The sequence below is a fragment of the Capra hircus genome, chromosome 5, assembly GCF_001704415.2.
Source record: "Capra hircus breed San Clemente chromosome 5, ASM170441v1, whole genome shotgun sequence".
Taxonomy (NCBI): Eukaryota; Metazoa; Chordata; class Mammalia; order Artiodactyla; family Bovidae; genus Capra; species Capra hircus.
The window spans coordinates 65,275,585-65,419,763 of NC_030812.1; the positions used below are offsets into that span (position 1 = coordinate 65,275,585).

General features: G+C 43.9%; 2 protein-coding genes across 2 annotated transcripts; one reads left to right on the forward strand and one right to left on the reverse strand.

Annotated features, from left to right (window-relative positions):
- Window positions 10,999-96,223, reverse strand: PAH (phenylalanine hydroxylase). The gene is made up of 13 exons (XM_005680540.2): window positions 96,049-96,223; window positions 88,676-88,780; window positions 73,798-73,981; window positions 54,273-54,361; window positions 41,712-41,779; window positions 30,459-30,655; window positions 26,923-27,058; window positions 25,744-25,813; window positions 21,644-21,700; window positions 17,762-17,857; window positions 17,109-17,242; window positions 13,701-13,816; window positions 10,999-11,610 (listed from the first exon to the last, which is right to left on the reverse strand). Exons 1-13 carry the CDS (start codon window positions 96,106-96,108, stop codon window positions 11,567-11,569), a joined length of 1,356 nt encoding a protein of 451 aa, XP_005680597.1. The 5' UTR covers window positions 96,109-96,223; the 3' UTR covers window positions 10,999-11,566.
- On the forward strand, window positions 123,829-126,611 carry ASCL1 (achaete-scute family bHLH transcription factor 1). Its single transcript, XM_005680639.3, has 2 exons — window positions 123,829-125,117; window positions 125,464-126,611. The coding sequence occupies exon 1, from the start codon at window positions 124,411-124,413 to the stop codon at window positions 125,068-125,070; it is 660 nt and encodes a 219-aa protein (XP_005680696.3). The 5' UTR covers window positions 123,829-124,410; the 3' UTR covers window positions 125,071-125,117; window positions 125,464-126,611.

The window sequence follows — 144,179 nt, forward strand, 5'->3', positions numbered from 1 at the left end:
AGCTTCATCTCACTGAGCAAACTCTGGGAGCCAGTGTCTATATACATTTTAAAAAATTCACTACCAACTCTTATTGGCCATTGGTAGAAAGCTGATGGTAAGCTATTAATTTCCAGGCACTCTTTTTTACCATAGGGTAGGCAAAGTGCCTTAGAATCCAGATAAAACTTTCAGGAAGAGAAATGCAGGAGCTGGTAGCTGGGAGTCAAGCTTGTCTGCACTGAAGTGGGGAGGATAGAGGGATACGAGTGGGTAACTGACAGTGTCTAAGCAATTTTGCCTTTAGAGGACAAGAGACACGTAGAAGCTACCACGTACTGAATGCTTAGATTCACTTAATGATCACAGCCACTATATAAAGCGGGCACTATTATTGTCATTTTGTAATTAACCAAAAGTACTGAGAGGTAACATAATTGCTCACATGCAAATAGCTGATAAATGCTAAAGCCAGGAATTGAATCCAGGGCGTCTGACTCTAAAAATCATTATCTTTTCCCATCTATGTAGGTTCCTTAATCAATTCCCATTTCTCTAGCTCCATTCTTCATGGTTATGCTGAATATTTTTATCCAGAAAAAAAAATCCAAGTTGCTTCTAACTGATTTCCATTGCCCTTTGATTAGCATTTTGTAGGTAGGGTTGTTGATAATTAATGCTGACACTTAGCACTCTCCTAAACTCTTTAAAGGGTTTATCTGAATAAATCTATGAGGCATTTACTATTATATTCCCAACTTACTGATGAGGGAACAGAAACACAAGTGGTAATAATTTGTTAGAGGCCATATATTCTGTGAATGGGAAAACCCAAGGTTCCATCTGACTTCAGTGCCCTTGCTTAATCACTATGTTCTGCTGTCTTCCTAGTCAGCAAATTTACAAGAATGAAGTTTTGAGTAGACGTAGCACTCGACAGTTCTAGGAACTACCTTTAAAAGGAGACGAAGTTAGCGAGCATAGCCAATCCAGGGAAATGGCATCTCCACTCAGTTTTGATTCAGAAAGTATGAACAGAAAAATTTAATGATGAGCCTCTGGGTGAACATGCATATTTTTGAGCTCTTGTTTTAGGTCATCAATAGACAGGCTGACACTGGACTTAGCAATGTCGTATTCCTGTAAATTTCCAGCTGGGACAAAGCTCCCTTAGCCTTGGGAGTAAATTTGGATTCTAGACAGAGAATTTTTGTTTCCAAGGACTAAAAGGGAGAGATGTATCAGTAATGGACATCTTTGTGTGCTTGTTTCTTTCTCATTTCAGTGGTATTTGTTTATTACAGAAAATACTGAAATAATGAGAATAAAAACAGAAAAAATTGAAATTGTCTTTAATCACATCATTTTTTTTTCTTTTCTTAAAACCATTATATAAGGTAAAGAATGAGAGCAGTCTCTGACCTCTGTCCCAGTCTCTGTAATAACTCTAGCCACTGGCAACATTCTGGTGCTCGAAAGTCTTTCTTTTCCCTCTGTGAGTATAAAAAATATACCTGTAGACTAAATACATGCATACACACCACTGACAGCTTTTTATTTTAATTAAAACATGATCATGCTTTTGTTTTTTTCACTTAACCACACCTCCTAGGATTCCCTGATAGGTTTTACAGATGCACCTCATTTTCTTTTGAGGTGCCCCCCTCAACAATCTTCCTTAAGGAGAATATTCTTCTCCTTTTTATGATTACAAGAAAAAAAAAAGGCTTGTGAGCATCAGAATGTCACCAGTGGTTAGGGTTACTACTGAGGCTGGGAGAGAGGTCAGAGATTGCTTTCGTTCTTTAGCTTATATACTGGTTTTGAGAAAAGAAACAAACAAACAAAAAGAATGTGATTAACTTTATTAACCCACTCCAGTATTCTTGCCTGGGAAATTCCATGGACAGAGGAACCTGGCGGGGTACAGTCCATAGGGTCGCAAGAGTCTGACATGACGGAGTGATGAAACCAGCACCCCCACCAATACAATATTCCAGTATATAGGTTATAATTTGTCTAAACAATCTCTTACTGTTGGACATTTGGCTTACTTCAAAATATTTGTTAATACAAAAAGTGCTATAGAAATTATCTTGGTATACTTTTCTACACTGTCCAGTTCATCTTTTTAGTGCATTTAGCACTTGCCTGAAAGTGCCAGGTGGTTGGAATTCCCTCCAACCCCCATCCACCCAGATAAAACACAACTGAATATTTACTTTTCAGAGTCCCAGACCCCCTTCCACAAATAATTCCTGCTGCTGATTCTAGTTGAGATACCCACAACTAATAGTAGCAATAATTTAAATTATAAATCCCCAAAGGCAATATTGTGTGTCAGCATTCCCATTCTGATACCAGGGGGCATCTTCCCTGCCCCCTCCTCCAATGTTTCTCCCCGCCCCCTCAACCTTGTCATAGGTCCAGCCTTCAACCTGGACTTGTCTCCTGGGTCAGCCCTGGGCCCTTTGGGGATTCACAGAGACCAAAACCTTAGAAGATGCTGCTCAGTCGGATTGAAATATGCCTCTTGTGCTTTCTGCCACACACTCACCAACCACACACACACAAAGCAAGCTCTGGCTCCTTAACAAAGAAAGCATCTGTGGAAAGCCTCCTCAGTCCTGGATGGAGAAGACTTTTCTCCTTGAGCTCTGCCTCTACACTTGGAATGGAAGCCTGCAGAGAAGACCAGTCTGAAGCAGAAGGATCTCAAATCCCCTCTCTACCTTCCTACAAAAGGCAAGGACCTCCAGACATCAACCCCCAGCCGGGCCCTGGTAACCCAACCTTCCTTTCAGCTCTTTCTGCAGGACCTGGGGATGGTGAGATCTGGAGAGAGAGGAGGGAGGGAATGTGGAGACCACCCACTGATTGGTGAAATGGGGACAATGAGATGCAAGACTAATACGGAGAGAATTCCACATCTAGCCACCCCTCCCCCGAAAGAGCCACGTTTCCAGGGGCTAGAGACTGGAAGTGGAGGGGGAAATGGGGAGATTGAACTTACCGTCCTGGGAATTCTCAGCTCCACTGTGCAGAGACGCTTCTAACACATCTCTCTCCCTTCCCTCCCTCGGAAGCCCCTAGAGGGCTTGGGCTGTCTTTGACAAGCCAGCCACCCTCCTTTGCGTCCGCCCTGACGTCTCCTGGGTCCCGTGGCTGCCTTCTCCTCCTCTGTCATCTCCCTGGGTGCTGCCTCTCGGGTGCGGAAGGGGAACTCCCAGCGCTGCAGACTTGGGTACTCAGGGGGGGGGCCCCTCTCTTGGCCCTCTGGCTCGGACCTGTCATAGGGCTCTTAGCTCAAGACCTGACTCCAGGCTCCCAGAAGTCGCGGGGGTGGGTGGGGAGGGAGCAGCGCAAGAGGAAGTCGATTCCGACAGCCACAGTCCTAGCCCTCCCGGCTGGAACTGGAGACTGCCCAGGGCTGGGAAGACAGAAGGACCTAGGGATGGCAGCTATCCATGGTCCTGGCCGACGTCTGCTTGGATGTTTAAGGCCAACAGCAGCACCCTCCCCCCCCCCCCCCCCCCCGCCCCATATTACAGTCAAACGGGTAAACCAGCAAAACGGAGCTATGGTACTGGAATTGGTTTTAATCAACCCACTTGCAGGCCGGCTAATTAAAGTCTGAGTGCCGCATTTCCGCACCTTCCCAACCATGTGTCAATTGTCAGGGTGAATCTGAAAGTCTTTCCACTTCCTGCTAGTACTATCTCCCCTTGTGAATTAAAAAGATGTTGATGCCTCCCACCCTCTTAGCCTGCCTCCCCCATTCCTCCTCCAGCACCATTCCCAGTTCAGGCAGAAAAGCCGCATGGCCCTTTCCTGCTTTACTCACAATCCCCAAGCCCCTGAAACTGGTCCTGAAAGTTTCAGGGTGGAAGGAATTTGGGATTGGCTTAAAATTCACTGTCCTGGCCTGTAAATCAAGGGGATGAAGCTTTAATTTTGTAAAATAAAAACTGGATCTTTAGGTCAGTGAGGTTTGAACCCCTTAAAATGACATATATACACTACTAAGTATAAAATAAGTAGCTAGTGGGAAGCTGCTATGTAGCAATGAGAGCTCAGTTAGATGCTCTGTGATGACCTAGAGGGGTGGGAGGGGAAGCTCAAGAGGGAAGGGATATATGTATACATACAGCTGATTCCTGTTGTTATACAGCAGAAACTAATGCAACATTGTAAAGCAATTATACTCCAATTAAAAAATCAAAAGTGGAGCCTGTGTTTTTGTTCCATCTGAACAGAGTCTGAGCTAGGACTGAAGCATGGAAAGTGATATCTTTCAGTTCAGTGAGCTCCTGAGAGGGAAGAGAAAAGGAGGTCAGGAAATGGGGTGGTACAGCGGTGGAAACACACCAGCTAAACCAACAATCCAGTGGAGGGCCCACAGAGGCAGGCACTCCCGAACTGCCCTCCCAGTAATCATTTTAATGAGCTTGGTCCAGGGCTGAGCAGGAAGTAGACAGCCAAATAAATATTTGTTGAAGTAAACCAAGGAAGTGCAATAAATTTTCTGTTTTTAAGCTTTGTATACTGGTATACTGGTTGGATCTCTCTCCCCTCTATCAAAGTATATAGCTGATGACAAATTTTGGAGGCATTTATTCTATAATTCTTTTATAAGGATACCTTCTTATAACATCCACATTTTTGAGGGACTCATTCTATTCTGCAAGAATTGTTATTTCCATCTGGTCTTCTACATTGGCTGTTCCTTGGGTTGACTTTGGAGCAAAATGTTCAGAGGGGGAAATGTCTTGTTCATAGTACCAGCTACTTTTATTTTTTGTAAAATGATCTCTAATTCCTGCCCCTGGAAAGATAAAAAGCCTGCCCAAGGTGACCCTAAAACTGGGCAGCAGAGGAAGCTAAGTTCTCTTGTGTTGGTTCCTCAGTAAAACAACATATCTAGGGAATGATGATTTCAATTCAATTTTGTTTATGTTAACGATCTTGTAGAATGAGCACAACATGATATTCCTAGCAGAAGGAAGCGTCATTAGTAGAAGAGTGAACGCTGGCTTTTGGAGGCTATGGTTTTAAACAGTGCTGGTAATGCCACAGCTCCAGAAGGAAAAAGGAAACAGGCAATGATGTGGGAATTGCAGAAATGGGACTGAAGGAGTGAAAGTCTATTGCTTTGAACTTCAAATGCGAAACTTCCATTTTGATCTCCAAAGTTATCTTTTACAAGATAGCGCTTTAGCTTCGAGTTGATGTACATTTCATTATTTTATAGCTCACAACCTTTATGTATATGTGTACATAGATTTGGACTGTGTTGAAAGGTTTATATTCTGACTTAGTCAAACTCCTTTCTCAAGTGTAAACCAAATAGTCTTTATGTAGGGCACTTCCACAATTATCCATCTCTTTGGAAAAAATGGGTCAATTGGGATCTTGTTATTTGACCAAACAACCACAATAATAATAATAACTAAATTTCATGGGAGTTCATTTGTGCTTTATGTCAGCATAATAATCTGGGGGAAATTGAGGGCAAACAGAGAAAGGGGTGGCAGAGGATGAGATGATTAGCTAGCATCATTGACTGAATGGATGTGAATCTGAGCAAACTCCAGGAGACAGTGAAGGAGAGGGGAGCCTGGAGTGCTGCAGTCCATGGGGTCACAAAAAGTCGACTTAGAGACTGAACAATAGCAATAAATAAATATTTGAAATTGTTAGAATGTTACTAAAAATGATTGAGAGGGGCTTATACACACATAATATGTTATGTGATTTATGTGGCAATCTTATAAGGTGAGCATACCTCTTCCCCATTTTACAGAGGAGGAAACTGTAACTCAGGGAGATTAAGAGTCTGTCAAAGTAGGTTCAACCTGATGGGAAAACTGGCATTTGAATCGGGGTCACCAGAGCAGTGCTACTGAAAGATGCTGTCTTCCAATCTCAAATGTGGGTGTGTACCGTTAACAAAAATACCTAACTTTCACCTGTATAAAGCATTGTCATCAAGGGGACCATGACCCACTGGTCCATCCTGCCTTGCTTTTACCCAGTCAAAATTTATTCAGCCTATAGTGAGCAAGACAGTTTGCCGCTTCATCTGTGTACTTACTCCTCTACTTTTTTCCCCCTTCTGCTTACTTTTGCTCAGTGAAGTGATAGCCATCAGGTTTTCCATCCTCTTCCAGGCCAGTGATTCCCCGTGCTGGGAGTGGGTGCTGTCCGCGGTGCTGAGACACTCAGCTTCAGGAGGCTTAGATAAGTAGGGCCCTTTCCCTTCACTTACACCTTTACCCAGGTGGCGCTAGTGGTAAAGAACCTGCCTGCCAATGCAGAAGACCTAAGAGACTCGAGTTCAATCCCTGGGTCAGGAAGATCCCCTGGAGGAGGAAATGGCAACCCGTTCCAGTATTCTTGCCTGGAAAATTCCGGGGACAGAGGAGCCTGATGGGCTACAGCCCATAGGATTGCAAAGTCCGAGATAACTGTGTGACTTAGCATGCATTCCTCCATTCCAACCTCAGGCACATTTTCTCTTATCTGGCACTTCATGTTCATAAAATCACTGTTCTGTAATCTGCTGTTTTGTAATCCCAGACTTCCCTGTGCACTGCGAAATTATTTTCTCCCCCAAATGACACTCTTACAGGAGCCTCTTGTCTCCCTCCCTTTCCCAAGGATATTCTGAGGATGGGAAGTTTGGGAAAGGTTCAGCTTCCTCATTTCTCATTTGGAAATTTGATTTTTTGTTAGGCCAAAGAAGTGGAACTTAGCAGGCTCCACGGCTTTAGTGCTGGTGGACGGGAGGAGTATTTGGATGCTAGAGACAATTGAAAGCCTTACTAGGCCAACAATTACCCTTTGCAAGTACTACTGTTGTTCCAAGCTGATTCGCTCCTTCTGGGTGGTGTCAATAGCTGAAGGCTCTCAAAGAAATGCTTTAAAACATGTTCCCCTCACCCCCAAATATGTCTTATGTGCCTTTATCTCTAGAGACCTTAACTCAGCCCCCAACTCATCTTTTGTCAAGTCTCTAGAGGTCAAAGGAAGGGGTGTGTGTGTGTGTGTGTGTGTGTGTGTATGATAGGATGAGATTCTTTTCAAAGAAACCCAAGGGCCACATTTTGGAAAAGAGAGCCATAAGGGGAAAACTGAAAACAAAGGAATGTCATTCCTTATCGTTTCTTTCTAAGTCTAAACTCCACTCTCCCCTGACAACTCACAAGGAACAACGACAGTAAGCCTTTTGCCAACACTCTCTCCATTTGAAAGGTGATTGCAGAAAAAGACAGGATGCAGCTGACATTTTTAAAAAACCTGTAGGAATAAAGAAGCCTCAGAGAAGACTTGTTTATTTCTTCTTTAACAGATAGCCTTTAATTTGCTTCTGGGAAGAATAAACTATAGACATCCAAAGCATGTACTAATTTTAATAACCTCAATGAAAGAAACTGACTTGGGGGCATCACCTCCCTCCTAAGAATGATCTGAGAAAAAATACACACTGCAGTTCACGTGACTCATCATTCATGTTTTACCCATTTAGACAGACATGTAAACAAGCAGGTATTATTCTTCTTGCAGTATCATCTCCTTTTGGGTCCATCTCTCAGTGAGGTACATTTTGTCTCTTTATTTTTCATAAGTGTTCTATTATTCAGAGATTGTTGTCACAAAAGAAACAGTGTGCAAGAGACATACAAAACAAATACTGTTAAAGAGCAACCCTGAACAATGATAAATAATGTTATAGATGAGTTGTATAGACCCTGGAGAGCTAGAATCAATTTTCTCTGCAATTGCTTCTCATTCTGAACTTATTCTTTTAAAATAATTGTGCTTACTACAGGTGAAAAGGTAAACTGTGCCTTGAAGCTAGCAAAGTTAAGAGTATAAATGAGATAAAAATTCAAGGCACAGAAAAGACTAGTTTCATTTTTAACATGTATCAAATCTACTATGGCTTATAGTTTTTGAAACTGAATGGGAAAGCTATTAAAAGGCAGTGATCATGTGTGTGTGTGTGTGTGTGTGTGTGTGTGTGTGTGTGTGTGTGCCAACTTCATTGAGAAGCGAAAGCTTTGATCACATTTTTTCCTTCTTATTTTGAAAAGTCCGTATTTTACTAAGCTTTCTTATGCTGTCTCCTGTGATTTTCTGCAATCTTTAGACAAGTCACTTTTTGCTTTCTGAGCATTTCAGCCCCACTGTGGATAACTCTGAAGTTTCACCAATGCATTTTTGTCCCCTTTATTAACTGACATTTATTAAGCACTTCCAAGGTCTTCCCTGGTGGTGCAGACAGTAAGGAATCCATCTGCTAAGCAGGAGACACAGGTTTAGTCGCTGGGTGGGGAAGATCCCCTGGAGAAGGAAATGGCAAAACACTCTGGTATTCTTGCCTGGGAAATCTCATGGACAAAGGAGCCTGGCAGGCTACAGTCCAGGGGGTTGCAAAAGAGTTGGGACGTGATTTAGCAACTAAGCAACAACAAGCAATTCTAAATGTCAGTTGTTGAAGCAGTGTAAGATACAAACTACCTAGCCATAACCTACCTTAAACAGGAGATAATATTTTTCTTTTAAAAAGTCATAGCTTAGAATAATATTTTTCAATAGATTTTAAAAGGGGAAATCACAAGTTTAGTTGTTCTCAAATTTTTCTTGCAAAATAGTTTATTATGAGAGACAATCTCACTACACTCCTTGTGATTAAACTCAGAAAAAGTTTTAAAGATTAAAGAATATTGAGCATCTACCATGTGTATCATGCCAAGGCTTTCCAGTGGTGAAAAAGATAGTAAAGGTTCTTGACTTCATGAAGATGATATTTTAGTGGTAGATTCTCTGAAGCACAACTAAATGATATAACTTAGAAATTTAGAGTTAAAATTTAGTTTCCTCCTTTCAGAAACTTACTGAACACTAATACTACACAGTTTTAATATTCTTCCATATATTTCTTTTGTTTGGACATACCAAGATTAGCTGTCAGTAAAACATTACTATTGTTTCCTTAAAAACTGTTTACTGTGTACTGAACAAATAATAATACTAACACATGGAAATATACTGAATCCAATTGCTGTACCTTTTATAGCCAGATGAAATAAGCTAAGTACTGAGTAACACATGAAAATTTCAGAGACTAGCTTCTATCTAGTACATAATTTCTTCCTGCCTAAGCTTTCACTTAGAAAACACTAAATTATCTTCAGTAGAACTAAAAATCACTATAAAATAAAATACCCAGTATAAAATACTTTATGATATTTCAGTACCAAAATCAAGAAATGTTCTAACTTACATTTAATGTGAAGTAAAGAAACAGTTTGGAGAACCCACTCCAGTATTCTTGCCTGGAAAATCCCATGAACAGAGTAACCTGGTGGGCTGCAGTCCTTGGGGTTGCAAAGAGTTGGACACAACTTAGCAACTCAGCAGAACAAAAATATAGTTTTCGAAATAGTTCCTTTGCAGGGTATTTAAACCCTAGATGAACACCAGAGAAAAAGTCCACTTCCAGTTTTAGAATCAGACCTTGTCAATGAGTTCTTCAAAGGCATGAAGAAATAGAGAAAAGAAAATTCCCCTTTCAAAGCAATGAAACCTCAGACACAGTCAGACCAAATTGTTCTTTCCACCCATCTGGCATACTTGGGCAGGTATTATTACACCCATTAGTAAATTAGTGACAGCTGTTTAAAGATACATGTTAGCATTTGAATTATATTTCAAGGCTGGAAGGGATCTTGATTCATCCAGTTTAACTCCTCATTGTCAGAGTAAAACCAAGGTCCAAAGAGGAGAAGTGACTTATGCAAGGTGACATCATTAGCAAGTGGCAGAACTGACCACCAGAAATCAGGGCTTCTCAAACTTGAGGTATCCAGTAGATTTGCTGGGCATAAGAGAATAAACTGGAGTGCTTAAAAACACAGGTTTCTGTGTCCCATGCCCAGATATTTTATTTGGGTAAAGATCCTAACACTGGGAAAAAGTGAGGGAAGGAGAAGGCGGCGGGGCAGAGGATGAGATGGTTGAATGGTATCACTGACTCTCAATGGACATGAGTTTGAGCAAACTCAGGGAGACTGTGAAGGAGGCTTCAGTCCATGGGGTTGCAGAGTCGGATGTGACTGAACAACAACAAGGCTCAGATTGTGCCTTGGATTTACTATTGATAATGATACAACTGGTCTGAGAATCACACTTGCAGAAGTATTACAAAAAGCATTGACAATTTAACTATTTCCACGATAAAATGATAAAGTGGTATGAGAATTTTGAAGCAAAGCTTTCAAGACACTGCTTTTTCCCCCACTGTTTCTTATATTTGTATAGTCACATAAAATGCACAACCAACAAAAGTCAAAATCTGTCAACTGCTCAGACTTAGATTATCACAATGATCCCCTGCAATGGGTGGGAAATCTGAAACTCTGATCATTCTTTCATGTTACAAGTTTATCCAGCTAATATATTTCTAAGGCAATGAGAGGATTATTTCATTCCAAGAAACTACAAAATTGAGAAACCACTAAAGTTTTTCTTAATATATTTAAAATTCTCACATTTGTTGATGATTTGCTGTTTAATAATGTATTCATTCAATGAATATTTACTGAAAATCTACCAGCTGGGATTTTAATTAACATCTATTGCATCTTAAAGGGGCTTCTCAGGTGGTGCTAGTGGTAAAGAACCCACCTGCCAATGGAGGAAACTTAAGAGACTTGGATTCTATCCTTGGGTTAGGAAGATCCCCTGGAGGAAGAAATGGCAACCCACTCCAGTATTCCTGCCTGAAGAAACCTATGAACAGAGGAACCTGGTGGGCTACAGTCCATGGGGTTGCAAAAAGTCAGACATGACTGAAGTGACTTAGCATGTATGCATTGCATCTTAAATGTCTTCAAAATGTCTCCAAAAACAGACTCAACAATTGATTGGAAAATGATACTGCAAGTTGAATCAGATGGAAAGTTCTACCACCTTCCATACCAGTGTTTATGATGATAATAAAACATACAGAAATATTTTGATATTACATTATGAACTTTAATATTTGTATTGATTTTAATAGGCTTCTGAATTAAAGAAAATCTACATAGGCAAAATAACAAAGCAGTAAGTAAAATCATAGTTCCCTGAAACAGAAAATGACTTTTGTAGGTTAAAATTTATATTAAATCCAGAAATTCAATTCTGATAGGCTTGTGTTTCACAGTGAGGGATATATATCCCTTTAGGAATTCTCTACAGCAAATAATGAAATTATTTAGGAAGTTTGAATAAAACAGGTCCCAAATTTTCATTAACTTTGATGAAATGTGACAGGTTACTGAATTTTAATTCAATTCAGAGTATGAGATTATCATCTCTAAATCATAGATGACCCCAAACGATCTACCATTATGCTTTGGGGTATTATTAATATGCTATCATTTCATATGATTTATTTGTTGACCCGCCATCTTGCTCTTGAAAGGATTTAAGGTTGTCATTTTGAATTAAGGCTTGTTTTTTACACTTTTTAAGATGAAATAAAAGAAGTAGGTGGGTTTCCATTGAGAGATTCTCAGTTTAGGTTCTGTCCGTGACTTCACTTTAATTTCTGGAGGGCACTGCAAAGGATTTCAACTTCACCTACAAAGAAAAACAAAGGAGCCACTCATCCTGTGAACAAACACCCTTCAAGTGTCTGCAGTGTGTAAAAGGCTAGGGAATCAGTGGGGTGTGTGGATACACTAGGTACTACCCCAACCTTCAGGGAGCTGACAGCTTAGTTAGGGTGATAAAATCTGAGCCATTACAGATGATTCCAAGTTGCAGGAAGTGCTAAAGAGCTATTAATGTAATTAAGCTTCCTCTTTCCATAGTCTATTTCTCAGGGAAGGAGTTAATGGTTTTCTCCCCAGGGAAATCACTAGCTTTTCTGTTTCCTTTTCACATGACCATCCACAGATGCTCGCAAGGGGCTAAGCCATAGAAGCTGAAAGTAGGGTTCACATAGCCCCCCATCCTCACTCCATGTCAGAATTCACTGGGGCTTCATTACAAATACAAATCCCTGACTCATATCACACATTCAGGGAATTTAGTCTGGGAGTAACACTCAGGACGATCCATTTCTAACTAGCTCTCCAAGTGATTTTGAGACACATGAGGTTTGAGAAGGCATGATCTAAGCAGATGACTCAGCCTAGATTTCCAGACCACCAGACTAAGTAAGGTATGATGGAGTCACTTTCATTCATGCAGGTTCTCACAGGCCATGGGGCCACAACGACACAGATTCTTCATAGAAGTGGAAGGGGACTTGGAGACAGACCAGCCTTATTCCTGCCTAGGTCCTGAGGACAGTATAGAGATGATGGGGCCTTATATAAGGTCACAAAACTCTAAGGACCCTCCAGTTCCTAAATCTGTCATTCAGTGATTTTTAGAAACCTCTTATAAATAATAGTCTTTGAAATTACTTTCGCTTTCTCAGGGGAAATGAAAAAGAGAGAGAGAAAACAGCTATGGCCTAACCCTTCTCTCTCACACCCCAGCCTCCAGAGCCCTTGGCTGGCCTCTTCGGTGAACAAATTATTCCAGCTGAGTGTTCAAGGTGGCATCTATGGGAGGGAATCAGCCTTGGACTTTATCAAAATGGCTCATTATGGGAGGGAGGCCATACCTGATAGGAATGAGTATAATGGGCTAGTTCTACATATTAGCAATGGTCTCAGGCAATATCACAGGGGTAGAGAGGGATACGCCAAGTCCACCAGCCCTTCCGGCCTTTGTTAGCACATTTTTACAGATAGAAACTCCCCACCCCTTGGACTAGAACTTCTCCCTTTAAGCTTGATCCTTTGGTGGTTTTGTTCATTCATTCAATAGCTCTTGAGTACCTAATATGATTTTAGGAATATGGAAAACTGCTGGGGATTTGACAGCAAACCTGACATGGCCCTCTGCTCAAGTCTAGTTGGGAAGACAGACAAGCAAACAATTATAAAATAAAAACAAAATAAAAAACCTATGATAAGTGCTCTGAGAGAAGGATCAATGGGAAGGCCAAAACCTAGGAGGGACACCCAAATCAGGCTTACCCTAAGAAGAGACATGTATGAACGATTAAAAGATGAACTGGGATGGGTCCCTAAATGGGAGTGGTGAAGAGAGTATTTTAAACAAAAACTGTATGGGCAAAGGCCAGGGGAAAGCATGGGAACTAAGAGCTGGTCAATGTTGCTCGAGGGGAATTTGAAGGTTAGAAAGAATCGGGAGATGAACACAATAGCACAAAGACTTTTTAAGAACAACTATTATAATATTCTTGTTGTCCAGAAAAAATAAAAGGCCAATGGATGAACTACTCTGTGGTTGATAAAGTAGATAAAATCTATCCTTAGGAGCTGGTATTCTAGGCAGAGTAAGGTCCAGTGGACACTTAGAGGGAAAGGGGTGAAAATGCAAAGGAGAAAGAGGAACGTGGCAGCAACAAGCCAGCGTGGAAAGGTGGTGGGTCATAGGAGGTGGCATGGCGTCCAGGAAGGTCGAAGTAGAAAGGACACTCAAGGCAATTCTGGCTTTTTATTGCTAAGTTTTTCTCTCTCATTAAGTCAGTGGCTTCCCTGGAAATGCTTTTCTTAAATATTTAATACATTTCTTACTGTTCCTCTGACGAAGGTAAGAAAACACAATCCCCTATGAGAGAATGGCCTCAAAGGGTATATGTTACTTACTACTGATGGAGTCAGCCAAAATCTTAAGTTGCTGGGTGTTGTCCAAGACCTCAATCCGTTGAGTGTATGGGTCATAATGAACTGAGAAGGGCCGTGGGATTGTGGCAGCAAAGTTCCTGAAACCAAAATCATAGGTCTGAGTGAAGGCTACCATTTGGGGAAAAATAATTTTAAAAGATTTTTCAGTGGCATTCACTTGGTTATTAGTAGCACTGAAACCTCACCAGGGGCTTTAGTACTGGGCTGAGAAGTGAAATGGAGTTTTAGGTCCTCTTTGGGAAGCCTCTGTATGTGGTAGGTGTGTTTGTGTATATACAAACACACTTATGCACATGCCTCCAAAATGTCAGAAGTAGCTTACAATAAAAGCACATAAGGCCAAGTTCTTATCATTAAATAAAATAAAAGGAGAAAGTAAAATCTAGCCAAAGAATGTTATAGAAGAAAAAAAAGCTCTGAGATGCTTGACCATCAATGCAAAGAAAGAAAAATGGTTTCCAAAGTTGAAGACAACATTATGAATGAAACTCAACATGGATTGAGGGCCTCCTATGTTTGAGAACCATAGCAAGTTTCAACTGTTTTATACTCTTAACAACTATTATCACTAAATTAGTCTTCATAAAAACCTTAAGAGGAAGATACCACTTTACTATTCCCATTTTACGATAAGGAAACTGAGGCTTGAGGAAGCTAAATAACTACTAAGGCCACGCTGGCAATACATTATAAAGAAGGGAAAGGATACAGGTAGTCTGAATCTGGCCTGGCCCCCTCACTTCCCTGCCTCCCTGGTGCATCACTCCTGGGTCTGGGAGGAATCTTTTATTAGTGACCGCAGATGCATGAAGAGTAAGTGGTTAAGTATCCTTCCTCATCTCTTCTTTGGAAAAAGCTTTCTCAGTCCAGCTGGTGACGTGAACCAAGTAGTAGACGCCTGTGGCTCTGCCTGCTCTTCCCCTCTTCCCTCTTATTCCCGGGCACACCTTGTTTTTAATTTGGGGAATCGACCTCCCCCACTGGAGATATATGAGTTGGGCCGTCAGTCTGAGGCCCACTCAGCCCTCCTCAGCAGGTGTGTGAACAAACTCAGCCCCGTCTCTGCTAGAACTTGAATACCAAAATTGAAAATGGTTGGCATCGGTTTCTTTTAGTCGGGACGCTCTGAGGGTATCCCAGAGATGCTCAGATCCCTTCCTTTTTTGAACTGTGTTCTTTAGAATTCTCTTTCATTCTGTGAGCCAGCTCTAAGCAGATGAGAGCTTTTGTGTCTTCTCTGGGCTCTAGACACTAGCAGTAAGTGAGTGCGTGCTCCATCATGTCTGACTCTCTGCCACCCCATGGACTGTATAGCCCACCAGGCTCCTCTGTCCATGGGATTTTCCAGGCAAGAATACTGAAGTGGGTTGCCATTTCCTCCTCCAGGGGATCTTCCTGACCCAGGGAATGGACCCGCGTCTCCTGCATTGCAGGCAGGTTTTTACCACCGAGTCCACCAGGGGAAGTAGACACTAGCAGAGCTGGTGAGATTTCAAAGAGAGGCCCATATCCTGGTAAGGTCTTCCTGTTGGCCTGGGGCTGATCACTTCCTGAACGGCCTGTCCATATGGGAATCTCAGTGCGACTCAGCAGATAAGAGTACCAGCTCTGAGTCCCACTGCCTGAGTCCAAACCCTGGGCCAGCCACTTACTACCTGTATGACTCTGAGTGAGTTACTTACCCCTTCAATGTTTCTGTACCCCTATCTGCAATTTGTGGTCTTATTTAATGACTAAACGAATTAATATCTGAAAAGCACTGAGAACAGTGTTTGGTACAAAATAGCTACCAGGCATCTCGAAAAGTGAAAGTGTTAGTCGCTCTCATGTGTCAAACTCTTTGTGACACCATGGCATGTAGTCCACCGGGCTCCTTGGTCCATGGGACTCTCCTGGCAAGAATACTGGAGTGGGTAGCCATTCCCTTCTCCAGGGGATCTTCCCAACCCCAGGGCTCGAACCCATGTCTTGTTCATTGCAGGTGGATTCTATACTGTCTGAGCCACCTTACCTGTAACTATAATTACCTTGGTGGAATAATGCATGAACTCATGAAAATCCGTAACCCTAAAGGAGTCCCAGGAATGGCAGAATGGAACTTTTATGGCTACAGGAATACTAGGTTCCCAGTAAGGGTGAAAATTTAGGAGAAAAATGGGAAAGAATGGCAGGAAGGACCTAAGGGCCCTGGAGAAGAGAGTAAAGGGAGTCATTTGGGGTCAAAGAAAGTATATTTGTGAGCTACCATTTTACTGTTGGTTACCTAAGCCTGGTGTATTCAAAGCTGACATGCCCAGCTTCATGGGATTCCAGAAGCCTGTAAGACTTACATTTATTATGCATCACTGCTAAGATATAACAAAAGAAGTGGTAAAAATGGTATCATGGTTGCCCTGTCTAAGTAGACCCTCTGCCTAGCCTATCTCCCGCTGGGAGCAGTGTGGCTCTAGCAGGCTGATGGCAGGGCAATCTTCTTGGAGGGCTGAGAATCTCGGAGTCCTGGTACCACTCCACCAGCCTGGTGCTGAATTGCCTCTGAGATTGGCACATTTGCCAATTACTCACTGATTCAGAGGATGAGATGGTTGGATGGCATCACAACCCAATAGACACGAGTTTGAGCAAACTCCAGGAGACAGTGAAGGACAAGCAAGTCTGGTATGCTGCAGTCTGTGGGGTCACAAAGAGCCTGACATGGCAACTGAACAATAGCAATACTGAGTGCTTGCTATGTGTCTGGCACTGTTCTTGAAGTGGAGGGAAAGAGCAAAAAGGACAAAACTCCCTATCTTCATGGACCTCAAATCATACAAGATTTTAGACATTAATAAGTGCTAAGGAGAAAAGTAAATCACAGAGCAGGTAAGGAGTACTGGGGGGACAGGGCTGGGTAGTGATTTTAAGTAAGTTGCTTAGAGAAAGACACACAAAAAAGGTTAAATGTGGGTAAAGGCTGAAGAGAGGGGAGGGGTGAGTTATGCAAGTATGTGGGAGATTAAAGTGACAAGGGACTTCTTTGGGTGAGAAGACACCTAGGGCTGTTTGATGGGGGTACCTCTGTGGCCGCTCGGAACATAGGAGAGTTCAGGGGTGGACCTGGTGTTTGCACTGAGCAAGGATAAAGGTGGTAGCCTGTCTGCAGGGGTCATCATGTTCGGCTAGCAAGCTATGAAATGGGGTCCTGCAAAGGAAGGCAGTTCTCTCAACAGGGAGTGGAAAGAGATAGGGTGGTGAGAGAATACTGTCTGATGCACGCCGCTGCTGTAGGCACTTGAATCCATTCTCCTGCCCAACCTCCCACAGACCGGTGGCACCAGGTTGAGTCAGGAGGTCCCAAGGGCTGCTGGCCCAGCATGGTTACCATCTCACCTCACTTTCTCCTTGGCATCATTAAAACTCTCAGCCACATAATACAGAGGCTGGAACTCTGTGATCGTATACTCCTGGACAGCGGTCTTCTCTAGTTCCAGAGGAAGGAGCTTCGGCTTGCCTGATAGGCAATACTGCGGGTCCCAAATGGAAAGTTGTCATGGTTAAGTCAAGGCTGCTGGTCCCTGCCGCAATCCCTAAGCTATTTGTGCATCCCCTCAACCTTGTCCTGATTCCTTCCATACCGTAGTCCCAATGCAGGTAAACTAAATTATTTTGCACATAGACAGCAATCAGGATCAAAAGGAATATTTTACCCCAACCATTTTCAGGTAAGGTGATCAACAGATGGTGTGGGAGCAGCCACATTTTCTGGCATGTGTTTGCCTATGTCCCAATGCACAGTTCAACCCTAGATTCAGGAGGCCCCTCTGGTCTGGAGACCTGTGTATCTGCAGTTCAATTTCAATCTCTAAAACCCACAGTCATGACCAAATCATAGCTGCTAAGAGGTCAATCAATCACATGAGGAGAAACTCCGAGGTTCAGTTTCAAAGTGGATATAAGAGGGTTTCGAGAGCACAAAGGGAAAACGAATGGTCTGCTGTACCTAGCACTCTCAAATCCATCCATGGTTTCTGTTCGGTTCATACCTGTAATTCACCAAAGGATGACAGGAGCCCAGCACCATATGCCTTTATGGAGTCTCCTTGCTTGCAGAGCCCAAACTCCACAGTAAACCAGTAAATCTGAAATGGAAAGTCAAGTTGAAAGTGTACGCAAGGAAACAGCAGGTGACCCAGGGCCAGAGACAAGGTGCCCAGATGGGAGTTTGTGCAGGTCTGTTCTCTGAATCAGCCTGACCTGGGGTCATGGTTTTTGTATGCTGTCTTATCCTACCCAGTTACCTGTCAAATTAAGACGGCTGAGTGCAAGACGCTGAAGCTGAAGCTCCAATACTTTGGCCACCTGATATGAAGAACTGACTCCTTGGAAAAGACCCTGATGCTGGAAAAGATTGAAGGCAGGAGAAGGGGATAACAGAGGATGAGATGGCTGGATGGCACCACTGACTCGATGGACATGAGTTTGAGCAGCCTCCAGGAGTTGGTGATGACAGGGAACCTGGTGTGCTGCCGTCCATGGGGTCACAAAGAGTCAGACACGACTGAGTGATTGAAGTGAACTGAACTGAATGCAAGATATGATGGGAAGTTGTGGGAGAGTATTAAGGAAGCCCCCAAAGGATACCCTCAACAAGCCACTCTCTATGACAGGAACTCCTCCACCCCTTCCGCTTTCTTCTCTATGGCATCAGCTAGAGGGAGTTGCTCCCCCAGGTTGGCTGGAGTTACCAGACAATCCCATCAGGCTCAGTGGGAGGTAGGGAATTGGGTCATGATAGAATCAGAGAGGGAGTATCCTGTCATCTGTGTGGCTGAACCACACCAACTCCATTTTGTCAGCTCCATCTAAGCCTGAAGTCCTAACCCCATCCTTTTCTGCATGGTTGAACTTAAGTCTACTCACAAGGAATGCACAGATAAGTTCCTCATCAACTTTTACCCTTCTTATCTGATATAAAAACTTTGTCTGACATATAAAAACTTTTGCTGAGGCAGATGGGTAATGCCTCACAAGAAATAATGGTCATGAGACCTTCCAGGGGGAGGAAAAATCCCCTAACTCCTGACAGTGTGAACCTGCTTCTCTCTTAGTAATCAGATTCTATCCTTAGCTTTGGCCCCTTTAATTAATTAACTAATAAATTTTAATTTGGCTGCATTGGATCTTAGTAGTGTTGGCCCCTTTAACCCCCCATACCCTTTTCGTGGCATAGAGTGTGGTTGCCAAAGCCTCTGGCTGCTATCTACCTGCCCTTTCCTGTGTATAAGCTACCCACAATAAACTTCATCACTGTATTTTATTGAGTTATCTGCTTCCTTATTTGGCCTCAAAGTTCTAAGGTTATTATTCAATATCCCCACCATCCAACAATCTGTGTTAAAACCCTGTCAGTCACTGCATTCAGCCTCCCAAATAACCAAGCCTTTTTCTTTCAGTAGCTCCCAGCGCAACATGTCCCAGATAGATGGCTTGGGAAATAAGGTCCTAGAATTGATTCCTGGGTCAGGAACATCCGCTGGAGAAGGGATAGGCTACCCACTCCAGGATTCTCAGGTTTCCCTTGTGGCTCAGCTGGTAATGAATCCAGCTGCAGTGTGGGAGACCTAGGTTTGATCCCTGTTGGGAAGATTCCCTTGAGAAGAGAAAGGCTACCCACTCCTGTATTCTGGCCTGGAGAATTCCATGGACTGTATAGTCCATGGGATCGCAAAGAGTCAGACACGACTGAGTGACTTTCACTTTCTTTCCTACTGAATAGGGCCAAGAGAAAGCCAAGGCCCAGGGTTTCTCAGTTCAGTTCAGTCACTCAGTTGTGTCCGACTCTTTGCAACCCCATGAACTGCATCACGCCAGGCATTCCTGTCCATCACCAACTCCTGGAGTTCACCCAAACTCATGTCCATCGAGTCGGTGATGCCATCCAACCATCTCATCCTGTCGTCCCCTTCTTCTCCTGCCCCCAATCCCTCCCAGCATCAGGGTCTTTTCCAATAAGTCAACTGTTTGCATGAGGTGGCCAACGTATTGGAGTTTCAGCCTCAGCATCAGTCCTTCCAATGAACACCCAGGACTGATCTCCTTTAGGATGGACTGGTTGGATCTCCTTGCAGTCCAAGGGACTCTCAAGAGTCTTCTCCAACACCACACTTCAAAAGCATCAATTCTTCAGTGCTCAGCTTTCTTCACAGACCAACTCTCACATCCATACATGACCACTGGAAAAACCATAGCCTTTACTAGACAGACCTTTGTTGGCAAAGTAATGTCTCTGCTTTTCAATATGCTATCTAAGTTGGTCATAACTTTCCTTCCAAGGAGTCTTAAACTGTCTTTTAATTTCATGGCTGCAGTCACCATCCGCAGTGATTTGGAGCCCCCCAAAATAAAGTCTGACACTATTTCCACTGCTTCCCCATCTATTTCCCATGAAGTGGTGGGGCCAGATGCCATGATCTTCGTTTTCTGAATGTTGAACTTTAAGCCAACTTTTTCACTCCCCTTTCACTTTCATCAAGAGGCTTTTTAGTTCCTCTTCACTTTCTGCCATAAGGGTGGTGTCGTTTCCATATCTGAGGTTATTGATATTTCTCCCAGCAATCTTGATTCCAGCTTGTGCTTCTTCCAGCCCAGGGTTTCTAGGTAAGTCTATTTATTGCACTAGAGAATGTGAAACCTGGGAAGGCTGTCAGAGCTGAGTCAGTCTGAGCTCCTCACAAACAGATGAGACGTCTTTAGCCCAGAGAGGTCAAGTTACACACATACAGTGACACAGCGTCTCAAGGGCAGAGCAAGGGGCCCAAGACTATTCCCAGATCAGTATATCAATAATAAGATTATTTTTGAGAAGCTAGGTTGGTAATGAATACTTGTATCACAATTACAGCAGGTAACTTATGTGATTATTTTTTTCTTACAAATGAGAGATTCTATCAAGTTCTGCAGTTTCCTTGAAAGTTGCTTTTTGTATCACCACAGCATCTGGCATTTAAAAACTCACAACCACACAAATTTAACCCTTTTGATCCTCAAGATCCTCATGATGTACTGTTGAGATGGAAATGATATAAACAACTGTATCCATTTTTAGAGGTGAGGGTGCAAAAGCTACTTGCCCAGGGTCTCAAAGCAGCTAGGCAGTGAGAAAGGATCTGGGAAGTTTCAACCTTCTCTTAAATTAAATTCACAAACTTCTAAACTGATATATCATGATGACAGGGAAGCCTGGAGTGCTGCAGTCCATGGAGTCCCAAAGAGTCAGATACAACTGAGCAACTGAACTGAACTGAACTGAATGATATGTGTGCATTAATCTGAAGTCCCTAGTTCCATTATACAGTTTCATTTCTTATCTTCCAAGCTGAGCACATTATTTAAAAATGTGGCTTAGAGGTTAGGGAGGAATCACTCAAGTTGGAAAGGGGTCTACAGGAAGGAAAGCCCCTTCTGTGCAGAGTCGTTCATCCATGGTGTCTATGGATGACAGTCATCACACTCCTGGGGAAGAGAGTGTTTGGTTAGAAGGGAAAAGCCAGTTCCCACTTCCACCTTGGATCTGAGAAAGGAAAGATCCAATGCTGGCTCCAGTGTCAGGTAGAAAGTAAATATTTTCCTTTTCAAAGATGTGAATCTAGACTACTTCCCATCCACTCAAGGGGGTTCTCAATGACCATCATTATAGCCTGTTGGTGCTTTCAAGACATACTATTTAAAGTTACATGTAAACATACGCATGTAGTTGATTTCAAAATCAAACCACTAAGAAGTCAAAATGTGAAATGTCACTCGTGCAAATGTAAGCAAGGCATTCAGATTTTTTCTTTTTTCAAATGATCTGGCTTTCAGGAAAACAGCAAACTTTCAAAGACCCGAGACATTCCCACCATCCACCAGGGAGAGAGGGTACTTACTGTTGCAAGTTTCTCAACGTACTCGTCAGGTGCACCCAGGGAGGCAAGGCCGATCTCCTGTAACGGCAGAGAAACCAGCACTGACATGGCTGGGGTCTGCTGACCTTCAACCTTGACCCTCAGATCCAACCTTGCATTTGACCACAGGAAGGGGATGGGAGGCTAAATACCTTCAGAAGGGCCCAGGTAGATTCTTAACTGTTCTGTCAAGGCTTCACTGACCACACTTAATAGAACCACAGATCTTGAGGATGGAGGAAGCCTTTCTCCATCACTTGGTCCTCTATTCATTCACTTTGCAAAAGAGAAAACCGAGGCACAGAGAAAAGAGATGACCTGCTCAAGGTCACACGGTAGGTTGTGTCTAACGTTTCAAGCCCTGATTATCCTTCCACGTTCAAGTGGAATATTCCTGGTGCACCAGATGGGACTTCATCAAGTCCCCTGAAGATACCATAGGAGACTTGCTGTGAAGTGCTTGACATCTGTCCAGGTATGTGCATAGCTGGAGAGTCTGAGATGTCACTGGCCACCTCTCATCACAGCTCCCAACTCAGAAGCCCCTAGTGGTCTCTGTCTCTTTTTACAGCATTTGCTCCAGACTGATTTGCAGCAGAGAGAGCACATATATGTATACAAATATAATATGTGTGTGTGTGTATATATATATTATATTTCTTTCCTACTAATAGGCATTCAATCATTCCAAAAATATTTATTGAATGCCTTCTATGTGACAGGTAATGTACGAAATTGATAAAGATTCCTGACCTTTACATTTAAATGGATAGACAGTAAATAATAAACATGTTAAAGGTGATAAGTTCTTCGGAAAGAAGAAACAAAAGGAGAAAGGGACAAGGGGGATCCAGAGTGCCAGAGAAGCAGGGGTGGGGTCGGGGGCTTTGATTGCCCTATCCTTCATCTTTTTTTTTTTTTTTTTGGCTGTATTGGGTCTTCATTGCCGCTTGCAGGCTCAGTAGGTGCGGCATGCAGGCTGTCTAGTTCAGGCATGCGGGATTAGTTGCTCTGCAGCATACGGCATCTTAGTTCCCCAACCAGGGATAGAATTGAACCTTCAAATGCCTGCATTGAAAGGCAGATTCTTAACCTCTGGACCGTCAGAGAAGTCCAGAGGCTGTGATTTTAAATAAGGCCTCAGAATGATTTTTAAAAATCACTCTGTTGCTGTTGTTCAATCTCAAAGTCATGTCTGACTCTTTGCAACCCCATGGACTGAGGCATTCCAGGCTTCCTTGTGCTTCACTCAATTTGCTCAAACTCACGTCCATTGAATCAGTGATGCCATCCAACCATCTCATTCTCTGTCACCTCCTTTTCTTCCTGCCCTCGATCTTTCCCAGCATCAGGGTCTCTTCTAATGAGTCAGCTCATCAAATCAGGTGGCCAAAGTACTGGAGCTTCAGCTTTAGCATCACTCCTTCCAATGAACATTCAGGGTTTATTTCTTTTAGGATCAGCTGGTTTAATCTCCCGATAGTCCAAGGGACTCTCAAGAGTCCTCTCCAGCACCACAATTTAAAAGCATCATTGGAAAGGTGATATTTGAGCAAAGACTTGATGGAAGTGAGGCTGTTATTGGCTCTGCTGATAGCTGAGGAAAGACAATTGTACAGGCCAAACGCACAACCTGTGAAAAATCTCTCTAAGGAGAGGCAATGTCCTCCTCCAGGGGATCTTCCTGACTTAGAGGCTGAACCCACGTCTCTTACGTCTCTTGAACTGGCAGGCAGGTTCTTTACCACCAGCACCACCTGGGAAGCCCAAGTCTAACAGAAGTCATCATCAATAAATGCAAGGTGGAAAGGGTTCCCTGTTCTCATAGCCACTATTCTTTGTGAGCCCAGATCTTGCCTAAAACAAGGAACCCAAAGTGCTTCATCCCCACTCCATCCTGCGCTCCAGTGGGAAACTAGTCCTGCTTTTAGATCGAAAAAGAATATGCTCAGGGAACTCAAAATAACTCCCTGCTTTGGAACTGTCCAGGTCAAAACTGGAACCAGGAACACGGATGAGCCAGAAGCTCCTGTCTGCTGATTCAGGTAACTTCCAACCCCTCTGTGGGGATCCTCAAATTGAAAATGGCTTAAGGAGGATGGCCATTTAGCCTCTGACTGGGAAGTAAAACTTTTAGTAATGAGGATGAAAACTTCCAGTCCTAGTCTGAAAGCAATCTATGACATCTTGGCAGCAGGAACCACGCTTCTGAAAGTCAGTTACTCCTGCGGTGACACTTCCACAGCAAAGGTTCACCTAATTTCTAAACACTCCCACTTCTAAAAGCCCAACAATGTCTGAACTTCGCAGTTCCCCCAAGCCCACATAAGGTGGCTCAGTGCTGAACTTCGCAGTTCCCCCAAGCCCACATAAGGTGGCTCAGTGCTGAACTTCGCAGTTCCCCCAAGCCCACATAAGGTGGCTCAGTGCTGAACTTCGCAGTTCCCCCAAGCCCACATAAGGCGGCTCAGTGCTGAACTTCGCAGTTCCCCCAAGCCCACATAAGGCGGCTCAGTGCTGAACTTCGCAGTTCCCCCAAGCCCACATAAGGCGGCTCAGTGCTGAACTTCGCAGTTCCCCCAAGCCCACATAAGGCGGCTCAGTGCTGAACTTCGCAGTTCCCCCAAGCCCACATAAGGCGGCTCAGTGCTGAACTTCGCAGTTCCCCCAAGCCCACATAAGGCGGCTCAGTGCTGAACTTCGCAGTTCCCCCAAGCCCACATAAGGCGGCTCAGTGCTGAACTTCACAGTTCCCCCAAGCCCACATAAGGTGGCTCAGTGCTGAACTTCGCAGTTCCCCCAAGCCCACATAAGGTGGCTCAGTGCTGAACTTCGCAGTTCCCCCAAGCCCACATAAGGTGGCTCAGTGGCAAAGGACCTGCCTGCCAGTGCAGGAGGCATAGGAGACGGGGGTTCAGGCCCTCGGTCTGTTAGACCCCCTGGAGGAGGGCATGGCAGCCCACTCCAGTATTCCTGCCTGGAGAATCCCACGGACAGAGGAGCCTGGCGGGCTACAGTCCATGGGGTCGCAAAGAGTCAGACATGACTGAGCATCTACCACATAAAAGCAGCTGTTTTCTTTGTTTAGAGAGGCTATGTCTAACAATTACCATTTTTCCTTGTCTAGGAAGCAGTTAATTTTGCTCTCTGTTTGTTTCAGCTATCATGTAGCAGACTCCTCATTCAAGAGTAGAAATAGTTCTTTCTTTCTGGCTAAAGGAAGATGCTTAAGTGATTTACATACAATCCCATTACTGTGAAATTCATCCTTGGCCCAGCATTTGCTCATAGGTCATTCTATTTGATCACTATTCCTCCTTGTGAGGAAGGAGACCATCAGGAAGGGCTCTTTATGGATCCACTTCTGTGCTGACTGAGACGCAGGGTGGTGTGGCGACTTGCTCCAGGCTACACAGCACTACCATTCCACTCTCCCACTATCCCAGTTGCCCACCATGGTTTGGGGCTGCCTCTCAGTGCCAGAAGAGAATTTGTGAAATTCTTTCAGTCATCCAAAAAGCATTTTTGAGCCTGCTCACCACTGTAATAGATGAATCAAAGCCTAGCCTGCTGCCTTGATGATGGTGAGAAGGCAACTGGCTCTTTATTTTTTTGCCATGAGTCAGGCTATTGGCACTAGAGTCTTGGCAAATGCCATCTTACTTACTTAAAGCATATACAAAAATGATTGCCTGATAAGGTAGAAAGTGGCAAAGACCCAAAATATGAGGGGGAAGATGCCACGAGAACTTGGAAGAAAGCAAAGTTACTTCTGCAAGGGGATCTGGGAGGTTTTCACAGATGAAAAGGTTCTTAAACTACATCCAGTAGGACAGGTGAAATTAGCTAAGTCAATAACACACAATTCCTAGGATGACCAAATCACCAGCTCCATGCTGTGGTCACTGGAATTGGTAATTAGCCAGCCCCATGGGACCACATTCCCACCTGTGATGGGGTCACAGAACTATACCTGGATTCCACCCTGGCAGAGGACATGAGGATCCCTCCATGGGTTCAATTTATCTGAGCAATCCAAGCCTCACCCTGTAACTAGAAGGCTAGAGAAATTAATTGCTCACCTGGGAAAACTGGGCAAAGCTGCGATCCGAAAACAAAGGTACATGTCCCAAGAGCTCATGGCATATGTCCCTGAAAAACAAAAAGCACAGAGCTTGGAGAGGAGGAGGGTTATAAGCTTTGCAGGACTCAGTCTTTCTACACGAGGAATGGGCAGAAAGCAACAAGCAACTCATTCAGTCTTATAACCTCATTCCTAAGAATAAGGGGTATGTAAGGCTTGGTATCAGCTGAAACAAGATACAAGAGAAAAACAAGAAGGGAAAAGAAATGTAAGGGATAGGACAGAACACAGTGGCCAGGGGATTTTGAGTGTATGCCCAGTGGGATGTAGAACAAAAGAGCCAGTATTCCTATGGGCAGCCATACACATGAATGAACTGCACATCACAAACACTTCCCATCCCAAGTCTTCTCCTTGGTATTGACATCCCTCGGCAGATACAATATGCTCAGCTATTCTCCATGAGAACTAAATAATAATAATAGTAGAAGTAATAATAACAGTAACAACAACAACAATAATAATATTAGTGATGCTCCTGTTTCATCCTGGAGGGGGCTGACACTGGTTACAGAAGAAAACTTACATTTACTTAACACTCTAGGTGCCAGATTTACTAGGAATAGGTCTTTTCTGATTTCTAGTAATGAATTTTGCAGGCTGGGAAAGATCATTTGGGGTATCCTGTTGACTGTTCACATAAACTATTTCAGTTCTAGCTGTCTAAGGAGATGGCTACATGCAAAAATAAGAAGCATAGTGGCCAGACATTCTGTATCTTCAGCTGAGACCCAACCTAGGCAAAGAGAGATGAGAATCATCTAGAGGTGATCCAGGAATCAGGAAGTGTTGAGACAGCCTGGCTGTCACTTGTTCCTATTCCCATTTGGCATTTCATAGCTCTGACTTTTCTACAATCTCTTTGGAATTTGAATGTGAACTCTCATTCTCTCATCTGAACCTTTGATTCAGAAGATACCTAAATCTCCAATCAGTACAGTCTATTTGGATGGGGAAAATCCCCAGAAGAGATGAAATTCCCTTGTTGCACTATATCAAACAATGCAGGCAATGAGTCCTGTGGACCAGCCCACAGTGAGTCCCAGCCTTGTTCTTGGAGCCAGGTGAGATGGAACTCATTGTGGCTAGAAACTGATAGCAAAAGGACAGTACTCACGGTTCTGGTGTATACATGGGCTTAGACCCATGTCTGATGTACTGAGTGCAGTGGAAGACTCGGAAAGCCAGGCCACCCAAGAAATCCCGAGAAGAAAGCAGGCCAGCCACCGGTCGGAGGCGGAAACCAGTGCAACCTGGGAAGCAAAGGAGAAAGAAAACTCAGAGCCCATCACAGGGGCCTGAAGACCGTTAGGGAGGAAAGCAGCTCATTCAACTGTCCAAGAGCGCGGACGTTGACGCCAAGCAGAACTGACTTCAAATCTATGCCTTAGTACTTTCTAGCTGGGTGATCTGGGTCAGGTAACTTCACCTCTCTGAGCCTCAGTTTTCTCATGTGCAAAATGTGGGGAGATATTTCTTAAGATTATTCTGAGAATCAGAAGAACAAATAAGTATAAAAGACTTAGAGCCTAGCACATGGAAACTTCCAATAAATTTAAACTTTCATTATTGTTTGTTAGGGTGGAACACTTATTCCTTACTTCTCATGTTTCCAGAGTAGCAGGGAATTTTCATTCTGCTTCCCAGGAGGGAGGAATATGAAAAGAGCACTTCTAGCTTTTCTGTAGTGCTTTCCATATAGCACACATAGGTACACCCCATGAGGAACAGTGACTTCTCGGACTGAAGATTTGAGAAGAGGAAATGAATATTTTCTTTTTTTTTTATTTTATTTTATTTTTATTTTTTTGAATATTTTCAACTTCACCCTCTCTGCCCTTTCTCTCCTGACTGTCCACACAGGAACACATTCTAGTCGGCTCTTGGCCAGCCAATGGACTAGATACTGTGCCAGTGAATTAACTGGCAAGTTAGTTTACCTAATCCAGGGGTGAAACATTAGAAAGTCCATTTTGCCTACACACCTATACCACATTCTCAAAGCAGCTTCTATCGGTAATAAAATACCGATACCATTTTGATCACCCATCCTCTGGCTCTTGTATCTGTCTCTCAGTCTCCCTAATTTCAGACTTGGAAGGAGAATGGTAACGACCACGATCATGATAGTAATAGTTAACGCTGTATAATACCCACCATGTGTCAGACACAGGTTTAAGCACTTTATATACATTAATTAATCCTCATCGGAACTCTAGGAGGTAGAGCTCCTATTCTCTGCACTTTACAGATGGGGGAGCTGAGAAGATGCAGCAATTAAAGCTCTGCCCAAGGTCACAGCTACTAGCACTCTGGCTTCAGAGTCTGTTTCTATAATCACTACTCAATGCTTCTCTTCTACTGCTCATGGGGTTCTCAAGGCAAGAATTCTGAAGAGGTTTGCCATTGCCTTCTCCAGTGGGCATCTGGTCTCATCATTTCATGGCAAATAGATGGGGAAACAATGGAAACAGTGAGAGACTTTATTTTCTTGGGCTCCAAAATCACTGCAAATGGTGACTGCAGCCATGAAATTAAAAGAAGCTTGCTCCTTGGAATAAAAGCTATGATCAACCTAGACAGTATATTAAAAAGCAGAAACACTACTTTGCCAACAAAGGCCTATCTAGTCAAAGTTATGGTTTTTCCAGTAGTCATGTATGGATGTGAGAGCTAGACTATAAAGAAGGCTGAGCACTGAAGAATTGATGCTTTTGAACCGTGGTGTTGGAGAAGACTCTTGAGAGTCCCTTGGACTGCAAGGAGATCCAACCAGTCCATCCTAAAGGAAATCAGTCCTGGATATTCATTCGAAGGACTGATGTTGAAACTGAAACTCCAATACTTTGGCCACCTGATGTAAAGAACTGACTCATTGGAAAAGACCCTGATGCTGGGAAAGATTGAAGGCAGGAGAAGGGGATGACAGAGGAAGAGATGGTTGGATGGCATCACTGACTCGATGGACAGGAGTTTGAGCAAGCCTGGGAGTTGGTGATGGACAGCGAAGACTGACATGCTGCAGTCCATGGGGTCACAAAGAGTCAGACACAACTGGGCAAGTGAACTGAACTGGACTTCTCTCCTAGGCACTGGTGCAGTATATAGTCCATTGGCTTCCCTGGTTGTTCAGATGGTAAAGAATTCGCCTGCAGTGCTGAAGACCCAGGGTCGACCCCTGGGTTGGGAAGGTCCCCTGGAGGAGGGCATGGCAACCCACTCCAGTATTCTTGCCTGGAGAATCCCTGTGGACAAAGAAGCCTAGAGGGCTATAGCCCATGGGGTTATAAAGACTCAGACACGACTGGAATGACTTAGCACACGCTTCTTTCCCACCCCCACCCACCACCCCATCATTTGGTGGTAAAGAATCCAGCTGCCAATGCAGGAGACATGGGTTCAATCCCTGAGTCAGGAAGATCCCCTGGAGGAGGAAATGGCAACCCACTCCAATATTCTTGCCTGGAAAATTCCGTGGACAGAGGAGCCTGATGGGCTGCAGTCTTTGGGGTTGCAAGAGTCACACGACTGAGCACATGCACACGTGCATGCATGTGAGCGCACACACACACACACACACACACACACACACACATACACACACACAACTACTAGTATTACTGTTGTATTCTTCTTGTTATTGGCCATAACAACATGGGTAACTAGCCAAAGATATTCTTTAAGACTCCTTTGTCCCTTGGTTTATGTGTCTTAGACCCTCAGGTTGAAGTTCATTTTGTTTGAGCCCTGCTCCTCTCTATCTGAATAGTAAAGACTCTAAATAGAAGGGATTCAAAAGGTCATCCAACTCACTCCCCGTCTAGTCCAGCTCCCACTTCCCTCCCTACCAGGTAGCTTCCCTGGCTTCTTGCCCTAGAGCTGGCCACACCGTCTCTGCGTAGCTCTGAGGGATAGAAAACTCTTCCTTCTATAACCCTGTGGTCTGTCTCCCTAATTTCCCGCATTTTACTTAGCACATAGTAGGTGTTTAACATGTGTTGACTGTTTATCTTGGTTTTGCTGAGTCAACAGCTCCTGGCAGAAAAGAAAACACTTTTCTCCCCTGAAATGATGGGCAGGTCAGTTCAATCACCTGTTTACCTACTGAATTACTCAGATTGCAATGCATCCCAAACTCAGTGAGCACCTACTATACATGAGCGCTAGGCTTTCACTTTCAGTATTTGATTTCATTCTCACAATTTCCCTATGAGAAAGACTAAATGGTGGATGGTCTCCATTTGACAAATGACTAAACTAAGGAAGGTTCTTTCAACTAGAGAGGATCAAAACAAGATTCCAGAGACCAGATGAATAGACTTAGGGCCCAGATCTCTTGGCACAAACAGTGCATGTCTTACACAAATGCACACTGCAGCCAGCTCGTAACATAGCAGGAGCTGCGGGGGGAACCCTGACTAGGCACCTTGGGCTTTGAGGATTAAAAAAACCTTTTACGGATATAGACATGGCAAAATCTACACTGGATTTTGGGGGCCTGGCAGGGAGGCAGAGCCCAGCAGTGAAATACATATTTTCCTGGGAGAATCAACCTGCCTGCATTAGCACGAACACACTCACACTTGCCTAAATTTCCTTCTCTCCCTCTTTCCATCCCCAGCCCCCAATCTTTTGACCCAGATGTGCACTTACTCTGCAGAAACTGAGAAACCTCTTCGAGCTGGGGAATGTTATCTTCACGGAAGCCGCAATACTTTTCCAGAAGGGGAAAAATGTGGTTGTGCTCATAGCAAGCATGGGTCTTATACAAGGACTTCAGGGTCCTGAACACCGTCCCCCATGTTTTCTTTTCTTCCTCTGTGTATTCCACTCGAGGAATGGGCTGCCCGCTAGGAAACAGACATGAAATATTTATCAGCAGCAGGGCAGATACAGAGGAAAGGGTGAAAGAGCTTGGGCAGAGGGACATGGGTCCAGAGTCCATGAGCTGCCACCCCAGAAGACAGAGGATTTCCTATTTCATAAGTTATCTGAAACAGAAAAACTCCACTTCTTGATATAGGAAACATTCATGTGACTTGGTTAAGCAAGGACAGAAGCTTGCAACCTTACCCACTGCACCAAGGATTTCTTCTCATTCATGGGGAACTACTGGGCTTTTCCGCTCTTCTATCTCCTACTCTACCCAGTGTGGAAATGCACTTACCTTCAGAAGCGCATTTAACATGTAGCATTTACTGTGTAAAGTAGCAGGGATAGATAATAGGAGGATGGGGACTGAGACAAGTGAAGAATACATCCTCTTTCTGAACAAAAGCATCCAAGCTCAAGCAAAACAATAGTGTTTTGTACTGTCAACTAAAGCAACCATACCTGTGAGCTCAAGTGGATTTACTATATGCACCATGAGTTTGAGATCCCTTGTTGAGTGGGCATAAACTTGCTGGATTTGGTATTTCTGCCCCTAGGATGTTATAAGAATACTTAAATGCATGCTAGGTATAAGATCCGCTTACCCAGAATCTGTTGCTATGACATAACAAAACTATGGAGAGTTTGCTAAAGTACATATGTTGGACCTACCCCTTGTATCCTGAACCTGTAGGGGAGGGGAGGATGCTGGAACTCACTGAAAAAAAAAAAAAAACCTCATGTCCAAAGATAAAGCAGAAGCCACAGGAGACAGTAGGAGGGGCTTAATCACGATAAAATAAGTCCCATTCCTGCTGGGTGAATGACCCACAAACTGATTTTTAGTGTATAGAAACATATGTGATTTTGTGTTAGTTGTGTATCCTGCAACTTTGAATTCATTTATTCTAACAGTTTTTCAATGGAATGTTTAGGATTTTTTACACATAAGATTATATCATCTGTAAATAGAGATCATTTTGCTTCTTCCTTTCCCATATTGATGCCTTTGACTTATTTTATTACCTAACTGCTGTCTGGGACTTCCAGTACTGTGTTGAATAGAAGTGGAGACAGTGGGTATCTTCATCTGTTCATGATTGTAGAGGAAAAGATTTCAGCTTTTTACCATTGAGTACAATGCTAATTGTGAGTTTTAATTTTTTATATCAAAGTAGTTTTCGCCTGTATCTAGTTTGTTGCGTTTTTACATTGAAAGGTTGTTGAATTCTGTGAAATGATTTTTGTGCATTCATTGATATATATACCAAAATGGCAGGGACCTAACAGAAGCAGAAGTTATTAAGAAGAGGTGGCAAGAATACACAGAAGAACTGTACAAAAAAGATCTTCACAACCCAGATAATCACGATGGTGTGGTCACTCACCTAGAGCCAGACATCCTGGAATGTGATGTCAAGTGGGCCTTAGGAAGCATCATTACAGACAAAGCTAGTGGAGGTGATGGAATTCCAATTGAGCTATTTCAAATACTGAAAGATGATGCTGTGAAAGTGCTGCACTCAATATGCCAGCAAATTTGGAAAGCTCAGCCATGGCCACAGGACTGGAAAAGGTCAGTTTTCATTCCAATCCCAAAGAAAGGCAATGCCAAAGAATGCTCAAACTATCACAAAATTGCACTCATCTCACATGATAATAAAGTAATGCTTAAAATTCTCCAAGCCAAGCGTCAGCAATACGTGACTGTGAACTTCCAGATGTTCAAGTTGGTTTTAGAAAAGGCAGAGGAACCAGAGATCGAATTGCCAACATCTGCTGGATCATGGAAATAGCAAGAGAATTTCAGAAAAACATCTATTTCTGCTTTATTGACTGTGCCAAAGGCTTTAACTGTGTGGATCACAAGAAACTGTGGAAAATTCTGAAAGAGATGGGAATACCAGACCACCTGACCTGCCTCCTGAGAAATCTGTATGTCAGGAAGCAAGAGTTAGAAATGGACATGGAACAACAAACTGATTCCAAATAGGAAAAGGAGTATGTCAAGGCTGTATATTGTCACCCTACTTATTTAATTTGTATGCAGAGTACATCATGAGAAATGCGGGGCTGGATGAAGCACAAGCTGAAATCAAGATTGCCAGGAGAAATATCAATAACCTCAGATATGCAGATGACAACACCCTTATGGCAGAAAGTGAAGAAGAACTAAAGAGCCTCTTGATGAAAGTGAAAGAGGAGAGTGAAAAAGTTGGCTTAAAACTCAACATTCAGAAAACTAAGATCATGGCATCCGGTCCCATCACTTCATGGCAAATAGACGGGGAAACAGTGGAAACAGTGGCTGACTTTATTTTTCTGGGCTCCAAAATAACTGCAGATGGTCACTGCAGCCATGAAATTACAAGATGCTTACTCCTTGGACAGAAAGTGATGACGAATCTAGACGGCATATTAAAAAGCAGAGACATTACTTTGCCAACAAAGGTCCGTTTAGTCAATGCTATGGTTTTTCCAGTGGTTATGTATGGATGTGAGAGTTGGACTATAAAGAAAGCTGAGCATCGAAGAATTGATGCTTTTGAAGTGTGGTGTTGGAGAAGACTCTTGAGAGTCCCTTGGACTGCAAGGAGATCCAACTAGATCCTAAAGCAGATCAGTCCTGGGTGTTCATTGGTAGGACTGATTTTGAAGCTGAAACTCCAATACTTTGGCTACCTGTCGCAAAGAGCTGACTCATTTGAAAAGAGAAGAAGGGGACGACAGAGGATGAGATGGTTGGATGGCATCACTGACTCAATGGACATGGATTTGGGTGGACTCAGGGAGTTGGTGATGGACAGGGAGGCCTGGTGTGCTGCAGTTCATGGGGTCACAAAGAGTCGGACATGACTGAGCAAGTGAACTGGGCTGAACTGAACTTCATCCTTCATTCTGTTAATGCGGCATGTTACATTCATTTTTTCAGGTTGTACTATCATTGCATTCTAGGAAGAAATCATTTGGTTATGGTGTATAATCTTTTAAACATTCTGCTGAATTAGATTTGGTAGTATTAGCAATTTTTACATCAACAATTATCAGAGATATTGGTCTATTTTTTTTTTTTTGATCCCACTGGTTATGTGGAGATCTTTCTTGTAGCTTTGGTTGTATAAGAGATCTTCTGCCAGTTTCCAGGTGGTTTTTTTGTAAGAAATTTTCCTCATGTAGATGTGTTTTTGCTGTGTTTGTAGCCAAAGGTGGGTTCCATGTTTTCCTACTTTGCCACCTTGATATCCACAGATTGGTTGATTACTATGGTTGTCTAACTTTGATTTAGGTCAATGAAGGCTTCATAGAATGAGTTTGGGATGTTGCTTCCTCTAAAGTTTTTTGGAAAAGTTTAACTATGGTTTTTCCTGTGGTCATGTATGGATGTGAGAGTTGGACTGTGAAGAAGGCTGAGCACTGAAGAATTGATGCTTTTGAACTGTGGTGTTGGAGAAGACTCTTGAGAGTCCCTTGGACCACAAAGAGGTCCAACCAGTCCATTCTGAAGGAGATCAGCCCTGGGATTTCTTTGGAAGAAATGATGCTAAAGCTGAAACTCTAGTACTTTGGCCACCATATGCGAAGAGGTGATTCATTGGAAAAGACTCTGATGCTGGGAGGGATTAGGGGCAGGAGGAGAAGGGGACAACAGGATGAGATGGCTGGATGGCATTGCTGACTCGATGGACGTGAGTCTGAGTGAACTCCGGGAGTTGGTGATGGACAGGGAGGCCTGGCGTGCTGCGATTCATGGGGTCGCAAAGACTCGGACACGACTGAGCAACTGAACTGAACTGAACTGAACTGTGGGGGAGGGGAGAGCCCAAGCTTCTGGATTCCAATATACTCCCAGGTGATACTCTATTGTCCAAGTATCATTAATTCAAAAGGTCCTTTTGAAAACCAGCTAAGAGTGAGCCATGTTCTGAACAGCAAAAAAGGAAAACCAAACAAAGCCTGACTTCAAAGACCCATGACTGTTCTCTGGGCTGCCAGCCTGTTTCCTAACAGGGTACACAGTGCCTGGGACAAAGCAAGACTGTTTACCTTAGAATTATGGATTGTCTTCAGGCTCCAAACTAGGTCCCTCTTGCCCTTTCAGAGTTGTAGCTCTTCCAAAGACATTAAAACAAAGTCACTGTTATGTTCCATGGAGTGATGGGCAGAGTGTAGGGGGAAAAGACCGATTTTTGCTTAAGAATTAAAAGCCCAGAGGGTCTATAATGGTGTAGGAACTGTGAAAAGAACACCAGGAAAGACCTGCCTACAGCGGCACCATTGTTTCAGGGTTAAGTGCTGACGAAGAGAAAGAACAGGCTTTGGAAATGATCAGAGGTAAGTAGACTGCTTTGCTCTGCCATTGGCTGAGTAGCCTCAGGCAATTTAGTAAACCTCTCTGAGCCTATACAGCCAGGACATGGGCTAATAACAAGTGACTCTTTGGAGGGTATGGTGGAGAGGTAAGTGAAACACTATGTATAAAGTACCCAACACTGGTGCTGACAAATACAACTGGATAGTTGGAAATTACACCATAACAGATTCTCATTTAGAAAGCAAAGTCTCTGCTAGAACAGCAACACATTTTCAAGAGACTGTAACATACTAGGCAATGAGATATCCCCTTGGTTGACATTTGCTGTCCCAGAGTTCCATACCCATTCCCATTCTTCCAGTAAAGAACCCTTCTCCCCTCCCGGTCTACGGGTTCAAGTAAGAGGAGACTCCACCCCTCCTACCTTCAGAGGGGGCATGTGACCAGGCCTGGCCAATTAGAGTGTCTCATTTCCCTGGCCACAGTGATTGGCTGAGAGATGGGCCCATTTCCTGATCAGAGCCAATAAGACTCAGTGAAAGAAATGTTGTTGATTCTGTTGAAAAGAGATAGAACCTCTGGCCAGATTGCGGTGTCAGCCTAGAGGTGCTGGGTCCACTTCTGAGAGAGATGAGGCCAGTGCCTCAGAGCAAGGTCACTAGAGGGAACACCAGAGTCAGGGGGAAGGAAGGAGAATGAGATGCGGAGTCCTAGAGCCACCTCGATTCCCTTTACAATTTGCACTTATAGGAGCCAATAAAACACACCTTTTGTTTCAGTTCAGTTGTGGCTAAAAGATAAAAATTATCATAGTCCATTTAGCATATTCTTTGATAAAATGCTAAAGTCTAACCCCACTCCTGAAACATAATCAAACTCTGCAGCAGCTGCCTTCTAAGTGGTTCTAGACACAATCCCTAGCTGATCTCTGATTTGGTACTTTGAATCTTTACTGTCATAGGGTCTCTTAGGTTCATGCATTCATTCAACAAATATTTATTTAACACCCATGATGTTCTGGGAATATTTATTGTTGTTTAGTCACTAAATCATGTGACCTTGCTAGGCTCCTCTGTCCATCCATGGTCTACTTAGGAATTAAATTCTGCACATTTGCTTCCATCTTCTCCTTCTACCAAGAGACCTAGGTTACACAAGATCCTCAGTCTTTGAATATATCATCAATTGTTTTACCAAACTATGATCTCATGAAGTAAAATAAACTAAGATATTTGAGGGAAAGTATTAATTTGGCTTGAAATAAAAATTATCAGTTTAGCTTGAAATAAGATTTCAGCCAATTGGGATCTCCCTTCCAAAAACAAAAACAAAAACAAAACCATATTTTAAGGAGAAGATACTGGTTTTGCATTATTCCACCAGCCAAAGATGGCATTCAAGATAGTCCAGCACCTATAGTCCAGGAAAGCATCAGCTTCCTCACTCAGTCTTATTTTACACCAAGTCCCCATACATGTAATCATTACCAAGGCAAATAATTTGGTGCCTCTAAACACAAGAGTAATTTGACAGTGCCTCTTCAAACTGATGTTTTAAGACTTTTGCTAAATATTCTTAGGGAGGAACCGGAGCATCACATGGTGGATGGGCCAAGAAAAGGTTGCTAACAGGGTTTAGCTGCTTTCTGACTGCCTCCAGTAATTCAGTTCTGGACCCAAACATACATCTTACAACAAAAGCCCTATTTCTAACCATACCTGCCCTCCTGTTCACTTTCCTCATTCTCCTGGGCTGATAAACACCTACTCCATCTTCAGTTCTCAGTCTAAATGTCACTTCCTGTCACCAATACCCTCCAGTCAGAATTAAAGTTCCTAATTATCTGGCCTCGTGACACCCGTGTTTTGAGTTTGGTCATACCGATAGCATGTATTGTTCTTTTTGTCATTGTCTATCTTTCTCAATAATTCCCAGAGGACATGGAGTTTGTTGGTCTTGCTCTTGGCATGTGTCCTGGAACAGAGTAAACACATTGGATCAAGTGATCCTGTGAGTCTATGACTCCAGGGGCAGGATTTTGACCTCCATGTGGGAGGATGACTGGGAAGGTGCTAGAGGCCAGAATGTGGGGCTGTTGGCATGGAGGCTGGCAGAGCCCAAGGAAGAGGGTCAAAACTGGGTCTTGAAAGGCATGATGATTTTTGGGGTAGAAGGAGGAGGGCAGAGGAGACTGAGATGCAGCCTGAAGGAGGAAGAAGGGAAAACTGCAGAGAGTAGAACAGAGTTTATTCTCCTTACTGACAGCAGTTCTGCTCCATCAAGACACCATGAACTCTGAGTAAGTGAACACTGAACCGTTGCTCCTACACGAAGTGCAGGACCCAGATCACATTTTCAACTCATAATCCCAACCTTGTCTTGCATGTGGCTTTGTTTAAAGACACCGTACTTAATGTATATGGTTGATTCATTCACACTGAACTCACAGCCAGCAGCACTACAGCCCAGGCCTGAAGGAAGCATATCGAACACACATTTTCCCCATTAGGCATGTCAGAGCAATCCTGTACTCAAGACCACAAGACAGAATTTCAGCTCTATGCTGGAGGGCCATTTTAAACAACAAAAATACCAACCAAAAGAACAAAAAGTCAACAACATGGCTCTAAAGAGACCGCAAAAGAAACACTTGTTTACAGTAGAAAAGCCGAAACAAGAAGGCAGTGTTGCCTTGTTTGACCTCAGTTGGGAACTGATGCATCAGGAGACTCACATTTTCCCTTGCTCTGCACATATCTGGGGATGAGTGTGGAAATGCCCTGTGTTTGCTGGGGTCTCAAATCAATGTAAGCAATTAACCTTCAAAGAATGAGAATCAACTGTAACAGATGCTGAGATAAAAGACAAAAGCAAAGAGGGAAAGGATGGAAAACAGCATCAGAAGTTCAAAAGAGATGAGCTGAGATGAGGTCAGAAACAGGCTTTAAATTGGAGGACAAGTTCAGTCCCTAATGAGACACATGCCGTTCCGTACATCACTTAACCATTTGGGGTTCATCTATATGAGGTGATTCCCTGGTACCTCAGCTGGTAAAGAATCTGCCTCAATGTGGGAGACTTGGGTTTGATCCCTGGGTTGGGAAGATCCCCTGGAGAAGGGAATGGCAAACCACTCCAGCATTCTTGCCTTGAGAATTCCATGAACAGAGGAGCCTGGCAGGTTCATGGGGTCACAAAGAGTTGGACGCGGCTGAGTGACTTTCACTTTACTATTCAGTTCAGTCACTCAGTCATGTCCAACTCTTTGCAACCCCATGGACTGGAGCATGCCAGACTTACCTGTCCATCACCAACTCCCGGCGTTTGCTCAAACTCCTGTCCATCTAGTCAGTGATGCCATCCAACCATTTCACCCTCTGTCATCCCCTTCTCCTTCTGCCTTCAATCTTTCCTAGCATCTGAGTTCTTTTCCAAAGTATTGGAGTTTCAGCTTCAGCATCAGTCCTTCCAATGAATATTCAGGACTCATTTCCTTTAATATTGACTGGTTTGATCTCCTTACTACCCAAGAGACTCTCAAGAGTCTTCTCCAACACTACAGCTCAGAAGCATAAGTTCTTCAGTGCTCAGCTTTCTTTACGGTCCAACTCTCACATCCATACTTGATTAATGGAAAAACCATAGCTTTCACTAGATGGACGTTTGTTGGTAAAGCAATGTCTCTACCTTTTAATATGTTGTCTAGGTTCGTCATATATTTTCTTCCAAAGAGCAAGTGTCTTTTAATTTCACTTCACTACATGAGGTGAATTCACTACATGAAGTGAATTTCTCTTCACTAAATCCTAAAAGATGATGCTGTGAAAGTGCTGTACTCAATATGTCAGCAAATTTGGAAAACTCAGCAGTGCCCACGGGACTGGAAAAGGTCAGTTTTCATTTCAATCTCAAAGAAAGGCAATGCCAAAGAATGCTCAAACTACCACAAAATTGCACTCATCTCCCACACTCGTAAAGTAATGTTCAAAATTCTCCAAGCCAGGTTTCAGTAATACGTGAACTGTGAACTTCCAGATGTTCAGGATGGTTTTACAAAGGCAGAGGAACCAGAGATCAAATTGCCAACATCTACTGGGTCATTGAGAAAGCAAGACAGTTCCAGAAAAAAATCTGCTCCTGCTTTGTTGACTATGCCAAAGTCTTTGACTGTGTGGATCTCAATAAACTGGAAAATTCTGAAAGAGATGGGAATACCAGACCACCTGACCTGCCTCTTGAGAAACCTGTATGCAGGTCAGGAAGCAACAGTTAGAACTGGACATGGAACAACAGACTGGTTCCAAATAGGAAAAGGAGTATGTCAAGGCTGTATATTGTCACCCTGCTTATTTAACTTATATGCAGAGTACATCATGAGAAACGCTGGGCTGGAGGAAGCACAAGCTGGAATCAAGAATGCCGCGAGAAATACCAATAACCTCAGATATGCAGATGACACCACCCTTATGGCAGAAAGTGAAGAAGAACTAAAGAGCCTCTTGATGAAAGTAACAGAGGAGAGTAAAAATGTTGGCTTAAAGCTCAACATTCAGAAAACTAAAATCATGGTATCTGGTCCCATCACTTCATGGCAAATAGATGGGGAAACAGTAGAAACAGTGGCTGACTTTATTTTTGGGGGGCTCCAAAAGCACTGCAGATGGTGACTGCAGCCATGAAATTAAAAGACACTTACTCCTTGGAAGAAAAGTTATGACCAACTTAGACAGCATATTAAAAAGCAGAGACATTACTTTGCCAACAAAGGTCCATCTAGTCAAGGCCATGGTTTTTCCAGTAGTCATGTATGGATGTGAGAGTTGGACTGTAATGAAAGCTGAGCACCAAAGAATTGATGTTTTTGAACTGTGGTGTTGGAGAAGACTCTTGAGAGTCCCTTGGACTGCAAGGAGATCCAACCAGTCTATCCTTAAGGAGATCTGTCCGGGGTGTTCATTGGAAGGACTGATGTTGAAGCTGAAATTCCAATACTTTGGTTACCTGATGCGAAGAGCTGACTCATTTGAAAAGACTCTGACCTTGGGAAAGATTGAGGGCAGGAAGAGAAGGGGATGACAAAGGATGGTTGGATGACATCACCGACTCAATGGACATGGGTTTGGGTAGACTCTGGCCGTTGGTGATGGACAGGGAGGCCTGGTGTGCTGCGGTTCATGGGGTCACAAAGAGTCGGACATGACTGAGTGACTTAACTGAACTGAACTGAACTGAACATGAGGTGTAAAATTGCTTGAAAATATCTCATGTGCCTTTGAGTATCAGCCATCTCTGGATAGTTTTCAGTAGCCAATTTAACTCATGACCATCCAGAATCAGGAAGCATTCAACCGACTCCACACTTCTTCACCAGGTATAATATTTTTATGGAAAAGAGGTGGTTTGAGTTTCTCTCCCTCAAGTCCCAACAGCCAAGAAGGAGTGAATGCACCCCTTATGCAGCTCCTGGGACATCTGGAGAAGTGTTGTCTCCTGACTTGGAGAGTCCCCAGACACTCAAGGAAGTGGTTGAGAATGACTTTGTGGTTAAAAAAGCTTGAGTTCAAAACCAGGCTCTGCCACCTTCCAGTTCTATGACTTTAGCAAGTTATTTACTGGGCTGTTCTAAAGCTTTAGTTTTTCCATCTGAAAAATGGGGAGTTACTATTAAGACTAAATGAAATTATGTACATTAAGCATTTAGCAAAGCCCCAGACATAGCAAGGAGATTAAAAATGACCTATTATTACTGACTATCTGAAGAAGGACTCTTGTCTCTGCCTGATGTGTCCACCTGACCATGCTGGGGTCATGATGGGGACGGGGAGAGAGATCACCACATTCTGTGATTCCTGCTTGCCACAAGCTAAAGTCCAGCTGGGTCTAGACATGACTAAGGTCAGTGCTGTTCTGGATCCTTCTACTACCAGGATTCATTCAGATAAAGGAATTTTCTCTGGAAGCCTTTCCCTTGTGAAGGTTGTTTTTATCCTGTATACAAAGCGTTAGCATCTCCTTTATCTCCCCCATATTCTAGCAAAGCTGTTAAAGTCCCATCACCTCATGTTCTAAACCCTGTATGTTTCTTCTTGAGCACATCTTTTCTCACACCCTTAACTCAGGAATGGAGCTCAGGTTCCCAAACACTAAGTTTCTCATGGGAGCATTTCTGTAGTTCCCAAGAACTCAAAATAGCAAAACAATTCTCTTCCCAAATAACATTTGATATTTGCATTTTCCTCTGGCTAAAATCTGGCGGAATCCCAGAGAGAAAAAAATAAACTCATTCTAAAATTGCCCTTCGCATCTGGGTCAGATCAGATAAAAGTAGAACCCTGAGGCTTGGCTCTCCTGAAACCTCCAATGATTCACTAATTCAGTAAAGCAGCCAACTCCTTCTTGAATGCAAATACTTCTTTCTCCTTTTTCCCGGTTTAATGCAGAAACACCAGAGGCTCTTTTATTCAGGACTGATGCCTTTTATAATTATGTCAGGTGTCACTGCGTAATTACACAACAAAGCTTGGGAGAGAGCTGGGCCCTGGTGTAGGGGGTAATATTGTTTTATATCATGGTGACTTTTAAAATGTGTGTTATTAAAGGGAGGATTTAAACATACAAACATACACAGAGGGAAGGATTCTCCAAGCTGTTATTTTCCAACTTTGGGCAAAGGAGAGTATGGTCTTCTCCCCATCCCCCACCAACACGCCGAGCAGACTTACTGTCTATAGTTGTAGGCAATGTCAGCGAATTGCTTCCGTCTTGCTCGGTATACAGGATCTTTAAATCCCTAGGAAGAAAGGAGACACTTGATTTCTTCAGGCTTTGAAACCTGGCCTATCTACACATGCTTTGAATGGGGGCCTTTGACCACTGACACTTCATCTCGCCTTCCCCGATTATATTCTGAAAATAAAGTCTCAGTTAACCTGAGCATAAATTGTCCCACAAGATATCATGAGTGACACATTACTAGCCACACTTTCAATTCAATGTGAGCTCTCGCTTGGGATTCCTAAGTGTAAATGGTGTCTGAGTTTTAAAGAAATCTCATCTATAGCATTTCTAATCTATAAATGTGCTAAATTAGGCAGAGTTCTTAGGATAAATGTCTATGAAGACGATATACAATAGCCACTCAACTCCTGACCAAAGGTATGAGTCCAGCACTGCCTCTTAACTTCTTAATAGACTAATAGGTAAACGCTTACTGGTATTGTAATTTTAAAAAATACCATTTATTCAGTGTCTATTATGTGCCAGTCTGTGCATGCTAGGAACTTATAACTCTCACAAGAAACAGGTAAGGTAAACCAGTGTGATGACCCCTTTCTTTGAGAATAAACAGTGGTTCAGAGAAGAGCAGTCCAGTAAAGTTAGGATTTGAATCACTCAGTTCCATACTCTTTTCACTTCACTTCAGGAAATATCAACCTTTAAAACTTGGCAGGGGCCTGACTAACTAAGATCCTGCAACAGGATGATACTAGTTTCTCCTCTGAGGCTGACTTGCAGACAGCCTTTCCACAACAATTTGTAAACATTTCTGAGTGAAAAGAGGCCAAGTGTGTCTTTCAGTGTTGAGGGTTGGGGGAGGTCACATCCTAGAGTTGGAGATGATCACAACTGGTTAAAAGGACATTCTCCTTATGTTTTCTTCTTGGAGTTTTATCATTTCAGGTCCTAATCTGCTGCATTTCAAGTTCATTTTTTGAGTGGTGTAAGACAGGGGTCTAATTTCATTCTTTTGCATATGAATATCCAGTTTTCCCCCACTGCGTATTCTTCACTCTCTTATCAAACACTAGTTGACTATATGTGCATGAGTCTTTTTTCAGACTCTTAATCTGTCCCATTAGTTCATCTGTCTGTCTTTATGCCCATACTAAAATGTTTTGATTGCTATAGCTTTGTAATATAGCTTGAAATCAGGGCATGTAATTCCTCTAGCTTTGTTCTTTCTCAGGATTGCTCCTTGACCTTGGCCTAGAAAATGAATTTTTGAATATGACACCAAAAGCACAAACAGCAAAAGCAAAAGTAAATAAGCGGGGCTACACCACACAGAAAAGCTTCTGCTCAGCAACGGGAACAATTAACCAAATGAAAAGGCAATCAACAAAACAGGAGAAAACATTTGCAAACTCTTCATCAGCTATGGAATTAATACCCAAAATACACAAGAAGCTCAAACAACTCAGTAGACAAAAATCAAATAGTCTGATTTAAAAATAGGCAGAGGATCAGAACAGGCATTTTTCCAAAAAGATATACAAATGGCCAACAGGTATTTGTAGAGATGCTCAACATCACTAATCATCAGTAAGATGAAACTAAAATCACCATGAACTATCACTTCATATCTGTTAGAACAGCTAGTATCAAAAAGATGAGTGTTGGCAAGAATGTGGAGAAAAGGAACCCTTTGTGTACTACTGATGGGAATGTAAACCGGTATAACTACTTTGGAAAACAGTACAGAGGTTCCTCAAAAAATTAAAAATAGAACTGCCATATGATCCAGCAATCCTACTTGTACGTATATATCCAAAGGAAATAAACTCACTCTTAGAGAAGTACCTGCACCTCTATGTCCACTGCATCCCCATTCAAACAGTCAAGATACAGAAATAAACTAAGTGTTCGCTGACAGATAAATGGATAAAGAAAATGTGGTACGTATATACAATGGGATGTTATTCATCCATAAAAAAGAAGGGAAAACCTTCTGACAACATGGGTGGAACTTGAGAGCATTTTACTAAGTGAAATAAGTTAGAGAAAGACCAAGTACTGTATGACATCACTTATATATGGAATCTAAAAAGGCCAAATTCATAGACAGAAGATAGATTGGTGGTTGCCAGAGGATGGAGAGTGGGAGAAACAGGGAGATGTTGGTTGAAGGGTCAAACTTCAAGTTACAAGATGAACAAGGTCTAGGGATCTAACGTGCAGGATGATGACTACAGTTAAAATACTACTCTTTATACTTGAAAGCTGATAAGGGAGTAGATCTTAAATGTTTTCACCACAGGAAAAGAATGGTAATTATGTGAGAAGACAGAGGCGTTAACTGACCTTACATACGGTAATCATGTTACAATATATATATTAATCACATATGGCAATCATTTTCAAATATGCACACATATCAAATCAGCAGGGTGTAAGTCCAAACTTCATGATGTTGTATGTCAATTATATTTCAAAAAAGCTAGAAAAAAACACCATTTTCCAAAAAAATTTGATTGTAATCTGTATTTTAGTTAAACAAGATACCAGTGTCATCACTCTAGAACCTTGCTTTGTTCCCTCCAGTCATCAACCAATAAACCGTGCCATCCATCACTTTAGCTTGCAATTTCTGTGTCCCACCATCCCTCCAAACCAAGGCATTAATGAATCAACAACAAAGGTTTATGCCATGGAGAGTAATATTTAAAAACTCTTTTTAAAGGATAAGTATTCCCTGACTTTCAGATATTGTTTTCTGTTTCACTTGATTGGTTGGTTGGTTATTGTGTTCATTTGTTTTATAAAACCCAACTCAACCAGTAATTCCAAAGAACCAGGGGTCCATGTATATCATGTAGTTTTACCTGAGTATCCATAGCATACAGAGTCTGGTTGGCATATGGAAAGAACCACCAACACTTGTTAAAATAGAGAAGGAAGAAAAGGATAAGGCGGAGGGAGGGGTAAATAGAGGGGGAGAGAAAGGAAGGGGAGAAAGGAGTTCCCTAGTTTGTTTCCTAGGATATTTATAGGTTTTTTTGAGAAAAAGAAAAATATAAATGTTTCACACTGAAAAAGTATTATTTAATTTTTTACTCCAAAACTAAATCTCAAATTAAGCAATTATTCAGCTTAGAAAAGTTTCCATAACATAGTTATTACAATATATAACTATAGTGTTTTCCCTCAAGCGCTGAATGATTTTAAATCATTAACTACAGGCAGGAAAGCTTTGGAATCTGAGAACATAAAACTACGGCTGGACTCAGTTCTTCTGGATGAAAGTAAGTTGCTTTGGGACAATACAGTAAGAAAACCGGGCGCTATTGGACTTCCCGGGCGGCGCACAGGTTGAGACTCCATACTTTCAGTGCAGGGGCCGGGGGCTCAGTCCCTGGTCAGGGAAAATCCCACATGCCCTGTGGTGTGTCCAGAAATAAATAAATAAAAATAAAGAAAATTGGACTCTATCATTTTATTTCCAAGCAGCGCTAACAAACACTTTGAGGAACCTGTCTACTGGGCTAAATGAAGAACACATCTCCAAACTTAAAGACTCAAAATTTAACCTTAACGTTTGTCAGTCAGTAATGCTTGACTTACAGTCCTCCTCACTATAAGTCCTATTTAATGGTCATGACTCTTCCCAGTCCCTAAATTCAAAGCATAGGATTTGCACTTGTAAAGTTGCCTTGGAGAATATCTATTTTTATATTTTGATGTAGATATACAGAAAGTGAAGCCCATAGAGCCATTTGCCAAGGGGCCCTTAACTGCAGAAACAGCACCTCCACTTAGGTTTTCTCATCCTAGCCAGGTGGTGAGTTGTGGTTTGAAGTATGAGATAGCTACCCAGGGAGAGGAGTGAAGAATTCAAATTCGCTTAACCAGTGGATTTCCACTTTATTATCATGTCTCCAGAATGGCATGCCCATGACAATTTCTCTAACCATTTGGCTTATTTTTCTTTTATCTTCAATGTATTTTGTCTAGGTAGTTTAAAGATTTTTCCACCAATTAAAAAAAAAAAGCTTAACATAAAATTGTATCTCTGGTAGGTAGCAACTATGTCAGAGGGATTATTTAAATAGAATAAAAACAATGATAAAATAAATACACCCAAATCCAATTAATGGTATGAAATGGGAATTCTTATTCTTCTGTGCCATTTAGGCTTCTAAATGTATTTTTAATGTGTAAAAATACACAGTAATTTTTTTTTTTACTGTGAATGTGGGTTTCTTTTTCCCTCCTTTTTTTTTTTTTTTTGCAGTTGGGTTTATTTTATTGTTTAATTTTTATTTATTTGAAGTATAATTGATTTGCAATATCATGTTAATTTCAGGTATATTGCACAGTGATTCAGTTATACATTTATATATATGTATAACTGAATACATATACATACATATATATTTTTCAGATTATAGGTTATTACAAAATATTAAGTATAGCTCCCTGTGCTATATAGTAGGTCCTTGTCAGTTATCTATTTTATATATAGCAGTGTGTATATGTCAATCTCTGGTGGCTCAGTGGTAAAGAATCTGCCTGCCAATGCAGGAGACACAGGTTCAATCCCTGGGTCGGGAAGCTCCCATAGAGAAGGAAATGGCAACCTGCTCCAGGTGCCTGGGAAATCCCATGGACAGAGGAGACTGGCGGGCTACCATCACAAAAGAGAGAGGTCATCACAAAAGAGTTGGACACAGTGTAGCAATTAAACAACAACATATGTTAATCCCAACTTGAAAATTTATCTTGGCTCAGTCACTTCAGCTGTGCCCAACTCTTTGCAACCATACGGGCTATAGCCTACCAGGCTCCTCTGTCCGCAGGATTCACGAGGCAAGAATACTGGAGTGGGTTGCCATGCCCTCCTCCAGGGCATCTTCCTGACCCAGGGATTGAACCAGTGTCTCCTACACTACAGGCGAATTCTCTACTGCTGAGCCACTGGGGAAGCCCAATTTATCTCTACCCCTTTTATAATTAGAAAAAAGTAAAATAATATTAAAAACCCATCTCAAATCATTATGGGAATGGACAGAAGATTGAAACAGGGAGCTATATCAACACATCCAAATATAATATTATTATATTTTATATTGCATAATATTTTATATACCATTATATGTTATTTATATAATTATGTATAATTTTACAAAAATTTTCTATATGGCAAGTTTTCTAACTATAGTCTTTCCAACTTCAAGTTTCTAAGAAATTCATTCTCAATGTACAAAGGAACCCTGCCAACTAGGCAGCACAGACTTTTGTTCTGTTACCAGCAATAGAGATCTGCAGCCTTGGAGCCCACCTCTCAGGCATTTGGCCTTGCATCCCCTGGGCTGCCAGGTGGCCACAGGGCTCTGTGACCACGCGGAAGACACTCTGAATTAAGCTACAGTTGGTGATGACTAATCATCCCATCTCAATTTGGACTAATAGCAGCAATTTCTGTAGGACTGCATATAATTTATTTATAATCACCCTGTCTCAATTAAGCTAATAGCAGCAATTTTCGTTGCACTGCATGTAACCAAGTATGTTTTGACAGGAAAATATACTGTTGGTGAAGGAGTGGTGGGGGAAGTCAGAAGAGAGGCATGGTGGATGGGAAGATGGTGAGAGAAGTCTATAGGAGCAAAGTTGTAACATCACCTGCAGTCCACCTGGAATCTCTCACCTTAATCTCAGCAATTTTTTTACTTGGGGTGTTGAATAGTATGATTTTGCTTCAGTAGGGTTGAGTTGTAGAGAGAATGCATGCATGCTAAGTCACTTCAGTCATGTCTGACTGTTTGCGACCCTGTGGAATGTAGCCTGCCAGGTTCCTCTCTTCCATGGGATTCTCCAGTCAAGAATATTGGAGGAGGTTGCCATGCCCACCTCCAGGGGATCCTCCTGACCCAGGGATCAAACCTGTGTCTCTGGAATTGCAGGCAGACTATTTACCGCTGAGCCACCGGGGAAGCCCTTACAGATTACTAAGTTGCAAAACATTTATTTTATGATCAAGTTGCAAATAGCTTTGTCCAATAGAAAGCACTCGTGGTTGTGACTTTATTGTTTATATTCAAAAGCAGAGACATTGCTTTGCCGACTAAGGTCCGTCTAGTCAAGGCTATGGTTTTTCCAGTGGTCATGTATGGAAGTGAGAGTTGGACTGTGAAGAAGGCTGAGCGCCGAAGAATTGATGCGTTTGAACTGTGGTGTTGGAGAAGACTCTTGAGAGTCCCTTGGACTGCAAGGAGATCCAACAAGTCCATTCTGAAGGAGATCAACCCTGGGATTTCTTTGGAAGGAATGATGCTAAAGCTGAAACTCCAGTACTTTGGCCACCTCATGAGAAGAGCTGACTCATTGGAAAAGACTCTGATGCTGGGAGGGATTGGGGGCAAGAGGAGAAGGGGACGATAGAGGATGAGATGGCTGGATGGCATCACTGACTCGATGGATGTGACTGTGAGTGAACTCCAGGAGTTGGTGATGGACAGGGAGGCCTGGCGTGCTGCGATTCATGGGGTGGCAAAGAGTCGGACATGACAGCGACTGAACTGAACTGAACTGAATCACATGTACCCATCTTTGTAATCTCATCCCAGCATCCCATTTTTCAATGACCATATGTTTCTATCTTTTACATCTTCCTTTGCACTGTCCTTGCCATGTTATTGATTCCCTTGCTCCAGAGTTCATAGATCTTTGAGAGATGTTCACTATCTACCTGTACGACAGTTGTTTTTAACTTTTTAAAAGTTATAATTTGACAGAGGAGCTCAGTAGAAGCACAGGAGACTTTGATGACTCAACTCTCTGACTGATCCTTAGAACAGACCTTGACAGGACCCTGGGATGGAGAAGGTTGGATGGGCAAAGGAAAAGGGAAAGAGAAGTATTGGAAAGATAGTCCTGCTTTCAGGAAAGAGCAAGGCTCTTCTTGGAGAGCAGGGAAACTCAGCATCTACATTCTGGAAATATTGAAAAGCAATTTGAGAGATTTAAATCAAGAAGTAGAAAGAGACACGGAAAAGCAGTTGTATTGGCTACCGTTTTCCCCACCAGAAAGCATCCCCTCATGCAGATCTTCAGTTTAGAAGCAGGTACAGGTGCCAGGAAAACTGGAAGAGGGAATCTATGGGGTTAGGGTCTGTGTGGCAGAGGCTGCTGGTGGTCCCCAAGATCTGGGCCTTCTTGCTTTCAGACAGCATTGCTAAACCACTGTTCCTGGTCTCTTTTTCAGGGAGCAGCGACCCTGTGACTGAGCTGCAGGCAGTGGACCTGAAGTGAAGGGATGTGAGTCACCTTTCATCCTGGACCACAAAAACCTCCCAGGAGCAATTCTCCCATGCCTGGCAGAATGGAGATGGCTCCCAGGACCCGGATGAGGATGCCACCACCAGATCGAAGGAGACTTGATCTCTGCAGGACTGTGGGAGGAAATTTCCCTTTTGACCTACACTGGAAATGAACTTTTACTGGGTTAATTCATAGAGATTTGGGGGTTGTTTGATAAGCATTTGGCCCTATTGATCAATACTTTGGTCACCTGATGGGAAGGGCCGACTCACTTGAAAAGACCCTGAGGCTGGGAAAGATTGAAGGCAAAAGGAGAAGAGGGCAGCAGAGGATGAGATGGTTGGATGGCATCACGGACTCAATGGACATGAATGTGAGCAAACTCCAGGAGACAGTGAAAGACAGGGAAGCCTGGTGTGCTTCAGTCCATGGGGTTGCAAAGAGTCAGACATGACTTAGCAACTGAACAACAACTACTGACCTTGTTACTAGAGGGCTCACCTCAGGTCTCCCTCTTTCCAGAAGTCTTCCCAAACCATTCTAGTCTACAGGGACCTTAGAACTGATAGTATGTACTATCTGACTCTTTAAACCTGATGTTTAATCATGTACTTTGTGTTATGATTTTACCAAATGAAGAATTGATGCTTTTGAACTGTGAAGTTGGAGAAGACTCTTGAGAGTCCCTTGGACTGCAAGGAGATCCAACTAGTCCATCCTAAAGGAGATCAGTCCTGGGCGTTCATTGGTAGGACTGATTTTGAAGCTGAAACTCCAATACTTTGGCCACCTGATGCGAAGAACTGACTCATTGGAAAAGACCCTGAGGCTGGAAAAGACTGAGGGCAGGAGGAGAAGGGGACGACAGAGGATGAGATGGTTGAATGGCATCATCGACTCAATGGACATGGGTTTGGGTGGACTCCGGGAGTTGGTGATGGACAGGGAGGCCTGGAGTGCTGCAGTTCATGGGGCTGCAAAGAGTCAGACACGACTGAGCGACTGAACTGAACTGAACTGAACTGAACTCAAACTATGTTCCATGGAACACTACCATTCAAGATAGTGTGGCTAGGTATTCCATGAAAAGGGGGTTCCATGGGTAAAGAAATTTAAGGAACATTAGGTTGAATGGGTTTCATTTTTATAGGATTTTCCAAAGCCTCTAGTGAGATAATGGAACTTACAGATGCTTAAAATGAGAGTCTAAAATACAGACTTTATTCCTTGATCATGAGAATTTTTTTCAAAGACTACAATTTAAGAACTGTGCACATGACCATTAAAGAAGTCCTCTGAGGCAATGAATTTATTTCGAGCTGATACTGTGTTCAAAGCATAAAACCCCGTGCACATAGCTCTGCAGCATCAGAATGAAAACCTTGTTCAGGAGGAAGGCTTTAGGGAAGCCAAGATATGTGAGCTGGACCTTAAAAGATGAAAAGACAGGTTTGCCAGCAGGCAAAGAAGTGAGAGGATAAGAAAAAATATCCCAGAGAAAGAAAATGAGAGTGACGGGAGCACAGAGGCTGGGAGATGTCAGAGAAAGGAGAGTCCGTTTTAGAAACAGGGATCAGACAGACCAATTTGGGATACTTCCCTGGTGACCCAGTGGCTAAGACTCTGTGTTCCCAATGCAGGGGGCCCCCCAGTTCGATCCCTGGTCAGGGCACTAGATCCCACAAGACCCAAAGCGACCAAATTAATTAATGATCTAAAAAACAAAAACTAGACCCATTTGAATTCCGCCTGCGAGGCTGTATCCTAGCCCCCTCTGGCATCCGTTTGGGAAGACTGGACACCCCTCCCCACTCTATCCCATGACTGAAGGCCTGTAGAGGGCAGAAGAACCAGGTCTCACTAATCATTTCCAGCCCCTTTCCTCTCCGCAGCCTGGGACACAGTCCACATACACGTGAGGCTACACAGTCCGCTTGTCTGAGTTGTCTCCTCTGAAAATGAGAAAATTCAATCCTCCCAGGGAGGTTATAACATTGAAATTTTGAAAATGTGGGCAAAGCATTCAGCACAGCATCTGGCACACAGTCCTCACTGGAGAAACATGAGCTGTGGATGTTATTTGCTTAATCAATATTTGTGGAAGGAAGGTGGGGTTGGGGGGGAAAGCGGGAGAGAGTGGGGAGAAGAAGGCAAGTGCTTCCACATTCCCACTGAAAGGCAGGTACCCTCTACCCTGCATTTCGGGAACAAGTCTTCCTTGGCCTCATTTCTCAAAGGGGCGGTTTTGAAAGCCCTGAAGTGAGATGCTGGCTCAGCTGTCAGTGGACACTGCCAAGGGCACGGGGTCAGCCTGAACACCAGGGGACCGGGAGGAACAGAGGGTCCTTTCGGGAAGAACGCCCGAGCCACCCCTCACGGCGAGGCCAGGCCCTGCAGGGCCTGGAGGCTGCGGGGAAGCACCCTGGAGGGTTTACTCTGTCCTTGGCCCGCGAGTTCCCCAGATCTGATGAAAAGTCACAGAAAGGAACACAGAGAGCCTGGCCTTCTCGTCAGGGGGACCGTGTACCTGATAAATTGCATTTTTATGATAAAAAGCATGACACGGAGAGGCCAGGGAGCCAAAGACATGGGCTGGGTCTGTAAAGAAAATGAATTCCAGGGAGTTTTAAGACCAGCCCCGAGTGCCTCTGAGGAGACACGAGGGTAAGGAGAGGGAACGGGCCGTTTCTGAGGACTGGCCTCTTCCCCCATTGCTCTGAGGGAGCCAGCACGTGGCCAGCGGAAGGGACACGGAGCTGGGCGGGAGGCAGGGAGCTTGAGAAGAGGAGAAAACATCCCAGGGACAGGGTCAGGGTGGCCAGACAGCATTTCTGAGAAACGGAGTCTTTGGAGATGCTCGTCTCCCTGGGCAGGTGGCAAAGTGGGTCTGCCCAAGACGTGTCACGGGGCATGTAGAGCATCTCCTTGTGTGCCTCCCCCTTCCCCGGGCTCCACTCAGCTGCTTTCTACTCAGGAAGATGGGATGAGATTCCAAATGCTGCAACTTTACCTCTAGTTTTTGCAGGGAGCAGGTGTTTAAGTAATAGATATGAGGAGCCCGAAATCCGGTTTCTATCCTTAAATAATTTCACAAATAAGAATCAAAGAAGCTCTGGGAAGTTCACATAAAGATGCACAGGCAGGAGGATTCACTGCCGAATCATCCTGAAAGCCTGAACCCTCCTACAAGCTTCCTGTTGGGGGTGGGTTAGTACAAGATAGCACTGACTTAAATATGTATATTCATGCTGTGTGCGTGCATGCTCAGTCGTGTCCGACTCTTTGAGACCCCACAGACGGTAGCCCACCAGGCTCCTCTGTCCAAGGGGTTTCCCAGGTAAGAATACTGAAGTGGGTTGTCATTTCCTACTTCCGGGGATCGTCCCGACTCAAGGATCGAACCCGAGTCTCCTCCATCTCCTGCATTTGGCAGGCAGATTCTTTACCACTCTTTGCGACCCTGTGGACTGCAGCCCACCAGGCTCCTCCTCCATGGGATCCTCCAGGCAAGAATACTGGAGTGGGTTCCCATTTCCTTCTACCACTGCGCCACCTGGGAAGTATCATGTGTACTCACAGGTGTCTAAATAAATGAATTAATAAAATATTGATGGTTTTTGACAGTATAACAGGTGATTTTTTTTCTGTTTTGAAGTATAGGAGCTGGAGGAAATTCACCTTTGCTTCTGCTTATAAAACACCTTCTCCAAGTTAAAAAAAAAATGTAGAATAGAACCAAGAGAAAAAAGAGAAATAACTAAGATTAGGGATGATCTTCATATTCTTCCTCATGCTTTTCTACACTTTTGAGTCCACTCTAAGGGGTTTACTATTTGAATTGGAACAAGCAACAACTGTTCATATTTCAAAAGGCTGCTGCTGCTAAGTCGCTTCAGTCGTGTCCAACCCTGTGCGACCCCATAGACGGCAGTCCACCAGGCTCCCCCGTCCCTGGGATTCTCCAGGCAAGAACACTGGAGTGGGTTGCCTGCCCAAATAGCTTGCTCTTTGTCTCTGTGAATGGGCCTGAATTTCTGACACTGGTTAGACTTCTGTCCTCAGGTACTATGAGCACAGATGAAAGAGTCGAAGGATCCAAAGTTTAGGCTGACTTAGGGATGACTCATTTACTTTTGTTGTGCCTCAGTGACTCTGTCAGTACAATGGGAACATCAGCTTTGCTTACTGAAAAGAGCCTTTGTGAAGAGCACGTTCACAACCTGCTCAGCAGTAAAGACCACATAGCTGAGACGGAGGAGAAAACAGTCCTGATAAAATACAGAGGCTCTAAGTGAGTTACAGTAATCATCGCCAGTGAAAACAGCCTCCAAGTCGTTTAAAGACTGAGGAACCATTTGCCTGGTCGGAGAGTAAATGACAGTCAACGCAGTGGTGGCATTTCTCACCACTAGAAGCCTCACCTCTCAGCCTCTAGAAGGCTGCTCCTTCTAGAGCTCTCCACCCTAAAAAGGAGAATAAGACTCCAACCTTGGTCCTCTACTTAAAAATATGAATGGATACAGGATACAGTCAAATGCTCTATCTGACACATCAGATCTTTTAAAATCTGACCATAACCCACCGCCCAGCTTCATCTCCTGACACTCTCACCCTCACACCTAACACATCAACTCAGCCATTCCCCAAATATTGCTGTTGTCGTTCAATAGCTGAGTTGTTTCCAATTCTTTGCGCCCCATGGACTTCAGCACGCCAGGCTCCCCTGTCTTTTACCATCTCCTGGAGTTTGCTCAGATTCATGTCCAAATATTCCAGATACTATCAGGACTCTGAGCCTTTGCATATGCTATTCCCTTGGCTCCTAGAGCCTCTTGGTTCCTTATATGACCAGCATCTTGTTCTCAGGCTTTGAAATCCAGTTCCAGGTCACCACTCCCCACTGCCCCACTGTAGCCAGTGGAGTTGTTAGTAGCTTAGTGTTGCCCAAGCACTTGATTTAAACCTCTGTGGTAGGACTAAATCAGAAATAAAGGTGATTTACATATGTGCACGTGTGTTTTTGTGCATGTGTGAACACCCATCCCTTACATATATGATAAATACATAAGTTTCTGGATGGTGATCTGTATTTGCTTCAAAGATAAGCATGATAATGATGATGTCTAAGTAGACACTCAATAAATGTTTGTCATACAAGCAAACAAAGACACATTGCTCCAAAGAGGGTGGAGGGGGTGAAGGGGGGAACTGAGGGAGCCTCATGGGAGGGGCCACGGGCTCACCGGGTGATCTGCGTCCAGTTCAGCTCCATAGCTGAGAATCTGATTGGCAAAGTTGTCGAGTTCCTGAATGGTTCTTGGAAACCAGGGCACTGCAACACAGAAAGGGCAAAGGCCTGATTAGCAGATGGGTGTAACGTGGTCAAAGGTCTCACCAAGATCAGAAGCAGGGGATCAATTCCAATGAGGCAAGCCCATGGTGCTGGCAAGTGGGGTCCCAGACAACCCCCAAATTCCTACTCAAAAGTCAAATCTCATTTTCCTTGGAAACAAATTATATATATTTATTGGTTTATTCAACATTGAAGTTGAATAAGCCAGTAACAAATCCTGACGATAGCTTAAGCATATATCATGATGGTTTGATAGACATACACATTGTGAGAGGATTCCCCCCATCTGGTTAATTAACACATCCATCACCACACATGTTTATCTTTTGAGGGTTCTATTCTCTGCAAATTTCAACAATACAGTACAGTGTTGTTGACTACAGTCACCATGTTTTACATTAGATCCTCAGGCCTGACCCATTTGTTTTGGGGGCCATTCCACACGGCATGTGGGATCTTAGTTTCGTCCCCAGGGATTGAACCCATGCCCCCTGCACTGGAAGCACAGAGTCTTAACCACTGAACGGCTGGGGAAGTCTCAGACCCCATTCATCTTATAGCTGAAAAGTTTGTACCCTTTAACCAGCCTCTCCCTATTTCCCCACCATTAAGACACTGGTAACCAGTTATCTACTTTATGTTTCTATGAATTTACTTTTTTTTTTTCTTTTTGAAGATTCCACATATAAATGATACCATTCAGTATGTTTTTTTTTTTTTTTTTCCTGTCTCACTTATTTCACTTAAAACATGTTCCCTCCCCTATTCCCTTTCCTGGAGATTTTCCCTGAATGATCTCAAAATTCATCTCTTGTCTACCTATCATGGCACAGTGGAGTGGTATTTGATGGTTTACTTTAGCAGCAGAATATTTCATGTGATATATGTTCCAGATATATTCTGGAATATTCATTCTACGCATGCTAAGTCACTTCAGTCATGTCTGACGCTTTGGAACGCTATGGACTTTAGCCCACCAGGATCCTCTGTTCATGGGATTCTCCAGGCAAGAATACTGGAGTGGGTTGCCATGCCCTCCTCCAGGGGATCTTCTCAACCCAGGGATTGAACCCACATCTCTTATGTCTCCTGCATTGGCAGGTGGGTTCTTTACCACAAGGCTTCCCTGATACAGTTGGTAAAGAATCACCTGCAAGGCAGGAGACCCCAGCTCAATTCCTGGGTCGGAAAGATCCACTGGAGAAGGGATAGGCTACCCACTCCAGTATTCTTGGGCTTCCCTTGTGGCTCAGCTGGTAAAGAATCTGCCTGCACTGTGGGAGAACTGGGTTTGATCCCTGGGTTGGGAAGATCCCTTAGAGAAGGGAAAGACTACCCACTCCAGTGTTCTGGCCTGGAGAATTCCATGGACAGTCCATGGAGTCACAAAGAGTCGGGCACCACTGAGCAGCTTTCACTTTCACTTTCTTTCCGTGCCACCTGGGAAGCCTTCTATTGTAAGCAGCGGTAAGCCCAAGAACCCTTCTCTTGCGACCCATCTTCCTTTCATGTATCTCCCTCCCAAGGGCTTCCAGGAAACCTTGCAAAATATTTTAATGTCAAAGCCATGGTGACATGGAATAAACACTATCCAGCAGTTTGGGATTTGAAGATGCTATGCAGTACCTAAAAACCCACGGGCTTGCTCTAAAGCAGTAGCAGTACAGTGGGAGAGAACATGGGGTCTGAATGATGTGACCCACAGTGCCTGGGTCCTGCAGAGTAGGTGGCAGCACCCAGATCTCTGTGGCCTTCGAGAAAGAAGGCACACTGAGAGCGGAACTGTCCCAGGAATGAATGAACAGAGATGAGGACATTTTGGACTGTTAAGTTCCACGAAGTTAGGAAACAGACTGCACTGTAGTTCTGTGTGCAGAGAGGGAACAGAGGGAGGAAATTTTAGGGGAAAAGATGCTAAACTTGCAGCCAGTTGGGTATACCTTTTAGAACCCAGGCTCCAGCTGCCTACTCACCCTCTCTGTGTCTCAGTCCCAACTCTGTAAAAACAGCAGCAACATGTCATATGCCAGGAATTGTGCTTAGCATTTTTGGTGAAATATGTCCTTTAATCTGGGGACTGCTGTGAGGCTGTGAGGAGTAAATGAGAACGTAGGCAAAGGGTGCAGCCCAGCGTCAGGATGATAAAAGGTAGCTTTCCACTGTTTGCACGTTATTTCTGTCTGGCGTTGCTCAAGTCAGGCAGGAAAGAACATGCGTGCCATCTAGTGGTCATACTGCGGAACTGTCACCCACGGTCTACACATTACAGCATCAGACAGGAAACAGCTGCATTCCATCAAAACAAGATGATTATGTGAACACAAGTAATAAAGGTCCACTTAACAGCCTCCTTTCCATAGATCTGAGGTGCTAATCTTTTTTCCTCCTCTGTTAATAATAAAAACTAACTAACACTGAGTATAATTCCAAATACTTTACTTAGTATTTGTACTATTGGTGGGTACTATTTTGTGGGTGTGTGTACTATTGGTGTGGGTACTATTGGTGGGTACTCTTCGATGAGTTGGATCATCAAAAAAGCAAGAGAGTTCCAGAAAAAACATCTACTTCTTCTTTATTGACTATGCCAAAGCCCTGTGTGGATCACAACGAACTGTGGAAAATTCTTCAAGAGATGGGAATACCAGACTGCCTGACCTGCCTCCTGAAGAAATCTGTATGCTGGTCAGGAAGTAACAGAACTGGAGATAGAACAACAGACTGGTTCCAAATTGGAAAAAGAGTATGTCAAGGCTGTATACTGTCACCCTGCTTATTTAACTTATATGCAGAGTACATCATGAGAAACACTGGACTGGATGAAGCACAAGCTGGAATCAAGATTGCTGGGAGAAATATCAATAACCTCAGATATGCAGATGACACCACCCTTATGGCAGAAAGCAAAAAAACTAAAGAGCTTCTTGATGAAAGTGAAAGAGTAGAGTGGAAAAGTTGGCTTAAAGCTCAACATTCAGAAAACTAACAACATGGCATCTGGTCCCATCACTTTATAACAAATAGATGGGGAAATAATGGAAAAGTGTCAGACTTTATTTTGGGTTCCAAAATCACTGCAGATGGTGACTGCAGCCTTGAAATTAAAAGACGCTTGCTCCTTGGAAGGAAAGTAATGACCAACCTAGACAGCATATTCAAAAGCAGAGACATTACTTTGCCAACAAAGGTCCGTCTAGTCAAAGCTATGGTTTTTCCAATAGTCATGTATGGATGTAAGAGTTAGACTATAAAGAAAGTTGAGTGCCGAAGAATTGATGCTTTTGAACTGTGGTGTTGGGGAAGCCTCTTAAGAGTCCCTTGGACTGCAAGGAGATCCAACCAGTCCATCCTAAAGGAAATCAGTCCTGAATATTCATTGGAAAGACTGATGCTGAAGCTGAAACTCCAATACTTTGGCCATCTGATTCAAAGAACTGACTCATTTGAAGAGACCCTGATGTTGGGAAAGATTGAAGGCAAGAGGAGAAGGGGACGACAGAGTATTTGATGGTTGGACGGCATCACTGACTCAATGGACATGACTTTGAGTAAACTCTGGGAGTTGGTGATGGACAGGGAGGCCTGGTGTGCTGCAGTCCTTGGGGTCTCAAAGCCTCATACATGACTGAGCAACTGAACTGACTGAACTGATTGTGTGTTAACTGTTCACTTGTGTCCAATTCTTTGAGACCCATGGACTGTAGGCTGCCAGGCTCCCCTGTCCATGGAATTCTCCAGGCAAGAATACTGGAGTGGGTTGCCATGCCCTTCTCCAGGGGATCTTCCTGACCCAGGGGTCAAATCCTGCATTGCAGGTGGATTCTTTACTGTCTGAGCCACAAGGAAAGCCTGGTGGTACTATTGGTATCCCCATATTGAAAATGAAAAAACTGGGATGCGGGGACGTTAAGTGATAAACCCAAATACACACACTGTTGGAAACAGTGGATTCAATATTCAAACTTGGGCCTGGATGATGCTGTGGTCTCAGGTCTGGACCACAAAATCCATCCTTTCAGGTACAGGAGTGGGGGGCACAGAGGCTGGGCAGAGGGGCTGGCTCTGGAGCCTGACTGCCTGATTTCCTTTAGTTTCCCACCTGGAGGTCTGCATGCCCCTAAGTCCAGCCTGGTTCTCAAGGTGGGCTCCCTACAATAATAATAACAGGGACAGACATTGTGGCAGTAATTCCAGCTAAGCCTCGCAGAGCTCTTGTTTCGTGCCAGGCGCTGTCCTAAACACTACATACCCTTCCTCACCCAATTCTCATACCAGGCCCGTGGGGATGGTATTATTATCACCCCATTTTCAGAAGAGGAGACCGAGGGGCAGGGAGGAGAGGTCCCTCCGCAGCCCTCCGCTGGCCCAGGTGCTGGACTTTGGAGTCTGGGATGACTCAGCCCCGCGTTCAGCTCACTGAAGATAAGACCTGACTTCCCACTTTGTCACTTGAATTCTCTCCAAGCTTTTCTTTCTCCTTGAATCCAGAGCCTTGCATGATGGATCTCTGTTGTCAGCCCTGAAAATGGGTCTGTTCCCTGCTTGGGTCTGGGAGGGCGTAAGGAAGGATGTCCTATTGTAGTCAGTCAGGACTCAGGACCCCCTCTAAGAGCCTCCCTGTTTCTCTAGTGTGTTGCTGCCCCGTCCCTTCCCTTCCAAGGCTGCCTGTCCCTGCCCATTCACAGCCTCTATTTTGCCAGAAATTTATACATAATTCTGGCAATAACAGCTGCCCCTGGGGATACAGCAAGCCAGCCTTTCCTCCCTGCACCATCTTCTGACTTGGGGGACCCTTAGCCCTCCAAGACGAGTTTTCATGACTACGTATTAAACACTTATACTGCCAGGCTCTGGACGTTGAGGAGTGAATACAGCGGACTTCTCACTCCTGTGGGGCTCACATCCGAGAGAGAGGGACAAGGAATAAGCTATAAGTAAATTTTAAAATATAACAATGCCAGGAAGTCCTTGAAGAAGAAAAAAGCAGTGCCAGGAAATAGAAAAGGAAGAGGAAACTATTTTATATAACATCTCATGGCTCCAGACCCCAGGGCGAAGGTCGGAGAGATATGACACGACCTTGCCATGGCTCAAGGGGACTGGAGTAGCCAGAGTTTGTCCCCAGCCCAGATCAGGGCCCCCGTTTCTCAGGGAGGGACAATCTAGCCATGGTTAAGGCCCTGATTACACAGGCAGACAACCCAGGCTTGAAGGCGGTCTCTGGGGCAATACTGCACAGGAAGCTGGACGGTCAGGTCCATGAATCAAGGCAAATTGGCAGAGGTCAAACAGGAGATGGCAAGAGTGAACGTCGACATTCTAGGAATCAGCGAACTAAAATGGACTGGAATGGGTGAATTTAACTCAGACGACCATTATATCTACTACTGCAGGCAGGAATCCCTTAAAAGAAATGGAGCAGCCATCATAAAAGAGTCAACAAAAGAGTCCAAAATGCAATACTTGGATGCAGTCTCAAAAACGACAGGATGATTTCTGTTCGTTTCCAAGGCAAACCATTCAATATCACAGTAATTCAAGTCTATGCCCCAACCAATAATGCTAAAGAAGCTGAAGTTGAACAGTTCTATGAAGACCTACAAGACCTTCTAGAACTAACACCCAAAAAAGATATCCTTTTCATTATAGGGGACTGGAATGCAAGACTAGGAAGTCAAGAAACACCTGGAGTAATAGGCAAATTTGGCCTTGGAGTACAGAATGAAGCAGGGCAAAGGCCAATAGAGTTCTGCCAAGAGAATGCACTGGTCATAACAAATACCCTCTTCCAACAACACAGGAGAAGACTCTACACATGGACATCACCGGATGGTCTACACCGAAATCAGACTGATTATATTCTTTGCAGCCAAAGATGGAGAAGCTCTATACAGTCAGCAACAAGAAGACCAGGAGCTGACTGTGGCTCAGATCATGAACTCCTTATTGCCAAATTCAGACTTTAATTGAAGAAAGTGGGGAAAACCACTAGATCATTCAGGTATGACCTAAATTAAATCCCTTATGACTATACAGTGGAAGTAAGAAATAGATTCAAGGGACTAGATCTGATAGAGTGCCTGATGAACTATGGACAGAGGTTCATGACATTGTACAGGAGACAGGAATCAAGACCATCCCCAAGAAAAAGAAATGCAAAAAAGCAAAATGGCTGTCTGAGGAGGGCTTACAAATAGCTGTGAAAAGAAGGAAAGCGAAAAGCAAAGGAGAAAAGGAAAGATATACCCATCTGAATGCAGAGTTCTAAACAATAGCAGGGAGAAATAAGAAAGCCTTCCTCAGTGATCAGTGCAAAGAAATAGAGGAAAACAACAGAAAGGAAAAGACTAGAGATCGCTTCAAGAAAATTAGAGATACCAAGGGAACACTTTATGCAAAGATGGGCTCAATAAAGGACAGAAATGGTAGGGACCTAACAGAAGCAGAAGATGTTAAGAAGAGGTGGTAAGAATACAGAGAAGAACTGTACAAAAAAGATCTTCACGACCCAGATAATCATGATGGTGTGATCACTCACTTAGAGCCAGACATCCTGGAATGTGAAGTCAAGTGGACAAATAATTAACCCTGCTTTAGTCTTCCTACCAATAAAGTGGGGATAATAAAGTACCACTCTATAGGAACACATACGTTTAAAAGAGTTAATATGTGTGATCTGTTGAGAACAGAGTCTGGCACAAAATAAACACAGATTCATGTTGGAAATAGGGATTCTCTGATGGCTCAGTAGCAAAGAATCCATCTGCAATGCAGGAGAAGCAGGTTCGATCCCTAGGTCAGGAAGATCCCCTGGAGGAGGGCATGGAAACCCACTTCTGTATTCTTGCCTGGAGAATCCCATGGGCAGAGGAGCCTGGCAGGCTACAGTCCATAGGTTTGGGAAGTCAGACACAACTGCAGCAACTGAGAATATCACAGTAGAGTGAGTCACATGAACTCTGAGGTTTCCCAGGACATATAAAAGTTGTGTTTTTACACTATGCTATAGTCTATGAAGTGTGCAACAGTGTTACATCTGAAAAAGCAATGTATATATCTTAATTTTAAAATATTTACTTGCTAAAAATGCTAAGTATCATCTGAGCCTTCAGCAAGTCATAGTAGTAACATCACTGATCTCAGATCACCATGACAAATACAATCAGATAAGCTGAAATATTGTGAGAACCACCAGCATAGGATACAGAGACAGGAAGTGAGCAAACGCTGTTGGAAAAATGAAGGCTATGGACTTGCTCCATATAGGGCTTTCACAAACCTGCCATTTGTAAAAACTACAGTACCTGTGAAGAACGGTAAAGCAAAGCATGATAGAAGAGGAATGCCTGCATTAGGACTGTTCAGCTACAAACTCCAGGGACTTTGCTTTTGTTTTTACTCTGCCCTTAATATAATACAGGGAGCAGAGCACAAAGTCTTCCAGCGAGGCTAGGAATCCGTCCAGTTGTGCAACTCAGCAAGCATTTTATCTCTCAGAGCCTTAGTTTCTTTAACCACAAAATGAATTAAAACTGTCTTTCCATATTACTGCATCATTACATACGTTCAGGTGGCTCAGTGGTAAAGAATCCGCCTGCCAATGCAGGAGCCGCAGATTCAAACTCTGGGTCAGCAGATCCCCTGGAAGAGGCAGTGGCCGCCCACTCCAGTATTCCTGCCTGGGAAATCCCATGGACAGAGAAGCCTGGTGGGCTACAGTCCTTGGGGTCTCAGAGTCGGACACGAGTGAGCACGCACACACTTGTGTTAGATGCTAGAGGAAATGGGACACATTTTAGCAGAGAGGCTGGCCACAGTAAGTGTTGCATTGGTGTTAACCACTAGGATGGGAAAAGTTCAGTGGTGATGAGGAAGAAGAAAAAGGAGGAGGAGGCGAAAGAAGGAGAGAAGGGAGAGGAGGAGGGGAGGGAACGGGAGGAAAGAAGGGAGGCTGGAGTCAGAAGCGCCTTCTCAAACAGGCTCTGCTCTGATGTTAACAAGTTTTCTGACCTTGGGCTCAGTTTCCCCTGCAAAAAATGTAGGCTATTGCATTCTCAGCTGCTACGATCTTTTTGGGGTTTCATATGCCTATGCGGAGGGCTAACGCTGGCTAGGCGACTCATGAAAATACACTTTCAGTCAATCTATGTGTCAGCCTGACTTGTTCTTAGAAGCACCGTTACTGTGTTTCTTCAGCTCCCCAAATGCCTGACCCTACTGCTTCCCAAAGAAACAAGGCTCTGCTCCAGAAACAAGCTTCTTTGTCTCCACCCGGGTTCAGAGCCGGGCGTGCTGGTCAGCTTCCAGCTGAACGCCAGAGGGCAGCAGAACCAGCTTACTTTCAGCTTTGGCTGATTTCTCGTTTCTTCTCCTCTCCTTTTCTTTTCTCTTCTCTTCTCTCCTTTTCTCTTTTCCTCTCCTCCAAAAGGAAAACACTCTGTACTTGGGCCACATGGCTTGGTTCAAGCCTCTTGGTGGGAAAAAAAAAATCAGAGACCTTGAGAGGGTTGCAAAGACTCAAAGGATTCAAGTCTCGGCAAAGTGAAGTCGCTCAGTCGTGTCCAACTCTGCGACCCTAGGGACTGTATGTAGCCTTCCAGGCTCTTTCATCCATGGGATTTTCCAGGAAAGAATACTGGAATGGGTTGCCATTTCCTTCTCCAGGGGATCTTCTCGATTCAGGGATCAAACTCAGGTCTCCCACATTGCAGACAGACTCCACCATCTGAGCCACCAGGAAATCCCCCAGGTGTTAAGTCTTGGCAAAGAGAAGACAAAGGTTGAAGCAGCTTAACAATCCCTAGGACTCCGTCAGGGAGACTGTCAGGGAGACCCAGGTGGCAGTGTGAGGCCATGGGGCCCTCATCCAAGTCCAGGGGCTCCTGGTAGCTTCTGGGCCCCATCATCATTCAGAAAATGCTCAGAACACACTTGTCTGGTTAAGTAAGGTCCCGCAGGCCACTGTTGGCTAGGATAGGACACTTACCCATGTCCCCATCATCAACTTATGGGTTCTTCCAATTTTCCCAGTCTCAAGGTTACAGTAACTGCTTTTTTCCTTTAAAGTTACACTTTTTGAGAGCTTCCCGGCCACCAAATGCTGTGCTAAGCACTTGACTTTCACTGTCTGTTTTAATTCTCAGAGTAACCCTGGCAGGTGTTTGTGTTAGTCACCCAGTCATGGCCAGCTCTTTGCAACCCCATGGACTATAGCCCACCAGTCTCCTCTGTCCATGAAATTCTCCATGAAAGAATACTGGAGTGGGTTGCCATTTCCTACTCCAGGGATCTTCCCAACCCAGGGATAGAACCCAGGTCTCCTGCACTGCAGGCAGATTCTTTACCATCTGAGCTACCAGGGAAGCCCTGGGGGGTAGACAGGATTATTTTTGTGTTATTAACAGAGCACACTGAAGGTCAGAGAGATGAGGTGACTTGTTCAAGATTACAGAGCTGGCAGGGCTGGAATCAGAACTGGGGCAGCTCGTGCACTGAACCACTGGGCTGGCTTAGAATAAAGTGAGAGTGGGGGACCCTTGATTTTAGATTTCTGTTCTCCCATCTACAGAGGGGGAGGAAATGACAAACTAAGACAGGAATTTAGAGGGGCTAACAGAAAATCCCTAGGACAGCCCCAGGTCTTCCTCCACCTTCTATCAGGCACCCTGGCTTTAGAAGTGGTAACTTTTTAACATGCAAGTTCTAGGTTCTTCCAAGACCCCTTCCTATTCCCTTTCTCTTCTTCAGTGATGGTCACAGGCCTCTCCCGTCCCAACCAGACTCACTCACAAAGCTGGGAATAGAGACTGACCCCAGCGACCCAGGCTTCTGTTTGGAAAAGTGAAATCAGATTAGCTCATTAATGACCTTTGCAAATACCTCCGTGGTGGGCTGGCCTCTGTGAGCCCCTCCACGGCCTCACAGGCGGCAGGGCTCAGCAGTTAATGAATGGCTCCGGCAGGCTGGTGCAACAGAGGGCCTCTGTGAAGCCAGAGGCATCCGGGGGTGGGGTGAGGGGGGCAGATCATTAATAAATATTGATTTGGCTCCAAGGGAAGCAGCCCACGGGAGAGCTGGCCCTGGACACCCACGTTGTAGTCTCATTAAGTCGGGGTCAACTGCTCAGCCTGGACGCCGAGGGGCGGCTGGCTCAGGGGTGCTCCTGAGCAAAAAGCATCACCACCACCACCACCACCACCACCACCCCACCCCCCACAGGCCTGGCTGGAGCCTGCTTCCTGGCCAGGAAGATTTATAGCAGTTCAAGGTGCAGGTTGAATCCCATCTGACCCCCTCCCTCCACCAGATGCTCACCAGCCCCAGGGTGTAGCCAGCAAGGCACCCAGGCTTGCCCCAGACTTCTGCCTCCTGCCTGTCTCAGGGAGAGCAATAAATCCTCGGCTTCCAAGGCCCAAAATAGAAGGGTGTTCACTCCTCCCCCTTCCAAGGCTCCTGGATGTCTTTTCTGAGGCCATGGCCTCCAGCCCAGCAGAGAAGGATGAATGCCTTTGAGGGCATTGGGTTTCTCCTTTAAGGAGCTTCCATTTTCTTTCTGAAGAAAGAACACTCTCTGTGAAGGTCTTGGCAAGAATGGGTGAGCCAAATGCAGATGATGGTACCAAGCCAGTTCCCTCCTCCTGGATGGAACGGAAGCATGGTGGAGGCAGGGCTCACTTATCACTGACAGGCCAGACAAAGCATGTGATCCCCTCCATCCACGTATCAAAATGAGAATGAAACCAGGTGAGTAAAAGGCATCAGCTGCTGCTGCTGCTGCTGCTGCTAAGTCGCATCAGTCGTGTCTGACTCTGTGCGACCCCATAGATAGCAGCCCAACAGGCTCCTCTGTCCCTGGGAATCTCCAGGCAAGAATACTGGAGTGGGTTGCCATTTCCTTCTCCAATGCGCGAAAGTGAAAAGTGCAAGTGAGGTCGCTCAGTCGTGTCCGACTCTTAGCGACCCCATAGACCCTAGCCCACCAGGCTCCTCCATCCATGGGATTCTCCTGGCAAGAGTACTGGAGTGGGTTGCCATTGCCTTCTCCAAAAGGCATCTACCGGGAAGTAGAGACTGAAAAGGTGTCAAAATGAATAAATGGATGGAATGAGTGAGAGATGCCAGTGAAATGATGAACAAAGAAAAGGGCATGTATTCCAATCACAAATCTAAACTGGAGCTGTCCTCCCAACAGCCATTTTAAGATGTCACTTATCTTATTAATTACTTATTGATGGGGATGTTCACTATGTTCCCAAATACTGAATACCACATTGCAGTGAGATCTGATTACCAGCTACTTGCCTCTGGAGTTATGGTCAAACTACACTGGTGCAAACAGAATGCATTTAAAGCCTCTTCCATATAATGTCTGTCCCTCCACAGAAGCCCCTCCCCAACCCTTGCTCCCCTCTCCCCACCATGCCCAAGACTGGCCTCAAGGTAGATTCTTGGTGTGCCTGGCACACACCCACTCCCCTATCCCTACACAGACATGGCTGAACAGCATCACAAGACACATGAGTCAAGACACCACGTGACTGATTTTCCCTAATGCATCCCTCCATGTGGCTGCTGCCGAATGGGTATTCAATATATATGAGTTGAATGGATGAACGATCCACTGAATTAGGGCATAAATGTGAATGAACGACAAGAAGGTGGTAAAGCAGACTCTGGGTCTGGAGAAGATGTAAAAGAAAAAGGAAGAAAACCCCAATCATCAGGATTTTAATAAGTAAGACCCATGTGATTTAGCAAATACGAAGGAGAGAGAGGATTCCAGGGAGAAAAATGCTGTCAAACGTTACAAATATTTCAAAGAGGAAGATAACAACAAAAGAGGCTACTGCTTTTGGTAATGAATGTTGTCAGAAGGATGAGGAAGAAGAGAAGGAAAAAAAGGAAAGGAGGGAAGAAAAAAGTAGAACAAAGCGGAAAAGGCAGGAAATCTGAATGTGAAGCTGGTCTTCCATCTCCTAGACCAGTGCTATCTCCAATATGACACAGAGTCACATGGATAATATCAAACATCCAAGCTATGTTCATAGGAAGTCATCTTTGTGAGTGAGAGATCATTCCCAGGGGCCCTCACATCATCCCACACAGGAAGTTGGCTCCCTGGCTTCTAGACGGGGCTCGCCCCAGTGAAGGAGTGGCTGCCACCAGCTCTCTATCTGTCATTAGCCTGGTGAGTGTCCACCCCAAGGAGCTGGTGGTAGCAAATAGCCTGATACTAAGCTGTGGTTGCTTCCCTGGTGGTTCAATGGTAAAGAATCTGCCTGCCAATGCAGGAGACATGGGTTCCATCTCTGGGTCAGGAAGATACCCTGGAGAAAGAAATCCAGTATTGCTTGTGGAATCCCATGGACAGAGGGGACTGGCAGGCTGCAGTCCATGAGGTTGCAAAGGGTCATACATGACTTAGTGTCTGAACAACAGCAATAGACCATAAAGCTCCCTCCTTACTGAGGCTTAAGGATATCTAAGATCAAGGGCCTCTTCAACTCAAGCAAGTTCAACTCAATCCATCAAACATCCTAACATACTGAGTATCTTGCATGATTCCTCTGTGAGACCCAGAAAGTGACAGAGTGGATCTCAGCTCTATTTTACAGATGAAGAAGGAGAGGTAATGAGGTCTCCCAGCTGGCAGGAAGTCAGATGGGATTCAAGCCTAGCTGGCATTGTACAGAATAGGAATTCACATCCTGGCTCCTGACTCTTTTCAAGTAGTTGCTCTTTTTTACTTGCTACGCTGCTCCCTCAACTCAGCATCAATGGCAAATTGACATTCCATTATAAGCATTTAATATTCTCTTTTTACTTCCTTCAACTGAGGGAACACATCTGTATAGAGAGAAAGGGTGTTCCCAGTCTAATTCTTTGTAATCTTCACCATCTTTTAGATTGATCCAAATAGCATATCATGGTAGCCTTTCTTTATCAAAGATCAGGACTTTGGAGATTCTGACTGTGTCTCCAGCATGAGATTCATTGGGTATCCTTAGAAAAGACTAGGCATGAGTTTCCTGACCTTTTTGCATGGATCCTTTATGCTCGGCACATTGTACAATCGTATCACAGAATTTACACAACTGCCCTGGCACACAGATATCTTCATTTTACAGACAAGAAAATCTAGGCCTACAGAGGGCAGGCAACTTGGTCAAAAAACTACAGCCCAGGAATTTAACTGGAAAAATGAAGACTCCAAAAGACTGCCATTCAAGTGTACCTCTGCCTCATTTCCTAATATGGAGAATAAAAATCACATTATCTGCTTACTCTGGCCAGTTGAGTTGCAAAGCATCAGGGAGACAACCTAAGGGGAAAATATTTTGGATTTGGCCCGCAAATAAGGAATTCCTGTTAGAATGAAAGCCTGCTTATAATCTTATGATGTTCCTCAGCTTGAAGCCCTGGAACCTGGGAAGCAGACTGGCCTCAGAAACCGCATTTACTCAGGATCTTCCCTCACCATGAATAGACATGCTTCTGACAGCTTGCAAGAGGGCAAGCCCTAGGCCAGCCTCCAGCTTCAGGGCTGCTGCCATCTCTTCACAAACAGGTTTGTCCTTTTAGCTGTGGGTATGCTTGTCGTGATGAGGCAGGCTACTGAAAACAAAAGTCCCATCCCCAGCTGCCAGAGGACTTAGAGTGATGTTGCCACAGGTAGCAAGCATCCAGGTAGACTGGAAAAGGCTGTCAATCAATCCTGTATGTCTTTATGAACATGCAGATCCCAGGTCTCCAGCAGACCCAGGTCCACGAGCATCTCCAGCCCTGAGACACATGAGGGGCCACGTGAAATGCAAGGGAGGAGGTTCAGAAGTGAGGGGGAGATAAAGGGAAGATGATGGAAGAGTAGAGCAGAGGAAGAACCAGAGGAAAGGCAGGTGCAGGTGGTAGAAATGGAGAAATATCCTGACCATCTGGAGCCCCCTCCTGCCCTAAGCAGCTTCTCTCTACAGGATCTCAACTCTTTGAGAACCATGACCCCTTTGAAAATCCTCTCTCCTAAAATATATGCAAGCAGGTGCACATGTACAATTTTGCCCACAATCCCAGGGGCTATTCAGACTCCTCCCAGGAACCCTACCCTTCTTCCTCCCACGATGGGTCTGAAGCTTCAGCCTTATCATGACACTACCTTTCAGAGCAGCGATGTTGAAGCAGAAAAGAGAAAAACTCAAGTGAGTTGGAAGGGGAGCGGGGCATAGAAGAGCGAGGGAATAAATACAATGTATAAGAAGGAGGGAATAAATACAATATTATTTTGTCTTCTGCAATAATTTTTCCACTTAAATCATTGCTTCAGGAATTAATCCAAATAAAAAAGACAAAATCATAAGCACCTCCAGGCTAGATAGGTAGTAGATAGATGAAGAAGTAAATAAATAGCCTTTCTACTCCCCACAGAAAATACAGTTGTCCTGGCAATCTGGACACGCTTTGTTTCCACACCAAGACCCTTATACTCACCCCCAATTTGAACAAAATCTACCCAACTGCTCTTGGAAAAGAACTCTCAAATCCAATTGCTCCTGGAAAATAACTCCAAACAGATAAATTTCTCGAAAGGTGATGATCCTACACCTCAGTCTAGCCAAGACATTTTGTCCATCTGCTTCTCCTGGCTGCAATCTGGCTCCATGTAGGAATTTTACATCCCCCGCCCCCAGCTAAATGTAATGTCATGCAAAAGATTCGAAGAGAAAGGTAAAAGGATTAGGAGACTAATCGATGGAAGATATTAACCCTCTTTCATGTTGGGTTGAAGAAGGATTTGAGTTCATCAGGAGACAGGGGCACAGGAGAATAGACCTCAAGTATTCAAAAGACTCTATGGATTAAAATCCTATTAAATTCCTATCGGCCAGGAGCCATCTGAGAAGGCTGGGGCTTCTTTAACTTGTCACCATAATTAGCCTTCCCTTAAGCTGTTTTGGGTGGGGAACTTCAGCAGTTAAGAAACTGAAAACTTTCATTTTCTAGCACCCATACGGCCTTTTGAATGGTTTAACAACTAGAATGGAAAGTGATTTAGCCCAATTGATTTGAGGGGCTCAGATCTCCCCCTCCTTCAGCCTGTTGTCAGACTCACCCCTGAGATCTGAGCCCCTTAATAGAAAGGGCACTTTGTTGAATGAAAGAATCAAAGGTTCAGATCTACGAAGATGCTTTCTTCTAATCATCCTCCCATGGAGTTTGACGGAAAGAATAATTCTGCAAAGGGGTGGCTGTTTCCCCTTAAAAAAAAAAAAATCTGTTTCTGGGCCCAGACTCCAGTTCACAAAAACTAACCCAGAAACCCAAAGGGCCATGTCTTTCAGCAGGTGCAAGGGTCAGGAAACTATGCCAGGGAAGGGCAACCAATATGGGCCGGGGTGAAGAACCCTCCAAAGAAACAAGGGTCCTGAGACACATAGTGTTTTGGAGGGTTAGTCTGAGCAGTGTTTCCCTCACTAGGTAAAATATCGACCCAATGTTAAACTCAATACCCTGCCACTTTGGGCCCCACCAGGGAATCAGACCTGTGTCACATTCTACCTCTGATGAGCCCAACATTGATGACGTGGTGCCTCGATGTCAGAGTGTGGGCTTCCTCACTTTCACACTTGCTGGGTCCTCAGAGTTAAGGTGGAACTGAGGCCGAATTCTACCAGCCATGTCTCCATCACAGCACCCACCCCTCTTCTGCATTCACCCGGCTGCCCAGCTGCCCTCGTCAGCCTGTGAGCTCCCTAAGGACAAGCCCTGCCAGCTCTCTCTCTCCCTCCAGCTCCAAGCATGGTGCTCGGCATAGAGCGGTGCTCGACACCCGCTTGCCCACAACTGCACAGAATTCACTCTGTGCCTGAAGACAAGTTGTGGCCTCTGATTATATCGGATGAAAAATTAAGGAGGATGTTGGGCTGCATGATCTCTGAGGTCATTTTCCAGTTCCCAGAACCTCTGAAAATGTAGTTGTGTACCGGCTGGCTTTTCTGGCTCCTGTGCTCAAGTCATTATTTATAATAACAATGATGATAATACTAAGAATAGTGAACCTTTATTAAGCCCTTAAATGTGCTCTGGGCTGTCCTCAATACACCACTGGTGTTAGTTCATTAATCTTGTAAGACAGAGACTTCTTACTTGAATTCAATACAGTGATAAACTATGATGATCAATAATCTGCCCAAAATCACACCAAGTGGGTGTCCTGGTTCCGGAGTCTGGGCTCCTAACTGCTCTTCCACATCTGTTTTCTGAGCCTCCAGTTCAGGCTGCCAGCCCTTCAGCTGATCTATGTACATCTTCCCTGCCTCCCTGAGGGGCTGCCTGCCTGCCTGTCAATTGCTTTGAATTTCTACCCCAGGGCCCCAGCTGGCCGGGCCTCCACCTGCTCCCAGCAAGGCAGAGCTCGCCCCAGGATCCGGCAGGCCCTTTGCCCTGAGGGCCTGAGGCTCCTGTTGGGAGCAGGTGGCCGGAAAAGCAAGAGAAGGAGGTCATCAGGGAAGCAGCTCACTCAGAAGGTAGAAGAAGAAGGGAATCAGATAGGGTTAATTTGAGGAGGAATTCCAAGTACCCCCCCTCCCCACCGGTGACCAGAGCCTGCATGCATGCCTGCCACTCTCAGCAAGGGCAGACACCCAGGATGGGCTTCCTGGTCTTGGTTACAGCCACAAGAGAGCAAGGGCAGGAAGAGAAGAGATCCCCTAGGATGGTTTCAGAGGAGTCTTTTTATGAGGGGTGGGGGGTTGGGGGGGAGTGTGCAGTCTTATGTCTCATTTTAAAGCATCTCTGCAGTAATTATTAACATGTTATCTTCAACTGTGAAGACTGAAGTCCTCTTGAGCTAGTCTTTAATGTTGTGGCCAAAAAAAAAGCTTTTGATTTTAAATTTTGCAACAGAAAAAAAAATTTTGATTACATAGGAAAAAATAGTTCATCTCAGCAATCACTTCTAAGTAGTGACCCAAATGAGTTGAAAACTTTGAAAACAGAAAAACCTGCACATGAATGTTTAACCGCCTCACCCATAATTGCCGAAATTTAGAAGAAGCCAAAATATCCTTCAATAGATTGAGCAAAATGGATAAACGAGATGCAGTACATCTATTCAGTGATTACCAAAAAAAGAGCCATCAAGTCACAAAAAGGCATGAAGGGAACCTGCCAAATGAAACAAACAAACAAACAAAACAGTCTAAAAGGATATAGAGACATCCCTGGTGGTCCAGTGGTTAAGATTCTGCCTTGCAATGCAAAGGACACAGGTTCAGTTCCTGGCTGGGGAACTAAGATCCCACATGTTTCAGAGCAACTAAGGCCTCATGCCATAACTAGAGAGTCTGCAACAAAAGATCCCACATAACGTAACTAAGACCTAATAAAGACCCAACAAGGCCAAATAAATAAATATTTTTTAAAAGAATATATAGTCTGTGGTTCCATATTCATACAGCATAACATTCCGGAAAAGTCAAAATCATGGAGAAAGACCCAACAAGGCCAAATAAATAAATATTTTTTAAAAGAATATATAGTCTGTGGTTCCATATTCATACAGCATAACATTCCGGAAAAGTCAAAATCATGGAGACAGTAAAAAGATAGGTGGTTACCAGGGAGAAAGGGGAAGGAGGGAGGGATGAGCAGGTGGAGCGCAGTGCATTTTGAGAGCACTGAAACCATTCTGTATGACATGAAATAGCAAACACCTGACATTATGCATTTGTCAAAATCAACAGAACTATACAATGCAAAGCATTATCCCTAATGGAAACTCTGGTCTTTAATTAATAGTCACCTATTAGCATGGCTCATCAGTTCAACCACCACCACATACTATCATTTTTCCAGCTGGGCACTGTTTTAAGCACTGACTATGCAAGATCTCATTTAATCCTCACAGAAGTCCTGTGAAAAATAGAGGTCAGGGCTGTTAAAGAGACTTGTCAAGGGTCTCAAAGCCAATAAGTGGAAAAAGTAGGGCGTGAACTGAAGCCTCTCCAAGGCCAAGCCCATGAAATTCCTACACTCTATTGCCCTAACTCCTCTCCAGGGCAATATTTCGTAATAAGGAAGAACAAATATGACTCCATATTAGATGTTTCTTTTATTTTAACCTTTGTGCTCTGCTGCCAGTGGTTAGTCACACTGGCTCTCCACCTTTTGTAAAAGAATGTTGCCTAGAACTTAAAATATACAGGATAGCCCATTCTCAGGGCTCTGGTCTTTATACATATGTGGGTAAAAAGCTGCAAAACAGAAAATAGCATTTGTTTTGTTGCAGATTCACAGGAACATCATGACCTGACCTACAGGGACACTGTAAGAACAAAGGATTCCTGCACCAAGAAGTTTGCAATAGACAACTAACTTCTCTTTTTAACATAAAAATATAATTCAGGCTATTTTTAGAAAATTGCCCAAATGCTGACTGGGGTAAGATGGTTCTTTGAGACATCAGTCTGCCATCTTCTCAGTCTGCTGGCTTTCTGAATAAAGTCACTATTGCTTGTCCCCAACAACTTGTCTCCTGATTTACTAGTCCATCGTGTGACAGAGCAGAACCAGTTTGGATTTGGTAGCAATTTCAGTAAGTAAACAAGCGGGCAGAGCAAGTCTTGACAATTGCTCTGTTTAGTAACTCATGCACAAATAATTGCTGAGAGCTATGTATCTCTAAGGATATTAATGTAGGTAAGAGACTCTTCCTGCCTACAAGGAGCTTGTAATCTAGTGGAAGAGACAATGAAAGTCCTAAGAACAAGGAACCAAAGAGCTCCAGCTCATGAGAAGCACACGGGGAGAGACCATGAGACGCAACAGAGATTACTAAAGAATTTGTCCTGACATTCTATTTAAACTGAAAGCACCCTGGACACCCTAATCATCCTACCTCTAGAGACTGGGAAATTTTGAGAGCATAAAAATCCACCAATGGAAAATGTATAAAAATTGCAATAGGAGGCAACTAAAGACAACTAATATAAGAAACGGCTATCTTGAGGAAGGGGAAAAGGAACAGCTATTAAATGTCTAACTATGACAGCCACTATTCTGCATCCCTAAACTACATCCTCTCACCAAATCCTGGTCTTTCATGGTAGAGATTACCTTTGAAATTGTTTTTTTTTTCAAGATTTCTTGATGTGGTTGCACAGAGTCAGAAACAACTGAAGCAACCTAGCACCAGCACAATTTTTAAAATCTTTATTGAATTTGTTTCAATATGGTTTCCGTTTTATGTTTTGGTTTCTTGGCCACAAGGCATGTGAGATCCCCGCTTCCCAACCAAGAATGGAACTGGTACCCCCTACTTTGGAAGGCAATGTCCTAACCACTGGGATCCCAGGTAAGTCCTTCTTTGCCGTCATTTTATGAGAATATAGAGTTGTTTACCTTGTGAAATTCCTGTCTCTCACCTGTGTCTTTCTTCTTCTCCCGGGAAAGCTCGTGCACGGTGGCACCAATGTCATGTCTCAAGATCTTGATGATGTTTGCCAGGGCAGGCACGCTGCGTTGATCCAGATTGGTGAAAAATTCATACTCGTCTTTCCTTAAACGTGAAGGTCTTGATTCAATGTGGGTCAGGTTTATATCATTCTCCTAGAAAAGAGAAGTTAAGGGAGTATGAAGGGGACAGTAACTGGAATTGACACAGACCATATGTGCAAAACCAGAGCAAACACAATGAAATGTGGAGAAGTGAGGAGAAGAGTTCTTTTTTTTTCTTTCTTCCTTTTTTTTTTTGTCCAATATAAGAGTAGAAGAAAGCCTTTAACGCAGCAAAATTGTTTACTTTTTCTTCTGCAAAACCAAATAACAAATCAAATGCTGGGGAAATAGTTCAAATGTCACAGAATTTAATCACATGGAAATCTGCTCAAGGCCTAGAATTGCAAACATAAGATTTCAGTTTGGTACACAGAAGCAATGCTGTTCTGCTTGGATAGAGTCCACAAGAGTCAGGCTTATTGGGTTTAAATCAAAGTTCTTAACTATATCAGCTATGAGACCTTAGAAAATGTACTTTTATATTTCTAACCGTCAGTTTCTCCATCTGTAATTTTGTGGGTATTTGTGGTGCTGAGTCACTCGGTCATGTCCGACTCTTTGCCACCCCATGGACTGCAGCCTGCCAGGCTTCTATGTCCATGGGATTCTCCAGGCAAGAATACTGGAGTGGGTTGCCATGCCCTTCTCCAGGTATTCATGGTACCTGGTTCATAAATTTGTAGGAAACACTGAATGAGATGATACACACAGACTGCCAGGTACCTAATACATGCTCAGTTAAAATTATCCAGTATAAATACTACTTATATTTTTATATAATTACTTTTCATTCCAGTTATGCCACAAATGTATATGCAGCACCTTCCAGGTGCTGGTCACTTTCTAGGTGGCTGGGATACAGTAGTGAACAAAACAAAGATATTTTCCTTTAATAGAGTTTCCATCCAAGTTTTGAAGATACAAACAACAAACAAAAAAGATAACTGATTTATGTATTATAATGATGAAGGCTAGGGAGAAATACAAAGCAGAGCAGGGGGAAGGGAACAGGCAGTCTTGGAGTGCAACAGGGCAGTTTGCAGTATTTAATGGAATGGACACGTGAAGTCTCACTGAGAAGGGAAGACTCATGTGCATTAAATGCCACAAAGTAATAATCACTTCATACAGCTTCTCAACTTCAATGTCTCTAGCTGGTGATACTTTAGCCCTCATGGTGTTCATCAGTAAAAAGAGTCACTTACTTAAACTGGCCCTCAAATTTCAATGTGTGGTTTTCATTATTACTTATTCAAAACTCTGGTATCATTGACAGTACTGTTTTTTGTGAGGAAAATCAAGGAGTATCCTCTTTATTAATTTTTCTTTAAAAGAGGGTTTCTTCAAACATAAAAATGGACAACATGTACCCAGGAAAAGAAATGCTTAACTTGAATAATTCTATAATTGCAAAGAAATGAAATTCATCAATGTTAGAGTTCAAGAAGTGTATCTTTTTCCTTGATGGTTAGTGGCATATGGTTGAAGAGCACATGGATAATTACAGTAATGATACTTAAATACAGTAATGATATTCAAATAATATCACTTTACAGTTTCAAATTATTTTCTGTGACCTTCTCAAGAATCCTTTGTAGAGGTTAAGGAAGATGTGAAAAATGAAATCAGAGACAAAGATGCTTTGCTAAAAGGGGCCAGAGAGGAAGCTGCTGTGTAACACAGAAAGCTCAGCTCGGTGCTCTCTGATGACGTAGATGGCTGGGATGGGGGATGCCAGGTAACAGAGAGGTCCAAAAGGTAGGGGATATATGTATACATATAGCTGCGTCACTGCACTGTACAGCAGAAACTAATACAACATTGTAAAGCAATTAGTGTTGTTTAGTTGCTAAGTCAGAGAAGGCAACGGCACCCCACTCCAGCACTCTTGCCTGGAAAATCCCATGGATGGAGGAGCCCGGTAGGCTGCGGTCCATGGGGTTGCGAAGAGTTGGCACTACTGAGCAACTTCACTTTCACTTTTAACTTTCATGCATTGGAGAAGGAAATGGCAACCCACTCCAATGTTCTTGCCTGGAGAATCCCAGGGACGGGGGTGCCTGGTGGGCTGCCGTCTATGGGGTCTCACAGAATCAGACACGACTGAAGCAACTTAGCAGCAGCAGCAGCAGCAGTCGCTAAGTCATGTCCAACTCTTTTGCAGCCCCATGGACTATAGCCCGCCAGGCTCCTCTGTCCATGAGATTCTCCAGGTAAGAATACGCGATTGGGTTGCAATTTCCTTCTCCAGGAGATCTTCCCAACCCAGGGATGGAACCCGGGTCTCTTGCATTGTAGGCAAGATTCTTACCATCTGAGCCACCAGGGAAGCCACTTGGGAAGCCCAAAGCAATTACACACCTATTTAAAAAAAAAAAAGTGGCTAGAGAGAGAACCTCACTTTCTCTAACCTCAGACATTGGTCTTTTAACCACACAACCTGTCCTGCCAGGGATATGATGAGCATCCCACAAATACCAGGTCTCATCATTCTTATTACTATTATGCCAAGCCCCTTAAAGTGAAAAAACTATGGGAGGAAACACAATAAGAAGCAATCCTACACAGGCACTGCCTCCTGCTCCTTCTTCCCCATAATTCTCAGGGGTACATGATGCAGCCATTATATGTGGGCACCAACTGCAGAAGAACACAGCCCTGACCAGGTAACCCAGTGTGGGGACTCCTGACCAGAGAGAGAAGACCACGTGGAGGAAGGAAGACCAGACAGATAGCAGTTGCTCTAAAGCTTTCTTTGCAAACAGAGGTGACTTCCTAATGAAAGCAAAGAGCAATGTCATCCTTCTTGGCTCTGGATGAAAGCAAACGGTTAAGCTCCACCTATTGACCTAAGCTGAAACTTTAAATAAAGTTTAAAGTAACTTTAAACTTTAACCAATTCCTGCCTTGTTAAGAGCAGAGGAAAAACAGCAAAGCCACGAAATAGGAGTGGATGCACCTTGGGCATGTTTATTTGTGGGACAGCAAGGGAGGGCGGGTGGTATAGGAGGTGGGAAGGGATGTAGAGCGACAAAAAATTTTTAAAGTCTAGAGGGCAGAAACTACGCTGATTGAGTTTCGCCACTTCTATCCCACCCCTCCTAACAACACCACTTCCCAGGGAGAAGCCTCTGACCTTGGAAATAGCCAGAAGACAATGTATACTGTATGTACACTACCATGAGTAAAACAGATAGCTGGTAGAAAGCTGCTATATAGCACAAAGAGCTCAGCTCAGTGCTCTGTGATGACCGAGAGGGGTGGGATGGAAGGGAGGGAAGGAGAGAGGGAACCTCAAGAGGAAGGGAATATACATATACGTTCAGCTGATTCACTTCATTGTACAGCAGAAACAAACACGCTGCAAAGAAATTTTGCTCCAATTTAAAAAAAATAAAACCAATGTATGCCCCATGACTCAGTTTTTATAACTCTAGAGACCTAACTTATGGGAGGACTTTTTACCAAAATTTGTAAGCTGACCACATAATAGTGGAATATTAGATGGACTGTAGTGTACAATCATTCACGGGAGATCCTGCAACCATTAAAAAGAAACTAACAACAACATGCGTAAAACAAAGTGCTAGTAGGCACTCCCACAGTGATGATCTCCAGTGATGAGTTTTTAGCAAATTCCAGGAGTCAGTGAAGAAAGGGAAGTCTCATGTGTTGCAGCCCGTGAGGTCACAAAGAGTCGGACATGACTTAGCAACTGAACAACTCCAGTGATGGGCCTCAGCGTGTTTTTTGTCTCTATTTTCTTTTTGATCACAGTTCAACTTTTCGAAAAACAATATTTATTACTAAAATTTAACTTTCTCTTTTAAATGACAGGCCTTTGGGAAACTACTTATGATAGATATAGGTATGTGATAGATAATTAAAATATGTTTTAAAACTTCTGTCCAACACAAGGAAAACAGGCTAGAATGAAAGGTATCATGATGTTATGACAAGATTATGTATAACTTCCATTTATTTGCCAAAAGTTTCATACTATTACCCATGCAACAAAAATTAAAATATATCTTTTTAATATAAATTTATTTATTTGACTGGAGGCTAATTACTTTACAACATTGTATTGGTTTTGCCATACATTGACATGAATCCGCCATGGGTGTACACGTGTTCCCCATCCTGAACCCCCCTCCCACCTCCCTCCCCATACCATCTCTCTGGGTCATCCCAGTGCACCAGCCCCGAGCATCCTGTCTCATGCATTGAACCTGGACTTGCAATTCATTTCACATATGATAATATACATGTTTCAATGCCATTCTCCCAAATCATCCCACTCTTACCCTCTCCCACAGAGTCCAGAAGACTATTCTATACATTTGTGTCTCTTTTGCTGTCTTGCATACAGGGTTATCATTACCATCTTTCTAAATTCCATATATATGCATTAGTATACTGTATTAGTGTTTTTCTTTCTGGCTTACTTCACTCTGTATAATAGGCTCCAGTTTCATTCACATATCTTTTTAATGTGAGTGAAATTTCTGGCTAAGATCACCCAGCTAAATTCTTCAGATGAATTCTTTCCCATTTGAATCAATTAACTCTCTAGCTTAGCATGCAATTTCCTTAGTGGTGTTTCTCTGGTTTAATAGTGTGGATCCTTAGATACCAATAATTTTGGTTGCTAAGAAATACTTTAGAAATATATCTCCAAATATAAATATGATCATAGTTACCTTTTTTTCTTAAAATATAAATTTATTTATTTTAATTGGAGATTACTTTACAATATTGTATTGGTTTTGCCATACACCAAAAGAAATGAATTTTTATTATTATTTATTTATTTGGCCATGCCACTTGACATGTGGAATCATAGTTCCCCAACAGGGATTGAATCTATATCCCCTGCAGTGGAAGCACAGAGTCTTAACCACCGGAGAGCCAGGGAAGTCCCTGAATTTGTATTTTCAAACGAGGACTCTATGCAAGTTAAAAATTGACCCATGCACACTCATCACATCTTTATGGACATTTTGGCAGAGGCAGGAAAAGTTAGAGTTCAACACTAAAAAGACAATTTCACAATTTGCCCAGTAGTTAATTTCTGCATACAAGAAGGCAGAGTAAGAACCTGATGACTCAGGACTCTTGAACAGAGTGTGGGGACCAGAAAAAAGCAAAGTGAAATGAATGGTCTGTTTTAACAAGGATTGATCAGAAACCCTTTTGTGCTCCCATCCATGAGGAAAATCTTCCTAAAGGGGGATTTGCCACAAGTAGATGAAACACAGAATGAATATGATGAACTGTGAAAAATGGATTCGTGCTTCTGGACCTTTTCTTAAACTCAAGCTCCTTCCTCTCCTCTTCCATTTCATTCCTCAAGGAAAGAAGAATGATAACGCAAAAAGTGTGGGCTTTGGGACTAATCTGGGTTCAAATTCTGTTCTGTACTCACTACCGTTGGATACATTAGTTAGCCATTATGAACTTTTATTTTCCATGTTTAATATAAAAATCATATTATCTGGCAGCTTAATGAGCATTAACAAGAGAGAAAGCACCTAGCCCCACTGTGGCTTCAATCACAGTTACTCAGTAAGAAGTCAGTATGCCCTAACTTTCTCAACCTGGCACAGATATATATTCTCCTGGAAACTGAAACACATTAAGTTGACGAGTCACTTCCCCTTTAATATTTGCTGTACTTTAAGCTTTTCTTAGATTTTCCCCTGAAAGTACGTTTCTAAAAGGAGAGCATATTTTCAGATGAGACTAGACTGGAAAAGGGGAGCTTCTTGAATTCTTGGACTCCCTACATGCTGTTGCCTTGGCATAAGCTCAAATGAAGTTATGTCCTTGTCTGTTTCAGAGCTTTCTGGGGTGGGAGGCAACATCAAAGACAGTCACAGCTGATGGTCCACGTCATTGGGCTCAGGTAAACAGACAGGAGCCTTTCATAACTCATTCAATCTAACACCTTCCTGGTGCCAAACACTGCCCTAAGCACTGGGCTATAAGAGCAGACAAAGCAGGAAAAATCCCTGCCCTCCTGGAGCTTACATTCGGGAAGGAAGACACAAATAATAACTATGATAAATAAGTAAAATATACAGTCTTCAGATGGAACATACAAAAATAAGCAGGGAAGAGGGGCAGACTATTCCAGAGGTTCAATCGAGGTGCCATTTTAAACAATGGGGTCATGAAATCGTCAAACAATGAACAGGTGACATGTAAGCCTAGACCTAAAATCAGTGAGGAAGCAAGTCATAAGGGAACAGCAAGTGGAAGGGTCCTGGGGTCAGCCATTTCACAGTATGACTGAAGACCATCAGTGAGGCCAGAATGAGCAGGGGGCAGGGCCAATGGGACACGAGGCAGAGAAGTAGCCAAAAATAACCTATCGGCCATTATCTGCACTTTGGTTTTCCCTTGGAGTGATATAAAGAAGCTATGTATAAAATAGATAAACAACAAGGACCTACCGAAAGCAAAGGGAACTCTACTCAATATTCTGTGATAACCTATAAAGGTAAAGTATCTGAAAAAGGCTTCCCTGCCAGCTCAGTTAGTAAAGAATCTGCCTGCAATGCAGGAGACCCTGGTTCAATTCCTGGGTCAGGAAGATCCACTGGAGAAGGGATAGGCCGCCCACCCCAACGATCTTGGGCTTCCCTTGTGGCTCAGCTGCTAAAGAAGCTGCCTGCAATGTGGGAGACCTGGGTTTGATCCCTGGATGGAGAAGATCCCCTGGAGAAGGGAAAGGCTACCCACTCCAGTATTCTGGCCTAGACAATGGAGTCGCAAAGAGTCAGACATGACCGAGACTTTCAGTTTCATCTGAAAAAAGAATGAATATATGTATATGTGTAACTTAAACCCTTTGCTGTACACCTGAAACTAACACAACATTGTAAATCAACTATATTCCAATAAAATAAGCTATGAGAGGTAGTAGGGCAGAGGGAGAGAGAGATTTTGACTCATGTTTTCAATGAAGCACTCTGGCAGGTATTTTAAGAATAGACTGGGGACTTCCTGGCGATCCAGTGGTTAGGACTCTGCACTTCCACTGCAGAGGGCATAGGTTCGATCCCTGGTTGGAGAACTGAGATCCCACAAACTTTGGGGCACCAAAAAAAAAGAAAAGAAAGAAAGACTGCAATGGGACAAAGGCAGAAACTGTCTGGGGATGGCCACAACATCTGGGGTGAGAAATAACAGTTAGAAAAATAGAGAAGTCTCACAGAGGTACAGGCAGGGCTTCTTGTGTATTTTACTGATCTCCTCTTGTGAGAGGTCCAGTAACAGCCCCAGTTGACTAAGAGCCTAAAAATTAAACCCACTGGGCTAAATAGGAAACCAAAAACATTCAAGAAAGCAGAAGCAGCACAATTAAAGTCCAGAGGGAGCTCAAGATTCTCCCCACTCCACGCTAGAGGCGCATTCTCAGGCAGGTTCACGCTAACTTTCGGGATTCACCCCCTGAACCATCTTTTAGGGTCCCACTCTCGCCTCCCCTGGGAGTGTCTCTGTTATCAGCTCCTGGTCTTCCCCTCCCTTGGTCTTGTTCCTCTTTGTTGGGTAATTTCTTCCCCATCTTCCCCTCCATGTGGTTGGAACTGTGTCCAATTCAGAGGGAACCCCTTTCCTGGGGAAGAACCGGGCTAGCAGCTTAATCCAGGCTCTTTTCAAGGCTTTACAGGAAAGAGCTGTCCTATCCCAGGTTCCTCTTTCTACCCCTCTTTTTTTGGCACCAAAGAGATAAAATCAAAATGGCCCAGTGGCCTGTTTCAGTCCAAGCTATCCATGAGCAATCACAACCCATGTGCCATCAATGGACCATAGCACTCTGTCTACATTCTCACAACCTGGGACTGAACTTTATGATGAAAGTTTAGAAAGTCAGCTCCATGCTACTATTTCTCAGATATGCCTGGTTTTGAACAGGTGAACAGCTGAAAACAGTGCCAGTTTTCCATTTGAGGTTCCTCTATTCAATAACTGGATCATCAAACCTACACAAAATGTTTGAGGCAGAACCATCTGCATGGACACACAACAGAAGCAAGCTAAAGGTCCACCAATAAGAAATAAAGTATAGGCACACAATGGAAAATAGGGCGGGAAAAAAACTGAACGAGCAAAAATAGATGCACAAATCTCAAAAACAATGTCCCCCATCTTCTCCCCAAAAAGAAAACTGCAGACGGACTATTACAATATGATTCCAATCTTATAAAGATTAAAAGCTTACAGGGTAAACAACAAGGTCCTGTATAGCACAAGGAGTTATATATAATATCTTATGATAAACCATAACGGAAAAGAATATGGAGTCTATATACGTAAAGTATATATGTTCATATACAAATGAACTGCTTTGCTGTATACCAGAAATTAATACAGCATTGTAAATCAACTTTACTTCAAAAAAGCAAAACTTTCAAGACCATGCCATATATCCTAATGGATATCTTTATATAACAAAGCCTAAAAAGATGCTTGGGAATAATATGTATCAAATTCAGATTAATAGCTACTTCTGAGGAGGGAGGTACATGGGGAAGGGGTACCCAGGAATTTAAGTCATTCCTGTAATGATTTACTGCTTAAACAGGAAGTGAGTTACATGGGCATTCTTTATATCATTATCTATATTTGGGGTTTAAATAAGATGAAAAAGTCATCTGGGTTGTAAGAACTTTTCCCCAGTGAAACACAACGCTCTTCTTATTTTGATTAAAGATGGAATGTTCCCTGTAAACATGTTACTGCCACAACTGCTCTGGATCAAGGCCAAAAGGATACAAGGAACCCTCGTGATTCAGTTTTGATGCTGTCCTGCTCACCAGACCTAGGAGTCACAGGCAGGACCTAAAGTCCAAACTTGAGAGTAGTAAACATCTTACTATCTGCCAAACGTCTCCTCTGCAACCCCGCCTCTGTTCCCAGAACACTGAGGTTGGTGGATGGTAAAGGATTCAAGGATTCCGTGACCTGCCCATGTGTTTATTCTCTCCCCTCAAGTCATTTGTCTCTTCATTCTGGAATTTACTCCCCCATTTTCCTCACTAGTCAGTCCTTTAGGTTTCAGCACAAAACATTATGTCTGCAAGAAACTTCTTAACAAATTTTTCCCCAGCCTGGATTAAGAATGCTCATGGAAGCCTGAGCTTCTCCACATTCTGCAGATGCAGTGAATGACTGCTTCACTCATCTCAGTCTCCTCAGCACCTATATACGGTCTGATAACAGCTGATACTCACAGAAGGTTAATGGAATGCATGAATGAGACAGTATGAGCTCGTTGAGCATCTTATGAGGGTGGGATGTGGGTCATCTGGGCAGAGAGGGAACACAGAAAGTGACTGAAAAATACAGACTGTACTTGTAAACATTTAGACTATAAACATAAATACAGATTTGTTTTCAAATCTACTGTGAAAATGGAGGGTGAACTTGGAAGCATTTTTTAGCTCTAAGTGTCTGACCCTGGGCAGCTTGCTTAGTCTGAACGTGTGTGTCTCCGTCAGTTAAATGATGATAACTGACCACACTTATCATGTACTTCAGAGCTCTGTATATGCGCCTGATGGCTTATTCCTGTCCTTAGGGAATTCGAGGTAAAATGATTAGTGGAGTTCTGGCGCAGGAAGGGAGACCTTTTCTCTGCAACTTCGCCCAGGAGTTTGATTCTAATTTTATAGCCCATTACTAAGCCACTTGCAATAAAGACACTCAGGAGACTATTTTTCTAAGTAGGTGCAGGACATGAGCGAGTAGAAGCTAAAAATAAAGAGAACTTTGGAAAATGCAGGGAACTGAAAGATCAATGTACTGAGGACAGTGGGATTTTGGGGGGTTAGCAGACAGAGGTTTGAGTATGTTCCTAATTGTTTGGCCTTAATTCACAAAACCGTCTGCCTCACTGCCCCCATCACCACAAAACCAAGGCATGTAAACACCATACCTCTGTATCTCCAATGCAAATATCAAGTCTATTCATCTTTTTTTAAGTTAATGAATCTTTATTTATTTTGTATTATTATTATTTTTTAAATTGGAGGATAATTGCTTTATAATGTTGTATTGGCTTTTGCTATATAATATGAATCAGCTGTTAGTATATGGGTCGAACCCAGGTCTCTCACATTGTAGACAGACGCTTTACCATTTGAACCAGCAGGGAAGTCCAATATTTATAGACATAGATATATAGATATATCCCCTCCCTCTGGAGCCTCCCTCCCACCGCCACCCATCCCACCTCTCCAAGTTTGCATTGCATTCTGATGTTGTTACTAGCTGAGGTCTAATAGACCATGAGCCCACTGGCAGGCAGTATCACCACTTAGTGGGATGATGACTTTGGTGTTAATCAGCTACGGAAAAGACAGTCGTGCTCATTAAGGATGGAGGTGACTGCAAGAGTACTTAGCAAGGTACTCACAGGTGCAGGTGATTCCGCCATGTAACATTTCGCCTCCATTGCCAATTTGGGAGGAACTATAATGGATTTTTCCTTTGTCTTTATTAAGGAAAGGTAAGATTATTTATACCATAATTTTTGCATTGATTCTGCCCTGCCTTTTACTAGCTGTTTTGATAGTAATAATGCTTGAAATCACTGCCTTCCAGTTCTCTTCTACAGCAGAGATGATGCCTTTAAGTGATTTGAGATATGCTCCCTGTAATTTCATGCTTTGTCCTTTTGCCTGTGAAGTAACAAAAATAAGCACTATTCTTCTGTCTGACTCTTTTTGACCTCATGGACTGTAGCCGGCCAGGCTCCACTGTCCATGGAATTCCCCAGGCAAGAATACTGGAGTGGGTAGCCATTCCCTTCTCCAGGGGATCTTCCCCACCCAGGGATCAAACCCAGGTGTCCCACATTACAAGCAGACTCTTTACCATCTGAATCACCAGGGAAGCCCCATTCTTTTTCCATGATGGCACTTCAAATATTTGAATGAAACTATTGTTTCCTCACCCCATAATCCCTTTTCAAGTCAATTAACCTTAATCTTAATCCTTTAGCTATCTGTCACAGAGCTAAGAATGTAAGTCTCTGATGCTCCATGACTCTCCAAACTGATACTGGATAGAAATAATGAGAGCAAACATTTATTGAGCTCTTACTATGTGACAGATACTATCATTAAGTACTTTGCCTGTGTTAATTCATTTAATTTTCACAACAGCCCTACAAAAAAATCTCATTACCTTCAGTTTAAACATGAGGAAACTAAGTCACCGAAAGGATAAATGACTTTCCTAAGGTCACCCAGTTCACAGGTGGCACAACTGGCTTTTCAACCCAAACAGTTTGGTTCCAGACAACATAGTCTTAATCCCAATGCTGTTCTATTCCTCAGGGTCCCAAATCTCACTCATAACTGAGAGTCTGGAGCTCCTAACTCTATAATAGCATAAATTCAATGGGATACTAGTGCCTGCAAAATGGTAATATGTCTTTCTTGAACAAGATTCCACGGTCAAAAACATTTGGGAAATGCTGAGTAAGGTAACACTGAATAAGTTTCCACTCTGCAGAGCTTTCCAAAGTCTTTAATATTTTCACAAGCATGAGGGGTCTCCAAAATCTAGATGCAGAATTTTCCAACCCTATTTACCCTTGGAACTCTCATCTAATAAAACACCTAATAATATGTGGCATTTGATAGACTATTATTTAGGAAATACTGCCCTAAAGTGTAGTTTAGATTCATCATTATTCTCTTTCTTTTCTTTTTTTTCTGAAAGAAAATGGTTTCATTTTATATGATCCAGAAGTTTAGCATCATCTCCACAATATAAATGGCTTCCCCATGGGCTCAGCAATAAAGAATCTGTCTGCAATTCAGGAGACGCAGGAGACACAAGTTTGATCCCTGGGTGGGGAAAATCCCTTGGAGGAGGGCATGGCAACCCATTCCAGTATTCTTGCCTGGAGAATCCCATGGACAGAGGAGTCTGGGGCACTATAGTCCATGAGGTCACAAAGAGTCAGACATGACTGAGCTACTAAGTACACATGCACACAATTTAAAGGTTTTGTATCTAACACTTACTTCTCCATCTCATTGAGGGTATCATGAGAGATGTGAAGTACACAAATACACTGTGGCCACCATAACCCCTTGGTTCTACTAAGCTGTGCTTACTGTGCTGTGATTACTAGCTCGGTCATGTCTGGCTCTTTGACACCCTATGCTATTACCTTTTTTTTAAATGGTCCTGCCTTGACTCTTGGTCATTGCAATTTGCTGTAAATACTCACAATACATACTAAGCCGTTCATCTTTTTTTTTTTTTTTTTTTTACTTTTTTGGGGAAAAAATTAAATCAAGTCTCCTGAATATCTCTAGGCTTCTAATATCTTCCTCCTCTTCACAGTCTCAAAGATTTCTCATGGGTTTCATAGATAACAGGTGGAAGCAGTAAAGGAACAGACATCATGTGAGAATCTTCTGTGGACTGAGAGTCATACCATGCATTTTATGTAGCACATAAAATCTCCAGGACCTAGGGAGGTATGGATCATTAGTTCCAGTTTACAGATGAGTAAACAAAGGCACACATTAAACAACCCGTCACGGTCAGTGCACTTCGGCATTCAACCATCCCACGTGCAGTCCATGTTTCTGGGGTGCATTTCATCCTGGTAAATAGTTACCTGTGGCTTATTTATTAGGTTGAAAACATCCTGTTAATTTACTATTATTTAATTTATTAATCTTAAGTTCTGACTCTCACAAGGAAAATGCTTATGAACCATATAATACAAAGGCAAAAATGTGACACTCCCATATTTTACAGATATATTCTTTCTCAGGATCAGCTTGCCATTCAGAAACCTCTCTGTCTCTCTTTTCTACACTCATTTCTTGCTCTCACTCGGGCAGATACTTTTCTTTCTCACTTTGGATAGCCAGGTTTAATTTCATTAAAATAGACTTTATTTTTTAGGTCAACTTTAGATTTACAAAAAAGTAAGAAGCTAGTAGAGAGAACTCCCATATATTCTGCAGCCAATTTCCGCTAATATTAGTGTCATGTGTAAGTACAGAACATGTGTCATAATTAATGAACTGATGTTCATACACTTTCACAAACTAAAGACCATACTTCATTTGAATTTCTTTAGTTTGTGTCTCATGCCCTCTTTCTACTCTACAGTCCCACTCAGGGCACTACATTATGCTTAGTCGTCATATCCCCTGAGGCTCCTCTGGACTAGAACACCTTCCCAGACACTTCTAGTTGATGATGACCTTGACAGTCTTGAAGAGTACTAGTCAAGTATTCTGTAGACTGCTCCTTAACTGGAATTTGTCTGATGTTTCCCTCATGGTTAGATGGGGTTATGGGTTTAGGGAAAGAAGATCACAGAGGTGAAGGGCCATTTCATCAAGTCGCTCTGTATGGCCCACACCTAAGGAGTGGAGAGTCATGTTCTTTTCCTTCTTTGACTCCAGAGTATCTGTTTAAATTTTTTGGCATTCTTCTGCCTGGGAGATCTGTCTCTTCACCTCCTTATGTACTCAGTTACCAGGTAGAGTATAACTAAAGTACGAGGGGTAAAAAATCATTTGGTTCTAAAATATTTCTTCTTACAATCCGGGGCAAAAGCATTTTTGAAAGTCTATTTTCCTTTGCTCATATTTAAATATAATTTCATTCTTTTTCATTTATGACTTTATATTGGAGTACAATTGCTTTACAATGTGGTGTTAGTTTCTGCTGTACAACAAAGTGGATCAGCTATAACTGTACATATACCCCTTCCTCTTAAGCCTCCTTCCCACCAACCACGCCCCACGGCATTCCACCCCCCTAGGTCATCGCAGAGTGCTGAGCTGAGCTCCCTGTGCTCTGCAGCAGCTTTCCACTAGCTATCTATTTCACACATGGTATTGAATATACGTGAGTGCTACTCTCTCAATTCATCCCACTCTCTCCTCCCCACAGTGTGTCCCATGCTTGTTCTCTACATCAGCGGCTCTATTTCTACCCTGCAAATAGGTTCATCTGTACCATTTTTCTAGATTCCATGTATTATTTCATTCTTAACTGAACACTTTATATATATGAAACGGAGCCTATAGAGGATATAAAGATGATTCACACAAGGCTCCCTGCCTGAATAAACAATCCTCGGGGTCAATCAGAAATGTATGCATTTCATGAGGTAAATAAGTGCTGTGAAAGTGTTAGTCTGTAGTCCACAGTTAAAAAGTGCTTTGGGAACACTGAGAGAATAGTACAGTCATCCTTCTGTATCCATGGAGGCCTGATTCCAGGATCCCATGGGTACCAAAATCCCTGGATGCTCAAGACCCTTATATAAAATGGCAGTACTAGTATAATGAATACAATCAGTCCTCTCTACCAGTGAGCTGCACATTTGTGGATTCAACCAACCCCAGATAGAAATTTTGGTTGAATCTGAAGGAGGTATGACTTGTAAATATGAAGGCCAACTCAATTAATTCAAGCAAAGTTTGATACAGGAAGAGGGAGTCCAATGTTGGCTTCCTGGGTATACCACCATGATTCTGAATGATCCTAATTATGAAATGGAGAAACCTTAGCTCACAGACAATAAAAAACTTATCTAAGATCACACAGTTGTGTAATGTAAGAGCTTAAGCTGAAAATCAAGTCTTCCAGTTCTAGACCCTATGTTCTTTTCACTGCATCCAACCAGAAGATAACACAGAAGTCTGCTATGTCATTATTTAAAGCATAAATGAACAGAGCACTTACCTCAAATAAACGTAAAACTCTGGCCAGTGCGCCAACTTCTTCTTTGAGTGAGAAGATCAGCGATACAGCATTTTGATCAGAGTTGCCTTCAATGTAGTTTGTTTCCTACAGGAGTAAATGCATTTGGGTAAAATTTTTTTTTTTTCCACAGCTCAGCAATTCAGTCCTGTGAAACCTCCAAGGAAGAAGCGAGCATGAACTTTCTCTTCTAGTTAAGCCTTGGAATACAATGAGCTACATACATTCTATATAGAAGTATATGTGCAAGGGAAAATAAGTAAATCAAGGAAAGTAAAACATTAAATGATGTGCATAGATCAAATTTCAATTTTAGAAAACTCTAATTATTCACTGGGGCTTCCCTGGTGGCTGAGATGGTAAACAATCTGCCTGCAATGCAGGAGATCCAGGTTCAACCCCTGGGTTGAGAAGAGTCCCCTGGAGAAGGGAATGGCTACCCACTCCAGTATTCTTGCCTGGAGAATTCCATGGACAGAGAAGCCTGGCCAGTTACAGTCCATGGGTTCACAGAGTCAGACATGACTGAGTAATTAACACACACACTATTATTCACTGATGTCACCAGTCACTCTAGAGACTGCCTTTCAGTGACACTTACCAAGTGCGAGGTACAATCAGGGCTCTGAAAGAAACAAATGAGTAAGAGGATGCCCCATTCATCAGCAGCTCAAATTTTTACTTAATAGACACATACACAACAAGCAAGGTAAGTAGAAAAAGATCTTAAAGGTGGTATGATGGTTCAGTAATTGTCCCAGGAAAACACTGAGAAACAGAGGGTAGAAAATACTAAAATTAGAACACACACAGGCTTTTAGCTCCAAAGACATTGGTTTGGAATCCTCTCTCTTCCATTGACCTACCAGAGCACTTTGGGACCAACAGCTTAACCTTCTTAATTTCTTCATGTGTGAAATCAGGCTAATGTATAATCCTGCCAAGCCCTATCAAAACAGTATTCAGATGATGAAAGAAAGACAGAGAGAAAATATTTTAAATATAATAATAAAAGCATACAAAATGACGGAAATATTAAAAATACCCACAAAAGACTTCTTGGCCTTCAGTAAAGATCTCACAGGAGCATTAATTTGTTCCCAGATGCTGGGATCTGAGATACCAATTGTTGAAAAGGAGCCACAGAATACATAAGAGCGCACAATTAACCCGCTGGAAGATGGACGTCTTCAAACAGCAAAGAATGTCTAGGATCTAACATTTTCTCCAGCCATGTGACAGCAAATTAAGGTGGGACTAGGGCTGCCACTCCAGAAAGGGTTGGCCAAAATCTTAAAATGTTAAAGTTAAGGATTAAATTAGATTTTACAATAATATACAAAGTTCCATGTGTGCTTTCAAATAAACATCATGTACCTAAAACTGGGAACAAAAACTCCAGCAGAACAATTACTCTCTTGTAAGGAAGTTAATGAAATTAGTGGAATGGATGTTGCATTATCTCAGTGAGAAGGCTGTGCTGGGCAGGCCCTGGGTGACTTGCCATCTTAAGCCCTGTGTGTCCACTGATGACCCTTAGGATGAAGTTCTTTTAATTCAGAGAATTCAGATTTTCCCAGAAACTCACCTGAAACAGTATGGGGGAAGAACCAGAATTATCAGTAAGTGTGATTAGAGGGAGCCTTAGATGAATAGCAAGACTGAACTGTTAAATATCTTTGTATTGACCACAGTACTATCTTTCTAAAAGATTTTTTTTGATCTACCATATATTAAAAGCCTCTATAAAGTCATGTCTGACTCTTTGTGACCCATGGACTATAGCACAACAGGCTCCTCTGTCCAGGGGATTCTCCAGGCAAGAATACTGGAGTGGGTTGCCATGCCCTTCTACAGGGGATCTTCCCAACCCAGAGACTCAACCTGTGTCTCGTGTCTCCTGTACTGGCAGGCAGGTTCTTTACCACTAGTACCACCTGGTTAGTATACTGTCTGAAGCATTATAATAAGCACTTGATTTGGATTATCTCATTTAATTTTGATTACAGTCTAGAAAGTAGGTTTTCTCCAAGTGCCATTTTTATTGATGACAAGAGGAAGGCTTAGAGAATTTGAATAACTCCTCCAGAGCTGGAGCCCATGTCACTGGATGCCGGCACTCTGTCCATGAGTCACAACTTCCTGTGGACTCTACTTTCTGTCTCTAATCCTGCCAGAGACACACAAATCAGTCTCTGATGTCAGTCTTCTTCCTAGGAGAGAACACTGAGCCCTCAGTTCTTCCCAGCTTCCTTGAAATGACAAAAAAATCCTATTTCTAGTTCACTTAGCAACATTATCCTCTCCTGTTGGCCTCCAGGAAACAGAACATTTCAACAGAAGTCATCTACCACTAGGGCGATTCAGATGTGAATGTATGGAACTCTGTCAGCCACCACCTTCCCACTTCCACCCAGGCCAGTCTGACCTTCTCCAGAAACGGCCCTCAGGGTCAGGCCTTTCTTTGGTTCCCACTGACAACAATCCAGCCCTTAGTGATGCTCCCAGCAGAATTTAGGGCTTCCCTGATGGCTCAGAGGGAGACCTAGGTTTGATGGCTAGGTTGGGAAGATCCCCTAGAGGAGGGCATGGCAACCCACTCCAGTGTTCTTGCCTGGAGAATCCCCATAGACAGAGGAGCCTGGTGGGCTATACAGTCCATGGGGTCACAAGGAGTCAGACATGACTTGGCAACTGAACAACAACATAGCCAACAATATACAATACCTCTTTCGAATCGTCAAAAGTCTTGTTGGTGCCTCATCTCCTGAGATTCGCCCTCAGGAAACTCCTCTACAGAAAACTGACTTCGTCCTTGCCCTTTCAACACCTTATCACAGGAAATGCACTGCATCCCACCCTTGTCCCTTTTCAAATCCATTACCCTTCCTCAAAAGCCCCATGGGTAGTACTTCTCAGAAAACTTCTGTACTCCTCAGCCAAAGAGAATAATCCCTCCTCAATCTAGGTATTCTATTTGTCTCCTGATGCCCACGTGGGACTTGAGAATAACTGACTCACAGAGATAGGCTTGTCCACAATCTCATTTTAGGGAAACTATGAGCCAAAGAAAGTGACTCGCCTGGAGAGCACACAGGCAGTGCATGGCAGCTTAAGAACTCAGGCTCCTACTATGGAGAACAGTATGGAGGCACTTCATAAAACTAAAAATAGAATTGCCATATGATCCAGCAATCCCACTCCTAGACATATATCTGGACAAAACTATATTTCAAAAAAATACATGCACCTCAGTATTCATAGCAGCACTATTCACAATACCTAAGACCTGGAAACAACCAATATGTCCATCTGACAGATGAATGGATAAAGCTGTAGTACATATGTATACCAGTAATATATATATATTACTGGGAGAAATATCAATAACCTCAAAAATGCAGATGATACCACCCTTATTATTTTGAAATGAGGAAAGAGACTCAGCAAGATTAAGTGGCTTGTCCAAGGACACTCAGCTAATGAGTGGCAGAGCCTGTAAGTGAACCTAGGTCCAATAACTCCAAAATCCTTAACCTAAATCCCAGTGACTCAACTGGAACAACAGCTCTCCTTTTCGAAGCTTGAGGGACCTGAACTGAAAGGAAGCTTATGGAATTTTGTGAAATGATGTGATCTTGGGTGGATTCTGATTCCAATACTGTTCTGTGGACCAGCATGGGATCTTGGGCAAACCTTTTCCAGAATTTGTTTAAACTGGCTCATAATCTGTAATTATTTGCTTCAAATAGATATGTGAGTTGACTTAAAAATACATGTACACTCAGGATGCATAAAGGTACAGAAAATTAGTTTAAGAACTAGAAAAGGAGAAAGAAAGCAGGGAGGAAAAAATCTTTACTAGCAACCAAGAAGAAAAGAATTTTGATCACTGAGAATTGCACAACTGCCCCCATCTCACATGCCAGAAAAGTAGTACTCAAAATTCTCCAAGTCAACCTTCAACACTCCGTGAAACGTGAACTTCAGGTGTTCAAGCTGGATTTACAAAAGGCAGAGGAACCAGAGATCAAATTGCCAATATCCGTTGGATCATCAAAAAAGCAAGAGAGTTCCAGAAAAAAACTTCTGCTTTATTGACTATGCCAAAGCCTTTGACTGTGTGGATCACAACAAACTGTCGAAAATTCTTCAAGAGATGGGAATACCAGACCACCTGACCTGCCTCCTGAGGAATCTGTATGCAGGTCAGGAAGCAACAGTTAGAACTGGACATGGAACAACAGACTGGTTCCAAATAGGAAAAGGAGTATGTCAAGGCTGTATATTGTCACTCTGCTTATTTAACTTCTATGCAGAGAGATCATGCTAGGCTGGATGAAGCACAAACTGGAATCAAGACTGCTGGGAGAAATATCAATAACCTCAGATAGGCAGATGACACCACCCTTACAGCAGAAAGCGAAGAAGAACAAAAGAGCCTCTTGATGAAAGTGAAAGAGGAGAGTGAAAAAGTTGGCTTAAAAACTCAACATTTAGAAAATTAAGATCATGGCATCTGGTCCCATCACTTCATGGAAAACAGATGGGGAGGTAATGGAAACAGTGACAGACTTTATTATTTTTGGCTTCAAAATCACTACAGATGGTGACTGAAGCCATGAAATTAAAAGACGCTTGTTCCTTGGAAGAAAAGCTATGATCAACCTAGACAGTATATTAAAAAGCAGAGACATTACTTTGCCAACAAAAGTCCATCTAGTCAAAGCTATGGTTTTTCCAGTAGTCATGTATGGATGTGAGAGTTGGAATATAAAGACTATATTCTGCTGAATGCCAAAGAATTGATGCTTTTGAACTATGGTGTTGGAGAAGACTCTTGAGAGTCCTTTGGACTGCAAGGAGATTCAACCAGTCCATTCTAAAGGAAATCAGTCCTGAATATTCATTGGAAGGACTGATGCTGAAGCTGAAACTCCAATACTTTGGCCACCTGATGTGAAGAGCTGACCCTGATGATGGGAAAGATTGAAGGCAAGAGGAGAAGGGGACAACAGAGGATGAGATGGTTGGATGGCATCACCAACTCGACGGACATGAGTTTGAGTTGGTGATGGACAGGGAAGCCTGGTGTGCTACAGTCCATGGTAGCACATGTCAAAGAGTTGGACATGACTGAGTGACTGAACTGAACTGATAAATACACTTAACAGAAATAAGTTCTCTTTGCTTTTGTCTAACAAATACATTCTATTGTTAATATATTTGGAAAAAGAGCAGTTTTCATAACTGCAAGCAATTAATCTACAGCAAAGATATTCCAGGGGTACTCATTGCTGACCTTAGTGCTTTTGGGGGTCATGGGCAGAGGTGTGTTTTCACATGTGTGATTATACAAACACACATCTACAGTGTAAGACACCCAGAAACAAGAGCAGACATCCTGCTGTGGACTCACTAAAAGCCTGTCTATTGCAGAACTTATCTGCAGGAGGAAGCAGTGTGGTTGGAGGAGTGCACAGGGTGTTGGAGTCAGACCTGGGTTTGAACACTGACTCTGTGCCATTTAGAGTTATGATTTCTGAGTTTCCTTCAACTTTTAATCTGTCACCCCATTCTATTTTTCTTCACAGCACTTATCCTCCACATGAAATTATATGTTCATTTGGTTAAATGTTATAGTCTTGTCTCCTCCACAAGAATTTAAGTTTCACCAGGGCAGACTTTATACCAGCTAGCTGTACCTAGCTCAGAGTAGGTGCTCAATAAGTCTTTGTTGAGTTGAGTGAATGAACGAGCCAGACGTCTCTTGCAGGATTGTTGTGCTTGCATGTGTAGATCAACCTTCTATCTGGACTATACCTAGGGTGTTCTGCTTATCTGGGTTAGAGCTTCAGGAAGGTATAAATGTGTCTTTTTGTAGATTGTCAGAGCTGGAGTCCTAGAGACTCAAAGGTGTTAGTAGCTCAGTCCTGTTCGACTCTTTTCGACTCCATGGACTGCAATCCTCCAGGCTCCTCTGCCCACAGAATTCTCCAGGCAAGAATACTGGAGTGGGTAGCCATTCCCTTCTCCAGGGGATCTTCCCGACCCTGGGATCAAACCTGGTTCTCTCACATGGCAGGCAGATTCTTTGCCATCTGAGTCACCAGGGAAGCTCTCCCAGAGACTATTCTCTATCCACCTCCCCCACCTCCCAGCCCCCCATTTTACAGATCCCAAACTGAGCCTCTTCCCCAGTTAGGGAACTTCTTGATGATACATAGCATCAGCAAACTAAACACAGAGTCCCCATCACCTGATCCCGGGTCCATCACATTTCCACTGAGAAGCTCCACCAGCCACTGGGCTTGACTCAGTGTGTGCTCCTCTCGCCAGTACTCTGACACATTTTGTTGAACAAACAAATCATTTCTGGCTAGACACCCCTGTCACTTCTCCTATATTCCAGAAAGTGTGCTAAGAGCTTTAAAGATATTATTTCACTTGACTCTCATACTAACTCTAGGATATAGGTTTTTTTATTCCAACCTTTCAAATGAATAGACCTGAGGCTCTGCGAAGTTAAATAGCTTGCTTTCAACACACAGGTGTTACAGAGCACTCTCTAAACCGTCCTCTTTACACTCTCTAAACCGTCCTCTTTACACTCTCTAAACCTTCCTCTCCCAGGGGTGGGCTTTAAGTCTGAACCCTAAATTCTAGGAATGTGGCCAGTCAATTAAAGAATGTACTTTGCAGTTGTTCACCTCAAGGAACAGGGAACACTTTCTAGAGAATAGAATGCACCCTGGTCATTATTCTTGCCACATTAAGGTTCTCTTATATTCCAAGTTCAAGGCTGACTCTCGAGTATTTTCCTCTGTGTTTAATTGTCTCCTTCCCCAGGTGGGAGTAAGTCTGGGACCTCTTCATAACAGCATTTTCTCCCAAAGGTGAAAAAAAGGATACAATTTCTTACAATTTTGCCGTTTTGATTCCTGGCTGAGAACACTTGTAAAACATCACAGAAGAGTAAATCCGGATGGACCCCTACTCCCATTCCAGATTGTTAAGGACCAATGTACAGAAGAAAAAGAAGGCGACAGAGACTTGTGTAAAGACACACAGCGACTCCATCTGTGGCAGCTCTGAAAGCCCATCCCCAACTCCTGCAGCTCATTCCCTGAAAGTCACCCAAGATAGATGTTCTCTCCTTGGGAAACGTGTTGAGCACATGTGTTATCTGTCAACTTCCTAAACGTTTCCGTCCTCCTCAAATGAACTCTCAATGTCCTGGTGAGTTGATGGGAGTTGAAAACACCAACACTGCTCTGACCTCTTTCCACGGCGGGAGGGGGGCAAACTCCCCTCCCTGCGCAGCTAAGACCCGACCCCCGCCTCCCCAGGCTCACCTGTCCAAAGTCGCTGAATTTCCTGCCCAAGGCTCCGCTCTCTAGGACCAGAGCTGACATGCTGGCTCGTAGCGCGGGCCTTCTCTACAGTTATGCACCGTCAGCCGCAGGGAGATTTGCAAACAGCGCTAACAACACGTGGTGCTGAGGTTTTTAACCTGGCTTTAGGGAGGAGCGCCTCCAAGATGTCTCCTGCCTCGTACCCGCTGCAGGAACGCCCCTCGATGGGCGTTGTCCTGACGCTGCAAGGCTCTGGGTCGGGACCTGGGCCACCCAGAGGCGAGCGGCAGGGAGAGCGCCCGGGGAGATTGTGGCCGATGCGGAGAGGCCGAACTTGGCTGCCCTCCTGGGATGTTGGAAGGCCAGTGAGGGAGGGCAGGACCACCTGTGCCCTGGAGATTAGACAGGTTGGGCATTTCCAGGACTCTCCAAAGCCTGGGCACAGATTCTCTGCCACTGGAGTAAATCTGTGGCTGCCTGATGAAAACAATTGTAAGAAGCAGAGTCAAGATCTTAGTTGATGTTTGGGGAGGGGTTCCTTTCTATTAACCACCAAAGAAACGACCTTTTGGGGTCTGACCTCAGAAAACTAAATAGATGACGTTGTGAATACTGGGCACTGTTGCTAAGGAGCAAAGGTGAGAGCACGACCTGGGTTGAAATGCAGCCAGTGTGTCACTGAGCTGTTTACATCACTGCTGGGAGCGAGCACGCAGAAGAGTATGGTAGCACCACCTTACCAGGACGTTTTAGTAAGACTGTGGGTAAGAGAAAGCATGAGGTGACACCTTTAACATTAAGTAGACTTTTTGCCCTCTGAGCCACCCCACCTCCACCCTCCCAGGTGGGGCTAGTGGTAAAGAACCCGCTTCCCAATGCAAGAAGCCTAAGAGATGCAGGTTTGATCCCTGGGTTAGGAAGATCCCCTGGAGGAAGGCATGGCAACCCACTTCACCATTCTTGTATCCTCTGGGGATAGGAGAATTCCTGGAGAATCCCATGGACAGAGGAGCCTGGCGGGCTAGGACCCAAAGGTTGCAAAATCTGAAAGGACTGAAGTGAGGTAGCATGCACGCAGAGTTCTTGCTGTATCGTTCAGCACTCAGTAACTGGGAGATACTGCTTAAAAGTATACCATAGCAGATCTTACTGCGGACCTTTATTGTGTGCCAGGTGGTGATGGGGATGCAGGGGGGACCCCGCCTCCCCCACCATGCTACCATTCTGGAAGACAGACAGCAAACATATAAGTAAGTTTAGGCAGAGTTAAGCCTTCTGAAGAAAATAAAATAGGGGGATGGGCTAATCTGCAGGGAAGATGTCATTCACCTCCACTTTTTCAGTTCTGACACTGAGATGAGACACTCATTCCCAGCAGGCAAAACTAATTTACAAGAACACTGCAAAGACAGAAGTTCAGAAAAGATGTTAAACAAATCAAGATCGTCAAGGCCTTGAGTCTCTGCCTAATATTTAGCCAGGAGAGTGTAATGGGCTAAGAGAAAACAAGTCAACAAGCCAATAATAGAGGCTGCTAGAAATCCACCCATTCCCCTCCCATAATTCTTTGAAGGAATGACCAGGCACCTGCCAAAAAATTAAAAAAAAAAAATCAGATTTGGGATTCAAAACAGATTGACTCCTGATTCCACCACTAACTGGCCAAGTCCTTGCCTCAATTTGTCTTTAAAATGGGGTTTTAAACAGGGAGCCCAGCTCAGTGCTCTGTGATGACCTAGAGGGTGATATGAAGGTGGGGTGGGAGGGAGGCTCAAGAGGCAAGGGGTATATATGTGCTTATGGCTGATTTGCGTTGTTGTACTGCAGAAACCAACACAACTTTGTGAAGCAATTATCCTCCAATTAAAAAGAAATAAATAATAAATGTAAGAGGCAAAAAAATAAAATAAAATGGGGTCTTAAGGGTTGTTTAGGATTCTTGGAGCCTCTATTACATGTCTAGCTTTCTACTGGTTGCTATGAATACAGACATAAGTATAATTTCTATCCAAAAGGAGTCTTTGGGTGTGTGATTAATATTCCCTGTGGTCAGATGGAGAATCAGTGTTGTTGAACATAGAAAAACAAGACCTTGACTTCCACCTTCGGGAGAATCCATATCCTTTATTGGACTCCAGTGTTTTTCTAGTGTGATAGACTTGAAGTTTGGCCCCTAGGTCTAGAAGATCCCGTGGAGTAGGAAATGGCAACCCGCTCCAGTATACTTGCCTGGAAAATTCTATGGACAGAGAAGCCTGGTGGGCTACAGTCCATGGGGCTGCAAAGAGTAGGATATGACTGAGTGACTAAGCTCACACATACACACAGACATGAGATGAAGAGTTTTCTTCCATCCCAAGATTGCCTTGCAAACATCACTTCATCCCTTGATGTTGCTGCCATACTAAGGAGAGCAATGAATGTGACAACCCTGTTATGTTGCTATTTAAGAGGCATGCAATGAATAAAAGCAAGCAATAACAGCTTCTTACTTAAATAAATGCACACTGTATGGTAGACACTGCCAAGCATTCCCCATGTGTGGTTTCATGTTTCCCCTCCAAAACCTTGACCTATGAATCCCCACTTTATAAATAAAGAAACTGAGACACAGAAAGTTTAAATAAGTAGTTCAAAGTCAAACTACATTTCACCCAGTTCCAAGGCACTGGCTCTTACACACTCTTCCTTCCCTTTTAAAAGTAAGAACAGCAATGATTTTTAGGACAACAAAATAATAGCACTTCTTTTTTCTTTTCTCATCTACTAAAAATAAAATTCTTAATGTCCTCTCTCATAAAAATGACCCAGATCTGTGTTGGGAGGAGAGCACAATTAGTAGTCTGCTGCTTTAGGGAAAAACATTTGGCAGCTTTTTTCAAAATTGTTTTGGCTGAAAGGGGAAATTTATCCATGCAATAAGATTAAAACTCACTTACCATGAGATTGCTGCTGACATGAATTTTGTGTGTGTGTGTGTGTTTTTTTTTTTTAAACTATCATTTAAATCGGGATGGAATGCAATGTGTTGCTGTTGTGAACAAGGGTGGTGGTGAGCCCTAAGAAAATTGGTGTAAAAGGAACATCCAAGAATTCAGCCTGTGTGGAGAGGGTGTGGAGAAAAGGAAACCCTCTTACACTGTTGGTGGGAATGCAAACTAGTACAGCCACTATGGAGAACAGTGTAGAGATTCCTTAAAAAACTGGGAATAGAACTGCCATAAGACCCAACAATCCACTGCTGGGCATACACACTGAGGAAACCAGAATTGAAAGAGTCACGTGTACCCCAATGTTCATCTCAGCAATGTTTACAATAGCCAGGACATGGAAGCAACCTAGACGTCCATTGTCATATGAATGGATAAGAAAGCTGTGGTACATACACACAATGGAATATTACTCAGCTATTAAAAAGAATGCATTTGAATCAGTTCTAATGAGGTGGATGAAACTGGAGCATATTATACAGAGTGAAGTAAGTCAGAAAGAAGAACACCAATACAGTATACTAACACATATATATAGAATTTAGAAAGGTGGTAACAATGACCCTATATGCAAGACAGCAAAGAAACACAGATGTAAAAAACACACTTTTGGACTCTGTGGGAGAAGGCGAGGGTGGGATGATTTGAGAGAATAGCATTGAAACATGCATATTACATATGTGAAATAGATGACCAGTCCGAGTCTGATGCATGAAACAGGGCTTTCAAAGCCAGTGCACTGGGACAACCCTGAGGGATGGGACGGGGAAGGAGGTGTGAGGGGGGTTCAGGATGGGGGACACATGTACACCCATGGCTGATTCATGTCAATGTATGGCAAAAACCACTACAATATTGTAAAGTAATTAGACTCCAATTAAAATAAATAAATTAATTTTTTTAATAAAGAGAGAGAATTCAGCCTGTCGACCACTGAGATTTGCTGACCAACCAGGAAGAGATAGGCACCATGTCGCAAGATGTGCAGTTGTATACCTGGTAAACTTAGAGTTGACCTTCACTTGGAAGTTGAAGATTTCCCAATCACTGGAGGTTATCAAACACTTGTCATTTAACCTCACAGATAGAGAGTTGAGTTAATCATAATCTCTGAGTTCATGGCAAGTAATCAAAACCTCCAAGGCCCCTCTCTTGTTTTATTTATTTATTCTCTTTTATCTTCATGCCACATTCCCACTCCTTTCCCCTAGATACAACATCCTTAACATGCTTTAATATTTAGTCATGGATTTATTAGCTACAAGGAAATATTGGTGTGTGTACATATTTTTCATGAATATGAGTGATGTCATAATATAGGTTTGTTGTTGTTGTTGTTGTTGTTTAGTCATTAAGCCATGTCCAGCTGTTTTGTGACCCAATGGACTGTAGCCTGCCAGGCTCCTCTGTCCACAGGATTCTCCAGGCAAGAGTACTGGAGAAGGTTGCCATTTCCCACTCCAGGGGATCTTACTGACCCAGGGTTTGAACCTGTGTCTCCTGCATTGGCAGGCAGATACCTTACCACTGAGCCATCTGGGAAGCCCCAGTATAGATTTACTATAGCATATTCTTGGAACGTGGTCATGCTACTGAATGTAGTAATTCTTTGCTCCTTTAACTAGTGTAGTATATTTCACACTGTGTAACTACCATATTTGATTTTTCCATTCCCCAGTGATGAATTCTAGGCTCTCTCTAACTTTCCACCACCCTCAACAGTAATACTGTGATAAATATCCTCATCCTTGTCTTCTTACATCCTGTGTGAGAATTTTTTCTGGGCTAGAAGGATGAGGTCCTGAATCGTAGGAAACATGCATCCTTAATTTCACAAAGTAATGTCAGATTGCCCCCTTTGAATGGCTTGTATGAGTCCACATTCCCACCGGCAGAGCAAATGGGTTCCTGTTGTTGCTGCTGCTGCTGCTGCTGCTAAGTCGCTTCAGTCATGTCCGACTCTGTGCGATCCCATAGGCAGCAACCTGTTGCTAGGTATCCTCAATATTTGGTCTTTTCCAAATGTCTGATTCCTTGCCAGTATGTTCAAATATGAAAAGGTAAGTTCCCCAGTGGCTCAGCTGGTAAAGAACAGCCAGTCAGTGCAGGAGACTCAGGTTTGAACCCTGAGTCAGGAAGATCCCCTGGAGAAGGGAATGGCAACCCTCACCAGTATTCTTGTCTGGAAAATTCCATGGACAGAGGAGCCTGGCAGGTACAGTCCATGGAGTTGCAAAGGGTCAGACACAACTGCACATGCGCACACACACGTCTAATGAGTGAGTCTGAGCATCTATGTACTTAAGAACTACACTCTGAATGCTGCTAAGTCACTTCAGTCGTGTCCGACTCTGTGTGACACCATAGACAGCAGCCCACCGAGCTCTTCCATCCCTGGGATTCTCCAGGCAAGAACACTGGAGTGGGTTGCCATTTCCTTCTCCAATGCATGCATGCTAAGTCGCTTCAGTCGCGTCTGACTCTGTGCGACCCCATAGGTGGCAGCCCACCAGGCTCCGCTCTGAATAGTTCTTTATCAAACACTTTACCTATTTTTATGTTAGGATTCCTGGCTTCTGTATTTAATTGCAGGAATAACTTGTGTAGTCTCGATATTAGCCTTGTGCCTTTCTCAGATCACTAAAGATATCATCTCATCACCAGTCACTCTCAGTTAACTGTCAACTGGTGTCTTTCCTTGAGAAAAGTTATAATTCAGATATAATAAAAAACTGATCTTAAAAATGCTGTGGCTTGTGCTATTGGAATCTTTTTAAAGAAGTCCTTCCTTATACCTATGTTGCTATGATACTTGCTTCTTTCTTCTGTCATCCTGAGTTTTCTCTTTCACATTCAGATCTTTCTGGATCTCTTGTATATGGGATATGGTAATGACCCAGCTGTTTTTATCTTCTCTCTCTAAATCACAAGTCAGCTTTTCTATAACAAGTCCCCCTGATTTTTATGTCAGGATTTTCTGAGTCAAGATGCAATTGCCATTTGTACCTGAGTCTTTCTCTAAAGCTTAATTTTATTCCATTGGTGTATTGCATTATATCACTTCTTGTGTGTCAGTATCATACTACATTTATTATTACAATATGGTCTGGTGGTATATCTTAATATCTGTTTGTCAGGTCCCCTTTCTTGCTTGCATGTTTTCAAAAGTTTATTTGGGTATCAGTACACACTTATTCTTCCATATTTCATCTGAAACATTGATTAGTTTAACCCTGAATGTGTTGGATAATCTGTGGACACTTGTGTTAAACAGGAGCAGTCAAGAGTAGACATACACACTAGATCCAAATTTATGAACACAGCAAAAGTTTCTGCATCAATATTATACATGATGTGATGTATTTCCTTTCATCTATTAATATAATGAATCACATTGGTAGATTTTTTAGATGTTAAACTCTGCTTATATGCCAGGATAAAACTTCTTTAATTATAATGTATTAATTTTTATTACACTAGTAGATATGGTTAGCTTTATGTTTTATATAAGATTTTCCCATCCCTTTTTAGTAGTGAAATGAAACTGAAATTTTATTACTTGTACCATCATCTTATTTTGAAATCAAGATTATAGTAATCTTGCACAAGGAGTTGTACAACTTGCCCTGTTTTTATAATTTCTGGAATAACCTATAGAAGATAGAAAGTATTTGTTTCTTGAAGATTTGGTAGGACCGCTTGTAAATATGTTGGACTGAAATTTTGGAAAGCAGGAAAAGTAATATAGTTCAATTTATTTCACTTTTATTGGCATATTTATTTTTTATGTTTCTTCTCGGTTTGTATTTTTTTTCAGAGATTAATTCATTCTGTCAAGGTCTCAACAAAACTACCATATTACTGTTTATAACATTCTTTTATTTTTTGGAGTTCTTTTGTGTCTATATTTATTTTTCCTTTTTTACTTTGTAATTTGTTTATCTGAATTTTCTCTTATCCTGCCAGATGTTTGCCCAATAAGAGTCAGCATTTCATAAGACTGCTCCTCTCTGCTGTTTGTATTGTCATCTAGCTCATTGTTTCTCTCCGCTTGTTTTTATTATGTTGTGTTTGAGCTTGCTTTCTTGCTATTTTCCAAACTTCTTGAGTTGAACACTTAGTTTATTTGTTTTTAATTTTCTTTGTTTCCTGATAAATGCATTTAAAATGAACTGTTTCTAAGTACTGCTTTGGCTGTGTCTCATTGACCTGATATAGTTAGTGTTTTTGTTATTGTTTGGTTCTAAGTTTTGAATATAATGATCTCCATAATTCAAGAGTTATTAGTAGTCCGTTATTTTAAATTCAAAATACTGGAGATGTTTTTAGCTCTCAGTTTTAAAATTTCTAACTGAATTACTTCATGGCTAAAGAGCCCAGTCTTTGTCACTATGATTCTTTGGGGTTTATTGAAGCTTTTTTGGTGACCCAGTACATGTGGCCAATTTTTGTTTTCAGATATTCATAATTTTCAGATACAATAGAAAAAATAGGTCATCTTTATTTCTTAGATATAGATAGATATAGATATCTTAACATGCTCACTTCAGAAGTTAATAGATCAGATCAAAAAGCTGATCTAGAACACAAACAACACATTCAAACATTTATACAGAGATTATAATATACATACATATCTTGTGTTTTAATCTAATCTGAAAATTTCTTCTTATTAGTAAGCTTAACCCATTTAAATTTATTATAACAACATTTATGTTAGGACATATTTCTTTTATTTTATTTCATATTTTCCATTTCCTGCACTTTCTCTCTATTTCATTTTCTCCTTTTTAACCTTTCTATGGAAGAACAGATCAAGTTTTGTTCTTATGATAAAAATGTTATCCCTTCTATTTGTTTTTCTTTGCCGGTTGTTATGGCCTGAAATGTTTGTGTCCCCCCTAAAGTTCATAGTGCGATGCCTCATCCTCAGTGTGATGGTATTTAGAACTGAGGAATTTGGGAGGTGATTAGGATGTGAAGGTGGAGCCCTCATGAGAGGGATTAGTGCCCTTATGAGAGGAGACATAGAAGAGTTTGTTTCTTCTCTCTCTGCTCTTCACTGTGTATGATACTGTGAGAAGATGGCCATCTGAAAACCAGAAAAGGGGTTCTCACCAAATAGTAGATCTGCCAGCACCTTGATCTTGTCCCAGCCTCCAAAACTGTAAGAAAAAAAAAAAGTGTTTGCTATTTTAGCCACCCAGTCTATGGTATATTTGTTATAGCAGACCAAACTAAGACACTGGTTATCTCTAAGCTGTTATTTATTTTTTCCATTTTGATATAATGAGTTACACACTCATGTGGATCAAAAATCCAAAAGTGAAAGGATAAATAATGAAAATTCTCTCACACTCCCACATCCTTCAGCTGCCTGATTCTCTTCCCCAAAGACAACCAACATTATTATTTTCTTCCAGAGACTTTAAAGCCAATATATGTTTGCATTTGTGTGTGTACATGTATTCTTTCTCTTCCATTCAAATAGCAGCGCAGCGTACATGGTACCTTGACATTTTAAACTTTTATCTTAATAACATGTCTTGGGATCATCCTGCTTACTATATACCTTCTTCATCCTGTTTTTTTTGGCAGAGCTGCGCAGCCTGAAAGATAGTTCCCTGACCAGAGATTGAAGCCGTGCACCATGCGGTGGAAGCTCGAAGTCCTTACCACTGCACTGCCAGGGGCTTCCTCATCATCTTTTTCAATAGCTTCATTGCACTTCTTTGTATAAATTCTCATAATTCAATTCACATTCTGTTAATTAACAGTTTTGTTGCTTCTAATCTTTTGCTATTACAAATAATGCTGTGATAAATAACTTTTATGTGCATCATTTTATATGTATGTTAGCTTATGTCTGGATGAAAAAAAGACTGTGAGTAGAATTTCTGGGTCAAAAGGTATGGACTTATATCATTTCGATAGATACTAGCAAATTATCCTCCAGAGGGCGACCATATAATTTATCATCTAAACTGGAATTTTCTGATAGTGAAAGTAGTGCTAGTGATAATTACACTGACATAACAGGTATAAATTGGGACTATCTCAGGCAAATCATTATGAACAGTTTTCCAGTCCTTATGGGTTCTGACAGTTCATACACTATCAGATAAATGTTTTTATCTGATCTATTTTATCTATTTTTTATCTATTTTCTATTTATTTTATCTATTTATTTATTGCCTATTTATTTTATCTATTTCCTATAATTTTTCCAGCTCAATATGAGGTTGCTCACCTCAGTATTGACAAGTCTTAACAAGTAGGTTCAGATACACAGAAAAACCAGACATCACTTGAGGAAACCTAAAAATCTGCCAAGTCAGGATTCACAGCAAAATGGTCATCAACCTTATCTGGGGATGAGCAGGGCTATAGCCTTCTTGGGTGAGTACACACAGGCAGACTAGAATATCTGAGTGAATGAGAGATCTATCAAACCTTATGGAAGCTCAGCACTTGCCTTCACACCAACCTGATAACCAGGAGACTAAGGCAGGTCTGGATCTCGGAGCCTTTCCTGGATCAAGCAGAAGTCATTGACCTCAGCCATCCATTGCATGAGCTGATGAAGGTGCTATAGCACAAAAACCAGAACTAACTTCCCTCTTGCCATCTCTTCGCACTAATATGAACCACTTGAGCCAAGAACACTTATGAATTCTTTGCTGTGAGAGGAGAACCCACACACATGGCCTTTAGACCAGCCATGAGACCTCTTCTGCACTTACAAATTTTAAAATCATTGAAAATCTTGAGGGGGAAAAAACTCATTATAGTTTTAATTAGAATATCTTTTATTTTGAGCAAGGTGTCTATTTACTTTTCTGTGAATTAATTATACCTTGAGTTATACCCCTGCCCTTTACAGTTTTAATCATTGGACAGGACAGAGACTTGGGGCTTTATCCCCAAACCTTGCCCCCAACCCCAGTTACACTCCACTGTGGAAGATACCTACCTGCTCTTCATGGAAGCATCTATAGGTATAATCTAGTATTGTTGTTCTTTGACATACACACACAAAAGTTGTCCCAATTCTGATTATTTCCCTAAGAGAGACTTGTATTTAGCTTGGAGATTTCCCACTGGGGGATTTTAAATATGGTTCTGTGGTCTGAGTGATGGCCTCTGACTTAAAGAGGTTCATCCCACAATGAATTGTCTCTTTGGGGTCATCTCACCATGTAGCCTAGTTCAAGAAAGACCTACCTCTATCCTTCTAATGGAGGAGTCTAGTTTGCTGTCACTGCGACCATACATTCATGTTCAATATTCAAATAAGCTAGAGAGTTTCTTGCCTTTATACAAGAGTCAGGCATAGTTCGTCCATCCCCTAAACTCCAGAGGACAAAGGCCATGCTCTCTGTTAGGTTCTTTTAACCTCCCTAACTTGCTGTAAGGTGAAGGAGAAAGAAGTCTGGGAAGACAGAGTAAGATAAATATCTTATGATATTGCTTCTGTGTAGAATCTTAAAAATGGGTACAAATGAACTTATCTACAAAACATAAATAGAGTTACAGAGGCAGAAAACAAAGTTATGGTTACCAGGGTGGGAGGGTAGGGAGGGATAAACTGGGAGACTGGGAAAAAAGAAAGGAGAAACGGGGCAGCACGCTAGTCAGTGGAAAGGAAAGATGTCCCAGCACACTAACAAATCTCTCTCTAATCAATTTTCTATTCCAGCCATTTGTGTTAGTCTCCTAGATTCCCCTTATAAATCCTTAAAATGAGTGTTGAGCTGAGGGTTGCAAAATGGGCTTCAGCATCTCTTAGAATGTCCTGCATAGAGTGTCAGACTCCAAAATAACAACCACGAAACAATCACGTTTAACATATCATTAGAGTAATAACAGGAACTATGGGTCTCGAACAAATTTGGATGTTCCTTTACGTGTGTAATTAGGGTATGCATTTGTGCAGAATTTAGAAAAGGAGCATGTGGAGAGGTAATTTCCACAGCATTTCTACATGTCTTGGACTCCCCTTTTCAAAGATATTGGCAGAGCAAACAGCCTTGGAGCTGGTAGATAAGATCCTATGTGTCAAAGGGCAGAATGTTGATCAGCATGATAGATAGAGAACCTCTCCATCCCAGTAGACACCCCATGATAATAAAGCTTTCTCCTCTACCCAGAGAAGATTTTCATATGTTCCAGGGTAAAGATAATGCCTCACTTTGGAGAGAAGGATGGGAAAGTTGCCGTCAATCCTTAAATAAGATCGGAGTTTCCTGAACCCCTTGTTCCTCTGCTGTGACACAGATCCAGTGTGTTCTCAGCATCTTCTCAGATTCACTCTGCACTGATGCCCATGAGCTTGAGGGACAAGGGGAGCCAACATGAACATAAAACATGTTTCCTGCTGTGCTCTGAGAAATTTACTGCCTAAATTCATTTGGGTTTGTGGTTTCCTTACTGGCCAATTTCATGGAAATTTGACATGTCAGCCTAGTAGTTACACTGATATTTGGGAACTGCTTAACCTACTTGATGGAGAAGAAACAAAGATGTGGCATCTGTGGCAAGTTGCCCCATTTTCTCTCTCTCTCTCTCAGGAAATAGAAGCTCTGAACGTTAGCTATCCAGCCCCAAGGTTTCCCAAAAGAAAAGCATCTCCCAGGTTTCCTTGCAGCTAGATGTGACCACAGGTCTAATATTTGATCAAGGAAATGCAGAGAGGGGCTTCCCAGATGGAGTGAGTGGTAAAAATCCCTCCTGCCAATGAAGGAGACATAAAAGACACGAGTTCAATCGATGGGTCACAAAGATCCGGAGGAGGGCATGGCAACCCACTCCAGTGTTCTTGCCTGGAGAATCCCACGGACAGAGGAGACTTGTGGGCTACTGTCCATGGGGGTCCCAAAGAGTCGGACATGGCTGAATCAACACAGCACATACAGAGAAGTAGTCTGTGCAACATTTAGGAATTGTTCCTGAAGGAAGCCTGTCCTTTTATTTTCTCCTTGTTGCAGGTTGGAATGCAGAAATGCTGACTGGAGAAGGAGCACTGCATACTGCATTGTGAGGTAAACACAGGAATGGGAGCCGTGATTTTCGGAGCAAAAAAGAGAAGGAACAGGACAGGAGGAGCCCAACACGGTGCTCAACACGGTGGACCGTCGCTCCAGCAGCCTTGGGCTGCTGCCTTAGACACTGACATAAGAGAAAAATTAACTTCTATTTTGTTTAAACCCATGTTATTTTGAAATGTCTACCACTCACGGCCAAGCCTACTTCTAGCAATAAGAGAGATGTGAGAATAATATTTAAGATGGATTTATCTATTCAGGAATTACTCTTTCCTCATCAGAATTTTTAAAACAGAGCAATGCCTCATTGGAAAAAATTTCGGAGACCCCCACGTTTCACACCTTGCAAAGTCGACTGGCCGTGAGCTTCTTTAGAACCTCATTCCTATGGTCTGCTTCTTTTCAGTCTAATTTTTCCCACACAGACCACCCAGAAATCTGAAGATCACTACCAATCAATGCCCGCACAAACTAATAATCAACGTACATAGTGGTTTCCATCAAAGTAAGATTTAAGGCAAAGTATTCTAGGAATTATTAGCAGAACTCAGACATTTCCTTGGGTTATAATAAAATCAGCTGGTAAACCAAGTGCACTTGATCAAAGGCTTTTAATATATATATGTATGGATAGATAGATAGACATAGAAATCTTAAGGCTCCAGAGCCATTAGCCCTTTTGGCAACATCAGGCTGAAGTCACTGAGTATCATTCATACATTGTCATTCATACACTCATTCATTAAACAAATTGTTGAGTAAATTCCATTCCTCCTCCAGGGAATCTTTCTGACGTGGCAACTGAATATACTCTTGAACCATCAGGCACGGTTCAAGACATTGGTGAGCAGGATAGTCCATGCTCTCACTGATTTCACATTCTTTTAAGGGGAATATGATGAGTAAACAAGAAGGGGAAAAAAGCAAGATACACTCAGTATTAATGATGGCCAAGAAGAAATAAAGTTTTGAAAAGAGGTATTATAAAGGAAAGAAACTGTTCTGAAGAGGCCGATTTGAGTTGGATGCAAAAGGATGACCTATTCAACCAGGTAATATTTGAACTGAGAACTGAATTGTGAGAAGGCTCAACTCCAAAGGCAAAGATGAGAGGGCAGAAGGATCCCACTTGCGGGAACATTTTAGAAAATCTCTAAAGCAATGAGTAGTGGGACTTTTTTGAGGAACAGACAGAGGCCTGTCATGACTGTAGACAGTGAAGGGGAGAGAGGGGTGAGCTGAGTTTTGAGAGGCGGGCACAACCAGTTCTTGTATTTATAGCCATGGTGTACTAAAGCCTGCTTATATAGACGTGAGAGAGCTCATTCTTCAGTTTTGAGAGATTGTTGCTAAACACATCCCTGATGATAAACTAAATTATATAAACAAAATTAAATAAGTTATATTTAAAACAAAGGTAATAAATCCTCAAGACATTACTTCATAATTATTTTACTAAATCTTAATTATCCGTGCTCCTCGGGTTATTTACGTCCATTTTATCTGTGTGGTAAGAACCCCACATAATAATATGCTGCTGCAGCTCTGCTCTCAACTTCGTGCTCACATTGGTGGCTTGAAATCTGCCAAAGCAGGAATGTTTACTCCATGGAAATCAGCAAACACCACACATCGGGAGTGAAGTCAGTGGGTTGCTGAACATTTACCACCGTCCCACCAACAACAGCTGCAGCAGCGAAAGCACAAGCAGGGCTGGTTTGAAGTCAGATGCCTCAGAGGCAGGACAACAAGGTCAGCCCAGCGACGGGAGACACTTTGGGGCAGAGTGGGCTCAGCCACCGGTCCATAGAGCTGTGGCATCAAGTCCAAGTAGATCAAAGTAAGATTCGGTCTAAGAAAAGTCCAAAGTCAAAGCCAGGGGAAGCTGCCACAGTAGTGGGGCTTACAAGTAAGTGCTGGCACTCAGCTGGTCAAGGCGAATACCACCTCTTCCAAAACACACTGCCCCCAGGTGGGAGCGGTCACCCCTCCCTGACTCAGGTATCATCTCGGCTTTCCTTCAATAACGAAACTTATAAATTCTCTTGTCTTATTTTCACTATTCTGTCTCCTCCTTCAAGATTAAGAACTCTCAGTCTAGAGACCAGATCTTAGTCTTTCTAAATTCCAGGACTAAGCATGGTGTCTGGTTCATTATACTAAGTGCTCATTCATATTAGTTTAATCAAGAATGTAGAAAAATATGTACAAAAATGTTCAGATCCAAAACAGCTTGGGGAGAACTGAAAACTTCATCAATAAGGGAATTAATTAAATTATATTTCATTCACATAATATAGTCATAAAATTTATTTTTTTAAATCATAAACATTTATCATACTCCATGAACATTTATCTTACTCCAAATACACACAATTCAACTCATGACTGATAAAAGTAAAACATAAAAGTCTTATATTCCACATTGTGTAAATATGTCAGGAGGCATATAAAAACAACAAAAAAAGAATGAGAAAGAGGAATTTTCTCTAGTTATGGGATTGGGAGAACAGGTTTTATTGCTGCGGTTGTTATCTTTTTCATTTAAATGTATATAAGGAAGGAAATTTTCAAAGAATAAAGGAGCTTGCCTAGAAAATTTTCCCAAAGCCATTAGACGTAAAAGGCTATCCCTCAGCTTTACTCTTTCTGTCTCCTCCTTTCTGGAAACAGAAAGGAACACATATTTATTCTGTATTTAAATATTTATTCAGTACTAGGCATTTTGCAGAGGCCATCTTATTTAATTCATTCTAGAATCCAGTGGGATAGATTTTGGATATTCCTGTTGTATGGATGAGGAATCTGAGATATAAGCAAAAGACCTGGGGTGGTGATGTTAGTCTTGAGAAAAATACCCATTACCCTTTCCCACTGATTCCTGAGTGACAGAAGAGCCTTCTGTGGAAGGCAAGTGTGGTATAAACACCTCTGTCCACTCAGAGATCCCTGGTCCCTGTAGAGTCGGTAGGCTTGGCCATTTGAAAGCTGCGGTCTTAGCGACTGTGATCATTATTCATAGAGTAATTAATTTGGGAGGCATGCAGCCCACTAGACCAATGGGATGCCCAGTTTCTTGTAAAACACATGCATGACCTTAGACCTTGATTTTTTTCTAATTCTTTTGCATCTGTCTCACTGGTGGGAGGAGGGGCGCTCGCAGGACTCTTAAGATTGAGAAAATACTTGGGAGGACTAGAAGTGAGTGAGATTCATCCATACAACCTAAAAATATGTATTAAAGTTTTACTGGAAAACAGGCACTATTCTAGTTCCAAGCATAAATGCTTCCCTGAATTTATGTCCTTTTTAGGATTAGTAAAACTACAGGGTTAAATTCAAATTTACAGCTGTAACAGAGAACATGAAAGAGACACACATGATACTGTAAGAAGCTTTCCCCTGGAGGTTTTCTTGATTTAAGAATACCTAGATGAAAAAGGAAGGGAAGAATCTGAAACTGTCTGGAAACTTCCAGGCAGAAGGAGAAGCATATGCAAAAGTCAAATATGGTAGAAACAATGGGGAATAAGGTTGAAGATGTAGCTGGAGAGCTAGAGAGAGCTAGACTATGCAGAGTCTTATAGACCAAGTGAAGAGTTGTTTTTTTTATATATATTTTTTTCCTGTATGAATTTCCAAGCCATTGAAGTATATAATAAAATGGTACTCTTTTATGAGATTACCAGCTTCCCTGGTGGCTCAGCCAGTAAAGAATCTGTCTGCCATGGAGGAAACCTGGGTTCAGTTCCTGGGTCAGGAAGATACCCTGGAGAAGGGCCTGGCAACCCACTCCAGTATTCTTGCCTGGGAAATCTCATGGACAGAGGAGCCTGGTGGGTTACCACCCATGGTGTTGCAAAGAGTCAGACACCAATGAGCAACTAACACTTTTTATGATATTTGCATTATAACAAATCACTTGGGCTGGTGGAGTGGAGGGCAGGGAAGCAAGTTGTTCAGGCAAGAAATGGACATCTTGAACTAAAACAGTGGAGATAAAGAAAATGGGATGCATTTGAGGAAGACTTAGAAGGTTGAAAGAGTCAATTTAGATATGGTGGGTGAGGGTGAGAAACAGGTCAAAGATGACTCCTGGGCTGCTGAGTCAATGGAAATAGTGCCATTCTCAAAGATGCCTCCATGCATGCTCTTCTATGGTTTTACTTCTATTTTGCTTTTTAATTTACTTATTTCTAATTAAAGGATAATTGCTTTATGATATTGTGTTGGTTTCTGTCATGCATCAGCATGAATCAGCCATAGGTGTACATATGGCCCCTCCCTCTTGAACCTCCCTTCCACCCCATTCCACCCCTCTAGGTTGTCAAAGAGCCCCGCCTTGAGGGAGAGGGAGAGGGAGAGAGGAAAAAGAAAATGGTAATTATGTGAGCTGATGAATATGTTAATTACTTGATTGTTGTGATATGAACATCAAAACCTCAAGTTGTACAACTTAAATATACTTAAATATAAATTTTAACTCATCAATTATAAAATTGGGGGGAAATACCATGTGCTTGAGCAACTCCCTTCAAATAAAAAAAAAAGCAGAATTTCTTTCCTTGTTGGGAATATACTTGATAATAAAACATAAGGATGAGAAGGAATCGATGGGAAGTTAAGATTTCCAAGGTGGAGCTGCTCTGAGTGCAGACCACACCCAGGATGTAGCCTTGGAGGAGTGTAACAAAGGGGAGCGGAGGTTAAGCTTGCTGAAGTCTCAAAAATCAAGGAAGTGAGATGCTCTGTGTTGGGTAGATTGCTCCCATAGCGCTTTTCTTGCCACTGCAAATTTTCTTCAGGGCCAGCATCAAAGACCATCTCTGTAATAACTTTACCAATCATCTCCACTCCCTTCAGAAGTCATTGGGACACCCCTTCATCCCAAGAAAGTATATTTATGGAAATAGTGTAACTTCTTTATCAGAAGATTAATTCTTCATAGCTCTGAATAACGAAGACTATGTCTTATCATCTGGAACACCTCTAGAGCGCTAATTCTCCATCTGCAGAGTACCAAATGATTACTGTATAGCTTTTTAAAAGGCAAGTTGGCCAGATTATGACTTGGTAGGTCTGGGATGAAACTTTATAATCTGAACATTAATAGGCATCTCATATAAGTATTGTGTGGATGTGATACAGACAACATAATGCTCTGTGAACTGAACTGTATAGGGTAAAATTAGTAGAATCTACTTGTAATGAAATTAGTAGACGATTGCTTCTTGGCAAGAAAGCTATGACAAACCTAGACAGTGTGTTAAAAAGCAAAGACATCACTTTGCCAACAAAGGTATGTATAGTCAAGGTTGTAGTCTTTCCATTTGTCATATACGGATATAAGAGCTGGACCATAAAGAAGGCTGAATGAGTATGAGTGAAAATCGCTCAGTCGTGTCCAACTCTTTGCGACCCTATGGACTATACATTCCATGGAATTCTCCAGGACAGAATACTAGAGTGGGTAGCCGTTCCCTTCTCCAAGGGATCTTCCCAACCCAGGGACTGGACCTGGGTCTCCAGCATTGCAGGCAGATTCTTTACCAGCTGAGCAACAAGAGAAGCCCAACGCCAAAGAATTGATGCTTTTGAAATGTGGTGCTGCAGAAGACTCTTGAGAGTCCCTTGGACAGCAAGGAGATCAAACCAGTCAATCTTAAAGGAAATCAACCCTGAATACTCATTGGAAGGGCTGATGCTGAAGCTGAAGCTCCAATACTCTGGCCACCTAATGAGAAGAGCCACCTCATTGGAAAAGACACTGATGCTGGGGAAAATTGAAAGCAGGAGGAGCAGGGGCGACAGAGGATGAGATGGTTGGATGGCATCACCGATTCAATGGACATGAGTTTGAGCAAACTCTGGGAGATGGTGAGGGACAGGGAAGCCTGGAGTGCCGCAGTCCATGGGGTCGCAAAGAGTCAGACACGACTTAGCGACTGCAAAACTGAAGTGTAAGGTGTGGCATTGCAGTCCTCGCCGCAGTTCAAGAAATGACCAGCAGGTGGCGAGCGATTCATACCCAGCAAGGAGGACGTCGCGTTTTACTGAGTCCCAAATCCCAAACCAAAATCTGCTCCGGCAGTCGAGGGGAATCCTGTTTCCCAGGCAAAGTCTTAGTCAGAGTGGTGGTATTATTTTCTTTGCATGTGAATCCCCACGAGACAATGGCCCATCTAGCCCCCAGGGCTAAAGTTATGGGGCCTATAATTCAGCCTTTGGCCGCTAGGAGCCATAATCTTGGCACTAGAAAGGGCTGGCCTCCATCTTGAAACTCTGGATGAGGTCGTGTGCCTTCTCAAGGTTCTTGCAGTAAAGATCAGCAAAAGATGTCTTTCTGCTCAAAGAGGAAAGCTATTGTCAGTAGAGGGGCAGATGGCTGTGCCTCTATTGTCTGTGTAGTTGTGTAGTTAGAGGTGAAGGCCGGGGAGGGGGGTTGATTGGAGGGTGGTTTACTCAGTTGCCTCCTTTGGTACATGGGAATAGCCTAGGAGAAGGTGAGCCTTTTGCCTAAGGTCACAGAGCTGGAAAGTTCCAGAACCTGGAGTCTCTGACTTCAAGTGACTTACCTTTTCACTTCATTTGACACTACAAGTGTTAGAGTACATCATGAGAAACTCTGGGCTGGAAGAAGCACAAGCTGGAATCAAGGTTGCTGGGAGAATTATCAATAACCTCAGATATGCAGATGACACCACCCTTATGGCAGAAAGTGAAGAGGAACTACAAAGCCTCTTGATGAAAATGAAAGAGGAGAGTGAAAAAGTTGGCTTAAAGATAAACATTCAGAACACGAAGATCACGGCATCTGGTCCCATCACTTCATGGAAAATAGATGGGGAAACAGTGGAAACAGTGTCAAACTTTATTTTGGGGGGGCTCCAAAATCACTGCAGATGGTGATTGCAGCCATGAAATTAAAAGACGCTTATTCCTTGGAAGGACAGTTATGACCAACCTAGACAGCATATTAAAAAGTAGAGCTATTACTTTGCCAACAAAGGTCCGTCTAGTCAAGGCTATGGTTTTTGCAGTGGTCACGTATGGATGTGAGAGTTGGACTGTGAAAGAAGGTGAGCACCGAAGAATTGATGCTTTTGAACTGTGGTGTTGGAGAAGACTCTTGAGAGTCCCTTGGACTGCAAGGAGATCCAACCAGTCCATCCTAAAGAGATCAGTGCTGGGTGTTCATTGAAGGGACTGATGCTGAAGCTGAAACTCCAATACTTTGGCCACCTCATGCGAAGAGGTGATATATTGGAAAAGACCCTGATGCTGGGAGGGATTGGGGGCAGGAGGAGAAGGGGACAACAGAGGATGAGATGGCTGGATGGCATCACCAACTCGATGCACATGAATTTGGGTAAACTCCGGGAATTGGTGATGGACAGGGAGGCCTGGCATGCTGCGATTCATGGGGTCGCAAAGAGTGGGACATGACTGAGCGACTGAACTGAACTGAACAGTTAAAGGTGTGTGTGTTTACTTCATTAGTGTCTGCTCATGAACTGTCACACAGGAGAAGCGGGGAGTGATCATCTGGTTGGGGAAGAGGGCCTGCTTCTGTTTGCGTCAACAAGTCAACTTTTTACCTAGGCTGTGTATTTAATTTTGGTAACCAAGAGGGTGACAAGGGGCAGGGGTTGGGGGGTAGAGTCCACACTAACAGTCCACGAGGGAAGAGGGCAGAGGGCTCTCCATTGTTTTCAAATTGTGTTTTAATGGACGTTTTTGTCTTTTGCTCTTCCTTTTTTGTCTGCTAAACTAGAAGGTTATTGAAGGCAGATAGTCTTATTTATCTCTGATTATGTTCAATAGTTATTTGATGAATCAGTGAGCATATCCACCTCGATCACTTTGGGATCAAAGCAATATTTTCTAACATCTGAGATGAGCAGAGCATCTCCTAGGATGCCTGCATTTATTTAACAAATATATAAACAGTGTTCACTCAGTGCCTAGCACTGTTCTCGGCGTTTTACAAATACTAACTCATTTAATTTTGTTTTTATTGCTCTGTGTTGAAGGTTCCATGACAATGAATAACCATGTATCAGAAATTACCCTCTTCCCCTCCCTCCACCCCCTCCCGTCAAAGATTCTGCAAATGCTAGGGAAGAGGGTGGGGAGGGAGGAAATAATTTACTGCCCCACCGCGGGGGCTTACAGTTGCTCAAGCGGACCCTGGGCCCTGGCAGCCCCGGCTTTCTAGCTAACCTGGTGCGAGCAAACTTTTCCCTTGGCCAGCTGAGCGGGCGTCCAGGGCTGCGCCAGAGGTGCCGACGGCTCGCAGCCACGGGCTGATTTATAGGCGGGAGCATTCCCAGACCGCGCCGCAAGGAGTCGGGCTGAGCTCGGACTTCGGGGAGGTGATGATGGACACCGGACACGTGGCCACACAATGGGGACACACGACTGACCTCAGTCACTTCGGCAAACTGCCTCTGCTTTCCGGAGACCGCAGGAGCGTTTCAGGAGCTCCAGCTCAAGGGCCCGGGGCGCCCGCGTTTCTCTCCCCAGCAGGTAGCGCCCCTCGCCCGCACTAGTGAACGCTGGGGCCCCCGGAGCTCTCAGAGGCCTCTGACCCTGAGTCTCAAAGTCCTTCCCTGAGGATGCGTGCCTGGGTGCTTTTCCTACTTGGCAAAGAAAGACACACGAACCGTCTCCGCTGGGGGGCTGAGTCTGGCCCGAACGCGCTGAGAGTGAACTTTCCTGGCAGGTCAGATAGAGACACTTAGGGATTTTGTCCTGTCACCAGGTGGCCAGGCCGGGTGAAAGACGAGGACGGGTCAAAAGGGGGGTGTAGTGTGCGTGTTGCGTGTGTGGCAGGAGGTCAGGGGGGTGTGAGGAGAGGGAATCAGGGGAATATGGGTTTGGGGACGCCTGAATTTGAGAAGAGGCGATCAAGTTGGGCGGTTGGTAGGGGAGGGGGCAGCGGGGGGGAATAACTGGGCTTTTTTTTTTTCTTTCCTGCGATATGCAAACTGTCACTTCGGGTTAGACTGAGCCCTTATCTGGCTCATTAGCATGAGCTGTGTCTAACGCGCTTAAACCCTCTAATTATTTATTATGCCGTCACGGAGCGGGTCGCCACCCCGGGGCGCACTTGCGGGGACGCAGGCGCAGCGCGCAGGCTGGTTGCGCGCTGCCCGGGAGGACCCTTTTCGCGAGGGCCCCCGCGGGACGCTGCTCCAGGGGGCAGCGTTGCAGAGTTGTTGGGGGTGTATCAGAAGTGCCCTCTCCCCAGAACTTACCCTCAGGGAGGTAATTCAGCACTCAACTCTCGTCTGTACTCGCGCCACATCTCTGCTGCTAACCGAAAGCAAGATTTTCGCAAAAATGGAAGGCAAACAAGGAGTAGGGGATTTGGGCGGAGTGGTGTGCCGGATGCATCCTTTAAAGCGACCTCGGGGAGGACCTAAAGGATGCAGGAGGCCTCCTTTCACCCCTTCCCCACCGTAGCCCCCCGCTCCCCACCGAGTTCCAACAGAGTTCAGAAAGTTGGAGGGGGAGAGGGAGGACGCGCTGGGCTGACAGCCGGCCACTCCCGCCCAGGGTCCTATTCAGAAAACAGTTTCAAAATAAGTTAACCTCCGTCGGGTGTTTTTCCCCCTCCCTTTCTAATTGTCCCCCCTTCCCCCTCCCGCTCTGCATTCGCGTCTGTTTTCTGTTCCTCTGCGTTGTGCCAACTATTTTATCTTTATTCCTTCTCTTTCTCCCTGGCCATTCATTCATTCCTTTTTTGTGTGTGTGTGGCTTCTCCGGGCTGATGTGCCGCTCGTTACCACCCACTGCACGCTCGCTCCTGTCGCTGAGGTGTTTCTATACAAACCGGAGCGTCCAGTTGTCATATTAATTATTACACTGAGTAATGACTGAAATGGTCAAAATAAGGGGAGAGTCGAGAGCGCTTTTTCTTGCTGCTCAAAGATTCAGCAAAGAAGCCGTGCAACAAAGCACTAATTGGTCCCCAGAAACACTCGGACAAGGCACGGAAGATAGGTTTCATAGAACCCAGTGATTGTGAAGGGGGGAAAGCGCTGAATGGACCCCACGCTCCCTTTCTAAACTCTCTTGCTGAGCAAAAAATGGACCTCTGTTTGAATACTGCCCCGATCCTTGAATACTATACCCAGCAGAGAAAAAATGCACCATTTATTGTAAGTTTTTTTTTTTTCCTTCTCCAGCTATTCATGGGTTCTCTGTGAAGAATCAGCTGGTTTTGTTTACCGTGAAAGACCTTCACTTTATTTCCTTTCTTGGAGGAGGTGGGGAAGGGGGGAGGGGAGGAGAGCCATGTGCCTAGACCTAGAGGAGCTGGCCTACTGTAACAAAATAGGGTGTAACAAATCCTACAAAAGTTCAGAATGTATTGGTGCTTTGGAGAGCTATATAGATTAACGACTTTCTTTATGCTTATCCGAGGAAGGTATTTAATCATAATGTAAATGGGGCTTTAGAAAAAAAAATAAAGACTTTGCAGCATCACTTCTTATTTGAAGAACTTCAAAAGGATTTGTGAGGGTGGCTGCAAATTGCCTCCTCCCCTCCCTGCAGCTCCCCTCCCTCACCAAAGAGCCACGAGAAAATAATAGTTTGTGCTTTTTTTGTTTTGTTTTTCCAGCTTTCCCCCCTCCCCTCCCTTTGTAAGGCGTATTGAAAAAGCAAATAGATGGGTTTGGAGCCTGGATTCCTTAATGCAGGTGCAGGCCTGGCTGCTGCGACCCAGAGGCTCAGCCAAATCCCCTCCCCTACTCCCACAGGCCATCCCAGGCTGGTCGACTCAGCCCAGGCTGGGCAGCTTCTGAAGTAGCTTTGGGCAGGGTGCCTTGGAGAGAGTAGACTAGAGTAGTAGGTTCTAGTAATGAACTTCTCCTTTTCCCTGGGTAGGACAGTGTCAGCACAGGCTTGGGGCAGCAAAGACCCTAAGACAGATGATAGCTACTGGGAATGGGATGTCTGCTATGAATTTCCTGCACACTCACTTTTCTCAAAATTCCCCCTGGTTTATGGGGTTCACACTCCCCAACACTGAGGGTTGCACCCAAAATTTCCTGTTCAAGTCAAGGCTCTAAGGCCTGTGTTCATCTTTGTACTCTCTTTGCCCTTTATTCAGGATCCACTCTAAATAGAATTCTATTAAATGATTCCTTCAATGGAAAGCCTAGTTTCACTTTTAACATGAACTCCTTTCCCTCCAGAGAAAAAGCACAGAAGCCACTGTGAGAAAGCGATGAGGCCTGTCTCCTTTCCACAGAGAGAAGGCGAACAAGTAGGGAGTAGGAGTGCAGCCTGGAAGAAAAGGTGGCCTGGCCTCCAACAGGGTGGAAAGAAGATGGCAGGGGATTCAGGGCCCCAGCACCTCACATGTCCTGGTAGCTGATCCCGATGCATCACCAAGAACATCAATTTCCCATGTAGATCCTGGAGTCGAATGCAGTTTTCATCTAAGGGATGATCTACCTCCAAGATTCCCTAATACAGAAGAGGGATCTGAAGGTCCAGAAGCTAAGACCTTTCTGCATGCGAGGATAAAGAGGAACCTCCCACTTCTCTGGGTGTGTGTGCATGCTCAATCACTCAGTTGTATTTGATTCTTTGCGACCCTCTGGACTGGACCATAGCCCACCAGGCTCCTCTGTCCATGGGATTTCCTAGGCAAGAATACTGGAGTGGGGTGCTAGTTTCTCCTCCAGGGGATCTTCCCGACCCAGGGATCGAACCTATGTCTCCTGTGTCTCCTACGTTGGCAGGCAGAGTCATTACCACTGAGCCATGTGGGAAGCTCTATATTCTGAGTAATTCACACAAAAGGGGGTCAGTGTCCTGCCTCCCTATTACAACAATGGCAACCCCTGTAAATTGTCGAGGGATCTGCAAAGTGAATTTACAAACACCATCCTATTTCCTTGACAGGTAAACAGACAGTGCCACTACTCCATTTATGGATGAAAGTATGGAACCCTGAGGGTTCCCAGGTAGCACTAGTGGTAAAGAATCTGCCTGCCAATGAAGGAGACATAAGAGATGCAGGAAGATCCCCTGGAGGAGGACATGGCAACCCTCTCCAGTATTCTTGCTGGAAGAATACCATGGACAGAGGAAACTTGTGGGCTACAGTCCATGGGGTCTCAATGAGTTGGACGTGACTGAGCATCTGAGCACTTCACATGGAACCCTCCTTTCATGAGTTATCTTCTTCTCCTTCCATTTCTAGATAAATGGGACCTTGAACATCCCTGTCAAGTAAAGCCTGGAGATTTACACTGTCAGGCCCTCTGGGTGTCAGTGGAGCCACAGACAGCTGGAGGGCAGGGCCACTGGCTCTGCTGAAGCCTATCCCTGGCCTGGCCATGAAACTTGTCTGTATTTGATCTGACTTGTTACTGTTTGTGTGTGTTAAAAAAAAAAAAATTGGCTTCTCTATCACCACCATTTGCCGATGAGCATCACCACCATTCCAGAAATGACTCCCAGATGCTGGGACAGTGGGACGCGATGGCATTGACTCTCCAAGGGCTGGAGCATTAGGGCAGTGTGGTTCTAGGAAGCTGGGGGTCAAGCATCCTCTTCCCACAAACCCTTTCCTGGGTGGGCTCTGTGAGCAGGGCCTTGCTCCTTGTTTGAAAAAGGCCATTAAAATTCATCACTTTCTGTTTGACCTCCTCCTGAGCACTCCAGGCACATCTCTCTGAAACTCACACCTCTTGGAGGTAGGTGCTCTAACCATGGGCATGTAGATGAGGAAACTGAGACAGAGTGTCCGCTATTAGCTCAAAGTTACAGTTCTTAAGTAACAGAGCCTGGATACCAAATCGAGTCCCTCTGCCTTAACCCCCTGTGTGGAGGCTGGAGCCCCCTGGGCCTGGGGCAGGAAGTGGCAGCTCTCTTAAGGTGTGTGAGCCCCTGTGTGTTGGTGCGGGGGCGGGCGGGGAAATGGCTGGGAGCACTCTTTGTGTTTACTTGAGTAGGAGAGAGAGAAAGCCTGGAGATTTTGCAAAGCCTATAAGGAAACAGGCTGATGATGCGGGAGCAGGGAGGGATTTTGGCTCGGAACTTGGGAGGGAAGAATGGGGACAAATGTTCTGTGGCTTTGGCCGGAAGGATCGCAGCACCCGCTGTCTTTGCTCCTGGGTGGAGGCCAAAGCGTAGGGCCACTACAATGCGCGGCTTCACTAGTTGGCGCTTCTATTTGAGCGCCCATTGCATGGCGGGTGTGTGTATGTGTGTGTGCGCGCGCGCACGTGCGTGTGTGTAAGGTTGGGAGTAGGCTCTGGCCTTGACATCCCTGATAATGAGGATCTCTGTGTACCCGTGGAGCCCACACTCTGGAAGAAAACTGAGAACAAGCGCTGGCCATCGGCAAATTTCCCCGCTCCCAGACATGTTTCTAAATGAGCTGGGGGATGCGCGTCTGGTTCAGAGTGGGAAAATGAGGGCCGTAGAGACTGTTTAAGGTCACAACTCGAAACGGTGGTAGAGCCAGGGTTATTGGCCTTTGTCAAGTGTGAAAGGATAGAATCTGAATTGGAACTGAGCTCAAGGCGCAAGATGTAGCCTAAGGTGAAGGAAAATGCACTTCGAAGCGTTGCTATTGCCTACCCGCCCTGCACCCTGCCCTCAGCCTCTATTTTACTAAGGAGGAGTGGACGCCGCCTAGCGGCCGCACCCGACGTTCCCAACTGGGGCAAGTGAGTGGCGGGATGTGCCTGAAGGCCCTTTACTCTGCCAAGTGGTCCGAGGCTTCCTCCTGTTAGAAAGCGTGGGGGTGCGCCTCTGCTTTAGGCCTCGTGGCCTCTTGTCCTTCCCAGAAGAGGAGACAAGTGTGATCTGGGTGCCCTCTCAGCTCCTTTTCTGCGGTGGGACTCAGGGAGGAAAAGGCCAGAGGACGGAGTTCAGCTCAGTCCTGCCAGGTTCAGCGAGCCGCAGCTTCCCGTCGGGGAGAGGGCTGTGGGGGTGGGAGGTTTACAGAACTGAGCTTTGTTGGCACCATGCAGTCCTATGTTTCCTAAACCTGTCTATTTCAAAAGAAGAAACTGAGGCCGAGAAGAGAGGTGATTCATCTCCGGAGGCCCCACCCCCTACCCCCAGCACTCGCAGCTACCACTCACACATACCAAAGTCGGCTCCCAGGGTCGGTCACCCCCACGATCTTTTAGAAAGACCCATCTCCACAAAGGGCAGTTCAGTGAGAAGCAATTCTTAGGATGCCTCACCACGAGCATTCCTGCACCCATAACCCGAACTGCCTATTTCTAGTGGACAAATCAACCAGATGGTTACTCTCTGATTTTTTCAGCCTATGTAAAGGTGACCTGAGACGCGCCCCAGTTGACTTCTCCCCTCACCGGAGCGGCACAGAGATAGGACCCGTGGCTCCGTCTGCGTCCGCGTTCCCTGCAGCGCCGTGTCCCAAGGAGCCCCGAAGCTGGATCAGGCTCTGGCCAGAGAGGGCCAGGGCCGAGGGCCCAGAAAGGGCGCCTGGGTGGGCGCTGTCCAAGCGGCCGAGCGGCGGCTGCAAGTGTCTCCTCCCCCCTCGCGGCGCCAGCACGCGGCCCGGCCGGGCTCGGCTCCCAGTCGCCTGCCACCGGCCCGCCGGGCACACGCCTGGGGCGGGATGGAGGCTGCGCCAAGGCACCCGAGGTGCCTGCGGCGGCGCCGGACAACCGGCGAAGCTGCTCCCCCAACCCCGTTCCCCAGCTCCATCACCTCCCGCATCTCTTTTCTCAGATCCCCCGTGGGTACGCTCCAAAGCGCTCCCCTCTTTACGCATCCCCCTAGCCGGTCAGGAAATAATCCTTGCGCTGGGGGCGATGCTACAGGCGGGAGGTCACTCTGGAAGAGTATCCGTGCTGTACACACCTGTCTAAGTGCTGATCACAACCCCCCCTCAGTGCGATCACCTCCCTTCTTGACCTCCTCCACACTTGTTCAGTTTTGGGGAGCATATTCTAGTTCTCACAACTGGATAGGACATTAGAGGCCACCTAACCCAACCTTCTGTGGTTCCCGATGAGGAAACTGAGGCTCGATGCGGATGCCGCTCAACAAGGGTCACAGAGTTAGTGAGAGGATGCCTCGGAACCAGAACCTAAGTTTTAACAGTCACTCAGTTCCACGGAGTTTTCCCCATCTTTCTGAACTTCAGGAGCTAATTTGCTTCTGCTCCCAACGACATCGGACCCCCCCAAAAGAGTGGCAGTGGAGTAGGAGGAGAAAACAGGAAAACTGGAGCCCCACTGTCCCTAACCTCCACACTGCCCGGTGTCACTTTTTCCGCCCGAACCCTTGCCTGTGCTTTTTTCCAAGTTTTCAGAATCCCGGGACACGTCACCCCAAACCTGTCTACCCCTACACCTCCAATTTTCAGAGCTATTCGCCTATCCGGTGACGCTGGCCCCCCCTTTTCCAGAACCACCCCTCGGCTGCAGCCCGCCCTGAGCGCGCCGCCTGTTTATTCAGCCGGGAGTCCGGCACGCGCCAGGCGCACGCACTGCAACAACAAACCCGGCTGAATGGAGAGTTTGCAAGGAACGGGCGCAGGGAACGGGCGGGGGCGGGGGGGGAGGGGTGTTGAGGGGAGGAGGGGGAGTTTAAGGAGTGGGTGGGAGGAGGCGGTAAGAGGAGGGGGGTGGGGGCTGCAGCCGCTCGCTTCAGCAGCGGGGAGTGGGGGGCGAGGCGGGGCCAGCGCTGCGCGTGGGGCTGGGTGTCCCGTTGAAAAGGCGGCCGCACTCCGGCCGCCCAGCACTCTCTCACTTCTGGCCAGGGAACGTGGAAGGCGCAGCGACAGGGAGCCGGCCAAGGAGGGCGAGTGCAAAGAAGGAAATAAGCAAAGAAAGAGGGTTAACCAAATAACACAAACAGCCCGAGTTGCGGCTGGAGAGACCGAGACCCGGCGCAAGAGCGCGCAACCCCAAGGGGAGAAGAACAGAAGGCAGCAGAGCGCGCTCACCGCCGACTTTTGCTTCTGCTGCTGCTTGCTTTTTTTTTTTTTTTTTTAAACAAGAAGGCGCTAGCGGCAGCCTCACACGCGAGCGCCACGCGAGGCTCCTGAAGCCAACCTGCGAAGGGAGGAGGGGAGGGAGGAGGCGGGGTGGAGGGAGGAGGAGACGTATTTGCACCTTCCTCGCTCCCACCCTACGAAGTCTCTCCTGGGGATTTTGTATTTTTGTAACTTACCTCGGGACTCCAGCTTTATCTCTCCCCTTCTCTCCCTTCTCTGTTCGTGCCCCTCCCCGTCCTGTCTGTGTCCCCCTAGCGTGCGTCCCGCACCTCGCGTCCCCGCTCGCTCCGATCGCGCGACTCCTTGGCCGCCGCTGTGCATGGAGAGCTCTGCCAAGATGGAGAGCGGCGGCGCCGGCCCGCAGCCCCAGCAGCCCTTCCTGCCGCCCGCAGCCTGCTTCTTTGCCACGGCGGCGGCACAGAGCGCGCAGCAGCCTCCGCCGCCGCCGCCGCCGCCGCCGCAGCTGAGCCCCGCGGCCGACGGCCAGCCCTCAGGGGGCGGTCACAAGTCAGCGCCCAAGCAAGTCAAGCGCCAGCGCTCTTCGTCTCCCGAACTGATGCGCTGCAAACGCCGGCTCAACTTCAGCGGCTTTGGCTACAGCCTGCCGCAGCAGCAGCCGGCCGCCGTGGCGCGTCGCAACGAGCGCGAGCGCAACCGTGTCAAGCTGGTCAACCTGGGCTTCGCCACCCTTCGGGAGCACGTACCCAACGGCGCGGCCAACAAGAAGATGAGCAAGGTGGAGACGCTGCGCTCCGCCGTCGAGTACATCCGCGCGCTCCAGCAGCTGCTGGACGAGCACGACGCGGTGAGCGCCGCCTTCCAGGCCGGTGTCCTGTCGCCCACCATCTCCCCCAACTACTCCAACGACATGAACTCCATGGCCGGCTCGCCGGTCTCATCCTACTCTTCGGACGAGGGCTCCTACGACCCTCTCAGTCCCGAGGAACAAGAACTGCTCGACTTCACCAACTGGTTCTGAGGGGTTCGGCCTGGACAGGCCCTGGTGCGAATGGACTTCGGAAGCAGGTAGGTGGCATGGGGGCCTGAAACGGGGGATGCGCTTGCCTTCATTCTTTTTCTTCTGTAGGAGGGCGACTGCCCCCACGGAGATGAGGGGAGGGGTGGATTGAAAGGGTTTGTGAGTTTGTCATTTTCAAATTCTGGCGTGTAAGTTTCAGCCTTGGCTTCAGAGAGCGGCTTTGCCCAGGTCTCCAAAGACTGGCAGGGTAGGGGTACCGAGGTGGTGTACCGAGTACTCAACTTGTCAAAAGAGGCGCTCTACCTGACAGATCTTCCTCCCAACCCCCACTTCCTCCCACTACTGGCCTCCAAGTTCACACTAACCTCTCCCCTTCTTCTTCTTATGTTATAGGGCCTACACAACCTGCATCTTTAGTGCTTCCTCCTCAGCGATGTTGGAAGGGAGAAGAAAGAAGAAGAGAATAAGAAGAAAACAAACCCAGGCACCCCAACCCCTACATCAACTAAGCGCCGCAAGCCTGAGAAGCAAGGCTCTCGCAAAACAGGGATGCGCTCAGAACAGTATCTTTGCACTCCAATCATTCACGAAGATAGAGTGACTAGGACCCTAGGATGACTAGGATGCACAGATTGCAGCTTGTGTGCAAAAGCAGTGGGTTCCTGGCGTAAGGGAGCAGCACACGCCCTGTAGGAACACCCACCCACCGCTAACAGGCAGAGCTGACCTCCCCGCCCTCTCTTGAAAGCGCAGTTCTTCGGCCCTCTAGAAATGGGTTGGTGTCCTTCCTCTCTGTATGCCCCACCCTGACAAAGCTGTGGATGTTTGTCTGCAGTGAAAGTATGCTGTTTGAAACCCCGATCCTCTGGGGGTTTTGAAAACCCCCAGCCTCTTGGGGCCCCCCTCCCCAAGCTTCACTCCCTCACACCATCTTTTCCACCATTTTCATCATAGAATGCTTCCAATCTTTCGTGAATTTTTTTTATTATAAGAAAAATCTATTTGTATCTATCCTAACCAGTTTGGGGATATATTAAGATATTTTTGTACATAAGAGAGAAAGAAAGAAAAAAAATTTATAGAGTTTTGTACAAATGTTTTAAAATGTGTATATCTTGATACTTTACCATGTAATGCTATTACCTCTGCATATCTTAGATGTGTAGTTCACCTTACAACTGCCATTTCCCCTATGTGGTTTTGTAAAGAACTGTCCTCATAGGTGAGATTGAAAGGCCATCAGATGTACTTCAGCACCAATGTGTCTTACTTTATAGAAACTTTGTTAATGTATTAATGATGTTATTAAATACTGTTCAAGAAGAACAAAGTTTATGCAGCTACTGTCCAAACACAAAGTGGCAGCCAGTTGGTTTCGATAGGTTGCCTTTGGGGAACCTTTGGGGAAATTTCTACCACTGCCCTTTTTTTTTTTCTTACTGTTTTATTACAAACTTACAAAAGAAAATACCCCGTGTATAACCCTGTTTTATACAAACTAGTTTCGTAATAAAACTTTTTTCTTTTTCTACAAATGAAAATAATCAGCTGCCTCCAAGTCTTCTTTGATGCTACTGCCCCATCCAAGTTATTATCAAAATGCCAAAGGGAAGGGAGAGGGAGAGGGTGGTGTGAAAGAAGCTAAGTGGCAGAAATGACAAAGATAAATGCTGTGACCAGGCCTATCTGAGGTGACTCTATGAAACTTTTACAAGGAGATATATCTCTACCTGTATATCTACATATATAGATAGTTTTCCTTGACATTTATGCTGCAAATGTATGCAGACACCTAGCAAATAGGTGGTGATTAATAGCTGCATCATCTTTTGATAAAATGTACACTGAAAAAAATCCCCCCCAAAATGAACTGGAAGCAGAGGGTCCTCACCCCACTTTCTAACCCTTAGTTCCACTCTGAGTTTCTCATTGTGAAACTGTGGCAGATCTGGATGAGATGATGAACATCAGGAGTGGGAGAAAGGATGGTGGTGCCTGGGGCTGGGCTTGGGGGAGGTAGCCCTGTCCACACTGCCAGGGGTGGGCGTGTTCTTCTCCCTTCATTGCCAGCCATGTATTTTCTACTCCTTTCTCCCACTGCACACGCTGTCCATGTCGGTTTTAAGTAAAGGGTACGTATGATATAAATTTCTTACAGGAGTTAGATTTAAATAAATAAAAGCTTTAGAAATGTGTGGTCGCTTTGAGACACTGGCCCATCTAAGCTTGTGACTCTATCCAAATGGCGTGAGTTGCGTGTAAAAGTACCCAATTACCAAGATTCAAAAAGAAATTGGTGGGGTTTTGGCTGGCTTGCTTCTTGTCAGTTAGCAAGGACGTGATCAGAATCCCACTCCGCCTCTTGTGGGCTCCTCGCTTGCCGCTTGCATTACTTGCAGATTCAGTTAGCGTGTCTCCAGCCAAGCGGAAAGCCGAGCGCAAAATGCATCTTACAAAACCCAACAAAGAGCGGGGGGCCAGCACGTCTTCCAGAGTTAAAAATCTAGTCTGTGTTGGTACATCTATACCATTTAGTGGCACAGAATAATCATTTTTTAAAGCCGCGATGCGCAGAGCACGCCCCAGCGTCTGATGTCATTTTGCTAAATGACCCTCTATAGAATGCACACTGAGGCTTCAGTCCCTTTCAAAGAGATGAGCGTAATTAAGGGGGGAAAAAAATCAGTAAATTCCTCGTCGCCATAAATAATCGGACTTTCTGCCAGCAGTGGGCCAATTTAGAGCTTACTTGAGGGAAGTAATGCTTTTGAGATGCCTGCTTTATTTTTATCTTCTCATTTGTAGGACCGGACCTCGATTCCCCCCGACCCCTTCCCGACCCTCATGCATTTCCTTTTCTTTTAATTTAGCTCCTTTGCAAGTTTCCAGATAAGGTACGCAAAGAAAGTGTAGCAAGTCATTTATGGCTATGAATATAACATTAGGATAATGTTTCAGCCCCCACAAAGGGGATTTTTCCCCCTTCTCCTTGTGAAGACAGGTGTTCTTTTACTCACTTCTGAATGGGAAATAGCCAGTCTCGTTAAACTCGGGGCAAAGTTAGCCGTTGTTTGCCACAATGCGGAGGCAAACTCTAAAAATTCACAAAAACACACACAATTTTGCCGAAGCTAGGAAAGGGCAAAGCGGGGATTGGGCAAAATCTCATTACATCTGCTCTAATCGCTTAGCAACACAAAGCCGGGGCTTGTGCGGCGAAGGGAAGCCATTCAGGGCGCTCTGACAGGCCGCATTCAGCCAGCATTAGTCAGCTCCATAAATCACCGCTGCCCATTGGCTGCGCGGCGGGCTTTGGAGCGGCCCTGGGCTGTCAGCGAAATACAAAATGTAGACCCCAGCGGCTAGCAGTCGCGGCCTCACCCCAGCGTGAGCTCCCTCTCCTGCTTTCTTTTTGGGGAGGGAGATGCTGGAGAAAAAAACTGCCTTGACTTTATTAACTTAGAAATCTTAACTATTCAAAAACAAAAAAAGAAAAAGCCTGGAGACCACCGAGTTAAGACTGGAGTCGCCTGAAATTGACCAGGAGGAGCAAGCAAGACGAAGAGGAAAGATAAAAAATAGACCCACTGCTGGCTGCAAAACTGTTGAATGCGAGTATTATCAGAGGCTGTACTGGAGCTCCTGGGATGCACATCTCATTTCCCTGACACTACCTTTCAAAACTTTAAATTGCTAGGAGGAGGATGTGTGTGGAGTGGAGAAATATCTTCGGTTATCAGACGGGCCCACCAAAGAAGAGGGGAAAATAACCGGTCTGTTCTCTGCCTAGAGCATCAAAGGACTAGGACTGAGAAAGAGGGAGTACAATGTGCATTAACACTTCAGTGTTCTTGCAGAGTTCGGGATATGAGATGAGAGAATCCACATCTCCTTCTTGTTTGCAACATGGGGCTGGTGGTACCCACCACAGCAACAGGATGCTGTGTAAAAGGACTTAGCACATGGCCTTGTGGGTGAGATTATAAGCTATATGTAAATGTGAGCACCTGATGTTGTTATTCTAGTATCTCATTTTCATGGGGACTGGTCAGTTAGTTGATGCATCCAAATCAACCTAGATTTGAGGTTTACCCACAGGAAAAAGAAATCTGTGAATAGATGTAGTCTTTCCAGGGAAGCCCAGCCCAGCTTACCTCAAATACCACCTCTTCCGAGAAGCTTTCCGTGATCATCCTATCTAAAGCAGCTTTCTGCTGGCTATAGTCACTCTTTATCCATTTTTTCTGTTTCTCCTTCCTGCCATCTACTACTACGCAAAAACCAGAAACCAAACTCCAACAAACAACAAAAAACCACCTATTTGTTTATGCAGTTGCTATCCATTGCCCCCTATTAGAAGGTAAACTGCATGAGGACAGGGAGTTTACTTGTTCTCTGGAGTCGCTCCAGCTCCTGCCCTGCTCTGCCTCTTCCTTGCATACAAAGGAAGTAGGAATATAACTTCGACCTGAGCTTAGAGCCCAGCCCTCATCACTCCCAGTGGGAAAAGAACGTTAGTGTCAGCGAATCCACTTCCCTCCCTCCCTTTGACTCCAGATAACCTGGAGTTTCTGGGTAAATCTGAAAACAGATCATTTCTGGGTCCAGGACTGGATAGAAGGAGAAAAGAGTTCAGAGACTTCTCAACAACTGGGAAAGGAAAATAGCTTGGAGGGCACTAGGTACCAGAGAAGCATCCATTGTGTTTTGAAAACAGGTTGCCATAAAATGAGCTGAGAGTTCACTCTAGAAGATACAAATTAAGACAGTTAAGTGCTAGAAATGTTGACTAACCTTGATCATTTGCTCTCCCCTTTTATTTATGAGTGCATACGTGGATGAGTGAGTGAATGGGTGGATGAAAGCAAGAACAGCTTCCCGACAGCGGCATGGTCTTAGTTTATCTCGTGGCAAGTCCTCTTTCTTCACTAGGTCTCCCTTGCCCTCTGGCTTCCTGTTGGGTTTGGCCGCTAGGAGGCGCCACTAGGAGTTTGTGAGGTAGGAGGGAAGGTAGGTCTGACCATGCTTATCCCTGCTCCTCACTGACAAGGTCCTCAGTTGCTTTAGCAGCGGCTCTGCTCTTTGGTCTCAGGCCACAGCTCTTGTCAGGACCTTTCTCTCCCATAGCAACAACTCTTGCAGAGATGAAGTAACAGCTTCTTCCTCTGTCCCCTGAAATCCAGAGATGCTAAGGATCCTCCCCTTGTTTCTAGTCTCTGGGTGCTGCATCGTTTTGGTTCCTCTATTTCCACCCACCTCCGTCTCTCCATTAGACTCTTCTCATTTGCGCTTTCAAGTGCCCTGCCGGCTCCTGCTGACCCTGTTTGGTACCCAGACTGTTCTCCTGCAGAATCTCAGGGATGAACTTGTTTTGAGTAAGATTCTCAGGGATCATAGGGCCATCATCATGAAACTTCCTAGGGCAGAGGTGAACCTAGCTTTATTCAAAACCAAACTCTGGAAGAGCACTTCATCTTTTGGAACTGGGAATGACTTACAAAGTAAGTCAATTTCAGTTTTCTGTTCTAGAAAATGAGGATAATGACTTGCCCCTTGCATAGACAGATGGATAGAAAATGAAAGAGCTTTAGAGCTGTCCATGATTATAGCAGCATGAAGGGACACCCACTTCTCATAATCTTCCAAAACCAGGTAGAGCAGTGGTGCTGGGGACTTGCCACCAAGGTAAACAAAGACCATGCCGCTGTCGGGAAGCTGTTCTTGCTTTCATCCACCCATTCACTCACTCACCCACGTATGCACTCATAAATAAAAAGGGAAGGACAAATGATTAAGGTTAGTCAACATTTCTAGCACTTAACTGTCTTAATTTGTATCTTCTAGAGTGAACTCTCTCAGCTCGTTTTATAGCAACCTGTTTTCAAACACAATGGATGTTTCTCTGAGGTACCTAGTGCCCTCCGAGCTATTTTCCTTTCCCAGTTGTTGAGAAGTCTCTGAACTCTTTTCTCCTTCTCTCCAATCCTGGACCCAGAAATGATCTGTTCTCAGATTTCCCCAGAAACTCCAGGTTATCTGGAGTCAAAGGGAGGGAGGGAAGTGGATTCGCTAACACTAACGTTCTTTTCCCTCTGGGAGTGATGAGGGCTGGGCTCTAAGCTCAGGTCGAAGTTATATTCCTACTTCCTTTGTATGCAAGATTAGGTTGTTACAAAAGAGGGTGTGTAGGTTAATGGCAGGAAGCAAGTTGCAGCACAGAGCAGGCCCTGAGCGCGTGTCAGGCTTAATGATTTATTCAGGCTGCAGCGCATCCGGGCAGTGATTGGCTGCAGGCATGCGTCCGCTGTCAGCTGCGCGCGCCGGACCTCGCCCGGCTACCTGGGGGAGAGGAGGCTTGTCACTCGCTCGGAGGCGAGAGGTGGGGAAAAGGGAGAGGGCGGAGGTGAGAGAAAGAGAGAGGAAGCCAAAGGTGGAGGAAGAGAAGGAGAGAGAAGAGATGGAGAGAAAAAGAAGAAAGGGTGGGTTGGGGGAAAGAGGAGAGAAGGGAGGGAGGGAGAGAGAAAGAGGAGGAAGAAAAAACGAGAAGGAATTAGAGACAAAGCAGGAGAAGAGAGGAGAATGAATGAAAGAAGACAGAGAGGTTGGAGAGGGGAGTGGGACGCGCTCCCAGAATGTCCCACGTGCGCCCCCCTCCAGGCAGCCTGCCGGCCGCCGCTCACAAAGCCGCCTTTGATGCGCTGGCGACCAGGACTATTTTGGGGAAGAGATGGGGGAAAGGCGCCAACCCACACTCCTTGAAGGGAGTCACTTTCTGCAAAGTGCGTTGCAGAGGACTGGGCCTTGGGTCCGGGCAGGAAGTGGATGCAGGGGACAAAAGCCTGGCACCTGCCAAAACCAAGAGCAAGTCATCCTCGCCCCCTCCCTCCTTCTCTGCAGGTGGGGAGGCTGCACCACGACTTCCAGGCCCCTGAACCCTCTTCCCACCATTCTTTGGGTCTCTAACTTCATCCAAGAGTCACTTTCTCCTTCTCTTTTCTTCACTTTTTTGCTTTCTCCCATTTTGCATTATTATTTACAATAGTAGGGCTTCACTGGTCGCTCAGAGGGTAAAGAATTCACCTGCAATGCCAGAGACCTGGGTTCCATCCCTGGGTTGGGAAGATTCTCCAGAGCATGGCAAACCACTCCAGTGTTCTTGCCTGGGAAATCCCATAGAGAGAGGAACCTGGTGGGCTACAGTTCATGGGGTCACAAAAAGTCCGGCCTGACTGAGCCACTAAGCATTCTTTGGGTCTCTGACTTCATCCTAGGGTCACTTTCACCTTGTCTTTTCTTGACTTATTTGCTCTCACCCACTTTGCATCATTATTTGCAATAATAATAATAATAAACCAGCACTACCCAAATACTTGTAGACTGGAATCTTACTCCAGCCCATAAGCCCTTTGGAAAGAGGGAGTCGGGGAGGGGAGGGATGGGGGGAGGAAGAGCAGAAGAAAGCTACTTGGAGGGGAAGGGAGGGGATTTGAACATCAAATGGGAGAACCAGAGGCTGTGTGCGTTTTTCCTGGATAAAGATGTAGAACCTAGAAAGTCAGCAGTAGGAGGGCAGTTGGCTGTATTGGGGCAGTTGGAAGTTCTATCAGTAACCACCCCTCTGCCCAGGACCAGGACAGAAATAAAGCTGCCCTCCACAACCCTCCCTTCCTACCTCCGGGACACACAGCCCTTGGCCTCCCCCAGCTCTTCTCTTTACCAGGAAAAACAGTCTGCCTCCATTGTCCAGGTGCCAGCGGGGCCTTTGGCGAAAGGGAGGCCGGTCAGCCCTCTGATCCAACTCAAAGGTTAGTTAAAAGACAAAAACAGCTGAAAGTCTTCATGAATAATGCTGGGCCAGCACCCCTTCCCCCAAGACACCCCCTCCCCAGCCACCCAGCTCAGTGTAGTGCAAGCCCAGCTCAATGCCCTGCCATTTTGTTATGCTGCTCGCCTAAGTCAGAATTTCACAGAAAGCTCGAGAAGAAAAGCTCCCACAATTAGGGGTCGCCTGTCAGAAAACATTAACGCCTTCCTCTCCCAGCCTGTCAGGCCGGCTGCAGATACAAACCGCCATGGCGAATTGGCCATCCACCCCGTGAAGCGCCCGCCAGCCAAAAGAGCAGGGATTTCAAAGCCAAAGGAGCTGGAGGCCGCCTGAGTGTGGTTTCTGCAGTGTCAGGATGCGAGGAGATACACTCAGCTTCTTCTTTGGAAGAGTCAGCACAAGACGCTTGAAAGAGATCATTAGGAGATAGATGTGAGGATGGGCAGATAAACAGACCTCCCAGGTCTGGGCAGGAGAGCAGGACCTTTTCCTGCAGTGGATATAGTTTATCATCTCTTATTTACTGAGCATTTTCCAAGCTCTGGGCATCTTATCTTGCTCATAATCACATAATTAGGGCAATCCTATAAGGTGATGCATTATTATATTTTGCCTTATAGATGAAAAAGTCTGAGGGACGGGGGAGGTTATCTGACTTGTCCATGATCACAAACCCAGGTAGTGGCAGAGTCAGAATTTGAACTCAGGTTTGTCTGACTTCAGATTTCAAGTTCTTTCCACCATAATCCAGCCCATAGTTTCTTCAATAAGATACAAAGACCTCTGCTTATCTGCATCTGAAAATGCTACTATATGCCAGCATTTCTTTGCCATCTTCCTTGTATTACCAAGAATATTTCCTGCTTCCAGAATATTCTGGCATGTGCTGGATACTCAAAACTTATGAAAGGAAGGGAAGAGAGAAGAAAGGGAGACAGGAGAAGAGGGAGGAGGGAGGGATTCCTTAGATTCCTTTTGATTTTCTTTGAATGAAATGTTGTTCTAGAAGCTACTTAACTTGGGAATTCTCCATGCATCGTCCCAAATCTTTGTTTCCTCATCTGCATAAATGGAAATAATAACACCTGTCTGCATGGCTAATTATAAAGATAGAATGAAATAGACTGTGTAGAAGTGACTAGCATAGTGTCTAGCACATAGTAGGTACTCAAAAAAATTCAGTTGAACATGATATAGGATTTAGTCTTTTATTTTTGTGTATCAGAAGATTATATGCCACACATCCAATTACATTCATGAAACATATGACATCAGGGATTTTTGTCTTCTGTTGTTCTATGGTACTCAGACCACAGGCTGGTGAGCTAAAGCAGAGTACGCGTTCATGGATGTTAAGGGGACCGCCTGGCGGCATGCAAGTGTTTCAGTGCCTCTGAGAAGTGAGCGGTCCTCCTCCGGTAAGAGCAGAATAGGTGTGCTGTTGCTTACTGCCCCTGGTGATGTAGGGAGGAGGTTGTCAGCCCAGTTTGTGGAAGACAAAAAAGACACCCCCAGGAGTGACGACTTTGCTCGGAGAAAGTGAGCCCTAGACTTAGAACTGGCCATGGGGCTCCACTCCAGGAGCTTTGTCCTCTCAGCGTTCTGAAGTGATTCAGAACTGTGGTCTCTTCCCAAGTCTTAGAAGCAAATTTTTGCCTACCAACAATCAGTTTTTCCAAGTTCCAAGATACCAATTAAAAAAAAAAAACAGAAAGTGAGTGGGAAAAGTTTATAATCCTAGTAAGGTTTCATAATTCTGCAACAGGTGGTCAGCTTCTCAGTGACTGTTTTCCCACTGATTCCAAGCATGAATTGTTTGGCTTCCAGAGATCTGGGATGCTCTCCATGGCCTTCTCTGTCACATTTCCCCCTTTTCCTCTTTCCCTGGTCCACCTTCCTCATATTGCTGAAGACAGATTCTGTCCTGGATATATAATCATTAATTCATGGACTGCTGTCCAAAAATAATGGAGGAGTGTAAGCATGAGGTCTACTTTTGAGCTATTTCATGAAAATATATCATTGGCTGAAGATGTTCAGAATGCAGTCATGTTTGAAAGGCAGGCCAACTGTATGAACAGGCCAAGCCCCAAGAACATGATACCCTGTGGGCATTCTCAGTGATGTCTGGGTCTTTGCAACCCCATGAACTGTAGCCCACCAGGATCCTCTGCCCATGGGATTTTTCAGGCAAGAATACTGGAGTGGATTTCCATGCCCTTCTTCAGGGGATCTTTCCAACCCAGGGATTGAACCTGTGTCTCCTGTATTGGTAGGCACATTCTTTACCACTGAGCCACCTAGGAAGCTAGAGAACATGATATAAGACTGCTAAAGTGAAGACTGTATAGTTTGTATAACCAGTGATCTAACATGGGTTCAGTTCAATTCAGTCCAGTTGCTCAGTTTTGTCCGACTCTTTGTGACCCAAGGACTGCAGCACGCAAGGCCTCCCTGTTCATCACCAACTCCCAGAGTTTACTCAAATTCATGTCCATTGAGTCAGTGATGCCATCCAACCATCTCATCCTCTGTTGTCCCTTTCTCTTCCTGCCTTCAATCTTTCCCAGCATCAGGGTCTTCTCAAATGAGTCAGTTCTTTGCATGAGGTGGCCAAAGTATTGGAGTTTCAGCTTCAGCATCAGTCCTTCCAATGAATATTCAGGACTGATTTCCTTTAGGATGGACTGGTTGGATTTCCTTGCAGTCCAAGGGACTCTCAAAAGTCCAGACTACCTGACCTGCCTCTTGAGACATCTGTATGCAGGTCAGGAAGCAACAGTTAGAACTGGACATGGAACAACAGACTGGTTTCAAATTGGGAAAGGAGTACATCAATGCTATATATTGTCATCCTGCTTATTTGACTCATATGCAGGGTACATCATGAGAAGTGCTGGACTAGATGAAGCACAAGCTGGAATCAAGATTGTCTGGACAAATATCAATAACCTCAGATATGCAGATGACACTACTTTTATGACGGAAAGCAAAGAACTAAAGAGACCCTTGATGAAAGTGAAAGAGGAGAGTGAAAAAGTTGGCCTAAAACTCAACATTCAGAAAACCAAGGTCATGGCATCTGGTCCCATCACTTCATGGCAAATAGACAGGGAAACAGTGGAAACAGTGACAGACTTTATTTTCTTAGGCTCCAAAAATCACTTCAGATGGTGACTGCAGCCATGAAATTAATAGATGATTGCTCCTGGGAAGAAAAGTTATGACCAACCTAGACAGCATATTAAAAAGCAGAGACATTACTTTGCCAACAAAGGTCCATCTAGTCAAAGGTGTGGTTTTTCCAGTTGTCATGTATGGATGTGACAGTTGGAATATAAAGAAAGCTGAGCACTGAAAAATTGATGCTTTTGAACTGTGGTGTTGGAGGAGACTCTTGAGAGTCTAACACTCATGGTTTATATTAATTAGCAATGGGGTCTTTCCCGTGAAAAGACAGAATGAGCCAGCACTGCAGCCCTAGGAGAGGGTGAGGCTGCACAAGCCTGGCATCAGCATTCATACAGTTTATAATATCTCTGCTTCCCAAGGACATGGAAGCGAAGCTTGGGAGAGAAACAGCACCTGCACTGGGCAGGCACCTTCCCCAGTCTTTTCCTGTTGGACCAATCAAGAAGAAACCTGCTCTACACCCATCTCACCATTCCCAGGAATGTTTGTTACCTTGCTTCCCCGGACCACACAGATGAAGGGGATTTATTCTGTGCCATCTAAAGAGGGTATACTTTTCAAAGAAGAGCTAATTGGTTGCTAGGCAGCCTCTACAAATGACAACAGACGGAATTTAATGCTAATTGTAATTCTAGGTACTTTTTCTAAGGAAAAAAATCAGACATGCTCAAAAGACACACAGCAAATAGTGTTTTTTGTAATAGTAGTGGTAGTAGTATTTTTCATAGTGTTGAAGAATATGACACAAACTGAAACTTCAATGCAGGAGCTGTAAAAGATGCAGGTTCGGTCCCTGGTTTGGGAAGATCCCCTGCAGGAGGAAATGGCAACCCACTCCAGTATTCTTGCCTGGAGAATCCCATGGACAGAGGAGCCTGGCAGGTACAGTCCATAGGGTCAGACACACCTGAAGCAACTGAACACACACACACACACACACACACACACATCATGGAAATAATCTGTGATATAAGTATCTTGTCATAAGTGAAAAGAATAGCCATCACCTATAATTCTGCCAGCCAAAGGAAACCAGACAATGTCTAATAACATATGTGTTTTTTTTTCGACAAGCTGGTACCAATATAATTCACTTTTCTTCTTAAAATATTAGCTTGGCCAAAAAATTCGTCCAAGTTTTTCCCATAACATCTTACAGAAAAATCCAAATGAACTTTCCAGCCAACCCAATATGACCATTAATCAGTTTAGTCATTAATTCAGCAAATATTTTCCCAGGCCCTATTCTATACCCTCAGCATACCGTAGTGGAAAAGACCAACACAATCCCATACCTTACAGTTTATGAGGTAAGAAAAACACTCCAAAATCTGCTAGTGACACATTTCTAAATCCTCATGTAGTCTTCTACAACAGAATTTTAAATGTTAATTGAATAACATCTTTAGCTGATCTGTACTTTTACACAGAGGTTTCTTTTAATTTTATTTTTTGCTATTTGTGAATACTTTCTGTGATGAAAAATCTCATAACCAAACAATTACACAAGACTGTATCCCCAACACACAGCTGAAGAATTCAGCTTTTGTTAAAGGGATGTGTTTTCTGAAGACTTTTAGATTCATATCACCTACAATTGCCTTCAGCAGATATTAATATAATCAATGTGGTTTTCACCAGCAGTGATTGAGTACACATCAGGTATTACATTTATTGTATTTTAAATAAGCAAACAATGCTGCCAATGGTAATTGATGTCTCCTTCTTTCATTCTGCTACATCACCAATGATGGTCAATTACTTTTTCATATTTATTTACATCAGTGATTCTCATATGCTGGACTGAGATGAACTGCTTCATAATGAACACAGGAGGATGTCTACTTAAAATACATGTTCCTTAAAATACAGATAAATCCTGATTAACTGCATGCTCTGGACAGTGTAATTTTAGCCTTTCTGGGGAGATATGCCAGATAACTAACTTTAGAAGCAACAACTGTGATAAGACCACTGATTGGATAAAGGTGACTTCTGTTCCAAATTTACTTTTCCCAGGTGCCATGGGTTGAATGCCCCCAGTGGTAATCTGTAGGCGGGAAATGCAAAGGATTACTCTAGACTCTGACTCCCCAAGTGTTCCTGCCTCTCCTTTCCCCGCTCTTCTTATTCACGTTGACCTCCCAGCTCTGCCCCCCACCTGCTGCTGGCCTCAAGAAGAAAGCCGTTTCCATTGGCCTTGGCTGCCTGGGGAGATCTGTATTACTCTGGGGAAGACGAGAGTCGTCCCCATCTTGGTAGAGTGTGAAATTCAGTTTTGATTGCAAAGGGAAGCCATTTCAATGGGATTACACCGTGACCATGTAGATTAAACCCAGCCATATGGCCCGGGGACGCTTCTTGCTCCTGTCAGGTAACAGTGCATTGCTAATGACGTGGTGATGACATTTTCAGATGAAAAAATAAAGCCACCTGGACTTAGAATAAAAGAGGTGAAAAATGACAAGATACTGGTAAGTGGCACAACAGAGCTTTCAGCCCTCCATGGGCTTTGAAGAAGAGATGGAGTTTGTTTAATTTAAAAGTGAAAGCAGTGATCGTGCGCCTGACATTATGAAAGGAGTTCTGCCTGTTTGGCACAGCAGAAAGGGATTCCAGTGTTGACCCAAAGGGATTGCTTAACCTTACTTAGCCTCAGTTTCTTCATCTGTTACGTGGGCAGAAAACCATACTTCGTAGGGTGGTCACAAGAACAAAACAGGTTATGTGATGCTGATTTGTAATCTGCTAGTCACCCTACCAATATGAAAAAAATAGATGTTTTTTAATGTCAGAGCTCTCAGGTGCAAACAACAGAATTCAACTCTGGCTGATTTAAACTGGAAAGAAACTTATCAAATGGCTTTGAGTCATTCCTAGAATTACTGAAAAGGTTAACTGCAGAGTCAGAAGGTGACCAGGAAAAAATGGGGCTGAGCAGCAGCCAAAATCATTGATAAAATCACCCCACACTGTAGCTGGGTAAGATTGCACCCACCCTGCCTCCAGCCTCTGGACCCTGCTGTTTAGACTGACACCATCTCCAGGAATAGCCTTGGAGGTCCTGCCAGCAGAGACGGTGCCACTGCTTGGAAACTCGTTGGCTGGACCCATAGCCCAGCTGCCATTGTGACAAAATGGATTCTCTGCTGTCCTTGCTTCTTTATGACACTAGCTATCCAGTCAGTGGGCTTCCCAGGTGGCACTAGTGATAAAAATAAACCCACCTCCCAATGCAGGTAGAAGTAAGAGATGTGGATTTGATCCCTGCATTGGGAAGATTCCCTGGAGGAGGGCACAGCAAGCCATTCCAGTATTCTTGCCTGGAGAACACCATGGACAGAGGAGCCTGGTGGGCTGTAGTCCACAGCATAGGGTCGCAAAGAGTCAGACATGGCTGAAGTAACTTAACAGGCATGCGTGCATCCAGTCTACATGTGGGGTGGGAGCTTCTGATTAGTCGAGACAGAGACGCAAGTGAGGCCAAGAAGGCGTGTCTAACCTTGCCCACTTTTAGAGCAGGAGATGGGCTCTGCTTCCAACCAAAATGCTTAAGAACCTCCAATGGAACGGTGCGCAGATGCTGGGCAGCCCCAAACCAAACCAAATAGTGAACAACAACAACAACAAGGCAAGACAGCTTTTAGAGCAGGGGTCAGCCAACTATTTCCATAAAGGGTCGCAAGTACATATTTTCTGCTATAGCAGTATGAGAGAAGCAGGAACAATATGCAAATTGAAAAATACAGTTGTGTTCCAATACATTTTTTAATACATAAACAAGCTTTGGCTTTCAGGTCATAGATTGTATATCCTTGCTCTGGAGTGTGGATGGTGGTAACAAGGCAACTTGAGAAACTTGCCTCTGTGTCCTGGCTGGAGAGGGGCACAGGTGGAGAAAGCAGAAATCCTTTAAAATTGGCTCCTCTCGTCTTTTTACCTTACTTCTGGTAACTGCTGGTTTTACGATGAAAACTTTTCTAGGTAGGGGCTTAATAGCATGTAAACTACTGTTGTTGTTCAGTGGCCAAGTCGTGTCTGATTCTTCGAGACCCCATGAACTGCAGCATGGCAAACTTCCCTGTCCTTCACTATCTCCTGGAATTTTCCCAAGTAAACTATTGGATTGGCCAAAAAGTTTGGGTTTTTCTGTGAAATGGCATGAAAACCCCAAATGAAACTTTTGACCAACCATATATTTACATTCAAATAGAATGATAATTCAGATCTGAGCATTAGTGGAGCGCCCCCTCCAGGTGAGGAGTGTGGCAGAAGAGAGGAGAAGAGAAGCCTCCTTTATCTTCTGCCCTCCTGCGTGACCACCCCGGGTGCCCCCTGGTCTCCCAGTGGCTCCTTTCCTCAGCTCTGTGGCATTATCATACCTTTTAGGGCCAGTTTCATCACTGCTGGCCACGGATGGTCTCAGAAGGGCATTTAGTTCACTCCAGGAGCCTGGGTATCCGTTTCTTCCTAAGGGGATGTCAGTCACATTGATAAAATAGTCAGTAGCTTCTTGTGTGTTCTATGTGAGGTCCCCATGGGTTGGTTTTATGTGACCTGCGGAGGGAAGAGAGTCAGGCCAGTGGGCTTAATGACAAGTCATCAGATGTGAATGTTTGCTCTCATAGAGGTAAAATAACTTCTTGATGGAAAAAGATTGTTTTGACCCTAAAGTATGCCATGTCTACACTGGGCAGTGGGGCTATGTTGTTGTTTTTCAGTCACCAAGTCGTGTCTGACTCTCGGCAACCCCACGGACTGCAGGCCTCCCTGTCCCTCACCATCTCCTGGAGTTCGCCCAGGATCATGTCCATTGAATGGTAATGCCACTCAACCATCTCATCCTCTACCACTCTCTTCTCCTTTTGCCTTCAGTCTTTCCCAGCATCAGGGTCTTTTCCAATGAGTCGGCTCTTCGCATCAGGTGGCCAAAGTAATGGAGCTTCAGCTTCAGCATCAGTCCTTCTAATGAATGTTGGGGCTATAAAGATGAATAAAACATGGTCTCTGTCCTGGAGGATGTTCAATTAGTCTTGTCTTTGTAAACAAGCTTTTCTTCTTTTGTACTCCTGGGAGCACTCAAGTGTTATGTCTATTTCTCCCCAGAACATGTTGCAGGGAAGTGGGCTTATTCATCCCTCTATGAGGGAGGTCATCCTCACTTTGATCAGAAAATCCAACCTGTGAGGGATCTTCCTTCCTGCTTCCCAAGGAGGAGGTCCAGATATAGCGATTGGGGTTGTATGCTGGCCCACAACACTCTCAGTCCACAGGTGCTGACTAGCTGCCATCCTTATTTAGTGTTTGGCTTGGTGCCTTGTGGTCCCAGGATAACTGCCCTGGCTCCAGATCATGTATGCTTTCTAGGCAAGAAGGGGAAGAATAAAGAGCAGAAAGGTTGTGCTGTCTAAAGCTGCTCTCCTCTAAAATGCTTTCCTATAAGCCCCCTCTGTAAATCCCAATCATATCTCTCAGGTCAGAACTGTACACGCTGCTATATTTAAAATAGATGACCAACAGGGACTTACTGTGTAGCATAGGGAACTCTGCTAAATATGATGAAGCAGCCTAAATGGGAAACGAATTTGAAAAAAAAAAAAAAAAAAGCATGTATATGTGTAACTGAATCACTTCATGGTACACCCAAAACTAATGCAACACTGTTAATCAACTATACCCCAATATACAATTAGAAGTTATAAATAAATAATAAAACATATTAGAAATAGACAAAAAAAGAATAAAAATGAACTATATCGAACGGCTAATGGAAGAGGCCAAAGAAGCCAGGAATTGACTTTTAAGCCAGGAATGTTGCTGCTGCAAACATGTGTTGTTGCTCTTGTTCAGTTGCTAAGTCATGTCCGACTCTTTGCGATCCCACAGACTGCAGCTTCACTGTCTCCCAGAGTTTGCAAGTGGGATTCTGTTAATAAGTAAGAAGGGGAGGATGGATACTGGGTTTCAAAGAGACTCAAGATGCTTCCTTGGTGACTCAGATGGTAAAGAATCTGCCTGAAATGTGGGAGACCTGTGTTCTATTCCTGGTTTGGGAAGATCCCCAGGAGGAGGGCATGGCAACCCACCCCAGTATTCTTGCCTGGAGAATCCCCAAGGACAGAGGAGCCTGGAAGGCTACAGTCCATGGGGTCGCAAAGAGTCAGACACAACTTAGCGACTGAGCACATCACAGCACCCTGGGACTGCTTTGTACCAGTTCATGGACCCCCACCAGCAAAGCTGGCTTTGCTCCCAGTCCTTTCCGTCTTCTATATTTCTCTGTATTTTTAAGTGCCATCGATATCATTTACAGTGCCATTGAATGTTTAAAGGTGGAAGCACTTAACCTCTATCAAACTTTTGAGCTACAGATGATAAACGGAGGCCCAAAGTTATTAAATGGCTTGCCCAACATCACACAGTTAGTAAGCGGTATACTCAAAATTAGATTGAGTGGAGAGAATGCCAGATGTATCCTTTCAAAATTATGTTCTCAATCAGATTTCAAGATTACAAGAATTTCAAACCATCAAGACTGGGAGAATCTTTTCTAACTAGTTCCTTTCATTAATAGAACCTGCAATTAAGCCCATAGCACTGGCATTAATGTTTGAATTGTATTCTCAGTCTTTCCTATTTATTTTTCCCATTCCTAGAACCTCTCAGGGTCTCAGTCCATCCCTCGTTAGGTATTTAGTAGGCTCTGAATATGTTGGTTGAATGAACATGCCAAACTTGCTTTCCAAATCTTGGTTTCTAATACTATCATTCACCCAATATCTTCAACCAGAAATCCAAGAATTATTTCTAATCCTCTGTTCATCCTTTCAACTGGCACCTGGTGCCTGAAAAAAGTCTGAAAAAAATCTATAGAAATAGGGAGAATATTCCAATTATTTATTGGACTATTCCCCCAGATTAATGATTATACCCTATGACTTTGATCTGGAAGTTGAAGGAAACATGCAAAACATATAAAGCATGTTATTTGAAAATGTAACTGATGTATTGATTAAATACATTTTTCACTGTTTCAGGACTTTGAAGATCTCCCTGTATTTATCTCTTAGTTCAGCTCCTGCTTTCTCAGCCCCATCGTTTCTGCCTTTGTTCAGGATTTTATCATTTCTCCCTGGACCCCTGACTCTTAATCTCCTTTTTCTTGTCACTCCAATCAAACCTCCACATTGCAGTCACCTGAGTACGTTAAAAATAATATGTAGACACACTGCTACCACTAAAGTGATCTTTCTGACCTATAATCATCCATATCTCTTGTTTAAAACATTTCTATGGTCTCCCCACTGTTCATGAAAGTAGTTATCTTATTGTGTCTACAAACATCCATAAAGCTTCCCACTATGTGCCAGTATGAAGCTATATGAGGCTGAATAAGGCAAACACGACAGCTCCTCTACTGGAGCTTCTACTCTGATCAATGGCTGGTGACCTAGCTTCTCTCTGCAGCCTCATCCAACTCTCCAATGCCCTTGTTGATCTTTATATCCTAGCAATACCAAACAGCTTGCAGTCATGCACACATCCTACTTTTCCTCCTCATTACATTTGCACACATCCTCATTGTTGGTCTGGTATATTCATTTATCCTTTTAAGTTCCAGCTCAGACATCACTTTTTCCAGGAAGCCTACCTTGACCTCATGTTACAAAATGAATCACTTTTTTCTGGAACTTTTACATATTCTGTTGTTATTTAGTTGCCCTTATCACCATGTTCCCTAATTTATTTGATTACAGTCCTTCCTGTTTTCTTAGAGAGAACTGAGAAAAAGAAAAGGATCTTTATTGCATTTAAAATTTTTTTAAATTGCCAGAATCACTTTTTTAAAAAAAGCAGACTCCACTGTATCAAGAAGAGAAATGATGACAATTTTCATATCGACCACCAGGAGTTACACTGAGCATTTTGCTGCTCTGAGAACAATAGCTGTTGAGAAAAGGAGCCAGGAATTTCATGATGCCTCATCTCACTCAACTATAACAATCTGTGAATTCTCATTTATTGTCTAAAAGTAATTGAAATAAAAGGGATCATTAGCGTATGCTTCATAATAGGGACAAACCCCTGAGTT

What these genes read in the sequence shown, in the direction of transcription:
- PAH (XM_005680540.2), bottom strand. Translation starts at nt 96,108, where the DNA reads ATGTCAGCTCTGGTCCTAGAGAGCGGAGCCTTGGGCAGGAAATTCAGC. An exon ending in AATTCAGCGACTTTGGACAG is followed by an intron (nt 88,781 to 96,048) that starts GTGAGCCTGGGG and finishes TTACTCCTGTAG; the next exon opens with GAAACAAACTACATTGAAGG. An exon ending in GATGCCAAGGAGAAAGTGAG is followed by an intron (nt 13,817 to 17,108) that starts GTGAGATGGTAA and finishes TTTTGGTTTCAG; the next exon opens with GAACTTTGCTGCCACAATCC.
- ASCL1 (XM_005680639.3), top strand. Translation starts at nt 124,411, where the DNA reads ATGGAGAGCTCTGCCAAGATGGAGAGCGGCGGCGCCGGCCCGCAGCCC.